The sequence below is a fragment of the Alosa alosa genome, chromosome 13 (assembly GCF_017589495.1).
Source record: "Alosa alosa isolate M-15738 ecotype Scorff River chromosome 13, AALO_Geno_1.1, whole genome shotgun sequence".
NCBI classification, from domain to species: domain Eukaryota; kingdom Metazoa; phylum Chordata; class Actinopteri; order Clupeiformes; family Clupeidae; genus Alosa; species Alosa alosa.
The window spans coordinates 27,190,648-27,320,494 of record NC_063201.1 but is presented as its reverse complement, the minus strand read 5'-3'; the positions used below and the strand labels follow the sequence as shown (position 1 = coordinate 27,320,494).

The following is a 129,847-nucleotide window of genomic DNA, read 5'->3' as shown; positions in this document are numbered from 1 at the left end:
AATCTCCTACCCGTACCACATCAACCTCAGATTTCCCCCATGGATCATATTTCCCCAACACTTACAGCAAAACTAGCACTCCTAAATATCAGATCTCTTTCAAACAAATCATTCTTAATTTATGATCTAATTTGCACACACAACCTTGATTTTTTACTTTTAACTGAGACATGGTTAGATCAAGCAAACAGTGCTGCTACTCTCATCGAATCAGCTCCCCCAAACTTCAGTTTCTTGAGTGCTACCAGAACAAATAAAAGAGGTGGGGGGATAGCCACAATTTTCAAGACGTCTTTTCAGTGCAATCAGTCGTCATTCGGTGACTTTACTTCATTTGAATATCTGTGTGCATGCATTAAGTCTTCTCCTCAGATTTTATTACTGACAATTTACAGGCCTCAAAACATTCAGCTAAAGTTTTTCTTGAAGAGCTAGGTGAACTGCTATCAGTTGTTTGCATAGAGTTTGACTGTCTTATTATATCAGGGGATCTAAACTTGCATGTGGATAATCCTGAAAAATATTATGCCAAGGAATTCATTGCACTAATCGATACTTTCTCCCTAACACAGCATGTACAGGGGCCAACACACTCTCTCGGCCATACCCTCGACCTTGTTATCACAAAAGGTCTCGATGTCTCTACAGCTGTTAAAGACCTGGCCTTATCTGATCATTTCTGCGTGTTCTTTGATGTGTCTATGTCCCCACACACTCAAAACACAGCTATGATGGTAAAAAGGAGAATCATAAATGATCAGACAAGTGCTCTCTTTGAGCAAGCACTTTCACTAAAGTCAAGTCAACTGTCAGACTTTGAAGACTTATTTGATCACTTTAATGCAAAAATGGCAAACATTATGGATGACATTGCTCCATTACAATTCAAGAAAGTTAAGGACAAACAGAAAGCACCATGGAGGCAAAATCCAGCAGTTAAACTTCTAAAAAGAGAGTGTAGGAAGACTGAAAGAAAATGGCGTAAATACAAACTTCAGATCCACTATGAAATCCATAAAGAGATGCTCCGCACATATAACTCTGAAATATGCAAAGCAAGACAGTCTTTCTTTTCTAACATTATCAATAGAACTTCAAATAACACTCGTATTCTATTTTCAACTGTTGATAAGTTAACAAATCCCCCCTCACAATTAGCGCCTGAACTTCTCTCAACTAATAAATGCAATGAGTTTTCATCTTTTTTTAAAGGTAAAATTGACAAAATCTGACTCAACATATCTGCTCAATTACAAATTCAACAACCTGAACTTCCAGCAACAGAGGGAAACTAAACTTGATGTCAGAGTTCAGCTTGATAGACTACGAAACACTTGAAAAAACGGTACAGAATCTCAGCTCTTCCACATGTGTCTTAGACACTCTGCCTACCAATTTCTTCAGAATTGTTTTTCACCTCATAGCGGCGGATGTCCTTCAAATTGTAAATGTATCACTGCTGTCTGGCACTTTTCCTAAGTCACTGAAAACAGCTGTTGTAAAGCCACTTCTCAAGAAGAATAACCTGGATGCCTCCATGCTAAACAATTACAGGCCCATATCCAATCTACCTTTTATTGGCAAAATTATTGAAAAAGTAGTCTTTAATCAATTAACCACCTTCTTAACATCAAATGGGTATTTTGATTACTTTCAGTCTGGTTTTCGGGCAAATCACAGCACTGAAACAGCTCTCATTAAAGTTTCCAATGACATACGCCTCAACACAGATTCAGGTAAAACATCAGTCCTAGTGCTACTGGACCTTAGTGCAGCATTTGACACTGTTGATCACAATATTTTACTACACAGACTAGAACACTGGGTTGGATTTACAGGCATAGTTATCAGCTGGCTAAAATCATATCTACAAGAAAGGAGCTTCTTTGTTGCCATCGGAAACTGTACCTCAACACCAACGTCCTTGACCTGTGGTGTTCCCCAGGGGTCGATCTTGGGGCCACTATTATTCAACCTCTATATGCTCCCACTTGGACAAATCATTCAAAATAATTTGATTTCATATCATATCATATCACAAATTTACTTAGCTCTATCACCAAACGACTATGGTCCTCTTGAATCTATGTGTCAGTGTATAGAACAAATCAACACCTGGATGTCTCAAAATTTTCTTCAGCTGAACAAAGAAAAAACTGAAGTAATTATATTTGGTAAAAATGAGGAAAGACTTAGGGTTGCCACTCTCCTTGACACAAAAGGGTTGAAGGCAAAGGGTACTGTTAAACATCTTGGTGTATTAATTGACAGTGATCTAAATTTCAACAGCCACATGAAAGCTATAACTAAATCAGCTTTTTACCACCTCAAAATATTGCCAAACTCAGAGGGCTGATGTCAAAACATGACTTAGAAAAACTCATTTATGCATTTATCTTCAGCAGGGTTGATTACTGCAATGGACTGTTCACAGGCCTTCCTAAAAAGACTATTAAACAGCTTCAGGTGATACAAAATGCAGCAGCTAGGACTCATTACTCCAGTTCTTAAGTCCTTGCACTGGCTTCCAGTAAGTCACAGAATTGACTTTAAAGCACTATTGCTTGTTTATAAATCAGTAAATGGAGCAGGACCTAAATACTTGTCAGACATGCTTCAGCAGTACACACCTTCTCGTCCTCTCAGGTCCCAGGTGAAAAACCTGCTAGTAAAACTTACAGTTAGAACTAATCATGGTGAAGCAGCTTTTAGCTGCTATTCGGCTCAGCTGTGGAACCAACTTTCGGATGACATTAAAAAGGCCCCAACTGTAGCCAGTTTTAAATCTAGACTTAAGACCTTCTGCTAACTGTGCCGAGTTACAAATTCTGAATCTGCCTTGATAATTATTCTACTTTGTCTTTTATTACTTTTTTTACTACTTTTGCCTTTGTTTTTGCTTACTAATTATTCTTTATTTTTAAATGATTTTACCTTGGGTTTTATGTTTTCTTTTTATTATGATCTTTACCTTTTAACTATTCTTTGACTATATTGCCCTTCTATGCTATTTGTTATTATTGTTTGGTTTTGTTTATGTAAAGCACATTGAATGACCTCTGTGTATGAAATGTGCTATATAAATAAACTTGACTTGACTTTCAAATGTTTTATTGTTTGTTTCTGTCATGCTAACTAGGACATACCCAATAGCTAAGCTTAGCTGTTTTATTTATAAATAGGATAGGTTAACTGGAGCTTTTTAATAGCAAATTTGTCAATCACTGTTACAGATCCTTTCATTCTGTCTTCAGTACATCAGTAGCCTACAGTTCTTTGTGGTGGTAAGACCATTTTCTATCTTGATAGTCTATTGAAATGTTGGTCAAATAAGTGTTTTAAAAATCTCTTTTTTTAATTAGGCTACTTTATTTGAGTAGCAACCCTAACTCTGGTGATTGGCAGCAGGTCCTGCAATATGTTACACAATTAAAATGCATTGAAAAGTATGACAGTAGGCTATTGTAAATCAGCTTTACAGCAGTAGGCTATTGTGTGTGTATGCAGAGTGTCCTGTGTTTTATCAGAATTCACTGAGAGCCTCCCTTCCTCTGTTGAGTTAGAGAATAGCCTACTGGTGATGCCCTTATTTGGGGTGGCACAAATATTTACCTCTCGGACAGTGGCCCCTCATTGAAAAGAATAAAAGCCTGTATCCTGATCTTCCATCAAGTCTCCAGATAAATGTGTTAGTAAAAATATGCTATCTTGTAGTACCACTTCCCCCAACCCCAGGATTTCCACTTTTTCCCCTCTCACGTTTTTTGCATCCCTGCATTTAGCAACTGACATCTTTGTTTATGGCTTTTTTTATTTCAGAAAATGCCTCGTCCACAGCGACAATGCCCTGCATGTTTGGCATTTATTGCAATTTCATGCAGGGTGTGCAAAGAGTGTCAGGCCCCCCTTCCACACAAGGAGCGCCTCATAAGCCGCAGAAAAAAAATAAACAAAGAGTTCAAATCTAGTGTCATGACCAACCGTAATCGGGCGGCCGTCATTGACACTTCTTACGTCATGGTAATAATTTACACTATATTTCTATATACAATAGTAGGTACTTACTGATGGAGCCTATTGACTCTCACCAGATGAATTTCGTTTTGCCTAGCTCCACTCACATCCATCTGGGATTGGTTCCGTTGAGAGTGATTTCAGCACCAGATTGGCTCTACCATACAATCAGGACGCAGGGCCGGAGTTTCATAGATGTGACGTAGCGTAGAAGCGACTGAGACTGTTCTCAGCGTCACGGGTTGGCTTCGATGTGAGTGGTTGAAGTAGCACGTCAATAGATGACGGACAAGTGGCTTATCCAATCTTATACAAGGATTTTTTTAATAAGGCCCAGCCTTCTGAAGCACCACTCCAATGGATCGATCCCCAATGGATGAGTGGAGCGGATATTAGGCGGAACGAAATTCATCTGGCGAGAGTCAGGTTACACAGAGGCTGCTTTGTTGGTTAAAAAAACATTGAATGTAGTAAGTTCTAATGTGGACATTGGTCGCACACACATGCAATTTGTTAAATGTATGATGCTTTTGTTTTTGTCAGTGAATTGCTTAAATTTTCCTTTTTAGCTGGACAAACTGTCCACTCTTGGTTGTTACCCTGTCCTCTTACTGGGTAAGAGGACCAAAAAGGGCTTCAAGGCCAGCATGATGGTGCCCCACAGCATGGCTGGGGGCATAGATGAAAAGGGGGAGCTATGCTCCAACGTAATTTCATTTTATGAGAGAATCCTGAAGTGTAAGTGTGTATTTCTCTATCATGATCCCGTTTTACATTAATACTGATTACATACTGGTTAAATATTTGTATGTATTTCTCTTCAGTCAACTTTCCTGTGCCAGTGCCGGGTACAGCGACCCAAACCTCACCCCCACTTCCTGATGGGGAACCCCAGACCCCACCCCCACTCCCATCCCAAGATGGAGCACCCCTTGCCCTAAACCCAATTCAATTTGAACATTCATACAGCAAGCTTTAACTATGAAATTAAATGAAATAAAAAAACAGTATGTACTAAATAAAATTAAACAATTGCAATACTTTTTAGTTTGTAGGATCATTGACGGCACGGCAGCTACACATACTTTTCATGGTCTCTGAAAAACACCCTTGAGGGCATATAGGCTGCTTAGTAATATGGGTTTATTCTAGTCACTACATGGTTACTGAAGACACACAGAGTCATTATTTTAATATTGCATCAACTCACCAGTCACAGACGGTCTCTGAAAACACCCCTGACAGAGCATTTTGGCTGCTTTTCACGTGCAGTGAAGGTACCTTGAAGTTCACCAAAGGTAAAAGTCAACCCAAAACCTAGTAATATGGGTTTATTTTAGTCACTACATAGGTACTGAAAACACACAGAGACATTATTTTAATATTTGACTCTTGCATCAACTCACCAGTCACAGACGGTCTCTGAAAACACCCTTGACAGCTGCTTTTCACGTGCAGAAAAGGTACCTTGAAGTTCACCAAAGGTAAAAGTCAACCCAAAACCTAGTAATATGGGTTTATTCTAGTCACTACATGGTTACTGAAGACACACAAAGTTTTTTTTTTAACTTTTATTCAATTATGTATTTTGTTTTTATTGTAATTATAACAAATTGTTAAAATTGTAACAATGTAACACGCGCAAACGACAAATCAATTTCAGATGGTTAACACTGCCCCATCTTGATAGTCTTTGCCTGTGACGGACTATCAATATGGTAATACTTATGGGCTCAGACGATTTCCTAATTAATAACATTCTTCATCGTTATTGTCATCACTGTCTCCACCGCTTTCATCTTCGTCTGTGTCATTTGTCATCCATTGTTCCTCATTATCATTGGGGTCCACTACTGCTGTGTTTGACATGTATGCCTGGCAGACCACCTCTAAATGTTTTTGGAGTTGGGCCAACTTTGACCTTAACAGACAGAGATGGCTACATGTTTCATCTAGGGAGTCTGTAAAAGTTCAGTTGAATGCACACATTTACACACATAGTCACAGCCATTGAAAACATGGTGCAATTATTTTACTAATGAGATATTAGTCTTTGTAATACCCTACAAAACCAAAGTGCAGTATCTGTTTTGTCAAATTCCCTTCTTTGCACCAATATAACATGCCATATCCTCTGATCAATCTATTAAAACACATTTATCTATATGGCAACATTTCCTGGAGACAAAGGGGTTTTCATGTCACAGTCTTTACTACAATAGAGTGTAAAAGACAAAGAAAAAGCTTTTTTCTCAGAAACTTTAGCAGATACTGCACTTTGGCCTTAAACGGTGTACATACATCCTCCTAATGACCAAGCATTTGATTATAAACAATTGTCTGTGATAGTGGTTTGGATTCACCTCTACATCTATAGGCATGTGTTTTCCTCCTCACTGCTTCTGCCTCTGCTTTGAGTGAGGCTGAGTGTTGGGCCATCTCTCCCTCCAAAATGGCTTTCTCCTCTTCCAAGCGCAGTCTTGCCATGGCCACATCAAAGACTTTCTTTTTCTCAAGAAGGTTGCATGTATCTGTACCATTTACAATGTCTTTCATCAGTACTACAGTATAAACTAAATGTAATTGACCTCCATATCAATAATATTGAAAGAATTTTTTTTAATTTTATTCAAATTAGAAAGTATTCCTGGGTAAGCTGTGAAGCTATGAGTCTCAGCCATGCAGCTGGGAGGAATGATCGACACAGACATCCTCCACAGCCGATTCCAGTTCATAATGGAATATACTTTCTTCAGAAGTGTACTAGGGCCTACCGTGAAAACTTGATGGGAATTGTCGTTGATTAGGTTCATGTCACATACAAATGGTAAGTTAAAAAATGTTAACGTAAGTTACGTTATCTAACTTAATTGTATGTTAAACGAAGGCATTAGAAGACACTTTGTTCATCTAATTGGTTGATTTGGCCCGTCGATAACCAACATAGGTGGTGATAGACAGATGGTTTATCCAATCAGCTAACCAGTATTTCCGCCCCTTCACAAAAGTTTCCAACAGAAAGTTCCCAGATGGACATGCAGAGCAAATGCGAAGTTAAAAAGTGTCTACTAAATGAATAAATGTAAATGTGAAGGCCTTTTGTGTGAAAGCAATGACACTTAATTGATAGACACACAACAGAGTTATCATACCATATATCATAGAGTTATCATACCAACAATGTCATATATAGTTATTTCAAATTCTGTACTGTGAAGAGATCAGGGGACAGTTACCATTGTGTCGGTACAGGTCCATTTTCCTTTGTTTAATGGAGAGGAAGAGGCTCTCAATTTTGTCCTGAAGAGGACTGTTTGCTACAGAAGCTACAAATGCACAGACAAATGTGTTCATATTGTTATTTTAATCCACGTACTGAAGAAGGCTGTTTATGCCATTACGTGTGGGTCTTACCCTTCTCTGCTCATTGGTGAATATCCTCAACCACCTTGTTTATGTGTCCCTCACCAAGGGACTGTTTTAGGCCCTCGAACTGTATGTTTATCTCTTTTGAAATGCACAGTATGATATACAGCAGGAGAAATCAATATTGAACGCATATTTTTTGCAGCAGCAACTATACTTCCAGTGAGGCTATATTAGCATTTCACCAGACATTAGTATTAAGTCAGGTAATCCACACATGTAAAACAATCCAAACATTTATATTAATTTGCACAGATAGGAGGGATAATTACTCTCTAACTAATACAGATTCCAGCTTGTTCCTTGCCTTGGTGTACCACTTTTCAATACTTTTTTCTTTATTCTTTATTACACATAACTCTATTTATGGACTTTAATGTTTAGATTCTTTATACGTCTGGACGTATGTATGTATCAGGTACATCATGTCTCAATAACTATTGCTCAGATGTGAATTTCTGTATGGTGATATACCTTCCTGTAATGTTGTGAGAGATACCGGTGGAGATGATCTCTTTTCCTTCGGTTCCACTCCAAAGCCTGGACAGTGATCATATCCACCCGTGCTAGATACAGTATAGCAATGTTAAAAACTGTGTTGGTCAGTTTATAACCACTCTGTAACTTAACACAGCTGTGATTACTAACCTGCTTTAGTCATGTGTTTGCTGGTAGAACCAACCCTTGACATGTAGGAATTAACCTGCTCTACCTCCTCTCCCAGAGTCTTTCCCGCACCAGTCTGATTCATTCCTCCCCACTTTATCTGCAACAAATTTTTTTTTGCTTGTTTTTTTAATGAAAAATACTACTTTTACAGAATTTTCAAAACCTTCATATGGACTTTAAAGGAGCTACAGTATTGTAATCAAGACAGGAATAAAATATATGTACCAACATACTGCCCACATAGAAATGACATATGGTATAGAAAGGAACACAGTGAAATTACCTCACATTTGAGGGCGTGTGCCTTGGCATGCATTACGGAGAGGAATGGCTTGGTGTGAAGGATTAGCTCACATGTGAGGGAGTGTGCCTTGGCATGCATTACGGAGAGGAATGGCTTGGTGTGAAGGATTAGCTCACATTTGAGGGAGTGTGCCTTGGCATGCATTACGGAGAGGAATGGCTTGGTGTGAAGGATTAGCTCACATGTGAGGGAGTGTGCCTTGGCATGCATTACGGAGAGGAATGGCTTGGTGTGAAGGATTAGCTCACATTTGAGGGAGTGTGCCTTGGCATGCATTACGGAGAGGAATGGCTTGGTGTGAAGGATTAGCTCCTTCACATCCACCCGTGCCTCCGCAACTCTTTCCAGGTATGGCCAGTATTTGCACACCATATCTGTACATACAAATTCGGCCCTAAACTGACTGTGGAGGTACAGGGGGTAGGCAAATATTTCCCCCCTGGTCATATTTAATGACCCTAGGAGAAAGCCGTGTCTACACACGGCAATCTCCAGGCCTTCCTCATCAAGGCGGGTTTCTGGGAGGTTTCGCGAGCTGCTCCCCATGAGGAGTCCCCACACTTTCCCTTGCCTGCTTTCTGGACCAGACAAAAAAAAACAGTAAGAAATTCATGTACATGTTCTCACATGTAATCAATGCAATTTATCGACGGATGGGAATTACATGAGTGGTGGCGGATCTTATGCCATCCACAAAACTGGCCACCTCATCATCTGCCGCCACAAACATCCCACTGAAAATGGGCTTGTCGTTGTTCCTGTAATAATGGCATGAAATGATAATGTCCAAAGTCAAGCTATTTAATAACAAGGCAATATTTATTTACTAATGTAATACTATGAGCAAGATCCTAAGCACAAACATTAGTGGAACAGCTCAATGGTCCTACGCACCACATTCAATTAAATTTCAATTTATTTTTTCTTATAGAGCGCCAAAACATTAGACATGTCTCATGGCGCTATACAGAGTGTTAGACAATCAGAGAAAAGAAAAGAAGAGAAGGCCCATGGGTAACAGGGGCGAGGAAAAACTCCCTAGAATTGGAGGTACATATAGGAAGAAACCTCGAGCAGATCCACGACTCAAGGGCCTGACCCATATGCCTGAGGTCAGTTACAGAACAGTAAGGTCTGTATACATGATAAATGCATAAGTTAGTCGGATGCGGAGAATAGAACATGGTGTTTGTATGTTACAAGAGGTGGGATGGTTACATATCCGGTATGATAATGCATTAATCCTATTTAGGGTCAGAAAGTTCAAATAGTCCAGGGTAGGAAATGGAATTAGGAATTGTCATAAGGCAAGTGGTGGATCGCTAGGCAGTAAGGGCCAGAAATCCGGGCAGAGTTGTCATAGGGCAGGTGGTGGGTTGCTATGATGTACGGGCCAGGAATTCAGGTAGGGGTGGCAGTAATAGGCGATGATAGGGCAGTCATAGGGGTGGGACTTCAGGTGAGATGAGGGCCAAACACATGGATGGCTGATGACTGGTGATGGTATACCTCACAAGTCAGGTAAGGGGGAAGAAGGGATGTTGCACTTTGCCCATCATTGAAATTATGTGATAAAGATTAAACTTACCCTTCTTGTTTTCGGAAACGGTACAGCTTTCTGTTTCCATCAATTGCAACAGCCGTCATATGAGGACTGCAGGCAGGGCACTGGAAGGAGTTAAACCCTGCCATCCTCTCCAGCGAGTGGTTAACAAAAGCCCACTGCAAAAATCTCCGCTGAAACATATCCCCGTTGATTTTTCCCTCCTTTGAAATACATATCATGTATTTTGCTAAGTGTTTTTGGAATGTCACAATACTCTTAGCTATGTTACAAATTGTTAATATCACCTATGTTAACATCTTTGTTGCAGCTGCGCACCACCCCGGGTTCAAACCGGGATACAAGAATAGGGGTCTTGCATGGAGCCACTCCACCAGTAGTGCTTAGTTTGCAAACATTTTCACATGATACTGTCGGGAACATGTCCACATTTTTCCCTTCCTTAACAATAACAAGTTGCACATGCACAGTAATTTAGCAAATTCAATGTATAAAAGTTCATAGTCAGGAAATAGCAGTATTTTACAGTGTTGTAGGAATGCCTCAATACTCTTAACTATGCTAATACTTTTTTATGTTACCAACTTTCTTTGTTGCAGCTGCGCACCACCCCGGGCTCGAACCGGGATACAAGAATAGGGGTCTTGCATGGAGCCACTCCACCAGTAGTGCTTAGTTTGCAAACATTTTCACATGATATTGTCAATGTTTATCTACAACCTAAGCTATGCTACTTCTGTATGGATCCAAATGTGTTTATACTTACACGACCAAACCGGACACTCCTACGCTCAAGCATTGTGAGAAATGCTTGGCGAGAGAAACCTGGGGCTGTCCCTTTAATTTCTTCAAAACTTTGCATCACATCTGTATGAAACAATGTGTTGCAGCTAAGGCTTCTGGGCCAGTACAGTACCCTCGATCTACCATGTCCCTTAGGGAGGGTGTCCATTCGCTCTGTGCAAGACTCTACTTCCGTTCTACTTCCGCTCTCTTGAGTGTGCGATCCACTCCTTCCGGCAAGATGGCGCTGTTTTACGCTCGGTGTCTTCAGGAGCGGCCAAAGCTTACTATATCGGACGTCCACAGGCTCGTCCGTAATGGATGCTCTGCCCCCCGGAGTAAACGGGAAAAGGGGTACAAGATGTATCTGTCAAGTTTCATTGACAACTATGAAGGTGAGTGTAAAATTGACAGCAAAACACATTCACATTGTGCTATCGCTAACTAACTAGCTAGCAGTAGCCAGACCCGTAGCTTCTATAGCTAAATATAGATCTCTCTCTCTCTCTCTCTGATATGATCGCGGCTCTGGCAGTAGCTATGTGTGTTGTTAACATTTAGGTCAGTTGTCCTGTAGAGATTTTAGATTTGTAGTATCATCAGTTGTTTTTAACGTTTTTTAGTTGAGGTGCATATTATGACCTAAACAAAAACGCAGCACCCTGTAATGCACTAACGTTTCAGAACTAGAGGAAACGATTCAATCAGACGCAGAGAGAACATAACCTATCGCTATCGGACACTAAATTTAGACAGCTGTCAAGTTAGGATTAATATGAGATTTTCAGAGCCCCGATCAAGATTTTTAGTGCCCGCGATCAAAATTAATTCAAAACCATCCTTGTCCGTGTTTGATCGACTTACGAGTGGAAAAGAAGTGTGTTTTGTCTAACATTACATGAATAATGTTGAATTCCCAGTATCAAACAAAGACCCTGCAGGGAGGGTGACCGTCAGGGCTGTATGTTATAGGTCCATGAGGAAACACGAGAAGCCTCACGACCTCAGAGTAGGGTGGACAACATGTGTTTAACCAGTTCAGTTCAAGATCAATTCAGTTATCAGTTCAAATCAGATTCTGGGGTGTTCGTGCGGCTATAGTTGGTGATGTGGATGTAGATGTAGAATAACAATAATATAATTTAAGTCTGTGTATTGACAATAAGAAACCTAAGTGTGTTTATTTAACCTAAACCTGAACTGTACTTTTATGGACACTCCAGAAACTGGTTATACTGCTCCCGTTCTTTGGAGTATAAGTTTAAGTAAGCCTATTCATGGTGGGAACATTAGTCAGTATGAGGTAAGAGCTGACTTTGTACCCTCAATCTAGGCTATACAAATCTGTTCAACGCTTTACTAACACTATTGTTCTAACTATCATAATACCCAGTGTTTCCCACAGAATTGAATTCTATTTGTGGTGGTATGCAGAATTAACTCGAATGCAACAGTTTTAAACAAATTAGTGCAGCGCGGTTATGATTCTAACCAGATTTAAGCACAATTTAGTACAACCAGGAAAATCATTGTGTGGTGGTCAATGTTGATATTGTGGTGGGCCGCCACAAATAAGTCAATGTATGGGAAACACTGTAATAGCAATAAAATGGTGAGGCAGGCTTATTTGTTCTGGTTGTTCTGGTAGCCTAATGAATCATACCGCTACTGTTTGCTTGAACGATTAGCCTGCTCTCACTTCTCACCTTTAGTATTTTTTTTATAGTTGTTATGTAATGACTTAGTCTAATTGTAATACTAAAATCATGTTTTATTCATAGATTACTTTTGAGGGCAGCTCACCCATTAAAATTGCTGTGGCGGAGTGTTCCTGTGTGGCTGGAAACGCTCTCTGCAACCACAATGTTGCACTACTATACCAGACCACAGCGTACTCTACACTTCAGCTGAAAGCAGTACCACCTGTCCTGAGCTGCACAGAAACTGAGCAGCGATGGCATAAACCACGAACACTGGTAAGTACAAAAGAACTTAGGCTAATCACTAATTATTGATGTCTCATTTATTTTGGAAATTGGATATAAAAAAATTGCAATAAAGACAAAACAAGCGCATCATTACCACATATTTTACAGTTAGCTAAGGTAGCTCTGCCAATCACATTGTTTATTTGTTTGTTTACTGTGATAGGGTGTGAAACCAGGCAGAGTGGGTAACATGGTCTTCATCTCAACAAAACCCAAGGCAAGACCGTACACAGCTGCTGATGGTGTAAGGTAATAAGGTCACTGTCAAGTAATAATGTATTCGGCAGTCATTGTCAGATTCTTTTTGGTTTTGAGAGTTATTCATGGGTTTCATCAGGTCCCTTTCCACAGGTGTATTAATCAAGCACCATGCAGTCTGCATTCATAATCATGATGCTTAATTTTATACACCTGTGGAAAGGGACCTGGTGAAACCCATGAATAGTTTCTTCTTTTCTAATTATGACATAACTGTTTTCAAAGGAGCAAGCGCTACAAAGCAGTGCGGGGGGACTTGCCAGATCCAGATGTCCTGAAGGTCGATGAGGCATACCAGGACTTCACGGCAGACCTTGCTCCGCTAATTACCACACTATCCATAAGTAGTGATGTCCCCCTCGTCGACTCAGCCTTTGGGACCGTTCAAGAAGGCAGCCCTATTTCATACCAGCACCCAGTGCCAGTGAGTAGGGTAATCATCCAACACCCAGACGCACCCCCTCCACCACCCCTGCCGTTAGATGGTCACAGGCTGGACCCAACCACATGTTCCTTTGTGTGCACTCACCAACAACACCTAAATGTAATGTCGCTTAACATCACTTTCGACATGGCAAGATCCATCGAGATGGCCACGAGAGAACAGAGTGGCAGCGCAGAGTGGGGGGATTATTTCTTTTTCTATCTTTACTTGATCTGATCTTTTAAAAATCAATGATTCTTTCAATCAGTTGATAAATGTTCTTATTCTGGTTTTATTGTTCATCTTTACAAATCTATACAAAGTCTGAACTAATAGTAGGTTTCATTGTTCATCTTTACAAATCTATACAAAGCCTGAAGTGATAATTGTCACTAATGAAGGCCTGCAATTGACCTGAGACCATACCTTTTGTACTGACTGAAATGAGAGCCCAAGTGTAAAAATCTATGTGGATTGTTGATACTGGATTATTGAATAAGTGTTGTTCAATATTTACTTATTAAATTCTACATGTTGTAATGTCATCTCTGTGTATTTTCATTTTCATTTCAGTAAAAACCCAAAGCCAATGTAACGATGACAATGACACAAAGACTTTTTTTAGAAGCAAGATAGGTCTTTAATTCATTGCTGAGTTGCCCATGCCTTCACTAACGGCCCATTCTGGTAATTGACCAGGAAGCAGGCCACACTGAACAGTTCATCAATGTTCCCACATATAGACAGTGGTATCTCCTTGTCTAACAGTTTGTTCTCTTTCACTCTCCTTATGCACCTCTCCACATGCACTCTCAGACGTGCAATTGACTGTGTCTGTCTGACATCCTCCCGACTCATTTGCTGTTTTTTGCTGAGAAAGGCAGGCCGGTACACCTTGCAAGGAGCAAGGTTGTCCACAACAAACCCTTTGTCCACCATGATCGCCATACCTGGTTTCAGCAGCTTTACAATCCCGGACTGCTTGAATATCTCGCGATCGCTCATAGAGCCTGCATACAGTCCAGACACAAAGGTGACAGCACCGTGGGGTGCCATGCCAATCAAGGCCTTGAATGTAGTGTGTGACTTGTAGGTAGAGAAAACCTCACTCTGAAGCAGCAGAGAGGATGGCGACTGACAGAATATCTCTACAATCAAGGATTGTACTATCTGTACAATCAAGGATCACCTGTGTATCAGAAAAAGCTGCAAACTCAACTGGCAGGTGAGCTCTCACTACCTCTGGCGGAATCCAAAGGCGCTGGCTTCCCAACAGGCAGTACAAAAAATGAGTCCATGTGGAGATGATCCGACTTGCAGTAGTGCGGTGTATGCTGAACCTCTCTGCAAGGTCCCTGGGAGGAAAACCCACTGACAGGTACATCAGGAACAGCAGAAACTCATCAATGGGTCTCAGTTTCTGTTGTGATATAAAAACAAAAAGCCTCTGTTTAGTTACTCTGACATTGTTATTACAGAATCAAATTAAATCAGAAAATAATACCAATATCAGCTGGTTGGCTTTTACTTTTTTGTTAGATATTCTATATAGGTGCAAACAATCGGATTTTTGGTTATTTAACCATCAGTTAACATCAGTTAAAAACAGGCATTTTACTTTGGATAGACAATAGCAATACAACATAGGAGTGATTAACGTCAAAAAATCTAGAAAATACAAACCAATAGGGGTTAATTACAAAATAAAACAGTTTGTATCCAGTTTCAGAGTTACAACTCTTAATATGCACGTCATGTTACCACATTTGTCACTTACCGTTGTTGGGTGATGAACTGTGCTGATGCTGGCAGAGGCTGTCTTTGCGCTTGTTATGCGCACCATCTTGTGGGTCACGGCAGGTTCAATTAAATTCCAAAATACCATGAAACTCCTGTAGGACGCAAACCTGGTATAAAAGCGCACGTCCTCATCTGATGCAGACAGGCGCTCTATCCCAAAACGCTGGCGAAGTTTGAGGACTTCCAACTGCTGTTGTAGCTCCCTAACCTGGCGACGTGGGAGCTTCGCTCTCGCCGGCCAAAATTACTCGCCCTCGCTCCTGTTTGAGGGACTACAGAGTAGTCATGATCTGGTGGAGCAATTTCGGTCTCCATCTCCGAGTCCGAGTCTGACTCTGGGGCAGGACTCTCGGCTCGCGGACGCCGTTCCCAGACGCTCGGTCGGGGCGCAGGTAGTTCGTACCCATTCCATGAGAAGTAAACGGGTACGGCTCCCTTTTTCAGCCTCCTCAACCCCCCGGCAGTCACGTTAAAATCAGCCTGCTTAAAATGCCGACTACAGACTCGGGTGTTTTTGGTCGGGTTGAAGTCATCCCTCCGGATCTTCTGCATCCACTCAGCCCGTACCGCAGCGTCAACAGGGAATACATGAAAGCTGACTTCTCTGTTGTAACGTGACGAAACGGTACATAACGGCACACAACAATGAAGTGCTGAGGCTCTCACCCTCTGAAAGGCAAGTCGCCTCTCTTTAATCCTAAAAACACTCATTGTAAAGAAATATCTCTGGTAATGGAACTCGGTCGCTGTTGTCTATGGTTGTCTCTCACTCTCGCGTCTCCCGCTCTCGCTGTCAAATCGGAAAACCGGAGGTTTTCACCGGAAGTACTGGCGCGCACACTCAAGTTCGAACGTCAACTGTCGCCATTATTGTGCTCAGCACAACCGGAAGGGGAACATCAAACCGACCTGCAAAAATAATGCATAACATTAATGTCACACAAAAGGTACTGCTTATTTATAAACAATATTTACAACGGTAAACAGTCAATTTTTTTTATATATATATATATATATATACAGTCAACAATACCAAATTACACGACAAAATGAAGACACGACAAAATGAAGTGTCGTGCTAGTGGATCGGTACCGTCACTGTACCGATCCACTTGCACGACACTTCATTTTGTCGTGTCGCATAGATCGCGCTGCCTCTCCACATTCAGTCGTGTGTGGGCGTTTTGTTTAAAATGTCAGTTACCAGCTCATACTCAGTTTGTTTTAACGTATCTTAAGTGTTTTTTCAGAAATGGACCACAATTTTAGGCATGTACTTAACAGTATACAACACATTAATAGCCTAAACAAACTATGCAAGCCATTTGGAAATCTTGTTTTATTTAAACTACTCAATGCAATCTCAAATCCTTACCAGAAACACCAGTCAATATTTTCATCCAAATCCTAGTTTCGTTTGTTTTATGGACTACTACTAGGTGGTCGTGTAAGAGATCGTTAAAACATTATTTGTCTGGGGGCGCTAGTGTGCAGTAATGGAGTAGGTCACGCTTTTGTGGAGCTCCGTGCAATTTCCTCTTATTTTATTGAAAATATACTGCATCCATCGTTTTTTATGTCATAATTTGTCATTTAAGTTGTACTTTAAACTAGTGGGCTCAGTTTGGCGTCGAAAATGCAAAGGAACAAAGCTCAAAACTAGAAAAACGCACTCTCCGCTGAGGCTAGCAACGAAGCAATACTAGCTGCTATCACTAAGCAAGGAGAAGAGCAACTAGCTAAGGTCTCAAAGCTAGTCGATGATCTGAAAAAGTCAATGGAGGGACGTCTTGATTCAATCGATGCAAACTTGGCCACGCTTCAGCACAAACATCACGAAGTGGAACGTCGTATAGATAGCATGGACGTGGCTCTTACAGATGCCGACCACCGCATCACAGCACTAGAGACTACATGTAAGGAGCTTCAAGTAGCCAACGGCCGTCTCAGTGCCAAGCTAAATGACCTAGAAGGGCGCTCTCGAAGGCTCAACATTAGGATTGTTGGTATCAATGAGGGTGAAGAGAATGGTCGTCCAACTGAGTTTGTGTCTCAGCTGATTTCAGAGATACTTGGTCAAGAAAACTTCAGTAAACCGGTCAAAATAGACAGAGCACACCGCAGCCTAAAGCCAAAGCCAACTGGAGAGGAGCCGCCAAGGGTCATCATCGCCAAACTTCACAACGACAGAGACGTGAGAAATATCCTACGACTAAGCCGACAAAACGTGCACCGCCTCAGTTACAAGGAAAAGAAAGTATCGATATTCCCCGACTACACTGCAGATGTGGTAGCACAACGTCAATCCTTCAATAGTGTCCGGAACAGGCTGGCTGATGCCGGAGCCAAGTGCACCATGCGCTATCCAGCTAAACTTCAAGTGACCTTCAAACAAACTGTGAACATCTTTAACTCACCAGCAGCTGCAGAACGGTTTGCCAACTCTATTACAATTGACAATGAGGCAGTTTAGCTGTCTGTGTATCTTACATTATCCATAGTATTACACTTACGTTATGTGTGACCGATTTGCGTTAGTATTTTGTTGCGCCATATGTGTGCCTGTTTGCACTGAAGCGATGTTTTTGACTCTCAGTCACACATTCATATTGTAAATTATTTTCAATTGCAATAGATAGTAATTCTCTGTGCTGCTCGGTGTGACGTTGAGCCCACCTATCAAACTATTGAGTCCTTCACTTTTTTTTTTTTGTTTTTCTTTTTATTGCAGTACACGATGTATATTACAATAGAGGAGAGCGCGGAGCTGTCGGTTTAGTTTGGCCTTTAACCGGCTGTTTAGTTGGCTCTGTTACCCAGCAGTCTCCTATCAGGATTTGGGATGTGCCGCTTAGTTCTCCGTTGCGGCTTTGGGGTTGTTGTGGGGTTTGTTTATGTGTTGTTTGTTAAACTGCCAGATTATTATTTTTCATGTGTCAGTCCAAATTCTCTGTCATACTTTTATTTTAATGCAGGATAATTACTCAAGTAGGTCGGGAGAGAGTCCTATTACTTTTACCTCCTGGAACTGTAGAGGTCTTGGCAAAGCCCTTAAGCGGGGAAAAGTTTTTTCACATTTAAAGACCCTGTCATCTGATATTATTTTTTTACAAGAGACCCACATTCGCCCAACTGAACAGAGGAGACTGAGAGCTGTATGGCTGTCTCAAGTTTACCAATCCACCTTCTCTTCTAAAGCTAGGGGGGTCGCCATTCTTATTCGTAAAACAATTCCATTTATATTCAAATCCATGATTACCGACCCAGGTGGGAGGTATCTTCTTGTCACAGGTACAGTTAACTCTGTTCCATTAGTCCTTTTGAATATTTATGCCCCCAACTTCGACTGCCCTGACTTTTTTTGCAAAGTTTTCAATCTTGTTATGGAACATAACACTCACAATATAATTATTGGAGGAGATTTTAACTGCTTTTTAGATCCTCAGGCAGACCGCTCTTCTTCTAAAGCAGCCCCACAATTGAAGTCTGTATCTGTACTCAATAACCTGATTAAATCACTTGACACAGTTGACATATGGAGACATCAGCACCCTTTAAGACGAGAATACTCTTTTTTTTCTTCTGTACATGGTAGCTTTTCCAGAATCGATTATTTTTTAGTAGATGCTAGACTAATATCTAGAGTCATCAGCTCCACATATCATAATATCTTAGTTTCAGACCATGCTCCTCTGTCCATGAAGATTAATTTTAATCTCCATGCACGTCAGTACAACTGGAAGTTTAACTCAACACTGAACTCAGATAATAGTTTTCAAGAATATATTTCTAATAGGATGTCAGACTTTATACTTATTAATGACAATGGTGCTGTCTCTGATTCAACTCTCTGGGAGTCCTTTAAAGTTGTTATGAGAGGCCACATCATCTCCTATCAGTCAGCTAGTAAAAAAGCTAGACAGAAACGTCTCTCTGAAATTGAAACTGAATTGACTGCGCTGGAGGATTCCTACCGAGAGTCAAAGTCTGACGATATTCTTAATAACATCTTGAAGATAAAATATGAGTACAACCATATTCTTGGTGAGCAGGTCAGGCATTATATTTGTAAGTTGAAACAAAAGCACTTTGAGCTGGGTGAGAAAGCGGACAAGCTGCTAGCTAGGCAGTTAAAAGGGGTGCAGGCAGATAGGGCGATCCATAAGGTCTCATCTTCTACTGGACAGTTGCTAACTGATCCTAAACAAATTAATGATAGGTTTTTTGACTTTTACTGTCAACTTTATGCATCAAAGTCAAAGGCCACTGATGTTGAGATCTCAGACTTTCTCGACACATTGGACATTCCAGTTCTAGATGATGTAATAAGACAGGAGCTGGATTCTGATATCACACTGGATGAAATCAAAACAGCTATTCGCTCCTTTCCTAGCGGTAAGGCTTGTGGTCCTGATGGATTTGGCATAGAATTCTATAAGGCACATATAGAAACCATTGCTCCACTCCTTCTGCGTATGATAAACTGCTCTATGAAGGCGGGGATTTTTCCCAGCACTCTTTATGAAGCTCATGTGTGTCTTCTCCTGAAAAAAGACAGAGATGACACTGATGCCACATCATACCGTCCCCTAAGCTTGCTAAATAGCGACCAAAAAATTATTGCAAAAGTTCTTACGAACCGATTAAGTCAATATATCAGTGCTCTAATCCACCCGACCAAACAGGTTTCATTCCAGATAGATTCTCCTTCTCTAACACTCGCCTGTTAAATACAATGTACTCTAATAAGTTACCCCATGCTGCTGTTATATCGTTAGATGCCCAGCAGGCCTTTTGACCAAGTTGAATGGAGATACATGTTTGCCGCTCTTGAAAAATTTGGCTTTGGTGGTAGATTTATGAAAATGTTTAGAATGCTATATGCATGTCCTAAATCCTCCATATTGACTAATTATGACAGGTCCGCCCCCCCATTCCTGCTGGGCGTGGCACCAGGCAGGGGTGCTGCCTTTCCCCTATGCTTTTTGCCTTAGCTCTTGAGCCCCTGGCAATAGCTATTAGAGCCAGCCCCCAAATCCATGGGGATAATTTGTGACACATCTGAGTGCACTATAGGCTTATATGCAGATGATGTGATCTTGACCCTGTCAGATTTTAGGACATCCCTGCCCCCCCCTTGCTTGATTTGATAAAAGCATTTGGTCAATTTTCTGGATTTACTATTAACTGGAACAAAGTCTATTCATGCCCCTATCCGATGGCCTAGACTCTAAATATCTTGAGGAGCTACCATTTAAAATTTCCACTGATCAGTTCAGATATTTGGGAATCATTATCACCAAAACCCCAAACTTCTCTTTAAATGTAACTATAATGATTTGACAGACAAACTTAAAACTATGATAGACAAATGGAAACTTCTCCCTCTTTCCTTAATAGGGCGTGTGAATATTATCAAGATGATTGTACTTCCAAAATGTATTTATCTTTTTTTCAAATGTACCTATTTTTCTTACAGCTGCCTTCTTTAAGTCTTTAGACTCTATCATTTTGCAATTTGTATGGGCCAATAAGCCTCCACGCATCTCTAAAGTACACCTGCAGAAGCCTACAAATGAAGGTGGTTTGGGCCTGCCTATTTTAAGCGCCATTATTACTGGGCCTGTAATGCCAGAGCATGGGTATTCTGGAATCATGCCTCAGCCACTGATGATGAGGGTAACCTCTGCCCGAATTGGCCTGTGATCGAGTCCCACAGGTCAAAGACTGTTGGAGCTTCCCTCAGTGCTGTTTTATTTTCAAATCCAAATTTATCCATTAAACAACTAAAAGGTGACTTTATTTTATCAAACTCCTTGAAGATTCTTAGGCAAATTAAGGGTGTGCTGAATCTCCCTGAGCTTTCCTTTTATGCTCCCATATGTCATAACCCTTCTTTCAAGCCAGGTCTAATGGATTCAGTGTTTACACACTGGTCTGAAAAGGGGCTTGCTACTATTAGCGATCTTTATATTAATAACTGTTTTGCATCTTTCGCTCAACTTCAGGAGAAATATGTGCTACCGTCTACCCATTTTTTTCGTTATCTTCAAATTAGAAGCTTTGTAAGGGAGTCAGAGCCCACACAACACAAATTTTACCAACTTCTGACTTGTAACCCCACGTCTAAAGGTCTGATTTCACAGTTTGTAGCCCTCTTTCCATCAGTTACCTCTTCTCTTCACATTAAAGAAGCTTGGGTTAAAGAGACCGGAGAGGAGATTTCAGATGGGCTATGGTTAATGGCATTAGAGAGAATCAAAGCATGTTCTATCAATGCCAGACTTCAGCTTATTCAGTTTAAAGTCATTCACTGACTGCACTTCTCAAAAACTAAACTGAATAGGATTTTCCCCTCTGTCTCTGCCACCTGTGATAAATGCAAGTCCAGTGATGGGACTCTGAGTCATCTTTTTTGGGCATGCCCCAAGCTCAAAGGTTTTTGGGATGATATTTTTCAACTGTACAGTGTCATATATAAAACCCCATTAAGACCTGACGGCCTCTTTGCAATACTGGGTTGCTCCCTTTATTCAGTGACTCTCTCCATTGATCTACAGCAGGCCCTTATGTTTGGTATGGTCATAGCCAAAAGGGTTATTTTAAGAGAATGGAAATCAGCGTCCCCACCTTGTTTTAAGATATGGCTGAATGATATGGTATCCTGTTTGTACCTGGAAGAGCTGCGCTACACTTTGTCAGAGACCCACCGCAAATTTCATAAAATCTGGGGGCCTTTCACAAACCATATTAAGAGAGAACAGTCTCAGGACGAGGTTTAATGGCATACGATTTTGTTGTACTGTATAATGTGATTTATTTTCCTATGCTTATTATGTTAATTGTTTTCATGTAAATTGCTTGCTGGGACCTTGCCCTTGATTTGGGCCTCTTTTGACCTCATCTGGAACTCTGTATCTTCAAAACCTGTGGACATTCTTTTCAGTTTTTGGACTGGATTGCATAGATACATAGTGGTATACTTTATATGAACTGGCAGTTTGTTTTGTGTTGTCTTGTTTGGTGTCTGTTCATGAATGTAATACAGAAAATCCTTAAAATAAAATTCTTAAAAAAAAAAAAAAAAAAAAAAAAAAACATTATTTGTCTTGTAAGCGGAACCAAAGTTTCACAGGCACCGTTGTGGTAGAACAAAGGACCTACAACCTCGTCCTTTCATTGGAGAGTCGCCTCACGTTCAACGGCTTCATTTGCATAAAGATGGTCTTCGCCCAGCTTTTTGACGCGCAACATATTTTCAAATGCAGCGCTGCCTTCCCGGAATGCTTTGCGGGCGTGTTAAAGTCGCTTGACGTCACCCATAGGACAAGAGTGGAATGCGAAACGACAAAATGAGGAGCCGGCAAGATGGCGGCGTGATAAGTCGGAAAGTCATCGAGCTCTCAGCACTAATTACCACAGAACGCATATTGACGACTTAAATTGAGATGTTTAGTCAGTAATTAGTCGGTGAAGTGTTGGGAAAAAAAACAAACTAACTCCATTTGTGAAGAATGACAGACGTAAAACCAAAACGAAAGAACGATAATAACCACGACGGTAAAGCTAGCGACCATGCTAACTACACGCTAGCTAGAACGTTCGTTAGCAATGAAACGACAAAATGAAGTGTCGTGCAAGTGGATCGGTACCTTTAGGGGTTTGCACAGTAGGGGTTAAGCATAGACAGTAAAAGAAATGGACGAACAGACTCCGTCGTTTTCAATGGGAGGGCACTGAGTCAAATAGAACGATTTTTCAGTTGGTTCCCCCAGTACTGCGCAGACTCACACTTAACTTCGTGACGTTAGCCATCGAACTGAATCTTGTAACTCATATGATAGATACACAGAAATTCTTCTCACACTTCCTTCGCCTTCAAAGTCATCAAAGTTAAACATTTATTTATGTATTATTATTAATATCATCCTCACCAAGTCGTGTTAATGTTGAAGCTACCATACATGATCATCTTCAAAACAGTCAACAAAACAAAAAAAAAGTTATAGCCTTGAAGCTAATCTTCTTTCCACTTTTCCCACCTACGGTCAATCCGTCAAAACCTCTGTAATGATTAGTGCTGTTTTAAAAAAATTAGGTTTACTTTTTTTATTATTATTAGGTTGCCTCTGTGTAATGCTTTACCAGAGAGGGTTAAAGCGAGCTAGTAATCAAGGATCTTTGGCTTTACCTTAACATACGATTAGGTGTATGCTAGGTTTTGCTTATGAGTTACCGTCATAGACAGTAAGGTGGACTGAGCTTCTTATCCAAACAATACGGTTATCTCCCCACGGGCGCCGAAAGAGAGATTACGTCAAAGCTAGCTTCTCTCCAACCGAACAAGCTAACCATTCTTCTTACGGGTAACCAACGTTACGGACGAGGTAGTGGAGTCTGTTTTGCCTTTGTAGTGTTTATGTGGATTACACAGAAGCTACAATATCGGCACAGGATATATGTTATATGAAGTTATGGTATTTCAAAAAAATCCTAGAATGAATGGACTTCTATGGGAGTTAGCAGAGAGGTGGTCCCTCCAGCCTACGTTGATTCTTCTACTTCCGGGAATTCGCCTGCCCCCTTGGGGTTAAGTCATTGAGAGACCTTTAGGAAGTGACGTCAATTCCGGAAATAAGTACATAATTTACTTTACTCTTTATGGAGAATACAGCTGGAAAAAACGTGTTTTCTTTTACAGTTCATGGAAAAAATAGTCACATTAGGTAGAAGCCTTTTATTATTCGTAATTCACATTTATTTATTAAATATTACATTACATTACATTACATTTGGCTGACGCTTTTTTAACCAAAGCGACTAACAACATGGTAAACAGTAAGTGTTAGAACAATTCTCACAATTTTAGGACAGTTTAAAAAAACATTAGAGTACAGTAAGAATAAGTAAGAATAAGTGCGTCGGTGAGTGCTGTTTTTAACAGTTACTTGTCAGTTTAAAACGGCTGGTGAGTGCTAGGATCAGTAAGACTTGTTGTAAGTGTTGCTATGAGAGTAGATGTTCTCTAAAGAGCTGGGTCTTCAGGAGTTTTTTGAAAGTGGAAAAGGATGTCCCTGCCCTTGTAGGAACTGGCAGTGTGTTCTACCAACGAGGAACAACAGATGAGAAAAGTTTGGATTGGCTTGAGCGCACTGGTGGTAGAGCTAGGCGCCGTTTAGCCAGAGGAGCTTAGCCCGGTCTGGAGGTAGTGTAAGTCTGTATGAGGGCATTCAAGTAGGTGGGAGCAGAACCGAGACTACTTTGTAGGCAAGCCGCTAGAGACTTGAATTTGATGCGGGCCGCTATAGGTAGCCAGTGTAGCTGGATGAGCAGCGGGTAACATGTGCCCTTTTGGGTTGGTTGTAGACCAGGCGCCACCACGCTTCTGGATCATCTGAAGTGGTTTCACTGCGCAGGCTGGGAGACCTGTCAGGAGGGCATTGCAGTAGTCGAAGTCGTGAGATGACTATTGCCTGAACCAGAAGTTGGGTAGCATCTTGAGTCAAGTAAGTCCTGATTTTCCGTATGTTGTAGAGTGCTAAACGGCATGACCGGGCGACTGAGGCAACATGATCTGAGAAGTTTAGTTGGTTGTCGAGAACAACTCCTAGATTTCTTGCAGTCCTGGTCGGTGAAACAGACAGGGAGTCAAATTTGATGTTGATGTCGTGGTGTATGGTAGGTTTAGCTGGGATGACCAGCAGTTCAGTCTTTGAGAGGTTCAGCTGGAGGTGGTGTGGCTTCATCCATGTAGCTATGTCTGAGAGGCAATCCGAGATCCGTGCTGAAACCAGGGGGTCGTCAGGTGGAAAGGACAGATAGAGCTGTGTGTCGTCTGCATAGCAGTGGTATGAGAAGCCGTGCGAACGGATAATCTGTCCCAAGGAGGTGGTGTAGATAGCAAAGAGGAGGGGGGCCCAGCACTGAGCCCTGGGGACCCCTGTGGTGAGATGGTGAGGTGCAGATAGCTGACCAAGCCATGATACGCTAAACGAAAGGCCCCTGTGAGGTAGGATTCAAACCAGGAGAGAGCAGAACCGGAGATTCCCATGTCAGCGAGTATAGAGAGAAGGATACGGTGATTAACCGTGTCAAAGGCAGCCGATAAGTCAAGCAGAATGAGTACTGATGACCGAGCGGTCGCCCTGGCTTCTTTTAAGGCTTCTGTTACAGACAGCAGAGCCGTTTCGGTAGAGTGGCCGCTTTTGAACCCAGACTGATTTGGATCCAGAAGGTTGTTCTGTGAAAGGAAGTCAGAGACCTGTTTGGAGACTGCTCGTTCAATGCCTTTGGATAGGAAAGGCAGTAGTGAGACAGGGCGGTAGTTCTCGACTTGAGCAGGGTTGAGAGAAGCTTTCTTAAGTAACGGTGTTACCCGGGCCATTTTGAACGCTGTTGGAAATGTGCCGGAGGTTAGCGAGGCATTGATCACATGTGTGATAGCTGGAGCGATGGTCGGGCTGATGGATTGAAGTAGGCTCGTAGGTATAGGGTCCAGCGAGCATGTGGTAGGACGGCTGCATGTCAGGAGTCTGGACACTTCACTCGGAGAGAGGCGCGTGAATGCTGAAAAAGATGTTCCAGCAGTCCCTAGAGGTTGTAGGAGTGCGGTATCTGAGTCAGATGCGTTGAGTGGGCATGTAGAGAATTGACTGCTGATTGCCGCCACTTTGTTTGTAAAAAATGAGGCGAGGGTATCTGCAGTAAGGCTGGATGGAGGAGGAGGCATTAAATAATCGATCGCGACTGACTGTCCACGAGATCTGCCAGTCAGCTGGAAGGAGCTTGTGATTCACGCATAGGGACTCACGCCAGATACTGCGCGAAATTTTGGTTTATCTCATGGATTATCAAACCATTGTAGGCATACAAGTTATCATTATATCACATCAATTAAGTGTTTTCTGTAGGCTAGGCTACTGTGTGACATGCTTTAGGCTACAGCATATAAATCAACAATAGGCCATCAACACGTTTGCAGTATCACTGTTGCAGAAATCACATACAAGAAGGCATCCTCTTGATTGTACATTTTTATGGAAGCATATGAGTAGCTTTATTCAAATGAGAATGCAATCTGCAATATGCAATTCAAAAAGACATTACATTATGCAATTTAATATTGCAATTTGCAATAATATCCAACAAATTGTATTTTAATCTGCAAAGTGACAATGAAATCCTAAAATCAATTCCAATAATTTTGGTTAAAAAATAGAATAAACATGGATTGAATTGCATTCCATTTTGCCATGGCAATTCATTTTGCATTTCAATTTTCAATATTCAGTTTCATACGACGGAGTATTAGGGCCACACATGAAGGGAAAAAATATTTTTGCCATGACGAGATTAAACTCAACATGTCGACTTTGAAGTCGCCATGTCAACATTAAACTCGACATTTTGAGAATAAAGTTGAAATGTAATATCGACTTTAATGTCGCCATGTCGACATTAAACTCAACATTTCGAGAATAAAGTTGAAATATCATGTCGACTTTAATCTCGACGTGTCGACATTAAACTCAACATTTTGAGAATAAAGTTAGTTTGGAGAGAGAACGACCACCGACGATTGAAAGGGAGGACGAATGAAACAATGCAACAAGTGCAACAATGATTCAGAGTGTTCCAGTGCAACAATGATTAGACATAGGCCTATATCAGGTGGACAAAACATAGAACATATTAACTTACGTTGCTCAGCCAAATACTTCCTTATCACGGAGTTACAGGCGATAAATGGTCAAAAGTAGCCTAAACGTCATAGCGTTTTTTTTTATTTATTGTAGGCCTATTATTAAAGTGTTGTTTTTCATCTAAAGGTTCAACTTCATGCTTATGCACTAGAGGCATACTAGGCGCTCTCCCCAATCCTAGACTTTCACGTTGCTTGTTTGTAATGGATGCAAAACAGCCTATTGCTGAATGTCTATGGAGGGACGAATTAAGCTGTCCTCCCGACCACCCCATGTAGGCTAGCCTACATGCACACATATGCACACAAAGTGCATAAATAAAGTGCATGCACACATATTCTCTCACGGGATCAAAATAGTATATGCTTAGGCTATACCTGTGTTTCTAGCCTCCTATATCGAGTTGCAGGTGAGACATGGAAAAGCAGTTTTAGAAAAATGAGTTTTGCCATGTTATCCTGGAGAGTGACGACCTGTGGGTCATGAAGGGCAGTTATTTGGATGTGCAGTGGCCTTAACCACGTAAAACAGAGTGAAATAACATTTTGTATAGAAACATTATATCATTGGATATTTTTCTAGCAATTTAGCCTAAACGGCATAGTGCATGGTATTTCCATAACCGCGAGACAGCACTTCACGATGACTGCAATGAGTAGTTAACAGACAAGACGCAATCTATCTGAATATCTGCAATCTATCTGAAATAACACCTATTTGAAGCCCATTTTTCTTTTATGTAACATATTGTGTGTTAGTGTAGGCTACATAGCTTAAACTGTGTAGGTATATGTTTAAACAGTAGGGCCTATTAAATGAGTTCAATGTCAGCATGTCGACTTTAAAGTCGACACTTCGAGATTAAAGTAGATATGATATTTCAACTTTATTCTCGAAATGTCGAGTTTAAAGTCGACATTAAATTTCAACTTTATTCTCGAAATGTTGAGTTTAATGTCGACATGTCGACTTTAATCTCGCCATGGCAAAAATATTTTTTCTCTTCATGTGTGGCCCTAATACTCCGTCATAGTTTCATCATTTAACTGTCAATTCGTTTTGCAATTTAATATTTAAAGTGCAATGTAGGATTGCATTTTAAAAACATATTTGGCAAAACTGTCAATGCCAGCTTGAAAAGATTTTGGATTATTTTGGGCAAAACGTTTTGCCATAGTTTTGAGGCATTTTATTCAAATGGAAAAGAAATAGCTACCCTCATTGATTGCATTGCACTTTGGTCACGCTCTTTGTGTTGCAAAATTCAAATGGCCATTCAATCTGCCAAACGCATTGCAATCTGTCAAGTCACTCGTCAAGGCGGGAACTAGGCTACGTCACTTCCGTGTTAACATCTTCTTACCCAGTTAGCGTTTATATATAAAATTAAAATGGAATGCAATTCAATCCATGTTTATTCTATTTTTTAACCAAAAGTATTGGAATTGATTTTAGGATTTCATTGTCACTTTGCAGATTAAAATACAATTTGTTGGATATTATTGCAAATTGCAATATTAAATTGCATAATGAATTGTCAATTGCATAATGTAATGTCTTTTTGAATTGCATATTGCAGATTGCATTGTCATTTGAATAAAGCTACTCTTATGCTTCCATACATTTTTGCACATTCCAACATAAGGAAGCAGCATGAGGAAACTTGTCGTTTTTCTGCCTTATTTTCTAACTACTTTTACGAGTCTGCAGTATCACTGAGTACAGCTGTTACAAGAGGGTCTGGCGTCCCATTGTTATGATGCACTTCCTGCGACGCGGTCATTCGTCTCTAAATTGAGTGCTGCTGTCACAAAGGGAGTGCCACAGGGGTCTGTTCTGGGGCCCCTGCTCTTCATCATCTACCTCCTCCCACTGGGAAATATCCTGAGGCAACATGGTGTTCAGTTTCACTGCTATGCTGATGACACCCAGCTTTATATGTCCACCAAACCGACTGCCTCCCTTCCTCCTGCTGCGATGACTGCCTGTCTGCATGATATAAATCTGTGGATGACTAACAACTACCTGAAACTGAACAGTAACAAGACTGAATTACTTGTTGTTGGCTCAAAAACAATGCTGGCAAAGATGGAAAACAGACTCTCCCTATCTATAGATGGCTCCAACATTGCCTGCTCCACCAAGGTGAAGAGTCTTGGTGTTATACTAGACAGCACACTTTCATTCACTGCCCATATTAACAGTGTGTCTCGCAGCGCCTTTTTCCATCTGCGCGACATCACAAGACTGCGCCCCTCCCTCAGTCAGCAGAGTGCAGAAGTACTTGTAAACCTATGTTACATCCCCGCATTGATTACTGCAATTCCATCTTCTCTGGCATTCCACAGAAATCACTCCACCACCTACAAATAATCCAGAACTCTGCAGCCAGGATAGTAACAGGCACAAAGTCCACAGGCCACATAACACCTGTACTGTTGCAGCTACACTGGTTACCAGTTACCCAGAGAGTCCAGTTTAAGATCTTACTGTTGACATATAAGGCCCTGCATAACCTTGCTCCCAATTATATAACCCGACCTCTTAGAGAGCTACAGCCCTTCCGGCCACTGCGATCCTCATCAGCTGGTCTGCTCAAGGTGCCCAAGATGAACCTCAGCACCATGGGAGAGAGAGTTCTCCCACACAGCCCCAAAGCTATGGAACTCACTTCCAAACAACATCAGGCAGTGTGAATCCACTGCCCAGTTTAAAAAGGAACTGAAAACATATCTCTTCAGACTAGCCTATGGACTGTGATATGGCTAAATGGACTATATATATTTTTCTCCTTTTTTGATATATATATATTTTTTTTTTTTCCCTTCTATTTGTTTTATCTGTAAAGCGCCCTTGGGTGTCCTGAAAGGTGTTCTTTAAATAAAATGTATTATTATTTATTATTTAAATGGCTTAACTCCCTCTCAGTTTGCATGGACGTCACGTTCTGGCTGGTAACCATAGGGAGGGAAAGTAATCTCATCGCCATCTAGTGGTTGCGTTCCTAGAGTTTAGCGGAGTGGATGGGATTTTTTTTTTAGAAAAAATATATCTCGGTGCACATTGGGATCTTAATTGAATGCCTTCCATATGTTAGGCACTGGGGTCACCTCTATTGCTTCAAGTGGTCATACCTTATTTTTAGGATCAGTTGAATTGTTTTGAGTTTTTGTCGTAACACGGTGATAAGGAACTACAGCTGCATGTGACGTCACATGTTTGGGCGCTTAATCTCTAACTGATCAATACACAATTTGCTTAACTGGCTTAACATATTTTTGTAATAACGGAACGTGATGTAAACCGCGTGGTGATAACCTTTATGTCAGGATAACTGGATAGCTGTAAGTGTTAAGTGTCAATGCTAACCAGGCTAATAAACAAACCATGCTACCGTGAGTAACGTTGAAGGGTAAAGTCACGTGACTTCTTTTGTAGTTCGTTTATGAAACAAAAGGAGCAATTTCGATTTTCTTAAATAAGGCAAAATAGGGTCTGACATTTTCACAGTTAGAATATTATTACTGTATAGACACTGAAAAATATTTTTGGTGGATAACTTCACTGATTTGGCTTGACAATATTTTTTTTAAAATAGGTCTATGGGACTTAACATTGGAGCTGCTCTTCGATAGGAACGCACCCACTTGGGGCGCTGGTTTTCACTTTCCCTCCCTATGGTAACACAGCACGCGCGGCCATATTGGCGATACTCGGTGAATGAACTACAATGGAGTATTATGCACTTTGGATGTGTTACGTGATTGTAGCCGTGTCTAAACAACGGAAAAGCTCATCAAAATGCATCTAAGATGCCAACCCAGATAGCAAAATGTATTTGGGTGGATCTGGGCCGGATTCGCAAAACGGACCTGGGCCGGTGTCTTTTGGCACAACAGGCCAATACCGTTCCGCATCCATTTTCATGATCTGGCCCAGCTCTGAACCGGATGTGTTTTTTATTTGGCGGATCCGGGCCAAATGTGCAAATTATCGTCATGATCTGGGCCAGATAAGTGTTCGATAGTGGCGATTGCGGCCCTTATTTGGGCCAAATGTGCACTTTATCATAATGATCTGGGCCAGATCCGGACCAGATGAGTATTCGATGCCGATTGCGGCCCTTATTTGGGCCAAATGCGGACCAGCTCATTTTACGTCTGGCACCCATTTGTACTATATAGTCAATGTCACTAACAAATCAAGGAGTTACAGTATTTGTTCAGAATTTCAAGCTTTAAAAAGTTAAGATTGTCAAATGTATAAAGGATTACTAATAAAGCTTTTTAAACCGTAACATCCAATACCCCTAGTTGAACTCAGTAGCCAGTAGTTTGATCATGTATATTGAGTGTTAAATTATCAACATCTTGGAATAAATTATCTAAAAAATCAAAACCTTGTACTAATGTATTTCAGAAAAAGAAGCACAAATTCAAAATTTTACTTACTTTTATTAAATTTCATTTATCACACACACTTTCCCTCTCAATTTATTACACACACATATGTAGCATGCACTGGGTGGTGGGTGGATCTTGTCCTTACTGCCCCTGTTGAGACAAGAAAGGCAAATCAGCACACATGACAATCCTTGGCTAATGCTTCCTTTACAAAAAATGACATTACTCAACATTATCAAGATAGTTAATGATTTGAGTTGAATTTGAGAATGAATGATTTGTGATGCAGTGTGTAATGCTTCCACTAGATTGGAAATGTAAAAATCTTGTTTGAGAAAGATGACAAGTCTTAGTCTTGGAACAAGAACATTTGAAAAATGTGAAAATGGAGGGTACAAATTAGAAGACAAAGTGGAACGCCTATTTCTATCCCTGTTCAAACAATTTAAGCAAAAAAAAACAGCGTTCCACATTCAGCTTTTTAGAGAGACAGTTATCTTTGATTATGAGTGCATCACCGGGGACTCAATTTCCAAATGACGATTGTCCGTCATACCTAACGAGAATTTTAATCCTGATAACACCTTTATGTAATATATTTTGGTTTTTGAGTTTTAAATGTCAGAAACATAGGCTAAACAGTGCTACAAGACTTACACTTACCTTACTGAAAGGCAGGATTGCAGACAGGGCACGCCAATTCACGCCAGTCCATACCTCAACGCCGGTCCTGGGGCTGAAGACAGACATTTTATTAAATATCTTTTATTTTATATCCCTTATATTTTTCTGAATGACTGATATTTATGACAGCACACTTTATGCAGATTAGCCTATAGCCTAGGCCTACTATTTTTTATTACAACTCTACCTCTTTAATTCAGCTGTCTGGTTGAAGCCTGGAAATGTTGTAAACAAAGTAGCATAGTTGGCTAGTTTAGCCTATCATAGTCTACTGATTGGACTGTTCAGTTTCCCCATGTGTGTTGAAGTTTCAAGATAATACTTGTTCTCCTTGGGACAGGCCCTTTTGGGAAACATTGGTATTGAGATGATCAGTCAACTTCAATGCAAGAGTTTTAAACAAATATGTGCAGCAATGATAGCTAATGATGCTAAAAGCGGATTTAATAGTAATTTAGCTAGTCGCCTTCTATGCGTCCTTGCTTTCAATGATTGAATGTTTTATTTAAGTCGCAATGTTCATTGAGCAGTTGAGGGAGGGAGAGGGAGAGAGAACGGGGCAAGGAGAGGGGGTTTACTTATATAATGTTTGGTAAAGTTGCACACATAGTCTACAATGAAAGCAAGGAGAGGTATGAAATTATTATTTATTTATTTGTTTTGGACAACGTAGACTACCGATAAGTAAAAGCGGGAGATGTGGGTTGCTTTTATTGCCGTAAGCTGCAAAGCAGTCGCGTGAAACACTAGAAAGGGCGTGTCGCGATTCTGCCTTTTCACACCGGGACACAGTATCGTGGATATGAATGTCGCGATTTCGGCTCGAATCGTATATCGTTACAGCCCTACTGATAACACCTTTATGTAATATATTTTGTTTTTTGAGGAAATATCAGAAACATAGGCTAAACAGTGTTACAAGACTTACACTTACTGAAAGGCAGGATTGCAGACAGGGCACGCCCGATTCACGCCACCTCAACGCCGGTCCTGGGGCTGAAGAGACTGGGGAGGAGGGAGAAGGCATGATTCATTCGATACTTGGATACCCGCCTGACAGTATAAAATCGTTATTTTAACATACTAACACGATCTCACAACATAAATAACTCGCCAACATCCCAATTGCTCCATTGTTAGGGACCTGAAACCGGGTCTATACGGCTCTGTAAATTTTCATGGTGGAATACGCCGAATAAGTTCGACTAATCGCTGCAGCACTACAAAGAATCTGTCACTGTTTATGTTATAACTAGATTGTAACTCTGTAAAGTGTTTTCCATTGCTGCTGCTTCAGTTTTCTCAACCACGATTACCACGAGTTTGAAAATGCTCCCTCCCGCTATGTAGTCAAGATGGCGCACGCTGAGGGCGAAAGATTCTAGAGTGAAATATGTATCCAGCGTTCCACGCTCATCTTTTAGAGAGACCGTTATCTTTGATTACGAGTGCACCACCGATTCAATTTCCAAATGACGATTGTCCGTCGTACACAAACGAAATTTTAATCCCTGATAACACCTTTATGTAATATATTTTGGTTTTTTGAATTTTAAATGTCAGAAACATAGGCTAAACAGTGCTACAAGACTTATCACTTACCTTACTGAAAGGGAGGATTGCAGACAGGGCACGCCAGTCACGCCACCTGAACGCCTCAGTCCTGGGGCTGAAGAGACGGGGGCGGAGGGAGAAGGCATGATTCATTTGATACTTGGATACACGCCTAGACTGCTAACTGTATAAAATTATTATTTTAACATACAAACACGTATCTCACTACATAGAACACATCTCAATTATTTTCTGGCTTACAGAGGATGCGGTAGCGTTAAGGAATCAGGCTAGCATGCTAGCCTGGAAATTGTGAGTTAAAATCTCAGCCTAAGTTGCTCTAAGGGAGACTAGCCCTGAAGTAACAAGTAAATTGACCAAATTAAGTCGCTTCGGATAAAAAGTGTTGCTAAATTAATTTGTACATGGCTAAAATTAACATTTCATTAACCCTTGCTTACCCCAAAAGCTAACGTTAGCTAATTGTCCAAGATCAGTTTAAAGTAGCGTAAACGTCAACAGGATCCATTAACATTATATGAAAGCAAAAATAATGTATTTCATTCTAATATAGTTGAAGCAAAGAGGCTTACCTGAAACAAATCAAACGAACTCTTATTTTCACTAGCTCGTGGTTCACCAACCTCCTCCGTTAACGTGTAACTCAGCTCTGGCTGCAGTAAGGCAGTCGACGAAATCGTAGAACTAAAAATTAAGGCTTGCTTTCACGACGGGCTGGTCAGATCAGTTGTGACTGTGCTTCCCGCCCCCTGGTGTCTGATCCGGGTCAATGTCTCCATCACGACAGTAAAACAGAGGTGACAGTTACACGGATTTGCCAGTTTGAAGGCGGAGTCTGTCCGGAGTCTACTGCTATCTGGGAAGGCATACAGGGCAGGACTTGGACCACAAGAAAAGGCGCGATATTTCGAGAAATTACAGTTTATTGGCTGCGCAGATCCATATGAGTTGGGTGAGGGAGACGAAGTACCAAGTTCAACCACAAGCGCCCTTTCCTCTGATAACTTCTGGCATTATTTTCTTTTCTCCCTGTTTTTTTAATAACTTTTGGAAGTCGATAGATACCTACACCAAATGTTTTTCTCAGTCTGACCTATTAGCACAACACGGCAATAATTAACCATTGTCCTTGACCTTGACGATGTTAGGGATTTACTTCAGTGCCTAATGCTTTCTAATGAGGCGAGTATCTCCAATATGGCGACGTCCAGATCTGATGACACGCCGTGCAAACCCCTAATATTAATGGTAAGCGACCCACTGAATCTGACACAAAGTTTTGTTTGACTGGCTGCGACACAAGATAACAACATTGACGCCAAATTGCATCTATACTCGAACACGACATAGTCATACTTTCCATTAATAACACATGACAACATCCAAAAACGTGTTAAAACCAAGGGGGCAGGCGAATTCCCGGAAGTAGAAGAATCGACGTAGGCTGGAGGGACCACCTCTCTGCTAACTCCCATAGAAGTCCATTCATTCTAGGATTTTTTTGAAATACCATAACTTCATATAACATATATCCTGTGCCGATATTGTAGCTTCTGTGTAATCTACATAAACACTACAAAGGCAAAACAGACTCCATTACCTCGTCCGTAACGTTGGTTATCCGTAAGAAGAATAGTTAGCTTGTTCGGTTGGAGGGAAGCTAGCTTTGACGTAATCTCTCTTTCGCGCCGTACGGAGATAACCGTATTGTTTGGATAAGAAGCTCAGTCCACCTTACTGTCTATGACGGTAACTCATAAGCAAAACCCATAGATATATCTATGAGCAAAACCTAGCATACACGACCGTATGTTAAGGTAAAGCATTACACAGAGGCAACCTAATAATAATTAAAAAAAAGTAAACCTATTTTTTTTTTAAAAACGGCACTAATCATTTCAGAGGTTTTCGATGGATTGACCGTAGGTCGGAAAAGTGGAAAGAAGATTAGCTTCAAGGCTATAACTTTTTTGTTTTGTTTTAGCATGACTGTTTTTGAAGATGATCATGTATGGTAGCTTCAACATTAACACGGCTTGGTGAGAATGATAATGATACATAAATAAATGTTTAACTTTGATGACTTTGAAGGCGAAGGAAGTGTGAGAAGAATTTCTGTGTATCTATCATATGAGTTACAAGATTCAGTTCGATGGCTAACGTCACGAAGTTAAGTGTGAGTCTGCGCAGTACTGGGGGGACCAACTGAAAAATCGTTCTATTTGACTCAGTGCCCTCCCATTGAAAACGACGGAGTCTGTTGGTCCATTTCTTTTACTGTCTATGGTTAAAACGCCGTGGTCTTCTACTTTCTTTGACAACAGTTCATTCACGCTTCAGCAATAATGGGCGCGCACGACATCCTCCGTTTATAAATATTCACGCTAAACTCCGCCCTGGAAACTCAGAATCTCAGAAACCATATCGGTAACACCGCCATTGTTTCCTATGGAAGTCTGACCTAACTCGCAGTAGAGTGATTTGTTGACGCAATATCAAGTAAGTGTAACATAATTATGTTTTATATTGGTGTAACTTGTTGCTATTTTTCTCAGTAGGCAAAATCTAACTTCGTGTTTGTTACTTTCACTTTCTCTAGGACATGGTTGGGTGGGTGGGTGGCTAGCCGATGTTTATATCTGGCCTACGATTTTCACTGTATTTGTCCTTATTCAATGTGTGTAGTTTTATATGGACAGCTAAGCTGGCTGTTTCTGTCAACAAGCACCTGAAGATGAGCGCACTAACAATGTAGTCCTAGTCTTAATGTCCGTTGGCGGCTCGGCTCGGATCACTGTGTGCCACTCGGCTCGGCTTCAAGTCGTTATAAAAGCGATTTTTAGCTTCCACGTTTTCCTAAAAACTCCAGCCTACGTGCAGTGCAGTGGCTGCACAAAATAAAAATGGAAGGATTTTCGGTGAGCACAGCACACGTTTTGGTAGGCTACAACTGAAGCACTCCTCTTCAGGTGCTTGACAGCGATGTCAACGAACGAACAGGAAACTGATTTGCCGACTCCAAGTAGTACACAGAGCCCATACATTGACACCCATACTCGTAAGGCAAGTAGGCCTAAGCTAATTATTTGGGATGATGTAAAAGGACGTGTAATGAATAGCCTAAGCAATGTGTTGTTTGTTTGTTTTGTTCTAGCCTACTCTCTCAACCACTCGGCCAAATTATCAGGATGTCAGTGACAATGACCAAGGTGGAAGGGGTGACTGTTTTAACGGTGACCAACATCAACCCAAAAAGTAACTGGCCTTTGCTGTGTCAGATACTGGGGACGCTCTGCTACAGCCCAGCATGCTCTGTATCTCACAAACTCAGGGGGCTTCTTGGAGGAACACAATCTGCACTGGGGGTGAATTGTTTTTTCTTTCTTTAGAAATATTGTTTTCAGAGTAGGCTAATTCCTGTGGCACACATCACTACGAAACGTGATGAACTCAAATTTACCTGAAATTAGGCCTACCCCTGAAAACATACCAAAACCACTTAATTTATGTTATTAAGTGGTCATTCATTTAAACAGGCCCTTCAGTTTACCTTTAAATGCCATTTTAAGGTGTGACCCCATAATCTACATTAAAGGTGTCAAGTCAGGGGTTCCCTTTGTTTGTTGTGATAAAGGGGTAGTTATGGACACTTTAAGTATATCTTAATTTTATTTTAAGGTGTTAATTCAGGGATTCCTGAATTCAGGTAAATTCTGTAGACTTTCCTCCTTAATCTATGCACGTTTCTACTTAAAAACTACTTACTGGTAATTATAGAAGGGTTTTAATGACAAAAGTAAGGCATTTATAAGGGGTGAAATTAAGGGGTGTTTTTTCATAGTGCATGCTGCTCAAGTATACTGATGGTTGTGTGTTGGAGGATGGTCCTTTAAAGATGAACTTTATGACTTTAAGACTGTTAAGATTATTAATATTCAGCTAATGTTGAGGCATTTGTACATTTCATTATTATGACCCACTTTATTACTCTTTTTATTTATTCACAGACAATTCAGATCATGATTGGATTGCTAAACATTGGCTTTGGAGCAATATTGCATGCATCATATTCGACATATAACGTTGTCACTGAGTCCGGGGCTTCATATTGGCTCGGTGGTTTGGTAAGGCTATTAGGTCACGAAGATTGTAAGACCCCCAAACTTCATATCTGAAACTCTAATTCAGTGAGTTAAGATATGAATCTTGAACTGACACTCAACTGTTTAAAAACAGCACTCACTGATGCACTTATTCTTACTGTACTCTACCGTTTTGAAAATGTGCTAAAATTGTTGAGAGAATTGCTTTGAAACTTAACTGTTACCATGTTGTTAGTCGCTTTGGTTAAAAATGCGTCAGCCAAATGTAATGTAATGTAATGTAATGAATCTAAAATCTGTCTTATTATATCCTTTTCAGTTTATTCTATGTGGTGTGCTATGCATTCTTGCAGAGAAGTGTCCAAGTGCTTGTCTGGTAAGTTTTATTTGAGACCAGGATAATTGTATTCACTAGGCCAAAAATACAAAAGATTTCTTTGATTTGTGAATCAAGCATTCTTTAGATCTACTGTCTATACCACATATATGGCTACCTATACCACATATATGGCTACCAATACCTATATGTTTTAAGTGATATAAAACATAAGGTTCTCTTACATCAACATAATATTAAAAATGCACAACTTACCTTGTTATCAGTGTGTTACATTGATACCATCTCTGATTGATCAGCTTGACCTTGCTGTAATTTCATTGTTTAATACAGGAATAAGTTTGCGATTTTGTATTTTATTACAGGTTTTCATAACTGGGTTGATGAACATTGTAAGTGCTGCCTTTGCTGTAACTGCCATTGTTCTATATGCAATTAATGTTGGCATGATATGGAGGCCCTTCTACAGACAATGTGATGGCTACTATGACTACTATGACAGGACACCACCACCCCCATCAGGAAATGTTGATATCTGCAAAACATATCTAGCTAAATCAAAGGTATGTTGATTTCCCCATTAATGGTCTTTTTGAGCATGCACTGCAGTTTTAGCATTATGAATGCATACAGTAGTAAAAAGCAGCTGGATTGCCACTCCCTGTATGTATCGTAAAGCACACAGTGTTTGCCACACACTTCAGAGAAATAATTGTCCTGTGTTTCCATAGGTCATGTGGGAAGGAATGGGCATCATAATGATCATCTTTGCAGCTCTACAACTCTGCATTGCCATCAGTGCCAGTGTCGTGGCATTTAAGGCTGTTTGCAAGAGGGACACACCTGTGCAGGTATGAGAGCAAAACCATTAGCTGACAGTTATTAGCTGACAGTTATTAGCTGACAGTCGCTAAAATAGATTAGATTGTTTGAGATTTGTAGAAGCATGAACTGAACTGAATTGACTGGTCTACTTAATATACTCTATGTTTGTGTGTTGCTCTTGCAGGACCCTGAGCTCAACAAGCCTCTTGTTGATGAAGTCTTGTCTTACCCCACAGTTTAACACGGCCATTTCAAGCCACATGCATCACTGCAATGTGACTCGTCATGCAAAATGAGTTGGCTAGTCATGAATATTTTGATTTTTAGATAATTTTAAGATCATCTTTAAGTATGTTAAAAACCTTGTCACAATTAGATACAGGCCTGGTGTGGCTACAGGTTTGGACAAATAAAGGCAGGTTTCAGTTTTTTTGGTTGTATAAAAACCTCTTGAAGCCCACCAGATTGCTTGCTTCAGCTTGTTCTATGCTGCTTAAATCATGTTTAGAGTAGATGGCACTGCTTAAAAAACACATTTTCCACTGATGAAAGGCAGGCAGGCAGTGTTAGCCAGAATTCGTAATGTTTAAACTTCTGTCAATATGGACATGGTATATACATTGTTAGATTAGTTAGATTCTCCCCAACTCAATCAAAGTAGTCTACAGTGTCTGTCTGTGTTTCTGTCTCTGTCTGTGTGTCTGTCTGTGCGAACTTCAGAGTTCTATTACTCAATGATTTATACCGTAATCATTTTGATAGTAGACTCTCATCTTTGCCAAGCAAAAGCTTTGAGTGAAAGAAAAAAGGCCTGGAAAAAGACTTTGGCGATTGAAGCAAATAAAAGCCTGGGCTATTAATCAAGTTCTTACTGTTATCAACTATACAATGTAGCCTGGCTAGCGCCACCACTTCTCAATGAGACGTGGTCTGGGAACCAAACGTTCATTTGAAAAAAATGCCCAGATCCGTTTATTGGGTTCCACGGAGGTCTATCAAATGCGTCTGTGCATAGCTCATCATCGTCTTGCTTTCCCCCCTGTTCTGTGATTGGTTCCTTATCTCAGGCGAAAATTTGCTCCATGGTCTCCAGGCTGCCTTAGCAGCGTGAATCAAATCGCGCGCAAGGCAGCATGGGAACACCCAGGCTATATACAATGATCAACTTTATACATTTGTCAAATGAGCCTTTTAAGATTGTCATTACATGTATTGATTGTATTTCATTGAATCATAGTAGCAGAACCCTCTTTATGGGCATGATGAGGGCATGGGGCATCGCTTTGCGAGGTCAATGGTCGAGTTATTTCACAATTACCCTCTTTTGACTTACAGTAATGGAGACAGACAAACTGAAGTTATGTACCACATGTTGCTGACAAAAATCAACAATAAATTGTTAGAATCTAATCCATGTTAATTATTGCTTATTGATCTGTCAACAGATGAAGTGGCAGTGCCCTAATGACAGTTATTTTTTCCCTGTTATGTTTTGAACTGGCACAAGGTCTGTATAACATTAACATTATAATGTTAAGTAAGGGAGTTTTTCCTTGCCCCTGTTGCTCTTGGGTGCTCCTTGTTGGTGCCCCCCCCCCCCAATCCCAATCCTTCCCCACCTTTCTTATGCAGCCCTTGCCACTTAATCTACTAAACCCCTCTTCTACTGCACTTTTCTGGCTGACACCAGACATAATTTCACTGCATTTCTTACTTCCAGTAACTATATGCATGTGACCATAAACTTCCTTGTATCGTTGTACATTACAGTGGGTTTAAGGTTAAACTGAACCTATACCTTCAGTGTATACCCAAAAAAGCATCCTGTGGGAGGATTGTGTATTCCTATTGTAACTAGGCTACTTTATTGTGCTGGGTGATGCTCACCAGTGAGAAGGGGGTTGCATAATGTAGACATGAGATTTGGTATATCAACTTATGGCCACCTTACTCCAAAGAACTTGGACCAGATTTGGGAAAGATTCTTGAAAGATTGTAGTCTTTTAAAGCTGAAGTTGGCAAGTCTGACAGATTGAGGGGACTTAGCCAAAATTTTGAATGTTTACAACTCTCATGCCCCTCCCCCACTATCACCGAGCACCCTCTCATCGAGTTTGTGCTCGTCAGTGCGCACCAGACTGTGATTGACAGTCAGATCTCACACAGCCCTGCTCTGATTGGACCAGAAGAACCGGGAGCTGTGGATTTTTGCAAAACAAATAACAGGCTCTAGGTGGAGGTAGAAGTGCGGGTTTGTTTTTAAAACTGGCTGATTTATGTTGTTCTGTCGGAGCATAGTGTCGGTTTCAGTGAATATGATAAAAAAAAAACTAATGCCCCCCATTCAAGCTTTACTCAAAAGACTCCAATCTTTTATGAATCTTTCCCAAATGTTGCCAAAGTTGAAGGTTGAAATTCTGTTTTGGTCGTTTTTGAAAGTGAATTGGGTGTGCCTGTGACGTCTAATCATTGGTCTGGCACACCTGAAATATTTTCTGCTTTCACGGCTATGTAGTAGTCAACAAAAACCAACCGTAATAGCTTATCATAACGAGCAAAACATTAATAGCTTACCTTGGACACTCATTAGGCTACATGCATGGTTGAGTGTTTGTTAACTCTGTGAAGCCACCCATTAGGTCCTCAATGCACCCACGACAGTTAAATAGCTTACTGTCTTTTGAAAGATTGTTGGCAGAAAGTCTGGAAAGAATGGCCCGCCGTCTTGCACAGTAGCCTCACATTGCACCCGTCAAAACGCAGCTTGCGCACATTATGGACTCGCCTTTGGAGTCTGATCTGACTGTTTGCACGGCAAATTAAGAGTGAAAGTAAGTGCTGGTTACTCCTGTCCCTCACTGATCGAGGTTCTTGATGTCTGTCCAAAGGATATTTTCCCAAACATTAATAACTTACTTCGGCCAATCGGTTACACAGTCTTTGCTAATCAATAAACAAAGCAGTTCACGTGTTGAATTGACTTATAGGTCTATAAAACCCATCTCTAAAATAGGAACTGAATTTGTATTCTGCCTTAAAATAGTTTATGGCTTATTTTTTCCTACTTAGATCTTCATTTAAGTTCGGAAATGAATCATGGTGCAGCCTGAAAGTGAATTATTCTTGCGAGTAACCTAGGCATATCGTATTTTCATGTGCGGTTTTTGATTGTCATTATGCGATCACGTTAATTTTTAAAGCACAATAGGCACAATTTATATTTTCATGTCATTTGCATCCCAACTGTCATGTCTCTCCTCACTTTCAGTCGGTTCTCACAGGCACACCTTAATCATAATCTCTGGCTATAACAATAACGTTCAAATTAAATGGAGTATCATAACAATAATGTTCAAATTAGATCTGCTGCATAGTGGAGATTTAAAGGACCCAAAAAGTATCATCCTTGCATGTAATATGCTGTTGCTGCATTTTGACATTGTAAACGTTCGGAAGAGTGAAAACAAAAGCAGTTACAGTTAACACTTAATGACCTACTGTAATGTAGCAAATGTCGGCGACTTAAGTGTGTGATTAGATAAATGGCCACTGGCAGATGCAATAGGTAAATAGATATCTTTGCGTGTTAGCACAAGCAGTAGCCTGTAGGCCATAAAGGCAAGTGTGTTTGCCACTTACATTTCTATTGTCTGACACTTCAAACTGCTGCATGTGCATCAAGAAAGGTCCCGCCTTAGACCATGTTAATGGCCAATCGTAGACTAGGATTTGGGGGTGGCACCTGGGGTGGCCAATTGAATCTCAAGGGTGGCCTGTGCCACCCGGAGCCACCCCTCTGCTCAAATTGAAAAAGGGGCTCAAAGAATACGATTTTTAAAAATATAATATGTCAACATAATTTAGCCTAGGTCAATCTTTTAAATTATAGCGACCCATATTCAAACAAAATTCAATAAACCACATTATATATCATTGTACCCCAGGTGAAATCTATTTCTATTGTGTGTGTGTGTGTGTGTGAGAGAGAGATCCACTGCCTTTAGTGGCTTTCTTTCTGTGTTTGTCTCCTGTCTTTATGAGGCATCTTCACTGCAAAATTCATATCATGATTTATAAAAGAAAACATATTGCACAATTAAATGTGTAAATGGCAACGTGAATTGACATTACTCTATCTTCTAATCAGCTTTCTATAGCTGTAGCTCATAACTATAGCTTTGTCTTTGACAGAAGCTGATATAGCATTCCTTAAGATTCTTTTTCTCTGAATATAGGGCTGGGGCCTCATTACAGAAACTTCCTCTGAAATACTTATCTCAGTTTAGGATGGACTACATTTAGGGAAAAAAATCTTATCTTGGGATAGGAATTCTCTATTAAGCTGTCAAAAAAGTATGTGCTGATCAGCTGTGCCCGGTGCTCCACTAGATATTCACGCTGTCGGAGATTCCAGCTATATGGAAAACATCTTGTGTAAAATCCATAATGTGAATAAGGCCAGATGGGGTCATGTGGGGTCACGCTTTCTTAAAGTATGTGCTGATCAGCTGTGCACAGTGTTTCACTACATATTATTCACACTGTGTCTGTCCCTGTCTAAGATTCCAACTATATGGAAAGTATCTTGGATTGTGCCAGAGCACTAAAAGACCTTAGACCTATTGCTCTCACCTCATACATCATGAAATGTTTTGAGTGGACTGTTCTTGGGCATTTAAGGAAACAGGTCTGTGCCTTACAGGACCCACTCCAATTTGCATATACTGTAATGAGGGAGTAGGTACAGACGATGCCCTTGTCTATCTGTTGCACAAGGTGCACAGTCATCTTGAGCTAACTGCTGCATCTATCAGAATAATGTTCTTTGACGTTTCCAGTGCTTTTAATACACTACAGCCACATATTTAAGCTAGGAATCCAAAGGTCCAACTAGTTTCTCCTCTGGGGAATTAATAATGTTATCTATCTATCTATCTATCTAAAAATTCAATTTATTTGTCTGCTACTGCCTCCCAAGGGAATATAGGCTACTGTTACCAAATACTGGACAGAAAACACATTAACATGAAAAATTCTAGGCCTTACTAGCAACATAACGTTTTGAAAATTATGCTTTCCCTTTGACATTTCAAAAAGAATGAGAGCTTAGCTGTTTAGATGAAAACAAAATTAAGTGATAATGCTGTTGTCAGGTTGTTTTAAAATCACGTTTTTTGAAAAGCCACAGCTTCAAATTTAGCTTAGGCCTACAACCAAAAGATTGTTTTCAGAAAAAATGCACTATGAGACGAGATAAAATAGGATATAAACGGTTTATTTATTTTCATTTATTTATATATAATTTGAATGGTTAGGCTAATGTTCCTCAATGTTGGAGGAGAGGAGACATTGAGCAAGGTAAGGTAGCCTATAATTAGACATTCGCCTGACATTCAAAACATAGCTAGATCTAGCTTTAATTTCAGTCGTATGTCTAATATCAGGCTAATCAACTAGGGTAATCTAGTTTGACTAACATCAAAATGGGTAATCAACTTTACGCCGATTCATTTAACACATCGGTCATCAGTGTGCATCATGCAACTAAAAGTTCACATCGATGTGATGTAAACTGACCGACCAACGGCCATGTTTTTTAATTTTTTTACATAAATTATTATTTTATAGATTATTATTAAATGTTCACAGCTAATTGTACTAATTTTCAAAATAGTTATCCACGGGTCTTAAAAGGGCACTTTGGACATTAAGGGAAAAAGGGGCTGGTGCTTTAGCACAGCACCCTTGTGAGCAATTCAAAAAACAAAAATGGGTGTGAACTTTCTCATCTCACAATCTCATGCAGTCACATATCAAAAACATCATCAAACCTGCCTTTTACCACCTCAAAATCATCTCAAGAGTCCGGGCCTCCCTGTCGGAACCTGAAACGCAATTCCCTCCTTCATCACTTCGTCTGGACCATTGCAGTGATGTTTTGTCTGGTCTGCTCAGCAGGACCCTTGACTGGCAATTTGTTAAAGTGATGGTTCGGCGTAATTTCACCCTAGGGTCCTTTGCACCATGACCCCGAGCCAAACACCCTCCCAGAACCTGTTTTCCCTTGGTCGAGCCCTGGTCGAGTAGCGCTGTCAGAAACGAATGAGTTTCTGCAGGCGTAATGGAACCAACTTTTATCTCGTAAATTACCCCACTAATAATGCCCTGAATGGTACGAAACTTCTACAGTAGGCTATGTTCTTTACTCATAAAACGAGGCATTGAAAAGTTTGTAAGTACACCAGGAGTTTAATTAAATAACACTTGCCTGATGGATGCTACTATCTGCTACTATACTGCTGCGTTGACGTTACTTCCGTGATTTGGGAAAAGTCCTGGCAGGAAGCATGCATAAGGATGTAGATCCAGGAATGCACTAATATTTTGTTCGTAGTACCAGTTTGCAACAATTATTAGTTAACACTAAGTTGTAAACACTTCGGGAAAAAAAATATTAAAAACGGGATATACCAAAAAACGTTGATGTAATCGCTTCCTGCTGATATTCATTCATTTATCCTGGTCATTGTAAGTGCCATTTACACATGGTATATTTTTTCAGGACAGTCTAGGCTACCCAGATCTTGCATTGATTTGATTTTGATTTTTAAATAATACAAAGATAAAAAGCGTATAGAATTCTTACATTTTGAAATGTATCTCACCCCAGCTGGACATGACTTTCATGTATGTGCCACACTGTCCTAAATCTGGCAATATAAGAACCATGGTGGAGGGAGACTTTGGGGCTGAGCAATTTACAGACATGTGGTGTGCACCTTACAGAAATAAATGCCATTTTTTATTTAGTGATGAAATGTAGTGACACACACACACACAGATACACAGGCTGACACAAAAAACATTCTAATTGATGTCACTAGTCAAAACACAACTGACACAAAAAGGCACATCATTGCACCCTATATTTGTGTAAATGTTTCCAGTGTATAAAACTTGCAAAAACAAAGTGCACACACATCAGACATGTGCAATGACACTCCACATGTGAGTGCATTGTTAGTTTCCGAAATGGCACGAGTCTCGGAGCCACACGTCCTCGGGCCTATCATGGCCGCTTGCTGCTATTTATTATTATGACCGCCGCGCAGCAATTTTGTGTCAACGATTCCTTGGACACTGAAAGACCAGGGGCCTATTGCACAAAAGCAGAATTAAGACATCCGGGATAAGTTACTGAGCTGCGCTCAATGAATCCAAAACAAGAGCGTACAGGCTTAATTGGTTGCACAAAGACCAAGCCAGGATGAGCAGACACGGATTCATCAAGCCAGGTGAAACCCATCCTGGATAAGTCTTGCCCACGGCTCCCTCAAATAGACCCGCCACCGATCACAGATTCACTATGGCAACTAGCGGCTTCATTGCTTCTTCTACGGTGTGAAGTGGGTAGCGATAGCCTTTTTACAACAGCAACAAACAGCAACACCTCTGTTTAGGAGAATATTGCAGCTAGTGCCGCGACCACCACGCGCGAAATGGTTAGGCACTCCCGTGACGTCATATTGTCGCATGACAGGTCAGGAATGGTGTATTTAAGAGTTAATTAATGATCACAAATGTTTAAATAATGACAGTGGGTCTAGGTATATATAGGTAGGGCCACTCATTTGATATGTTGCGCCACCGAGTTAAAATGAAAAAACAAAAATGAGGCATTGTAATTGCAGGTATCTTTGGCTGACAGGTTCAAAATTGCACAGAAGTTGAAGTGTAGGATCATCATGACACCCTCTGAATGCATGCCACGTTTCGTGGAATTCCGTTCATGGGGGACCATACAATAAATTAATATGTGTACATTTAGTGACTGCACACTACACATGCACTCATGAGCACAGGCAAATGCACCTACACACACACACACACACACTCACACATAAACACACACAGTAGACATGCAGGTGTGGCAAGTGGTATGGTTGTTAGGGGCTTTGAGCCCAGATATATTTGCTGACTACGCCACGATGGGACTTGCACCCAAAGATATCACACACATCAGTAACCTTAACCCTATAAGGCACTCAGGTTCGTAAACTGAATTGGAGACGTGGTTCCATAAAGGAAATCAAGCTTTTATTGACAATGAACAAACATGTTGCACCAACACACATGGATGCGCATACACTGGAAGGGGAGAAGGATAGCTGAGGCTTACCAGTGGGAGGCCAGGGGGTCACCCACTCACACGTGCGCAATCACTCACACAGGAAAAATATGGTCACAACAAGTGAAAAAGAAGGCACGGCACACAAAGACACGGGGTATCTCACCACCGAAAGGGACGCTGCACCTCCACCTTGGGCCTCAGCTGCACCTCCACCTTGGGCCTCAGCTTGGGCCTCAGCTACACCTCCACCTTGGGCCTCAGCTACACCTCCACCTTGGGCCTCAGCTGCACCTCCACCTTGGGCCTCAGCTGCACCTCCACCTTGGGCCTCAGCTACACCTCCACCTTGGGCCTCAGCTCCTGGGAAACAGAGAGGAAAGCAACACAAGGTTAAGGGGACCACACACACACACACACCTGAACAGGTTAACACAAAATACAATACAGGCCAGGGACCTTGATGGCCCTGGCACTAGAGATCCACAGCTATAAAAGGCCTCCGGCTAGTGATGGGTCATATGAACACAGGACAAACACAAAATACAAAAACTTCTCAAAACGAGGCTGCAGACACTGAGGATCAGCAGCACTATGGAGGGCCTCCGTCAGTGGTACAATGAGATGAGATGTAACATAAAAGGAATGACACAGTAACACAATCAAGTAAAAGGAGCCAAACGCTGTCACACTGTGTATCAGCAGCGCTACACAAATGGCCTCCTTCCAGTAGCAGACATAGAGAGATAACTGACAAATTCATAAACAAAATGAACAAAAACACTCAGTTGCGTCAATCAAGACACTCAGACACTCAATGCATTCTCACAATCACAACATATTCATTGATTCATTCATTCAGAAGCTGCACACACAAAGACGAAGGACAAAACACAAAACACAGTCCAATCCAGCTGGCAAGCGAATCACGCTAGCCGCAGATGTTTGTGTGAGATGTTGGTGAAACAGCGGTCGGCAAAGCAGCAGTATGTTCAGGTGTTAGTAGGACCAGCGTGATGGTTGCCGTGCCCTTGTGCTAACTGGCCATCCCTGCTACACATAAAATACTTGATTAAAACTCCATAACTTCAGAGAGAAATAAAATCAGTGCCAGTGAAGGCAACATACCGTTCAAGCGAGGTCTTACTTCACGGAGACCAGCGTGACTGGCGTGAATTCCTAAAACCCCAAAACATCTGTTTACAAAGCTAAAATGACATAGGCCTAGCCTACTGAAAGTTAGATAGATAGATAGAGATACTTTATTGATCCCCAGGGGAAATTCAAGGTTCTAAGTTTCTAAGTTTCCCTAGAATGTGAAATGGATAACGTACCACCGTATCTATGATGCACGCTTGGCAGGTGGAAGTCCAACACAAGCCAGACAGCAAAATATATTTGGGCCAGATTTGGTCCAGATCTTCATTAGCATTTGGCGCAGATCCTCTAAACGGACCTGCCCCGGGGTCATTTCTTCCAACGGGCCAATACCGGAACAGGTTGGAATTACGGATCAGAGACAGATCTGGGCCAGAACTGGCCCAGTACAGTTAATATTGCCATGGCATTTGGTGCGGATCTGGCCCAGACTCATATTCTACATCTGGGGCTCATCTGGCCCTGGTCTGTGATTCATATTTAAGCTATCAGAGAATTAAGACCCACACAATTTGTAATTTTCAAAATAGTTTATTTTAAAAAGGTAAAAGAGAACACTGTGTCCGCTAGCCTAAGCTAGGCCTAGGCCTACAACATAACACAAACCAATATGTGAAATATAAGGCTCATGTTGATAAACAAACTCCGCTAAACGCACTGAAAGAAAATGTCATGTTAACATAGTCCGTTGCATCTAACCGGCTGATGTCCCGATGATGACGACGGCGCTCAGCTGTGTCGGAGGAAGATTACTGGCAGTCTGGGGTACGGTGTTCATTTTAGGACATCCTCAGACTCAGGTGTCAGACTCAGAAAAACATCGGTCATCTTCAGACAAAACTGCCTCAGCGTCAGAAAAACCTCTGTCATCTTCAGACAAAACTGCATCAGCGTCAGAAAAACCAGACTCAGGTGTCAGACTCAGAAAAACATCTGTCATTTTCAGACAAAACTGCCTCAGCTTCAGAAAAACTTCTGTCATCCTCAGACAAAACTGCCTCAGTGTAAGAAAAACCTCTGTCATCCTCAGATAAAACTGCTTCAAACCAAACTGCCTCAGAAAAACATCTCTAAGGAGTCAGGTCTCAGAAAAAACGCTGTCAGAAAAAGTGGAGTCAGGTCTCAGAAAATCAGATCTCAGAAAAAACGCTGTCAGAAAAAGTGGAGTCAGGTCTCAGAAAATCAGATCTCAGAAAAAACGCTGTCAGAAAAAGTGGAGTCAGGTCTCAGAAAAAACGCTGTCAGAAAAAGTGGAGTCAGGTCTCAGAAAATCAGGTCTCAGAAAAGTATTAAGTATTAAATAAAGACAAATGTGCAATGCCATGATGTAATACCATATAATACCATTATAAAACGTTAGCAGTTGTCATTGTCATTGCACAACAATAATAGACAGACATAAAGATAGACAGGTACTTGAAATGTAATCCCCAGGGGACAATAACTGCAGCGTTGTTGAATTCATTTCATATGAGATGTTATCTTAACTTATTTAGAGAAATGTGCCTTGTTGTTGGTACCTGCTATTTCATGTATTATCATAATGGTATTATATGGTATTACATCATGACATAGCACATTTGTCTTTATGGGGGTTTGGGAATAATGATGTGATGATAATGATGCAGGTTTCTTACTGGTAGGTAGTGTACAACTGGGAAACGGTTAGCAAAAGTAAGAAATAATGGTCCAGGTGTCGCTTCTGGACTTTAAATGGTGGAAACATGTTTAACCCACTTTTCCCTAGCTCATTGAATGTACCGTAGTCCCATGAAAAACAAATTATTTTGCTGTATGTAGAGAGCGTAGCTTACTCGGTATGTGCCCTTACAGCAGCTGCTAATGTTACTAGCGAAAGTGAGGTTAGCTAAGTTACATCCATGGATTTCCTACAATGTGTATACCATTGGATCACTTTCTACCTTTACTTATAATTTCTACATCTAACCAAGCACCAAATATAACATGCCAGTGACCAGGCTTGGAATTTCACCATTCTGGGGGCAAGGCCACTTGGCCTTCAGTTGGGCATATTTGGTGGGGGGCACAAAGGCCACATGGGCACCAAGGCCAAAGTTAACTATACAGTAGTAGGCTATAAAAATGATCAAAGTTGTATTTAGCCTTTTCACTGCAGTAGACCTGCATCATTGCATGAAACATTACAAAAACATGAAACATGACATATTACATATAACTGTAAATCATCTGATCATCTAATAAAAACAGATATCTAGGCTATATATAACATTTATTTTATATTTGGCCTGCTATGAAATCATGTATTGAACAATTTAAATTTAAGCACAGCTCTTCTTTAAGAAACTCAAATAGCCTAGATGCATGCTTAGCATTTTGTGATCAGGCTACTTTCATAAACTCTTAGTCAGCCGTCCTCTGATTTACCAATATCTAGGCGATATGTGTAACATTTATTTTGTATTTGGCCCGTTATGAAATCATGTGGAACAATTTAAACACATTGTAAAACTTAAAGCCCAAATTTGGAGACATCAATGCATGTCGAAATTTACTGCAAATTCAAAACTGGATTACTCTGGAACGGCTAACTGTACAGGGGACTGCTTTACACCTTTATGTTCGGTAAGGTCTGCTGTTTATTCTGATATATGGTTTGTCATGTGTTAAAAGAAGGGTTCGTGAAGTATTCCACCGAGATGAATGGGTAGGGATATCATGGACGCAAAACCTTCAGTAGAATGTATGATTAAATTGAATTATATTATTTACTTTTCTCGCGAACCGTTCAACACAGCAGTTATCGGCTAACATCGTTGAAAAGCTGAGAAAAAGCTCTTTCATGTGACATCACTTGTGATGTCTGTGTGATGAATAGGCTACTTCGCGAGTAGTTCAACTGAGAAGAATGGGTGAATTTGGACGCACTTTCTTGCGATGTCACTTTCTCCACTGCGTAAAAGACTAAATTAATTTGCGCTGTGAATGCTAAGATTATTTTGACAGGCCGCAGGCTAAATAAAAATCGCTATTAGTAGGACACAAAGCAGAATATTGAAAGAAGGGGGCACCAAGGCCACCGTGGCCTGTAAACCTATGATTTTCAAAGGGGCTTCACGGCCAACGCAAGGGGCTACCACGGCCGTCGTCGCCGCCGTGAAATTCCTACCCTGCCAGTGACAGAATAACGTATTAAGCATAATATTAAACTCACCGTTCTGTATCCGTCGTCTTCTTCTGTCCCCACAATAACTTTTCATTTGAGACTTTTTCGTCTGACTCTGTTTTTTTTTTTTTTTTTTTTTCGGACAGCGTTTTTTCTGAGACCTGATTTTCTGAGACCTGACTCCACTTTTTCTGACAGCGTTTTTTCTGAGACCTGACTCCACTTTTTCTGAGGCAGTTTGGTTTGAAGCAGTTTTATCTGAGGAGGTTTTTCTTACGCTGAGGCAGTTTTGTCTGAAGATGACAGAAGTTTTTCTGAAGCTGAGGCAGTTTTGTCTGAAGATGACAGAAGTTTTTCTGAAGCTGAGGCAGTTTTGTCTGAAAATGACAGATGTTTTTCTGAGTCTGACACCTGAGTCTGGTTTTTCTGACGCTGAGGCAGTTTTGTCTGAAGATGACAGAAGTTTTTCTGACGCTGATGCAGTTTTGTCTGAAGATGACAGAGGTTTTTCTGACGCTGAGGCTGTTTTGTCTGAAGATGACCGATGTTTTTCTGAGTCTGACACCTGAGTCTGAGGATGTCCTAAAATGAACACTGTACTGGGGAGCACTGAAAGCACAGAACAGTTGGGAGATCCTGCAGATCAGCAGGTTGGTGGACTTTGACAGCGACAGTTTGTTGTTTCGTGAGTTCTTCGACGTTAGCTAGGCTACTCAATCCAGACTGCAGGGCAGGCTGCTATCATGGCAGCTCGCAGGTCAGCAGCAGTTCCTTGGTCGCGGCAGCGGCAGATCTCTCGCAGAGGCTAGTAGCTGTTCTGAGAAATATTTTCGAGCAGACGGTGAATAGCAGCGCCGTTCACGGATGGATGTCAGAGGACCAGGGCAAAAACTAGCCCAATGGACTAACGTTAAAGTTAAGCATCAACCTGCGATTCTTCCTCAATGCTCCTGTGAGACGTACAAAAAGCACACAAAGCAAAGAAACAAAGTAAATATTAGATTCAACATCCAAAGATTATTTATTTTATAACAGTATAGTATGCCAACAACGCATTGCATCCCAAACCGGATAAACTTGAGGACAGCGACAATTCTTGTGGATCTTCGATAAAAGGCCTAGTGTTTACAGTTTTTCCACTCTAAATCCATTTTAAACAGGCTTAAAAAACGCTGGCCGTCTATGCAATAGCCTACCTGCAGTGCTACTAGCAGCAAGGCTAGCTACAGACAAAGTGGGTAACGTTAGCGCTAATGGCTACGAATTTGCAGCTAACACACAATGGACACGATATTAAGCGATTTTGGTTCACCAAAAGTTCACCAATTTAGCCCAAAGCTCATGTTCACATAGTTGTGGATGCATGTTTAAAAGAACCTAGACTAAAGCCTATGGTACGGTCCCGCGTCTGCGTCCCGCGCACGCGGCACTGGTGAGCGCGTAGACTGCGCATGTGTGAAACGGAACTGCTGTAAACACTCCCCTCCAGTAGGTGGACCACATAGAAGAACAACACTTAAACGTAGAAACAAACCTAGACAGAAGAAGACTTGTTTGGTTACCATAACGACGATGGAACAGAGCGCCTGTCCTCAGCTTGCCTGGCTTTGAGTTACGTGAGACACCACGACATGGAGTCAACTTCGACCGATGTAAAGCCACAATCCACAGATACATTCTTTAACATTATATTTAACGGTCACTTTACCATCTATGGTGTAGAACCCAAAGTATTTCAAGACACCACATTTTAGATGAGTTGGGGACGTAATTATCTGTCTGCTGGCCGTTCTGTACGTTACCTTTGATTGTCGAAACAGGGTGGCTGCATGGGCTCATTGTGGCTACTGGCTATTATATTGGCTTGATTTGGTCATGAGCCCTGGATCATATAGCACTGAATGAGATGGCAAACAATAAAATAAAACTAATCATAGACTGTAGAAATGCGCTACACAGCACTAAAAACCGAATAGTTTATTTATAGTTCGACTACGGATATTTCACGTCATGCTCGAATAAAAAGTGACAGCCCTACTCCCTGCATAGAGAGCTGACATGACTTCGGATTAAATGCATCTTTTAAAAATGAGCGTATGCTGAAATCAAATCGCGAAACCCAGAGCCATATAAAGGTATCTATCTACAACGCTCAGGCGAAACCCAGTAACACTTGCTGATCGAGATGCATTCTCGCCTGTTCCGTATATAATGCGTTATCAATAGTGATTATAATAATAAAGGGAATGTAGCCTACCTCTCCCAGATGCAATCATTATCACCTAGCCTACTCCTGAACAATGCTGAACTCAATCTCGAAACTCGCCTGTCAACACCGGATAAAGCGTTATCATAATAATAATTGAAGGAATAACCTAGGCTACCTCTCGCTCTAAATACACCCATTATCACAGTGAGACATTATACATTATGAACACAAATAGTTACTTCAAAACTTTTATTGACACGTCATATTTACAGGTTTTTGGTTCATACTTTTTGGTATGAGGCAGGTGTGAAGACTCAATACAAATTTAATTGAGGACATCTGTACGCACGACTCTTTCTTACCATGACACTGCTGCATGTGTTCAGAAAAATGTCTTTACTTTGTATCGCACCAATATTGCTGCCCTCGCAGCACCGAGTCACTTAGCTACAGGCTAAGTAGCCTAATAAGCAAGTAGGCTAGTCTCTCAGCTATACCAACAGGTGTGCTGTGTGTGTTCTGGTGGATGATAAATGGAGCCGTCGCGATGGGCCAGCTTATCAAACTTCCCAGCAGACAGGCAAACGTACTTCGTGGTGCTTTTTCCTTCATCAGCTCTTCCTTCGTTCAGTGCTCGCACATCCCAAGTTCTTCTTTTCTTCAGGCGTTTCAGGCTTCTTTGGTGGTTGTGTCCTACTTTCAGGCTCGATGTACCGCCCCCAGTTGGTGGGGCAGAGTATCACAGTTAATCCGTAGTGCGCAGGCGCTAACCTTAACAATTTCACGCGCATTCAGGACAGCAGAAATTGGAGTATGCTTCACGTCCACGGCAAAAATGACGCACGTCTTGGACACGCGCAAATGTGACGCAGGACCATGCCAGAGCCTTTAGTTGTGGCGCGTCAGGTCTGCACAGCTCCTGCGGATCTGGCCCACACCCGCCGGGCGGACTCAATTCAGTTGTGGCGCGTCTGGTCTGCGAAGCTGCCCCGGATAGGCGCCGCACCCGCTGGATGGACTGTCACAGTCAGAAGCTACAGACAAGTCTGGCGCAAAGTTGGTGCAGATCTGCATAGTGAGTGCGACTGCTGCGCGAATCTGCTGATTCAAAAACGGATTTGGCACAGATGTAAATGCTGTCTGTAAGGGATTCTATAAAGAGGAAGCGCTAGGTGTAAGCAGCAATCTAAACAGATTTATCCTAAAAGAAACACGGGGAGCTCAATCATACCTGCAGCAACAACGATTGTCAGGGAGGCAAAAAGGGGCCGGGCCTTTGACGTCTGGCACCTCGTAACGAGTGATCCTGGATTTAAATAGAGGCGCACCGATATTGGTGGGCTCGCATCTCGTTACAGAGAGCCAATAGGCGGGAGATATCGCGGAATTTTGTTTGCAATAAACACAGCAGAACTTTCATTCCTACTCATTAAAATGAGCATGATGACTGACGAAATAAATTCTTATGATGTAGTTTAAATAAACCACTGTTGTCATACAGTTAACAGGCCTGCATTGTAGCACATAAATTCAATATCAAGTGTTTTCCCTATATGTGTGTCTATCTATTTAACCAACAGCAGAAAATAACAGAATATCCAAACGTTTTCAGTAGGCTAGCCTACCATTGTTGCAGAAATCACATATAAGAAGGTATCCCTTCGATTTCTGTTTATTTTCGCATATTCCAACATAAGGAAGCAGCATGAGACTCCCGTCAAAATGGCCCTATCACGTCTTTGAACTGACGTCACGAGGGCGTGTTTCAGCTCGTGCAGCTCGTGGAAGGCAACTGCAAGATCTGTCTGCAGGCTAAGACTCCCGCGATATTTTAAGGCCATGTGACATGGTGTCACGGTGGTAAGTCCTTCCCCGGCTGACAGAAGTCGGACAGAATTTCTAACCAGCAAGCATTGCGTCCATCCCAGTATGCATTGTGTTCAACCCAGCATGCATCACATCAAGTCAGATCTGCACAGATCTGCCGCAAGTCGAACTCGCCTATTTACAACGCAGCAATCGGAGCTCAAATGAGAAGTGGGCACTACACCACTTCATCCTGCTACACAGGCATATGTACGCACGCATGCACACACACACACACAGGTACGCACGCACAGACTCACACACGCACACAGGCACAAACTGTACCGTTCATTTTTGGCCAAAATTCTGTAAAAGTCATACTGCAGCCTAAACCATCACTCCAAAACTCTTCAAAATTTCAGGTATGGTTACCAGTACCCCCCTCTACCCATAACCCAAAATTTGGGGTACTGCACCCAAAGGTGGCGCTATTGAAAAAAAAAGTTAATTATGCTAATTTCTCTTTACCAGATTGACCTAGACTCAAAATTCTTTCATAATATTAATCTCTAAACTTAGATGCATCTTTTTGGCCCTGGTCTTATGGTCTAAATGTTTACTTTTGACACAATTTCATGGAAAAGCCAAACATTATAAAAAGTTTCACAGTCTTCAAAAATAATCAAATCTTCACCAACATTCTCACAGACAATGTTTAGACAAAGCCTCACAAAAGTTATCAAAAGAATTTGGATATGTTGTTCCATTTCAGAGATATAGACCAATAAAGTTCGACCACTCAGCCCATTTCTCCTATATCACCTATATTCCTATATGAGTAAATTTTTTTCCTTGGAGAACAACCATACAACCATCATTATGTGGATACCATTAACAGTGCACATTTTCAGATCTGTACTCTTTTTTATAAAGCCCTTAATTCTATTGTCAAATGTATGCTAGGAATTTTCTTGATGTTGTGTGTTTGCCAACACACATTTTCACCATGTGAATGTGACTGCCAAATATGTAGGATTGTCAGTGTCTCAGTGGGATAATGCCTAGTGCTGGTGTTTGTTAGATTGAGAGTTCAAATCCCCGGTAGTGCTTTAGACTCTAGCTCGAATACTATTGGTTATTTAAGATTCACACCATTGGACAGCACCTGATTGACATCAGGCAATCAACATACACAGTCATTAGTAAACTGAAATCCGATAACCGAAATCCGATCACGTTTCTTTTGAACAATTGGGCCCAAACAATCAAAGCAGATGTAAACTAAAAAGCTATGCTACCATATGTTCGTTTTGCTCGGACCCCGTTAATCACCGCTTGCTGTTATATTTATTATTACAGAAACATGCAATGCATGAAAATGCACTGTACTGTTCTTCCTAGGCTTCTTATTACAGTGCATGAAAATGCACTGTACTGTTCTTCCTAGGCAACTTCTTCTTCTTATTATTCCGCTTACCACTTTTTCCGTACGCTATTTAACTTGAACAGTTTAACTTAGAAACTTCATTCAAACTTTGTTACGTAGGTCTTCAAACAGATCGGGTTGGTATGACTTTTCAACTTTGAAACTTTTATACTTTTTAAACTATAAAAGAAAAACTTTTTAAAAATCCCCATAGACTTAACATTGCCGATTGTGACATCATAATACGGCCGTTAAGCAATTAGAATCCTATGGCAGGTGTTCAGGCCACCTGCAGCCTCAGGCTTTAAGCATACAATCTGGGTCAATTAAGACTACACATCCTATTCAACTGTTTCCTCTGCCCAAAACTGTTTCAAAATAAAAGTCCTCACTACAATAATCCACTGTTAAACAATGTAACCCATTAAACTACTGAACTTTTTACATTCAACTTTTAAACGGTCTACTTTTAAACTATCATTAAACTATCTATCTGTTAAACTAGCTGTCTATCAACAACTTTTAAACTATCTACATTCAACTTTTAAACTTTTAAACTATATACATTCACTAGCTGTCTATCAACAACTTTTAACTTGTCATCAACTATGTCAACACTTTTCATCAACTATGACTCCTACCCACTGTAGCTAGTTAGCAAAGTTAGCATTGCTAACATTGTTAGCCTTTTTAGCAAAACTGCTAAAAATGATTAGCTAGGTTAGCTAAGTCACATGGTTAGCATAGTTAGCATGTTAGCATGCTAGTTAACATTTTTAGCAAAACTGCTAAAAATGATTAGCTAGGTAACATGGTTAGCATTGTTAGCATGTTAGTTAGCATTTTTAGCAAAACTGCTAAAAATGATTAGCTAGGTTAGCTAAGTAACATGGTTAGCATAGTTAGCATGCTAACATGTTAGCATGCTAGTTAGCATAGTTAGCATAACTACTTAGCTAAGTTAGCTAAGTAACATGGTTAACATAGTTAGCATGCTAGTTAGCATAGTTAGCATAACTACTAAAAATGATAAGCTTGGTTAACTAAGTCACATGGTTAACATAGTTAGCATGTTAGCATTGCTAGCATAGTTGGCATGTTTAGTAAAACTGCTAGAAAATGTTTGTTAAGTAAGCTAAGTAGCATGGTTAGCATGTTAGCATTGCTAGCACTACTATAAAACATTAGCTAAGTAGCATGGTTAGCAGAATTATAAATCTTAGCATAACTGCTAACAAACATTAGAGCCATTCCAACTTTCAGTTATCGTCAAATATCTACCTATACACAGCCATTAAACTATTTGAATATCAACATTCATTAAACTGCTAGAAAACGTTAGCTAAGTAGCATGGTTAGCATAGTTAAAAATCTTAGCATAACTGCTAGCAAACATTAGAGCCATTCCAACTTTCAGTTATCGTCAAATATCTACCTATACACAGCCATTAACCCTCTAGGCGCCACTGTCGAGTTTACTCGACAAGATGCGGTACTGAATAAAACGGCCGATTTAGTCAAATAGGGTGTCATATTTCGTTCGACATCCACTCCACTAGGTGGCAGACATGTCATACGTCATCCCCGAGTCCTAAAAAAGGTCATGGTTTAAACAAAACTTTTGAGCTACAGCGCATTGAATCAGTGCGTGCAATACCGGAGCTAGTGTGCGTGTGAGGCACTTAGTCAGAGCGATATTGTCAACGCGTTAGCGGTATTTGCATTAGATTATCGCCTAATGGCATCAAAAAAGTTTACCTGAAATGAAGTGTTGGGTCTTCTATTCAAGGACCCTGATTCTGAAGGGGAATATCTGCCTTCAGGAAATGACGGTGATTCGTTTAGTGAGGCTTCAGATCGTCCCTGCCTTGCAATGATGCAGCTGGACAAAGTGAGAGTTTACTCCATAGTTTAGCTTACACCAAGCACAAACGTTGAATCGTTTGCCCAATGTCACTGGTGGGAATAATGTTTCACGGGTTCGGAGTGTTCATCGGGAAGTTAGCAGGGTGTTAGTGGTGTGGCGAACAAGGCTGGAGGTAGCCTAATGTCCATAGCGCTAGCTTCTGTCTTGTGCCTCTCCACAATCGCGGCGACAGTAAAACGTCCCACATACTCGACGCACCCGACCAGTAGCGCGACAATGTGACGTCACAGAAGCGCCGTAACCATTTATACTCGCGCGTGGTGGTCGCAACACTAGTTGCAATATTCTCCTGAACAGAGGTGTCGCTGTTGTGAAAAGACTAACATTAACTACTTACACAGCAGAAGAAGCTGCAGTAAACACCAGTAGTACTTCAGACTTTGGTTGCTACTATTCACAACTACCATCATCATTATCATGTAGTTTCCAAGGTGTGTGCACAGGTAGATAGATAGATAGATAGATAGATAGATGGATATATAGATAGGTACTTTAGTCATCCCGAGGGAAATTTTAATAATTTAAACAGTTTAGTTAGCTGGCTAGCTAGCTAGCAGCTGGCTGAGTTTGTGTAATTTCCTGAAGTGGAAAGAGATTTTGTTCAGCCCTTAATAGATATCCTTTGTTTTAAAATAAATCGTTTCTATTCTTTCCTCTTAATTCCATGTGTTGCAACTCTCACTGGTAACTTTGTTAACTTATCCAGCAAACTATTAAAAATTCACGGCTGTAACAAAACACTGCAACTCGCTTGCCCTCGAACTAGTCCATCTTCCTGTTTCCGCCTTTGTCGCTCGTCTGAAAAAAAAATGAGTGGTGCGCTACCGTGTGCTACACGGCCAAAACCCTGGCGCGCCAGAGAGATCTACGTCATTTTGACGTCACATTGTCGCGCTACCGGTCGGGTGCGTCAGGTATGTAGAAGCCATAACGTGGTGGAGCCTTTGTCTAATGCGACTGGGTATGTTAGACGAGGTCGAAGTGCTCATAGGACAGTTAGGGGGGAACGTAGTGGCAGTGTGGGGAGTCGCAATGAGAATGACAGTAGGCCTAGTCCGAGCTGCACAAATTCTCTCCACTCGGCGCGCGCGAGGCAGATCTGGCCATGCTGCTCGCATGGTGGAGGTGGTGACACGCTCTCTCCCTCTCCCCCCCACACACACACACACACATTAGGTCATGCATAGTCTATCACAAGATGATGGGAATGCCGGCCCTGTATGGATAGGGATAGGGAGTCATTATCTCTACAGCAAAAGGCCTGCTACATGAAAAAAAAATGTCAGCCATTTATTAGTAATGATTTACACTGTTGATTTGCTATCTATTTCCCTGATCATTTAGGACATACACTATGTGTTCCTTTTTGTGTGTTCATGTCCTTGTGATGTGTGTGTCTTTGTCAGCTAAGAAAAAAAAAAACATCAACAAAAACAACAAAAAAAAAAAAAAATACTAACATTGTCTCTTGTCTTGTCTCACATCTCACTCCTGATCTGTGCCTTGCCGTGGCAAATTAGCTTTTGAACTAAACAGGTCTTGTCTACTTGTGTTTGTGTGTCATCTGAATAATCTATATGTGCCCCATACATGGAATCAGAGTGCCTACTGTATGTAGTAAATGGAAAATCTCTACAGCAAAAAAGGCCAGTCTACCGCTACATGCATTTGGTTTGTTTCAGCCATTTATTAGTAATGATTTACACAGTTTGTTCACTACTTACTATTTACCTGAGCATTCAGTATTGTGCAATATAGCATACAGAAGGTGAGGGACATTTTGGGGGGAAAGAAGTGGTGCATTTTATCATTCAAACATGCGACTTTTCATGAAAATTCTATAATCCAAGATGGCCGCCACCATATGACGTCATAATATGCAAATTAGATATAAACATTTAATCTCTACATAAACTTTGGGTCATCCTTAATATTTCTCTAATTTACAGAAAGTCTCTATCTCTTATCACTTTTAAGATATAGCCTTTTGAAATGAAGATGTCAAAATTGATCGTTTCGGAAAAAAACCTCTGGCGCCTAAAGGGTTAAACTATTTGAATATCAACATTCATTCAACTTCCAGTCTGTCAACAACTTTTAAACTATTTACCTTCAACTTTTAAACGGTCTACTTTTAAACTATCATTAAACTATCTATTAAACTAGCTGTCTATCAACAACTTTTAAACTATCTACTGTCTATCAACAACTTTTAAACTATCTACATTCAGCTTTTAAACAGTCTACTTTTAAACTATCAACTTTTATTAAGCTATGCAACCACCATGTCTATCCTAGCATCACCGTAGTAACCATCTCTGTATTATCTGTTTTAACTATACATGATATTTTACATCACAACTTTAGCATTTTCATGCACTGGTAATTCCTTGGAATTGCATTTCATATACACGGGTTTCCCGTTTACCAACAAAACTAGATGCGCGCGCAGCCATGAGGCAGAAGACGCTTGTTGGCCGTCCACAACGTTCTAAACTTAACCTAAATAGTCGGCTGCTGTAAGCTACAATCGGATTTTTTTGTATACCCCTGTTGTCTCAATGATAATAACATCTCATTTCAGACTATATTTCAAAGTTTGACGTTCATTTGAATGATTAATATAACATCGTATTTTGTCATTTTTGGCGAAGACATGCATTCCGTTAGGGATATTGAACATATTTAACATTCTCTAACCATCGTGATTTCGAATTGGTGCAGTTTTCAGCACAAAAACTCATTTTATTCTTTTGCATTGCTCTATGCTGTTTTATGGTGCTTTCTGCCTCTTGGTTGCGCAAGCATGACGTTTCATGACGTTCCATAGAAATCCATGTATAGAGATGTGTACGACAAGCTGTTTCTCACGGTCAGATCGGAGTAGATACGTCCGTAAGTGTTCTAAGCAATTATTGTTCGAGATATTGTATGTAAACACTCATGAAAATGCCTCTGTTATAATTCTAAAAATAAGGAAATATAAAAAGTTTACTTTTGATTAAGAACGCATGCACGACTAGCGTAATAATTTCTACTCATAGCTTGCTAATGTAGCTCGTGGTTATCGTCGGATATAATTATCGGAACTCCCGTATTTCCACCGTCTTGCGTGTATGCGTCACTTAATATCAATTTCTATACAAACCAAGACAGCAGACTCCTAAAGAAACGCAACCACCCACACCATAGGTGTATCTAAATTAGCTATGTACCAAAAATGACATTTTACCGTGACTCAAAGAGCTGTAGACAGCGTTGTAAGGCTGCGTGTACACAACCGCTTGGAGCTCCAGTGGAATTTTAATTTCACGACGAGAATTCTCGGTCTAACCGTTCATGTGCCGTTGAAACGGTGTAAATAGGCGACCCATCAGGCCAGCACTATAACTCCGAGCGTGGTAAACAAAATCGGATATTTCAGGCAGTTAATGCTCCCGTTAACAAACAAACCAGATTTTGTTCAAATCTACACACCTATGGCTACTGAAAAATGTCAGGTTTATTTAGCAAATGTTATTTTGAAGTGTTAAAAAACATCGTTGTTATAGAATTTCTGAACAAAAGTGGTGATAATTGGGGGTGTTACGATAGCATGTTGCTTGTGATATGAAAAATACACTTAAAACACATGTTGATGAGATAGTAATTTGACATTATGGTAATTTGATGTCTTTCTGTTTATTTTTATAGTTTTACGAGAAAAAAGAATGAGCAACAATGTAATGAGTGAAAGAACTGGACAGGCATGTTTTATGGATCAGTAAAATTCATTGAAGAAAACGTTGTGGAGCTTTATTTATTCCACATTCTTCAGTTAGCTATCTGTCTGCGCCTTGCAATGACGCAATTGCTAGGACAGAATAGAGGCACCTAACAAGGTAAACACTATGAAGTTGCAACTTAGTGGTAGCATGACATGCACACAAAATAGCTTCCACTGACCGATGAAAAAAAGCAATGCAAAGTAGCTGCAAACAGCCTAAACAGGCTTTATCTGACAACCTCTGATAAAAGTAACCGTTTGTGGGAGGCCAAATAGAACACTTTCAAGTTGAAAGACTTTTACTCTACAAGTTGAACTCTAAGCTGAATGAAATGAAAATTATACTCTTTCCCATTAATTTCCTAAAGCGGCCATTTTTGACCGCAAACAAAAAAGTGTTACCAAATGCCTTTTGTGAAGGATATTATAAGGTCTTGAGGCAATTTGATTGTTCGGTTAGATTGCACCACATGTTACCAGCAAAAGTGTGTATCTTACTCAAAATGCTTAGTCTGACTATGTCTCAAAAGCAAGTATTTATACCAAGAAAACTGTCAGTGCAATCAAAATGCCATTCCTTACGCCATTGTTTAGTGAAACTACTTTGTCATGTTGTCAATATGACAGTTTACTATGTAAGTATTTTCTAACAAAAAATGCACAAGGTAGCACTATTTTTTTGTGGCATAGCTATTTCAAAGCTAGAAAATAGTTTTGAAATAGCTATATAAATCTTGTCATCATCATCATCAGAGGTGGACGAAGTACACTATTATTATTATTGTTGTTGTTGTTGTTATATAAGGTGAACACTATGAATTTGCAACTTAGTAGTAGCATGACATGCAAACAAAATAGCTTCCACTGACCGATGAAAAAAAGCAATGCAAAGTAGCTGCAAACAGCCTGAACAGGCTTTATCTTACAGCCTTGTTCCATGAATGGTTTATTACTCCCTATTTGACTAGAAGTGTACAGTGGACATCTGATAAAAGTAACCGTTTGTGGGAGGCCAAATAAAACGCTTTCAAGTTGAATGCCATTTAATCTACAACCGGAAAAATATGTACAAAATATGACCACTGATCAGTCCTGCACATTCTCTCCCTACTCTTTTGTGCATGTAAATGAGTGTGTGCAAGTGTGCGTTTGCTTTTGTTTATACTGTATGTGTGCTTCTGTATTAGTGTGTTTTTGTTTGTGAGTGTGTGTGTGTGGGGTAATGGTACAGTAATGTGTGTGTGTGTGTGTGTGTGTGCTTGTGTGTGTGCGTGTGGGTGTGTTTGTGCATGCTTGCATGTACGTGATTGTGTTTATGTGTGTGTGCGTGTATGTGCGTTCCTGTGTGTGTGCATGTACGTGAGTGCGTACATATGCCTCACGTGTCTACTGTGTGTGCGTGTGTCTGTGTGTGTGTGTGTGTGTGTGTGCGTTTATGTGGGTCATTCCACGTCAGTTCAACCAGGGCCCACGCACTTAGGTCTCAAAAAATTCTGAAAAAATTACCAGGTGTACCTATGTTACCCAGGAGACACACTGTAAAATTACTCTTATGTAAGATATGTTATGTTCTTGCGCTGTGGGCTTGTGAACTTTGACAAAAAAAAGAGCCCGAACAAAATCGACACCCCCCTCCCCCTGTAAAACTGGCTGTATCTTGGAAAGTATTGATCTTACATAAGAGTAACTTTACAGTGTGTCTCCTGGGTAACATAGGTACACCTGGTAATTTTTTCAGAATTTTTTGAGACCTAAGTGCGTGGGCCCTGGTTGAATTGACGTGGAATGACCCATGTGTGTTTGTGTGTATGTGTGTGTGTTTATGTGTGTGTGTTTGCATGCGTGCATGCACACACATATACACACACTAGACATATGGCATATACACGCACATACGCACATGCACACACACAGGTACACACACACAAGCACATGCACGCACACACACACACATAAACACAAACATGTACACGTACGCATGCACAAACACACACACACACATACACACACAGACACACATAAAGACACACACATAAAGACACACCCACCCACATACACGCACAGCAGACATATGGCATATGCACGCACATGCACACATGCGCATACACAGACTCACACGCACGCACACACACCCGTGCATGCACACATGCACTGACACGCACACACGCACACACATAAAAACACACACAAGCAGACATAAGCACACACACACACACACCATTACCCCTACACACACACACTCACAAGCGAACACACACGCACACACAGACATATGAAACACACACACACATGCAGGCAAGCAGACACACACACACACACCATTACCCCCCACACACACTCACAAGCGAACACACACACACACACAAACATATAAAACACACACACACACACACAAGCAGGCAAGCAGACACACGTACACACACACACACACACACACACACCATTACCCCCCACACACACTCACAAGCAAAAACTCACACACAGGGAAGCACATCTATACACAAAAGCAAGCAATTGCACACATACACACCCTCATTCACATACACAAAAGTTGCAAGAGAAGGGGATGGAGTAGGAGATGGAGACAAATTGACAAGTGTGATTTATTTTTGCGGAGAGAATGTGCAGGACTGAGCGGCGGTCATATTTTGTACTGCTTTGCGGTACATCTAGTTTTGTTCCTAAGTGTTTTTTTTTCACATCACTTTCCCTCTGAGATGGGTGGGCCAGTAACATGAGAGCACCCTACAAGAACAGCCTACATTCAGCTTGAAAACAAATCAGCCCAACTGGACACACCTTTTATCAAAAAGTATAAGATGATGGTGTTCACTGTTGGTATCAGCACAGCACTGCAGAACTGCACAGCATTCAAAAGTTGCCTCACCTATGGTACGAAGACCACGTAAGCTTTTCTCTTATATCTTTTGTATGCTAGATTTACACCTAAATTACATTCATATGTAAAAATGCATTACATTTTGTATGGTAAGTACACCCACATTACATTGATTTCTATTACATTACATTAATCTACAGTTTAACTTATTAAAATATAAATTCTAAGCGTAATTACAACAGTATGAATGATCTTTACCTCATTTGTCTTTTTACAAAATGTGTTATAATTTCATTACTTTTCTGTATAATGACGTAAAGTAAATCATTACAGTTCAAATTTAAGTAACTACAGGTATATGGACAGGACTGCTGAAACATCCTTTCCTGCTGATGTAAATTAAAATTTGACATTTAAAAAAAGATATTTCTGGTTCTGGGCAAAGTTTGCATGTTACATTTTTATCAGCAGTCAGACATGGCCTGATGAAAGGACTGTATTTATATTGTATACATGTTATATGTTTAGCCTGGCTAGCGCCACCACTTCTCAATGAGACGTGGTCTGGGAACCAAACGTTCATTTAATCGTATTTGAAAAAAATGCCCAGATCCGTTTATTGGGTGCCACGGATGTCTATCAAATGCGTCTGTGCATAGCTCATCATCGTCTTGCTTTCCCCCCTGTTCTGTGATTGGTTCCCTATCTCAGGCGAAAATTTGCTCCATGGTCTCCAGGCTGCCTTAGCAGCGTGAATCAAATCGCGCGCAAGGCAGCATGGGAACACCCAGGCTATTATATGTTTATATTTCTTATATATATGTGGTACATTTGGGTATTTGTATGAAAGCAACCAAAGTAATGAGTGGTAAAGTAACTTTTCAAAAGAAGTAAAGAGTAATCTCATTAGGGGTCCAAAATGTACAGTAAAGCTGCAGGGACCCTATTATTTTTGTGCCTATTATTGTGGATCCAAGCAGAGAAGCATTGTCTCATTTTGCAAAAATCACACATTAAATGTATGTCGTATTTTCTATAGTCTCAACCATTCAGCTGCCACAGACTTTGCCATAGCTCACTTGGTAAATCCACTTGAATCTCACACAGAAGACTTGGGGTTCAAGGCTTGCATTGGTAATTCTTTGTGTTTTGCATTTGCTTGGACCCTGATAATGGCATCTAGCATCTTTTCAGTTTAATAACTATCTATCCCAACACTGTTCATAAGCCATTTATCACAGATTTCTTTGTGAATTTAGCCCAGACATGAAAAGCAGCTTCCTCCAGACAGCCCTTTTTGCTTTACTGCTCGTGTAAGTATGACAAATAAGTGCAAAGCATACCGTATGCATTTATACATTCTAGCAAATACGTTTATGGGTTTATAGGAAATGTCTGTTATTTGTTGACATTATTAACTTGAGAGCACAATGCATATGAATTTATGTCATTATGTCAAAACACCAATTGTTTAATCCTGTACAGAGCATTTCAGGACTTGAGCCGCAGTCAGAAGGACCAATCATTTAATGATGCAGCGGATCTCAACCTTCCAGAACCGTATGACATTGGCTGGATGAAATCAATTGACAACAACAAGTTCATCTCTGACATCACCGTCCCTGGCACCCATGACACCATGGCCCTTCATTGGGGCTCTTTTGTAGAATGCCAGGCCTGGTCATTGGAAACTCAGCTCAAGGCAGGCATACGTTATCTGGATCTTAGGGTCAAGATGTGGAATAAAGAGCTCAAGCTTGTACATGGATACTTTTCACAGCATATAACGTTACCTGAAGTGCTTAGCATTATCCAGACATTTCTGAAGGACTATGTCAGTGAGGCCATTCTTGTAAGGGTAAAACTAGAAAATGTAACACAGAAACAAGATGCTAAAAATCTTATTGAAAGTTTCCTTAAAGATAATCCAGACATTGAGACATGGGATAAGTCAAATGTACCAAGTATGGGCGACGTTAGAGGCAAGATTGTTTTCATACAGAAAGAAGAGTTTACCCTAGGTATTCCAATTCATGGTACTGATGCGAGCGAGGATTATAAGGTCCGTAAAATAGATGAGAAAAAGGAGAAAATTAAGAACCATTTGAAAAAGGCTGGGGAGATGTGTGGTAACGGTGAGGTAATTCTGACTTACTCTAGTGGCACGGGCCTTCCTAATATGGCGCTGACTTTAACACCAAAAGTAATAGCTCAAAAAATTAACCCTTGGTTAAATGAATATCTAAATCACGATAATCTGAAAAACATACCTTGTTTTGGAGTCATTGCTATGGATTTTCCTGGCTTTGATCTCATAAAAAGGGTGATTGGCCTAAATAAACTTAAACCTGTTGTACTTGGCCGCGTCGGCTCCAACCTGAGCCCTAATTTTAAGGACTCGTGACTTGACTTGAACTTGGGTACCGATGAAAGGGACTTGGACTCGGACTTGTGTGTTGTTTGCATTTGGAGATATAAATCTGGTTAAAATCTGGTTATTTTACTAAATCAATTTTGTCTGACTTACTAATAGACTTACAGTAATGCAAAGACATTGTGAATTCAATTTGGATATTTTCAATGCAATGGTTTTACTCAATGAACTGTATTACAATTCTACCTATAGCACGTAAATCTTGTGTAATCCACAAAACCTTTTTCATTTCGGTAATTGTTTTATTGAACATTTAAGCCATAACATGTCAGACATTCTCTGTTATAGGCAAAATAAGACTGACTTGGGGGCATCAGTTGAATGGAATTAAAAGAAAAAACGCTTTGAAACTTAAAGCACACATGCCTGCATACTTTACTTTGTGCACAACAATAGTCTTGATTATTTGTCATTAAAACCATGAGACAGCATGCAAAACCTAATGTTTAATGGAAGAAGACTTCATGTGATGCCACTGGTGATTAGTCATTGATTGAATCAAGCCGATCATCCCGTAAAGAACATGTATGTTGGTTCAATAAATGGGGAACATTCTGACATTCTTTTTTGTCAGTTCATTTTTTTTTTCTCATCATAATTTCCTTCACCCAGCAAGTGGCAACATTTCACCAGATGACGAATGCCAAACACACTCCATTTGAAAGTCTTAGTCCTCTCCACAAGATGGCAGAGCTGGTGCTTAATCTTGTAAAAGATATGAGAGATAAGAAGTAAAGATGAAGTACCTCTGACATGAGATGTACAGGAACAGGAAAAATGATTGAGTATTGCCAATGCTACAATGCTATGCATTACAAGCACATATATTATTTTAAAGCGAATGACAGACATATGGGATCCTCTAAAGCACAGTATATACTGTACAGTTCTGAAAAAATGTGACCTCTGCATATTTTTTCTGATGTCATCCTCATGTAAAGGCAACTGAATCAGACAAAGATAGGATTAAGCAAAGCACACAATTATGTCTGTGTTTTTAAAAGGCTTTTATTGGAGATGGGCTTGTCAACTGTTTGTCTCACACATTGTTAGGTGTGCATAAGAGGAGAGCATTCTGTGGTGTATGAATCATCAGGTGACAAACATACAGTAAGTCTCTGACAGCAACACTGGTGTATTTTATGATGATGTTTGATGGGGTTTGAAGTAGGCATAGTGTTTTATTTACTCTGACAATGAGGACAATTCCTATAACACTCCTTAAAGGTGCAGTCAGTGATTGTGTAGGAGATCACGTTTGTTTGTGTTTATGTTTAAATCACATCCTGGTGGGTTGCAAGACCAGCCTCACTCAAGTCCACTACACCTGGCGGCACAACCAGGTGTTGCGGTGCCTTGCAGAGGTACAGGAAAGTCGGAGGACGTTCGTCAACGTCTTTCCTCCTTCATTCTGTCGGCTGGCAACAGCATTCGCCTGGGAAGGTGAAAGGTCCAGCCAGACTCACCACCTCAAGACCAGACACCGGGCAGCTACAGTAGGTGGCGCATGCGATTGGAAGTTGATGGCAGACTTAGGCCAATGATCTCTTTCCCAACTGAGACTGTGTCTACCAGCCTTAGCCCTCCCATTGGAAGTGTTGTTCATGCAGTTCAATATTTAATTTGTTTCAATTTATAATGTCAGTATGATACACTGAAGTCCTGGCTACACCTGTCCTATGTGACTTCTGTATGACCTTGAGATTGTGCTATTCTAATAACCTCAAACAAATTGTTCTTGAATATGGTTTGGCTGTCAATCAGGGGTGTAGTGGTAAAAAAAGAGGTGGGTAAAGTGTAAATTCTGTGATCAGGCGGACCATGATATACCAGTGTGTATCCTGACCACATCGCTATAGGCTACTATTTGATGGTACCAAGGGTATCACTGGGTGTTCCCTCATAGGCTACATAATCACTATTCAATTCTTATTAATCTTAGTTTATTGTTAACTCCAGAAGGAATAAATATGGTTAAAGTCTGTAAAGTTTATTAAATCACAGTAAAGGGAGAAGAAAATGTCAGGATGTAGTCAGTATGTCAGAATGGCGCTTCAGAAATCTATCTAAAAAATCTATTCATTATCCAAATTCGTTTAGGCCTACATGACAAGTGGTGTGACTAATCTTTGATGCTTCCTGCTGACTGCCGATAGGTCACCATTGACACCATCATGCAGCGCAAAATGATTAAACTGTGTTGCGCAGGCCAGGTTCAACAATGAAACTATAAACAATTGTAAAGCGATATAAGCTTAATTTAGAATTGTTTAAGAGCGGCATGCTTTCTATAAGTGGATAAACACAGTTTAGAGGTCAAAAAATAAAACACCACAAGTTTGGACACATCTACTCATTTATGTGTCTTTCTTTTGGTAGAACAACATTGAAAACTGATTTTTATGCCACTGAATTGTGCCAGTTGAGATCACAAGGCCCCAAGGCTCATAGCTTTTACTGACTAGAAATGGGCTTGACTTGTCAGTTTTTGGTTGACTACAGTGAACTCTGTACAATGAATCCACTGCAACATATGCTAATGTAACCTGCGTTGTGTTGAACCTGCGCGATTCAGCCCTGCACACGCCCGGACTCGAACCCCCGAACAGCAGCACCACGGATCCGGAGGCGAGCGCGTTAACAATTGAGCCAATAGCCCAGGCTACTGGCTCGCATGCCAGCAGCACTCTTGAGGCGTCAGGGAGTGAGTGGGGGGTTTACCAACGTTCCACAAGCACAGCTAAGCTAGCTGGCATCCGTTACACTAACTGATGCCATTTGTTTTTATGTCTCTGGGAATGACATGTTTAGTGGTTTAAACATAAGTATAAGTATATATACTCTTTTGATCCCGTGAGGGAAATTTGGTCTCTACATTTATCCCAATCCGTGAATTAGTGAAACACACAGTGAGGTGAAGCAGACACTAATCCCGGTACAGTGAGCTGCCTGCTACAACAGCGGTGCTCGGGGCAGTGAGGGGTTAGGTGCCTTGCTCAAGGGCACTTCAACCGCTTCCTACTGGTCAGAGGTTCAAACCGGCAACCCTCCGGTTACAAGTCCGAAGTGCTAACCAGTAGGCCACGGCTGCCCCCAAAGTGACACATTCTTCTCTAACTTTGTAGTCAGGTGCCCTCTGCAGGTCATCTCAAGTTCAATTTTATTGTCACATAGCCAACTTGATAAAGATGGCCCATCAATACTAGTGATGACATTCTTCGACTCATAGCCAGCTCAACTTCACAGAGTAAGAGAAATCAAACTAATGCATAGAAAAATGCAAAATAGTCATTCAAGTAAATTGTCTGTTAGTTATCAAAAAATACAACAAATACACACACACACAACCACCTCTCTTTCACACACACACACACACACTCACTCACTCATTCACTCACACACACACACACACACACATTTTTTGTGGGTGTGCCCAAAAACTTCAGTCAGAAGGAAGAGGTACAAAGAAATGGAAATGGAAAAAAATCAAGCAAAACCACAAACACATGCTTATGCTTACGGCTCTTAGCAGACGCTTTTGTCTGAAGCGACTTACAATGATATCAGTAATCATTACTCTATTACATGAAGCCTTATCAAAAATACAAATATAATAGACTAAATAAACATTTTACAAAATACAGAATAATGGCAATAACCTTAAACATAAACCACAACCCTGCAATCTGTAGGAAGTAGTTAGTGTCAACATATTTGTAAATTGTATATGGATAAAAGCATCAGCTAAATGAAAAAATGTAAATGTAGATGTTATAGATATTATAGATGTTATCCAGTCTATGGGAGAGTGCAGGAGAACAAACATAGCTTTTACATAATAAATTAAGTACCAACGGCCTTTAAACAACTACAAATGAGACGAAAAGTTATAAATGCTTACCATCTGTGAGTTGAAAAGGTATGGTATGTCTCATTGGACACATATAGTGTTTGCCCAGAAATAATAAAGCCCAATGTTGACAAAGTATGAAAAGTTAAATAATTTTCTAACATTGCCAATAATGTTGATGAATACTTTAAAGAAACCTTGCGTTTTCCCCCTGTCTTAGGCATTCTTTGAATGCATACTGTAACAAGGAGAATGCTTTAGTGTTTTCATTAGGTTATGTGGCAATCATTAGGTTCCTTGCAGAGGAAACTCAATATGTCATACTTACATGCAGTAAACTTGTTATACACAGCATTTTAGGTTCATGATGTGCCTCAGAATTCTAGCAGCCTCCTACTGGGTCATTGGGTTATTTTGTTATAGCACAAATGCGTTACTGACAAACCACATTCAACAATTATCTGATAAATGTAATATTCAGCTTTTTTGTTATTGTGAGTCTGTGTAGACCAAATAGCATCATTGTCATAGAAACCATTAGAAACTAGGTAACAGGGTAACATGGAGGTGACAAGCAGCAGCACAATGCATCCCTGCATCTCGAGCATATCGTCCCATTGCCACGTGATGTTTTTCTGCGTTCCTGAGGTCACCTGATGGGCCGGACTCAATGCAGGGTTGTTTGGGCAAATCATATTTATGGAAGAGTAATTTTGGGTCTGATTAAAAGCATTTCTTAAGCTATTCACCACTGCAGTATGTTCAAGCCTTTCCCAAGAGCCCTCAGATAGTAACTAGAGCAGCAGTCATTTATTTTCTGTAGGTCATAGATATTTTCTATGTAACTTTCCATTCAAATGCAAAAGGCAGTGTTACAGGAGATAAAAAAAAAAACAATTCAGTCTTTTCCATAGTGTTTAATCTTCTAAAAACAATGATACTATTAAGACAATATATTTGACTCTGTAATACCATGGTGTTGCCAGTCTTTATTGCATGGTGTTACATTAATAGCTTAATTCTTAAAACATAGCGAATCCCCTTAATTCAAGGGTCTAAAGGCTCTCCGAACATCTAGGATCAAGGTTTAACTTCTTGTAAAGCGAATCTGTTGTTTAAGAAAATAACAAAAATACCTATTCTAAAAAAATACAGGGGCCCAAAATAGATCCCTGAGGAACACCATAGTAGTGTTTAAGTGATCCATAAGAGGTGACAAATACTTAAACAATGTATTTCAGGGGTAGCTAACCAGTTCAGCATTAAGAGCCACAAAAAATATTCCACACCACTCTAAAGAGCCGCACAATGAAAAAAATCCCCACTCTGCAACAGCAACCTGGGCCTAATGAGACATTGGGTTACAGTGTAAATAGCTCTTCTCTTTTTCATATAAAGTAGACACTTGGCTGATGTTACAAATTATGATTTTCAGTAGTGTAGCAACAACAATAGGCCTATCTGAGACACTTCAGAAATTCCCCTCACTGAATGACTCATTAGCATGAGCAATCTTCAAGTGTTCCAAGTTCCAACTAATATGATTCACACTTCTGTGAATCTGAGGAAGACCGCAAGGTCGAAACGTGATGTGCCAAATGAGAAAATAATTTTGTAAGAGGATATACCATTAGGATGAACGAATAACCAATCCACAAAGTATGCACAAATCCTCTATTTAGGTTTGCAGTGTCTACATTTATGAACAAACCAAAAATAGTGTAGTTCGTAGTGGGTCTTTGAGGACAAGTCTTTAAGCATAGATAAATCAGATTTTCACTGTTGATAACAAAACTGGACGGGCCTTAACAGGCCATGAAATCCATGCTGACATTGTCATAAAATCATCAAAATTACAAAAAAAAAAAAAACATACAGGTATACCTCTGCCTGCTTTAACTTCCTATGCTCTGCAGTGAACATGACCTCTGATAATATGTGACCTTGACCTTTGACCTCACAACCCTGACCCCACAACCTAATCGGTGCATCTAGCCCTTGTAGTGATTGGTATTCAGGGTTTAATGAAGATCCATCAAGCTACTTGAGAGATACCACCCAAACACTATCACATGGAGGACCCCATGTGAACTTGACTGCTGTCTGCATAAGCTAGAGTATCTAGGCCATGGGTCTATTATTTGGCCCGCCAGATTATACATGTAGTCCGATTTAAAAAAAAAAAAAATTTACAAATAGCCTATTTACCAATCAGACCATGTGTGCTTAAACTAATATGATCCGGTCCTTTGATCCTTGATCCTCTGCCAGCGCATGTTGCGCTTTCGTGCCTCTGTCTGGAGCAGATAGGCCACGTTGAAGGTGCTGCTTCGTCTTTTAGTGCCGTCCTTTCAAACAGCGACAGCGTCATTGCAGATCAGACACATAGGCTTTGCATCTGTGAAACCGGCTAAGATGAACGCAAACTAGTCTTTCTAATCCTTTTTATAGGCTCTACTTTCACGGTAAAACTTCCTGCTTTAGACTTTTTGATCAAGACATTTTCTCCCAGCTAACTTATATCTGTAGTTCGCTCTTCACTCTGCACGCTAATATTTATTGTAGGAAGACAATGAGCATTGTAACATTGTCATGTCAGGAGGTGGGTCAACCAAGTATTTAAGAATAAAAGTAAAATAGATTAGTTTAGATTCAACTTTATTGTCATTGTGCAGAGTACAAGTACAGAGACAACGAAATGCAGTACATGGAGAAAATACAGCATAACAAGAGGAGAGGTGAGGAGAAAAAAGCAACCCCCATACTATGCTCTTATGGGGAGTACAGTGTGGGAACAGGGAAAAACACCTCAGCAACATAAGCACATAGTCAGTACACTTTACAGCATGAAAAATACACGGCTTGCAACAGGGGAGGGGAGTGGGGGGTGGAGGGAGTCCAGCGCAAGCAAGCAGCCATCCGGTCCTGCAGCCATTTTCGGCGTTGGACACAGACCCGCTTGTCAGACTGGGGGTACAAAGTGGCGAAGGCGAGACACAGCAAGTTGCTATGGAGACAATCCTTGTTCAGGTCCAAGACAAAGTCTACAATCAGCAGGTGTTGTTCCTCAATAAACCAGGGCAATGCCTCAATAAACCGACTATCCAAAGTAGTAGCCTAATTAGGCCTAAAATAATCTCAGTGTTAAACAGTCTATCATTGCAAAATGATTGTAGCCTAGGCTACATATTTACTATTCACGATATTGAAAGGGGACATAAAACAGAGTTAATCAAGAACATGTAATGATTCAAGTAGACCATCAATGGGCCCATCCATGGTTAATGAGTTATTATGACCGCCGCACAGCGAATTTTCAGTCAAGGATTCCCGGGACACTGAAAGACCAGGGTGCAAAAAACTTGGTAGGCATGTAGCCCGACAAGGATAGCATGGAACCATTGTTTTTCGTTTTGATCCATCGTCCCCACCCCACCCCCACACACACACACCCCCTGCCCCCCGCCCGCCGGAGTGGACCCCCGACAGGAGGGTAGGGCGGACACAGTTTTCTGTGAATATCTCGAGAATTGTAGGGCCTAGGAGGACCACCTTTTTTAGTATGTAGGGGCCATATCAACCCATCCCATAACCACTCATTTCATGTATAGCGCCACCTAGTTAAAAATGAAAAGGCAAAAATTAGGTGTTGTAATTCCAATATCTCTGGCTGACATGGTCATAACTGCACGAAATTGAAAGTGTAGGATTATTATGACACCCTCTGAATGCATGTTTCGTGGACTTTCATTCATGGGGGGCCATACAATAAATCAATGTATGTGTAAATTTAGTGACTGTACACAAACAGAGTTTTCTGTGAATATCTTGAGAACCGTAGGGCCTAGGATGACCAATTTTTTGCATATGTTTGCCTCCAGGGGCCATGTTAACCCATTCCGTATGCACACATGTGCATAAACAGATACACACTCACACATATTCACAATAATCATACGTATGACACATACACACGCAGTAGACATACTGTATGTACGCATGCATGCACATGCACACACACAGGTGCACACACACAAGAACACACATGCACACACACACACACACACACACACACACACAATTCAAGAATTTCTCAGAATTATGAACGGCATCTATGAACTAATCATGTTTTGGTACTTGTTGTCTAGCAGATACCAGTGAGAATTGAGTGTGCATAATGCAATTCAGTGAGACAGTTAGAATCATATATGCCTTTCTCCTTTTATTTTTAGCCAGCAGCCAGACCAGCAGATACCCTGACTTTGCTGAATTACTGAAGCTAAGCAGGCGTAGTTAGTACTTGGATAAGAGACCTCCTTGGAAGAGTAGGTTCCTGCTGGAAGTGGTGTTGGAGGCTGGTCCATATAACCTTTGTAGTGATTGACTGTGCAAAGTTTGATGAAGATCCTTCAGCCCCCTTGCAAGATATTGCGCAAACACTGTATGACATGTACTGTAGGACCCCATGTGACCTTGAACTTTGACCCTCAGTCTTTGATTACCCAATCAGTCCATCTAGTCTTTGTAGTGATTAACTGCACCAAGGGTGATGAATTTCCTTCATCCCCTTTGGGACAGAACGCTTGGAGACACAGACAGACGAATGACTGAGAAACAGTATACCTTCCGGCCCAAATATCAGTGTACTGTACACTCATTGCATATCAAATCTGTCAGGTGAAAAACAAAAAAATGATGTCTCTTGTACCACTTACTGTATCTAGCCAATAGAACTGACAGGAAAGTGTACGATCTGTGACAGTAATGACCTTTGTTGGCTTTGTTTGTTTGTTTGTTTATCCCTTTATTCTACATGTAAATTGATCATGTCACTTTGTTGTCAAGTTTCTTTGAAGTATTTATACTGTACATTTGTATGTTGTGGTGGGTGAGTGTAAGTTTTGCGACAATGACCCCGAAAGTGTGGAATTTTACCTTCTGCAAAAAGTCATGTTGTTGTTAGTAATTTTTAAAAAAGATCTGAAAACATATCTGTACAGGAAAGCTTGTAGTTAACTCATCTTATCCTGTAGACTACTTTTTCTGATTATTCTACATCTGCTGCTATTGGAGGGCGCAGCCAGCCAGAAGCAGATGGGCTCCCCCTATTAAGTCAGGTTCTGCTCAAGGTTTCTTCCTGGAATATGGGAGTTTTTCCTTGCCACAGTTGCCATATGGCGTGCTTGTGGGGGGTAAGAGGGTTAAGGCTGCCAGTCTTATGACGTCATTTTCTATATTTTTGATATGTTGCTGAGTGGATCATAAACGGCCCCTAGCAATGAAGAAAAGTGATTGATAATGACTGACTGACTATTATTGTGTTACATGCTTCAAATGTAAAGCACTTTGAGCTGCATTCTGTGTATGAAAGGTGCTATACAAATAAAGCTTATTATAGTACCACATCATAGTTTTGCTATTTCTTCTCTTTCTTAAGTCATGTCTTTGTCACTGTTTGGGCTCAGGATCTGAGCCCAATATAGCATTGCAAACCAGCAGTTCCGCTGCATAATTATAGGGGACAGTGGGTGTTTTCGCCTACTTCTTGGCCACATGCATATCTTGCTTTACCAGCACAAACTTGCTACAGCTACTCAGGAGTCAAATAGGCACTAAAATGCATGTACGCATGTACACGAGACAGAAAACTGATCATTCAACTAAATTAATCATAAATGTATTTGTGCTTGTTATTATTGATATATACTTTATACATTTTCATTTCCTGATAGTAGGTTATCTTGAAGTATGTGGAGATTTACACATGTAATTATATCCTGTCACTGTAACTTTCCTTGTATACCCATACTGTATGTGGGTGTGTGTAAAATATTTGTGCGTATAGATTTTGTAAGACCTTAAAGGCTTTATTAAAAATGATTCATATAACAGAGGGTGTGAAAATATGTAAAATGATGTGTAAAAAACTGCATTTGATTGTGGAACAAACTACAGAAACCTCAGCAATACAACTTGTGGTCAATCAGTGGTGTTGGTGATCTGTTGGACAAAAGAAGAACCACTCAAGGGACTGGATAATCACTCATTCATGGCTTTTAGGAACACAAAGATATGTAAACTGACAACTCTTCTAATGAAAGCTTGAGTACAGCATTTTTATTTCACCAGTTTTTCCCATAATATACTGTATCTTTACGTTGTTAAAAAGGTGTTAGGCAGTAATGACAAATATGATTCAAGTTCAATATGATTAGTTACAACATTTATTTAACATTTGTTTATGGCAATCTATTGTACCTATTCGCACATGCTTTTTCGCCATGTTTAATTTCCAAAAAGCACATGGAAGACCGAACAAATGCATAATTATGTGAGGAATTCCTGTACAAACACGGCATCTGTCACTAGCATACTTCATGTGTTCCAACATGCCCATTCTATGGGGACTGCGGTAAGTGTGTGGCCGGGTGCTTGAGACAAGGGAAAGGTAAAACAACAGTAGGAAGACACATCGGCGCATAAGGTACGAAAGCAGTTTCATCACACTGCAGTGGGCACATAAGGCATGCAGATAAGCCCTATGTGAGTGTAGGCATATCCATCCATTCTTTCATTCATTCCCCATACTTATTAGTTGATAATTCATACACAGTTATACATATGTGATACGATCTAGGAAAACCCACCACACGGTGCACTCAAAAATCCCTTTTTACTCTCTCTGGTGAAATTTCACCAATTTAAGATTCTGAAACCATCCTAGCAACATTCTGGATATTGTCTCCTAGCAAAATCCAGGATACCATCCTCCCATCTAGGATGGTATTAGAATCATAAGTTGGTAAAATTGCACCATGTGGTGGGTTTTCCTAGATCGCATCACTTATGATTAATAACTTAACATACACTGGAAAGAAGTTATATTGGCTTCAAATGCAATTTGCAGTCAAAGATTGTGTCAATTTTTTTGGTATAAAGATACAACAATGTGATGTCAAAAAGTGTATTGCAACTATTGTATTCCTGCTGTAATGGATTTGGTCATCTATTCAAAAGGTCACTTAGTATGCTTTTACATTGCAAGTCAGAAAGTTAAACGGAATATAGCCATTTTGTCAAAGGTAATTGAGTCTCAGTCCAAAAGAAATTCCACAACTGCCATTAAGCAGAATGGACACAAACATATGAAGTTCTTCAGCTCCTCCCAATAGTGCAATTCCTCTGAGAAGCTGTAGGAGCAGACCACGTCTTTGCACTTGGTCTTTATGGTTTGCACCACGCAGACGGGCACCTTATCAAACAACAACTCCGCCACCACGGTGATAGTGGGTTTCTTCTGACTGGTGATTAGCAGCTGGATCTGGTCCTTGTTCAGAGGCTCTGGAGAGGCGCTGTAGGAGACCATGACGTTCAGCTTGTCGTCTGCTGAGGGTACCGTAAAACGGCTCCGGCCTGTGAAGCACTGGAAGTCCTTCTTGTTCGTGAACAGGCGGACGGGGAGCAGAACACACGGACTGACCAGCGCACCCAGTCGTACTTCTTCTTCAGGGTCTCCACGATGGTGTCGGCCAGCTCTTTATTGGATTTGTCGCAGTTGTCTCTGACCACTCTTTTGACATCTATCTCGGCCTGTTTTGGGAAGCTGTTGATGCAGTCCTCGATGACGGTGGTCATTTTATTCTGAACAACCTTCATCTTCTCCCCCCAGTCTCTAAGCAAATCCTCCTCCTCATCATTCCCCTTGAGCGCACTGTATCCCATTAAAGCAATCAGGCCAACACAGAACAGTTTTTTAAGCCTGGCACAGAAGTCCTCCACGACACGACGGTCCTTCTGCTCGTAGTTCAGTGTGATCTCCAACACAGACTCTCCAGAGAAGTTATCTCCCGTGACAGCGCCGAATAGGGTGATCAGGTTTTTGTCACCTCCAGTCTTGCTGAAGTGCTCCAAGAACAGCTTCTTCTTGACCTCGCGGAATTTAGGCTTGGCATTGAGGATGTCCATGTACTTACGGAACTGGTTGGTCAGATTCTCCTCCACAGAGAAATAGGCAGCATCTGCCGCACTCTTCTTGATCTCCTCATTGATGCGCTGGATCTCCTCGGAGGCCACCTCTAGCCTGTCCCGTACCTTCTGGAACTGCTCCTTCATGTACTCTGCCTCTTTGCTCTCAACGTTGTCCAGGGCCAGCCTAATAATGGGTGCTGCTATAGCGAAGACAGGGAACAGGTCTCCTGCAATGCTGGCCACTACCTCTGCCCCTTGCTCAAACACATCCATGACGGTCTCAACCACATTCTTCTTGTCGGCCACAAGGCGCTGCAGCTGATCGGCCATCTTGTAGAATCTGCTCTATAGGGTCGGGGTTCTGCAGAAGAGAAACATGAAAATTGTGCTATGGACATTTCTATTTTTGACTGTGGGAAGTAGTATAATAGTCGAAATAGGGTAATATAACTATATATAAATACAAAGATATAGGTTGTCTAAATTATGCTTACAGTCATGTAATTGTTATAATAAATGGGTAATCTGTGTACTTACATATTAGTATCCTGGTATGTTGCCTGCTCTGCGTGGACACGACGTAGTGTGCGTAGACCCAGCTGGGCTGGCTGTGTGAGCTGATAAAAAGGTATCACAGGTGAGCTATGAGGCAACAATGTGAAGAAAATCCCACCAAAGGAAAATCTGCCTTGCTGTAAGGTCTAAGTAATTGGGCAAACAACAGGTAATGGGTAAGAGGTAAACAATGAGCCTGTCTAGTAAGAAATCAAATAATAAATCATGAAAACAACATTTACCTTTTTGTAAGTTGAAGTTTGATTCAAAGACTCACAACTGCTCATTCTTTTAATTAATAAATGTTTTAAATAAGTTTTACTCAATTCCTATGTAAGTGGATGAATAGGCTACCAGCTCAGTACCAGGTAAAATATTAAAAGTTGCGTCTGAAACACAGTGGCCCTCATGATCTTGTTACATACACACAGCCAACCATATGAGTGCAAAATATTATTATATAAACATTGTATTTATATTCAAACAGGAATCCTTTCAGCACATAAATACTGCCTTCTCAGGGCAACTCTGGGCGTGGAGAATGATTAATTGAGGTAGCTGAACTTGCCGGGCAGGACTACATTTTCCAAAGCACCTCAGACAGTAACCATAGAAACAAGACAATGGAAAATCTTTTGTCAGCCATTCTAAACAAATCTACTCAGTGTTCCCAAGGGTTTTAGTTTAGCTTGCTGAATGAGCATAATATCTTCATTTTTCAGGATTATACAGTTTTTGATCATATACAATTGTTGTATACAGATATGTAATGTAAATGTAAAGCATGCAGTGTGTGTGTGTGTGTGTGTGTGTGTGTGTGTGTGTGTGTGTGTGTTTGTGTGTGTGTGCGTCTATGTCTGTGAATGTGGGTGTGTGTGTGTCTCTGACTGTGAGTGTAGATGCATGTGTACATGCACACACCAACATTTAAAGTTATCACAGGAATATTGTCATCCTGCCTGTATTCCCACTTCAAAACCAAAAAGCGCTGAAAGTCATTAGTAATCTCCACAAAATGGGACTACGGAAGGGAAAAGCTTCAGAAGAAGAAAATGGTGGAAAGCGATCATGCTTATTTGATTTAACCTAGCATCCACTTGTGCTGAAACAGTTATTATGTCAGCTATCCACTTCAGCACTCCTCCCCTGGGTGACTGGGGAGTGTCTTTTCCGTGGCAGGGGAGTCTCACTCCTCATCCGCAAAGTGGTCATTTTTCTGCTCTAGATTAGAATATCAAAATATAGCTTCCAATGATGAATCCTGAGTGGCATTAGAGACCAAAGTTTATAACTTCATACCATGTAGGTTAATGACTTACGTAACTAATGTATGAGAACATAAAATGCTTAATGTATTGCAGGAGACATCATCATTATACATAAAGTATTCTGCTACTGGACATGTACCATTTCTTCAACAAAGCTAGCCTATCTAATCTACAATGCTTTAGAATCTAACGTTTGGATGGCACCCCTTTCTAGCGCTGCTCACACGTTCGAACCAAACCTACTTTACCCCGGAAGAGGGCCCAGTTATATTTCACGAAGTTAACATTAGGCTACAAAACTCTTTCCTTGGCTGTTAAGTATTCCAACACAACTTATGTACAGCAGCGTTATTCAATCGATGTCTCACACGAAATTAAAGTTATTTAGAAAGCGAATATTTTCTAGACAAACTTTTTTATGACGATAACGCCCCTTAATGTGTTAAAAAAATAGTCTGTTAAAAGACCGAACGTAGCCATTGCATACATTTTCGTGTATAAATCTAGTGTAGATTAGGCTATTTTGTCAACAAAAAAAAAAAGGTGTCAAACTTTGACTCACCTTTATATCTTTACAGAACGTTGTTTTTCCGTAAGGAGAGAAGTTTGCCCTGCCTGTTTTTCTCTTACGTGGTCATGTGGTCTGCGAAGTGCAGCTCATAGATAAACTGGCACACCCATTCCGGGAGAGAAGTCTACCAGTGAGTGTACTGACATAGTGAAACTTCGGGCTGCCATTTACTGTAAGCTACCATGAAAAGCCACTTCATGTCTTCTCCACTCTAATTAGGCTAGTGCACTAGCAGAGGATTACCCTATTTCCTCAGACATTTAGCCTGTGTGGTAGCCTAGGCTATCAGCTAGTATAGGAATAGCCTGTAATTTATCTGCCAATGTAGGCCTATAAAACCAATGGCATTTATCACGTTATGACCAAGAGTAATATTGTTCAGATGGCTGTTAACTACAAATGAAGCTAGGCCTAGCCTATATATTAAAAGTAAAAACATACTCATCAAGTACCTGTTTTATGACATTTATTGTTGGTTTTGAGTTTAACTTGATCAATGCTGTCTGCTGAAAAGCAGTTACAAGTAGTACACAATATGATGAAAATATGAACATATTTGGAGATATTTGACATCTTTATGGTATTTGATGTCAAATATTAAAAGTATAAAATTAGTTTTTAGCTTCTCATTACTTTCTTGAAAGCAAGCATCTTTTGCAATTTAGTTCTATGAATCAAGTTTGATCAAGTTTTTAAAGTAGTGTATACATGCTCTTTGTCCATTCATAATGATTAAAAATGTATGAACACATGTCACCATGAAATCAATCAAAAAAAAAGAAAGACAAAGTATCTCAAGTCAAGAGTTGCTATACATCCAACTGTCTTACATATTCAAAGAATAACATTTATGACACAGGTATGAAAAACTGAACTGATTGCCGCATTTGTGATACCTCTCAGTGCAACTAGGCTACTCTGAATGGATACATAAGTAGGCCCTTTTGTGTATCCCATAATAATAGCATTCTGGCTGAAAGTTGTTAGTCTCCTCTACTTTCTTATATCGGCTCACGGCATGCACCAAACAGTTGGGCTGGCTGCCACACAAGGCCTGGGCCACAGACACCATGTTGCCCTTCAACTTCTGTTTCTCAATCTGATCCTGCAGGTGGTTCTTGTTGATAGGCTTTGGATCCGCGCTGAACGAAACCACCACCCGGATGTTGTTTTGGGTCAAGAGGTCAAAAAAGTTACCACCCCCACCACTGCCATGGTACTTCTTGCCAGCCAGCCAATTCCAGAAAAATATTCCACTGTGATTGAAAACTCGGATGGACCAGGAAACCCAGTCATACTTCCTGGTGAGGATCACCAGAAGAGATTTGGTGAATTCCGGGTCAACGCTGCCTGGTTTGTCCAGGAGCTCACGCTCTACATCCATCTTGGCCTGGACAGCGAAGTTCTGCGTGCAGTCGTCCACTGCGGCCTTCATGCGGTTCTCCACATCCTCCATCCGATCCTGCCACTTCTTGACCATGTCCTCTCCAATGACTCCGTCTTTCAGGGAAGCATGGCCCATGACTGCGATGATGCCCATGACAAACAGCTTCTTGACTCGGGCGCAGAACTCCTCCACCGCCCTCCTGCCCCGCTGCTCTGTGTTTAGCACCGTTTCCAGCATGGGGTCCCCGGAAATGTTCTCGCCGGTGACGGCGTTGTACAAGGCGTCCAGGTTCAAGTCCCGATCCGTGTTCTCAAAGTGGCTGATGAATTTCTCCTTCTTCTTCTCCTTGAACTTGGGCTTGGCATTGATGAAGTCTTGAAACTTCTCATACTGGCTGATTATCTGCGCCTCGCGGTCAAAGTTCTGCTTGTTCATGCTGCTCCGCTGCAGCTCCAGGGCGATCTTGCCGATTTCATCCTGTATGCCCTCCAGCTTCTGGTTGACCTTCTCAAACTGCTCAGTCAAGTACCGTGCCTCTTTCCCATCAGGGTTACTGAGGATCTCTGCGGAGGCCACAAACACAGCTTCCAGGATGGGGTGGAACTGACCCACCGTGGAGGCCAGCACCTCACAGCCTTGGCCCATGATCTCCACTCCTTTCTCAATCTTGTCCCTGTTCTCCAGGACCCATTCTTCGACACGATTCATTATGCACCACAATTAAAAAGGGGGCTCGATTTGCCTCCTTTTTCAGCTCAGTGATGTCTGAAATCCTGTAAGGGAGAGAGAAGATGCAAAACGAACATCATCCAAACTGCGGTGAAAATTAAAATCAATGGCTAAGATCAATAGACATTTCAAATGGATAGATTGAGTTTCGCATAGGTCACATGGGTTAAATATAATCCAACACAAACTGGACCTTTGAGATCAAATCTTTGAGACCAAATATCAACCATCAATAAAACACAAAGAAGAAAACACACACGCTTCACATTTAAAACGCAGCCAAGTAAACTGGCTTTTGATCAAGTGACAGTGGTACAGGATTTGTCAGAACTTGTTGGAGTCGCCTAGCCACACCCTTTGAGCAAATAGAAATGACAGGAACAGATAAGGACCCTGGTGTAATTGGGCTCATCCAAACTATATGTTAAGATCAATTTATTTTGAAGTTCATAGCAACACAAACTGAACATAAAATGGTGGCTATGTTCTCATAGTGATGGCAGAGTTGCGCAACACTCAATGCAGGACTTTTCAAAAGACAATTTATGGCCCAAACAATAACCAGGCACTAGAGCAAACACAGATGTCCTTAACATGGCTGAAAGGGGAAGACTTTTACACTTATGAACATTTCAGGACGTTTCTGGGTAGTTTAAATACACAGGGGAGATGAGCTCACACACATATCTAATTTCCCTGGGCTCTATATTCACTACAGAAAAAGGCACACCCTGATCTGAGAAACCCTTTCCCACTGCACTTGAATGAAAACCACTCTCTGTCCAGTGCCATGTTAACACTTAAAGCCCCATGGAGAATAAGTATAAGTATATACTGTATACTCTACAGATGCATTGGAAAAGATGGAGTAATTAAAAAAAATTGCCCACAGCAATATCATGTGAAATACAAGTAAAAATTAACAATATTATTTATTTTGTACTTGTACTCTATTCTAATCTAATCTAATCTAATCTAATCTAATACCAATTATGCCCTTTGAGGTTGAGATTGATTACCGACATCATATCTATACTTACACTGCTTTATGTAAATGGTATATACTTTTTCTTTAACCCCTTTGTGTTGAAACTGCATTATGATCTCAGAAATATTTGGAGGAGAAACATACTTACTGAATAAAAGATCCTGATTTTGGCTTTGTTATTTCAAGTCTTCTTTTGAAAATATGGTCACTTTGACCATCAGCTTCACAAAAAAATGGGAGTAGAAAATGTCCTCGTAAATCTAGCATCTAATTAATTTGATCATTCATCTGATCGGATAAAAAATAAAATGTGCCACATCTCTTTGCAGTATGAAAGAGAAAAAATCCAAACTGCGCATTATAGCTCATTCCACTGAGACCAACACAAGCCCACACAACACAGCACCACATCCCTGTGCCATAATCCAGCTGTATTTTCACACAGCATGACAAACCCTGTGGCAGTCAATATTGATTTAACAACATCCTGCAACTGAGCAGCCTATAATCAGCTCATTATGCTCCAACAACACTTCTTGCTTGTCAACAGAGACATGTGTCATTTATTTCATTTAGTGATTAAGATTTTTTTGTTTTATCCAATGTTTAGAACTCATTGCCATATTTGTATCACCCACAGTGACAGGAAAGATGACTAGATAACACATTTCCTTGTGTAATTAAAATACAGATAGGATTAAGTTATCAGAAAAATTAAATATGCCTTTTTAGAGGACTCACCACAATTCCTGAAAAATGTTGCCACTGAGGTGTTCTCCGACAGATCTCAGCTGTGCCTCTGAGCAACAGCCTCCCAGTGCTGGGATGTATATATAGACTCCCCTCAGTATGGCACTCCCCCTTCAGATTGCCTCCTTCCCCTCCAAGCATTCCATGGAACCCTGTCTAGGATGATAGGCAGAGACGGAGACTGATAACATCCTGTAAACACTCTCCCTGGAGAGTGAGAGAACGCAGCACATTCACACAGCAGAGCATCTGAAAAAAAAGAAGCAGAAAAAAAAAAAACTGGCTGGCTAACGGGAGCCCCTTCTGCAAGGGCACGCAGCAGAATCACAAAATCCTGCCTTGTTGAGTCTCCACTGAAGTTGCCATGGCCACATGTCTGGACTTAAGAAAGGGAAAAGATATGCTGCAGTGACATACTGTAGTTCCAAACTCGTGACATCACAATGCTTTGGCATGTTACACAGTGCACAGCTTTTCCACATGTACACAGGAGATTTTCATATCTTTGAATATGCAAAGCAGAAAATTCTGCTCTGCTTGAAACTGTGATGTGTACTGTTTTGTCGACCCTCCTTTGCCTACTTCTTTATTCATGTTTAGTTATGTCAAAGGATGCATTTAGACATTGCTGTGAGGGGGTGGAGAATGCTCTCAATCAGTTATGCCACAACAGTCAGGGCTTAGTGAAAGACGCCACTGTCTCTCCATCCCCAGCAATGAACGAAACACTGAGCCATAGCCTTTGTTCAGCCTCTCACTGTGTGACCCATTAGCTGCTATGACTAATCACTACAGTCCAACAAGGATGGAGGGAAGACCGGACGTGGTCTGTGGCTATTGGTCCGCAAAGGCACTGGCAAGCCGTGCAATATGTGGGCGCGCTTTGGGTTTGCTTGTGTCTGTCGTGTCGCTGCTAGATCTCGCACTATGCTAACTCGTTACCATCAGAACTGTGATCATGCCCTCGCAGTAGCACAGCGGTATGTGGTGGCGTGATGGGTGGCACAAGCTGGTGTGGGGTAAACACCCCCTGGCTCGCCTCAGTGCGACAAATGAGAGCTCCATATGGTGATATAGTATACGTATAATGCATAGTATATGGTCATGCCTGCTCTGCAGATCAGTTTTATCTATCTATCTATCTATCTATCTATCTATCTATCTATCTATATACTGTATGGCTTATTATTTAAGAATTTGTGTATTTTATTTGGTATTCTAACTCATTGCATTGTATTGCTGTTAAATTGTATTTTATTATATAACTAGTGCATACTGCAATTACATGATTATACTCTCATCATGCCAGCAAAGTCTTTGGGTGATTCTAGATCAGATATTATCATTATGTGGACTCAAAGTTTACAGTGCAAAGGTCAGCCCTGCAGATGAAATACAATTCAATGTGATTGCCAGTATGGCATGAAAGGGACTGCGTTGGCATGTGTTGTTTTTGCATTCGCAGCAGCAGAAGAATGGAATGCATTAAGTTAATGACAACCAGGTGAACTAGGTGTGCCAGACGAGAAACTGTTTGCACCACATCTGGAGTGTCTGTGCTTTGCCAAATGATCGCCCTCCTCATTCAGGTTGCTTGTGACCGTTAACTGGAATTACCCACTTTAATGTTCATGTCAGTATTCATTTGAAATAAAGTAAACAAAAGAGTAAGGTGATTATGTTGGGCATTTGCACATTTGCCTTGTATGCGTAATTAGACAAAAAAAAAACATTCTGTATTTCCTACATTTTGTAAGTTATTTGTAAGAATAAGCTGAGTGTTTGAACAGTGAATCATATTGGATCTTTGACATTGCCAGTCCTACAGTTTCCTGCTGCCACAAGATGTCACTTTAGTTCAACCAGCAGACGTCCTAAATCCCTCTCTCTTGTGGATACAATTCTACATAATCTAAAAAAAAACATTTGTTAGGGTTTACTTTTCCCCTGATTGTTGCAAGACAACTGACTCAAGACATGATAAATCTGACATGAACATCTGAGCATCTCGCCTGCCTCCAAATTGCATTTAGGAACAGTTACTATTTCCTGGAGAAAGTCTAACAGCAGAGATGACTTATGGGTCTTTAGAACATGAGCGTGCTGGGGCGAGTCTGCAATAAGCAGAGTGTGATTAACATAAGCCCTGAGATCACAGGTGTGGGAACCAGCCATGCACCTGCATTAAGTGCAATTGACCGTTAAAAGGGAAACAGGTTCACCTGCTGCCACTGCAGTGGATCCATGTTTGCATTAGTGGATAGATATTTGTTTCCAGAGTTTAAACTGTGGATATATGTATTTATAGTGGTATAAATCATACATGATATTGCAATGATCATTTCTGTGCTGTAACAAATAAACAAAGGCAAAATTGTGTTAGCTTTAGAAGGTAAGTATGAGATGACTGGTACAGTGTCAGGGATGGATTACTGCACGGGCCTACCGGGCCCAGGCCCAGAGGCCCATGGGGTCAGGTGGCCCTAAAGCCCAAGCCTTTGCAGGGAATCATTGCCTCAATATCAACAAATCAGGATGTAGGCTATGAATCTGATTGAATTTAGTATTGGCCATCCCCAAAATGCACCAAAATACAGGAAATCACATCAAACAAATTAAAAAAATTCTGGGGGAGGACCCCCAAACCCCCCCCCACATATACAACAATAAGTGGGGGGCCCTTAATACATCTGGGCCCAGGGGCCCAAAAGTTCATAATCCGCCCATGTACAGTGTAGATGAGACAAAATATCAATATTATTGTCAATATATCCTATTGTTTTTGCAATACATTATTGGACCACCAAATATTGATATTACATTCATGCATGGACATAAGCATAAATGCTGAAATGTGTCTAGAAACATTTTTGCTAATTTTGAATTATTTGTAGATTTCTGTGGAGGCACTAAGCTAAAATGCTGTACTCTGCACACTGTTTCAAGTATATTGTGAAATGCAGTGAATACATTATTCCAGATGTTTGCATTATTATCGTTATCTTGGGCAAAGTATCTTAACTGTATCGATTCGTGAGTTACTCTGTGATTCCAAGCTCTAACTCAGAGTACATGTGGCCTTGGTAACAACTTGAAGATTAAAACAATGTTATATGAGAATGTACTGATAGACCGATTTTGTGACAGGTCGTCAGTCTCCTTTGACTTGGGGCTCCATTAATGTGGGAGAAATTTAAGAGGGGCTTTCAATCTCCCGCTGAAAAGCAACGGTGTCAATGTTTTCACAGATGAAGTGACCTCAAGATGACCAATAGGAAACCCAGATTTCCTTGGGGAAATATCTGTGTGGCCCTGGTGAAGGTGAACATCAACCACTGTTCTAACTGTGAATCACCAATGAGGTAAACACACTGTCTCATGGAGTCCACTACATTTGCATACAGAAACTAAACTGTTTTGGACTATATGTCCACATGTCTCTACATGCTTTTCACAGTTCCAAGTGAAATCGAGGAATCTTATTTTAAGGTGGGCTGTCCAGTTATGACATGAATAGGCTACTTTCTTGAACCTTAACATAACATGCTAGTGGCATTTGGTTTACATTTACAATCATTTACTAAAATAGTGCGGATGAAGCTCCACTTCTTGAGCATTAACTGAGGGTTCAGTCCGTAAAACTGTAGTCACCAAAAACAGAGCATGTCTGCCATAAACCGCTGGTGTGACAGCATTGTCCTTGAACATGTTAGAACATGCCTCAGGATCTGAGGAGGCAGATGTTTCCAGGTCAAAGAGATCCTGGTGCTGAGTGAGTCAATGGGGAAACTCCAGTTACACCATGCGGGAGGGCCAGGGATCGCTGTGCATGCCAAAATTATGGTGTTCACTATTCCCTCGGTAGACAGACAGCCTGAGAGGAAGCTGTGGAGAAAGATAACTCATGAACTCAAGAGGAAATCTTTTGTGAAATCATTTTGCGGCCTGAATCTCACTTACAGATTTTTTTCCCTGCACTTTCAATCCCAAATATGAACTGTGTGCTGTGTGTCCAATCACTGACAGCACTGAGGGGAATCCCTGCTCAGTTCAGCTCAGCCCTTGTGATCATACTGTGATGTTTGATTTTCACTCCCATTATTTTGGCATAAAGGGATGAACAATGACTCCTGAATGGGGTTTCAAATAGAAAATATTAACTGTGAATGCAAAGATTCAAAGAGTTTCTCTGTGTTTCAGTATGACTTATTGTCCTACATCATGGTTTTGGAATTTAACCTTGCCAAATCCAGTACATGATTGTTGATAAACAAACATTACCCATACTTTTGTGAAATCAAGGGAATTCTTAATACTTATTTCAACACACACATGCTGTTGTCATATTGTACTGTAATTGGTAATGTGTAGAAGAAAGCCCTGCACTGGCACATGTTGTATTTTCGAGATTTGATTCCAGTGCCACACTGCTGGGCTCCAGTGATAACTCATCTCTAATGCAGCAGTGGTGTCTGAAGCAACCTCCCTTCTTTGAATACTTTGTTTTCTTGGAATTAATAACAGTCACATTTGTGCCGGGCACTGCACCCGCACCTTGGCAACGGCTCCTGGGGGAGGAGAGGATGATTTGTGCGGCTCCCACTTTTGCATGGTCCCATCACCCAGGTCACCCTCTCCTACACAAACACGTTACTTCTCTTCTTAGTTGCTCTGCATTGGCTTCCTATAGAATTAAATTCAGAATTCAATTCAAACCCCTTACTCTGGCCTGTAGGACTCTAACTGGATCTGCTCCTTGCTATTTCAATTCCATGATCCAGCTCTACATCCCCAATCCCCCACTGCGGTCCTGTGACGAGCATCTGTTTTCCACCAGCCATAAATGGTAGAGTAGGAGGTCAAATTCAAGACTCTTTTCCTCCATGGTTCCAAATTGGTGGAATGAGTTGCCTGGAGTTCTGCGTTCCTGTGATAGTTTTGGATCATTCAAGAGGGGTCTAAAGACTTATCTATTCAATTATGTTTTGTATATTTAGGGTATTTGTTTATTTTCATCATTGATTATATGACATTATTGCAACGTTATTATTACTATTTTGCTAAATGTTGGCTTACCAACTTACTGTTCATTTTAATTATTGTAAGGTTCTGTAAGTCGCTTTGGACAAAAACGTCTGCTAAATACAACAACCATAACCATAACCATGACTATAGCCATAAACACGTCTAGCATCAGCACCCAGCCCTGCTACTGCCTGCTGTCCCCTCCCCTGCGCTGCTCTCCTCTGGGCTGGGCCACACCTCAGCAAAGATACTCAGGTTAATGAGTGTGGAAGTGGCTCATCCTGTTGAGGAAAATAAGCTTCCAGACATTTAACCTTACAATGATGAAAAATAATTTTCTGGTATGATGTCGCATTTTGTGTATCTTGTCTTGTCTCGTCTCAGGTATTTAACCGGCTTTGTTTACAATTTGCAGGCCTTGAAAGAGGCCCTGAAAGACACATATTCCTAATCCCAAGAATGCTCAGGAATCCTGGGAAACATCTCAAAGCATTATTTCTTCTAAATAAAAAGAGCTTAATGCACCTTCTATCAAAATTTTGCTATTTTTGTGCTATTTTTGCAAAACATTCTAAAACATATAGGTTTAAATAAGACTCTACAGTGTCATCGTAGTAGTTCTGGAAGTGCATTCCACATCAGTATGCAGTGCACATAGCACAGCCAGTAGAGACAGTTCTTGAATCCAAATCCTCAATAAGACCAACAGAACCAATCTGTTAGACGCTTTGGATCAATACAAATCCACGCAGGACAAGAGAAAACAGATGAGTATTCACACACTGCAAGTGTCATTGATTGGACACAAATTTACATTAGTCTCTATGCCCCTATTCAAAACAAGGAAATAATCTTCTACCTTTAGGCTAAATGCAAATGTTGTGCTTAATTTAAATCCCATCATGTTGAAGCTGCAGGATTTCCTCTGTTTGTGACATCACTCTCTTTGCATTAGGGAGAGAAGAGCACATGTTATAGTGAAAAGTATGTAAGGGATAATGTATTATGTAAGGGATAATGTATAGAACGCCGGTCATTACTGGGAAAATAAGCGAACCGGGCGAACCGGACCCCGACGCGCAGCGGAGGGGTTTTGTTCCGCCCTGAAGGGACTTATTTTCACAGTAATGACCGGCGTTCTATACATATCCCGCTTATCTCTGACTACTTGCCAAAACGAAATAATAAACTCCCCGCGATATGACTTTAGCCTACATAACCTAGCCTATTTGTTACCGTTCATCGTGGCATTTGCTGAGAAACAAATAGTTCGCAACAACACACGCTGAACTTGAATCAAACATTCTTGAGAACACAGCTGATCAACCGTCTGCTTTCACGTTTGAATGAAGTTCCAGTCCTTGCATAGTGATATGAAAGACATTAATCAGAAGCACAAAACCCGTTGCCATTGACAGCCGCGGTGATTAAATGCTTTGCCGGTCATTTATGTAGATTTAACATAGGCCCGAACGTTGGGAAGGCCCATTCATGTGAATGGAACTTTCTGCATCACTCTGAAGAGCCGTGTAATAAATAAAAGTAAGGGATAATGTATTATACTGTCTGCCAGTCATCATTGGGAAGTAAGTGCCGACAGAGCGAACAGGACCCCGATGCGGAGACATATAGCAATGTTATTATACTCATTAGAGGTGAATAGTGAAATGTAAAAATTCTCTCCATTGACTCACACTACATGACCATTGATCAATATTGTGTGCTTCGCTGAAGAGCCGCATTTGTATAACATGGTTTACATTTCACCAAGGCTAAGCAGGGTTCGCATAGTTTATCCTTTGTTTACGGTTATTGTTTTCAGGAATTGGTTGGACATAAAAAAACTGCAATGTTATACTCATTAGAGGTGAATGGTGAAATGTAGTAACAAATCTCTCCATCGACAGTGCATGACATAATTGAAAATGCCCACAGTGTCACTTTAAATGAGTAATCTGGTGTTCCATTTAAGAGAACCGATATCATTGATAATCTTTGATCAATATAAGTGCATTAAAATAAATAATTAATTAAAATACTAATTCCAATTGCTTGTGGATTTCCTGCATGTCAGTTTTACTCAGTCCCACATTGCTTCACCATTCACACGGTCTGGTGGGAAGAACCTATTTACCTAATAGTACTATTCACTTCAGTGAAATACAGTGGGCCATTTTTAAATAGGTCACACAAATGTTTCAGTATGCTGTCTGAACAGAGCATAAACAAGAGAGTGGTGTGTGTTTGTGTGTGTGCGAGGGAATGAGAGATAGAGAGAGAGAGAGAGAGAGAGAGAGAGAGAGAGCAAGAGAGAGAGAGAGCACACCTCACAAGAGAGAAATTACAAGGGAGCCGGTACAGAGATCAATATACCGATTACAACTTTAATTTGCTAATGGTTTTGTGGACAGAAGTGTAGCAGCAAGCGTACAGGTTATTTATAGCTTTTTAAAGGGACCTGTCTGCCACATTACTGTCTGAAACTAATATTTTTGAATGTTGCAGAGCTCCGGTGTCAGGAAATGAAAGTCCAGCTATTGCTTCCTGTTTGGAGGAGTTCATTGCTCACAGCTGTGGTGTTTCCTAATCTTCCATTGCCCCCTCCTGTCCTTTCTCATGCATTCACTCTCCCTGCCCCTCCCCCCCGGGACAGTCCCAGCATGGCCCCATGCACTAAAACCCACTCCGACACGCTCGGATGTGGCCACACCTGATCACTCTTTCCTACTTTAAACATATTTCTCTTTCACTCTTTCACTTTAAAACTATACAGACTTTCCAGAATACAGTAATATGCTGTAAAACGCTTCGTATCTTTCGTAGACGGGGTGTGTTGGTTTATGTTTGCTGTGGTGGGCATCTCTGCTACTGCAAGGGCCTGCGCTGACAAGACAGGCTGATATACTGCAGTTGCGAAGGACAGGAACTCACGGCGGGAGAGAATGGAAGGGGGGATGGTTTGGCTCGTCTTCAAGAAATAAGGAGAGGAGAGAAAACGGGAGAGAGAGAAACAAGGAGGAGTATAACTAGAATAGGATAGGGAAGGGAGAGATAGAAAAGAGGGGGAGTGTGTGTGTGTTTGTATGTGTGTGTGAGAGAGGGAGAGAGAGAGAGACAGAGAAATCAAGTAAGTGAGTGAGAGAGAGAGAGAGAGAGAGAGATTCCTGTGTGCTGACGTATGGCAAAAACTGCAGGGGTGCGTAGTGTGCAGGGGTTTTTGGGTCAGTGGAAAACACAGAGGTGGGTGAGGGGAAGCATTACACTCCACAGAGGCAGTCTGGGTAACCCGGTGCACACATGAGAAGCATGAGGAGTTACATGGTTGCCATAAAGACGAGAGAGAGCTTATATTTGCCATTAATCTCAAATATTTGGAATAGCTAATGACAAACATGGAATGTCTGACCCTTACTACCCTGTGGGTTCACAGTGAGTGGACCGGAGTTGTGTGACCTTGATGTGTGTGTCCTCGTTCCAAAGCAGGCCTTTGATGGCCAATCTAGAGGGCTTCAGCAGGTCCTCTGCTGTGTGTCACTGAACAAATGTTTTAATGCTTTCTATCAGATTAGCCCACTTAAGCCGCAGGGCCCTGGTCGATGGTCCACTCTGACGGGGAGGTAATGTCATTACCCGCCCAGATCCAGGCAGGCTGGGCCGCCCTGCAATTGATCGACCTCCTCCTGAGGACCACTAATGCTGGCCTCCATAAAAATCACTCATTTGTTTATGAAATATTGATATTGGCTGATACGTCTTATCGGAGGACTTTGGACCAAGAAGAATATGTGAACTAAAACGTCAGTCAAGTCAAACCAGTTATTAATGTGGTTCTTTTGAACGTGGACACACTAATCACGAGGACACACTAATCATGTGCAGCAAGGGATAAGTTAACAATAACTTAACAAGTTAATGGAGTACTGTGTTACGTCAGAGCAATTACATAATAAAGTAAATAGTAGTGAGTAGGTATACTGTAAGTAACTTGAAAGTAGTAAAATTATTTTTTTATTATTTTTTTAAGTTTGAGAGACAATACAATTGCTCTCCCATCTGTCCTGTGGTCTGTTGATAAAGTATATTATCAGAATAACAAAGTAGCTCCTCTATCTTCAAATGTCATGCCAAGTGATAGTGACAGGGTAGCTCCTCTATCTTGAAATGTCAGCTCATCTGATGGTGATAAGAAATACATTTAAAATATTTGTCTGATGTAAACCTCTTCTGGAAGGGGCTACAGATAGTCCTACAGATACATAATACTTTTATTTTTCTAATTGAACCTGTGAGTGGACATCAGCCAATTCAGAACATTCAGAGTGTGTACACTGACTCCGGGCTCCACCAGCTACACCACTTCACCAAAACCTTGTTGATCTGTTTGTTGATAGCGCCCTCTGTCTCCTAAAGGCATTAAAGCAGCTTCACTCTTAAACTGACATGAGAAAACATTCCTCTCATAACTCATTTGCCTTCACCACAAAACAGGCAGCAGCAAAGCCACAACCTCCAGTTTGATGTCCAACATGTGGGCATGTGAGCAGTGACAGTGAGGATTCTGGCGTGGCTATAGAAAAGCCTTTATCAGGGATAAGAGCTTCATGGATCAATAACTGCAGCCAGGGCTCTGCCCACATGACCACTAATGAATTCAGGAGTTTCCAGCACGGTGTGTCTAATGGTCCATCTGATTTTTTTAATAATAACACTCGCACAAAGTGTTGTTTCTGGTTAACATACACATGCTTAGAAATCTGAGACATGTGTAAAGATTCACATACATAACATAATATATAATATAAATATAATGAAGCTGGCATTTCTATAGCAAGTCCGACCAGATGATGCAACAGTGACAGTGGTGTTTGCATGCAGTGGATATGAAATAGCACACATGTGTTGAAAATGATCTTCATGGTAGTTGTAGTCTATTGTTAAATATTCAGGTCATCATAGTGGTCAATTGTGTTTAGTTTCACTACAAATATTCACAAGACATTCTCAACAGCTTCTTGATCTCTGGACATTTCAAATGAGGATTGGAAGACACTGCAAGAGTTTTACCACATGATTGTCACTACATGCATTTAAATGTTATTATTCCCCCCATTTCCAAGGGTTTACTGCACATACTCCTTTCAATTTAAATGACTGACAAGACAGGGAGCAGAATGGCCACTCCGACAACATTTAACGCCTCCTATTACAGACCCTGCAGCATAGATTTTGACACCATTGATTTACAACCGTGTGGTGCAGAAGCCCCGGTCTCTCTCTCTCTCTCTCTCTCTCTCTCTCTCTCTTTCTCTCTCTTTCTCCAGGCTAAGTTATGATGGATGGACCCCCTCCACTCCCCACCTCTAACATGCCTAACGAGTTATTGTACAATGCTGAGCACAGCACTTCGGAGCTTGTCTTTTTTATATTAGCAGTGCAAAAGGTTACTCGCAATCTATTACAGTATGGTGTACTGAGGCTCTGGTTTGAATATGCTGACTTATGTGCAAAAGCCAGTGATTAAATTACAAGCCGCTCTGAGTGGTGTTTGTGGCCACCAAAGAGATTTAATAGCAATATATGTCAACAGTTGTTTGCAAATTCTGTTTACACAAAACATGCTGCGCAAAATAGGCACCAGATATTCAATTACAGGAGGAGGGTGAGTGGAGGATGTAGGGTTCAGCAGAGTGAACAGCGCAATAGGACGCTCAGTTGAAGTGTTAAAGGAAATGCTATAAAAGCTAATGTGACTTGTTTAATTGAAAAAAGTAAATGACTGTTAGGCTTTGATTACATGCAGGGCATTTAATTAAAGGCATTTGAGCCTCAAAAGACAGTTTTAATGTGTAAAATAGGATTACATTAATTAAAGTTTTCATATACAAAATGTCTCTCTATGCTGAGGATAATATTTGTTACACACAGATGAAATGGATGTCAGTCTTTGGTCGTTTGAGATACTGAGTGAAGTGTAGCCTACTGAGTGCAGACACAGTCATCTGGGCTTATGGAGCCAGCAATGATTGTGTTCACGGTCCACAGATCCGCTTCCAGGCCCCCTTTCACCGTGGCGGTGGTAAGTAGGGCAAGCTGGAGTCGTGCGGGGCCAGAACAGAAGGGCACTTTTGATAGGCCCATTTCCGTGAGAATGGTCTCTCTGGAGTTAGAGCTCTCTTCCTCCTGCTGTTGAACTCACTGTCACGACGCAGAATTTCAAATCACTCAAGAAGCGCTCTACAGGGTTAGCATGTGGAAAGAAGGCTGTTGCTGCCATTATACGAGGTAAAGTGCACTTGTTTTAAAATGGCTGATCTCACTATTTGAAGAGGAGAGATGTGCATATGACCATCATGTTCATATTAAAGATGTACACATTACATATTTATGAGGTGTTGTCTTTACTATGCTATATTTTATTTTCTATATATAATAACTATAAGAAATGTCTTTTAGCAAGTCTGCAACTGAATACTTGAATGCTTTTTTAGTTAGGAAATAAATTAAGGCCAACATGAAATACTGTTATTGTAGTCCATACATTTGCACACATATAAAGCCATACTCACAATGTTGGTTTGCGAAAAAAATGACCATTTAAACCACTAATCTGGACTACAAGTTAACAAGTCGAAGCAAAGTTCTGTCAACAGCTGCCTTACTCTGAGTGAATACAAAGAGACACATTTTTGTGCCTCTCCCAGTAATGGCAGTCTTCCGGAAAGTTCCAAGCAGCACAGCTCTCCTTGTGGCGACTGATGGCGTGGACCACAAACCCGGCCAGCTGCTTCTGTAGGGCCTCCACCACTGCCTTGGCATCCGCCCTCTTCGCCGGCCCTGCCATCAGCTCCTGGATGCTCTCCTTGGGCACCGGCTGGGGACAGCAGCTGTAGGAGACCACCAGGTTGGTGTCGTTCACCTGCAGCACGTCAAACCAGCCCTGCCCACTCACCAGATGGAAGGTCTCCCCGGCCCTCCAGTTGCGGTAGCTGCTCCCGGAGTGGTTGATCACGCGGACAGACCAGCTGACCCAGTCATACTTCCGGACCAGGAAGTCCCGCAGCTCCTCGGCTACGTCCTGGAGGTTCTTGCTCTCCTTCTCCTTGACCAGCCTCTGGGCATCCAGGCACGCCTGCTCAGGGAACGCTGTCACGCACGCCTCGATGGCAGCTTTCATTTTGGTCTCAACCTCCTGGATTTTGCCGCTCCACTCCTGAATCTTTTCCTGCTCTTCTTCCTCCCCTTGGCTGAGGGCACAGTAGCCGAGCAAGGCAATCAATCCCAGGCAGAAGAGCTCCTTCATCCGCACACAAAAGTCCTCCAGGACCCTCCTGTTGCGAGCCTCGTACCTCTCTACCACCTCCAGGATGGATTCGCCAAACGTGTTGGTGCCCATGAGTGCATCATGGAGGACACAGAGGTTCTTCTCCCCTCCTGTTTTGCTGAAGTGCTCCAAGAACAACCTCCTCTTGACCTCGCGGAACTGGGGTTTTGCCTCCAGGATGTCAACATATTTGCGGAACTGGTTGCGTAGGTTTTCCTCAACTGAAAAGTACTGGGTGTCCAGCCGGCCCTTCTTAATCTCACAGTCGATGTCCTCCAGTTGAAAAGAGAGGACGTCCAGCTGGTTTCGCACGACCAAGAACTGCTCCTTTACATAAAACACTTCTTTACTCTGCACGTTGTCCAGGGCAAGGCGGAGGACGGGGGCGGCGGCCTCGCAGAGAGGAAAGAGCTCCCCCACAGTGCTGGCTAGCACCTCTGCCCCTCTCTCAAACATCTCCATCACTGCTTCAATGGCCTCTTTTTTCTGGGCCACCACTTTCTCAAGCTGACTCGGCATTTCCTGCAAAAACACCCATGTGAAAAATCAAAGTTAGTAAATAACACATTTGAATGGCACATATTTCACATATATAAGAGGTAGCTCCGCTAATCTTTAAGTATTGTTTTAACAAATAACAAACCTTAACCCCTTTACCTCCCCTTTAATCATCTTTAAAATCCCACTTACTAGTCTGCAAATGACTTCAGTCAACTAGCATTGTCTTAACACTTCAGTAGCCCTGTATCAATATTTTTTGATAGTAGCCTATTTGAATTTTATGCATATAGTCAACACCTCATACATTGAAAATGAAGTGTACTTAGCTTGATGGGTGTAATTTCGTTGTCGCGGGAGACCCACTTTAAATTTACATCCATTTTTTAATCCGCATATCCAGGACACACCTTGAAAACCGCTGTTTACCTCTGAGCCCCTATGACACATACACCCGCATCACATCATCCGATAACAACGCCATACCTGCAATATTATCGTACAGCAACTCTTGTCACGCCTGGCCGGGAGCTGGGAACAGCTGCTAGTCCACAAGTTCTACAAAAAATTCCCACAGTCTTTGGGTTTAACACAGATTCTGGCAGGAGTGACGATACAAATCTGTGATGAGAAAGAGGGGGAGTAGAGGGGCAAAGGGAGAGAGAGAGAGACAGAGACAGAGACAGAGAGAGAGAAAGAGAGAGAGTGAGACAGAGAGAGGGGGGGGTGAGAGAGAATGTGCTTGAGCGCGTGCTGTGGACAGACATTTTTGGAAACACCTCGCGTCGATGTTTTTCTTTTATCATACATGACGTTCTGGCTTATTTGCTTAGTTAATTGGAATAAACTAGGATTTTTTTTTCTCCACATACTAACCGACATACTGACGTTCCACCCACGGTCAGAAAATGGTTAAATAAGTGCGCACATTGCGCAGTGCTCATTAGGCGCCTCTTCTGATGACCAGTGCGGGAATCAGCTCAAAAGACGGTGAGTCATACACATAATAACACATTCATGTGGATTGTAAGTAAAATATGTTGTGACATACCTGAGGGGCCTGGGAACAGATATATCCATTTATTCATGTAGCAGATCTTCAGGAGTGAGCTGCTATATTTAGTGATTTAAATGCATCACATGTGCATTATATGTTTGTGTACCTTTGAAAGCAATATATGGCTTGCTTATCTGATTTTTGTCAATTGACATCAAAATCAATAGTGATATTTCACTTTTGTCCACTTCATCTTGTAATGTCATGTTCAAATTAATCCATAAACGAAAGAACTATTGCCCGCTACATTGATGTTTCTGAAGGTTATGTTTCAAAATATTATAATTATCAGTGTATTTTAAATACGTTGGTTGTGGGAACCAAAAGAGGTGGGGCGGTAGTAATGCTCGTGCTGTAGGCTTATGTTGCGTTAAGGTGTGTTTCTTGCTCACTTAGCTCAAACAAAATACTTAATTCGTCGCAGTGTAGTTGACACTATATCGAAATTATTACTAAACAATGCACTGAAAAATCAAAACATCATGTGTACTTTACCGGAAGATTCAGTTTACGCACAGATATGTGAAATGGAAACAGAAAATCTCTACGTAGCCTGCTGTGAATTCAATGTCTCTTTTGGGACAATATTTTTTTAGGGACAACCCACTCTCTCTAGAGCAAGCTCAAGGCAATGCGTAACCGTGCGTAATTGTTCGGGTTGGAGAGTAGGCGCCACGGTCCATCATAAAGATATGCATGACTTCAAAGCACCTTTGATGACATATGATGACATGTCTCTTTGTTAAAATAATAATTCAGCCTTGGGTTTACCTTTTCCTCCTGTTTAAGCTATAGAAGACCTGTTATTCTTTTCGCAACAAGGGCATTCCTCAGGAGCTTAATCAACAATGAGGAGGAATGTCTGAAAATGCTTGTATGTCCATGTTGTTTTGTCTGCTATGAGGATTACCGAAGTCTGTGGGTAATCAGCGCTAAACAACTGAAAAGAAGTATGTGAAGACAACCCAACCACTAAGCTACTGATGTTTTTAAAAGCCCAGCTGCTCAGCTTACATCGAAATTGACAGCATGAATCAATCTTCTCAAATCCACTAATCCAGACTACAGGGTGTGTGAAGAAATCGGAATATTCTCAGCATACCTGTTTCACAGCGCAAAGTGTCTACTACGTCAGATAAAAGGGTGACTCAAAATAGCTCTGTGAAAACAATCTTCCCAGGCTTCATTGACACCTAGTGGAGGAGAAATGCACATGTCACCTGGACTGGCTCTGGCATGCTGCCATCCAATTGTGTTGACCCGTGCACTTAAAATGTGTCAGAGAAGATTTTATTTCTAAACAGACTAAATGCTAAATAATAGGTAAATTAGACAAATTATGACCAATTAGTGTAATATATATGTAATAGTGTAATCAAACTGTTAAATCAAGAAAAGTACAAACTGATTCAAAATGATTGAATGTATGTCCTTTATTTATGTACATAAATATAGAACTAGAACTTTTTATTTGTTATTTTTGATTTCTCCTCCATCTATCTACCCATGTCCTTGATGGCCTACCCCTATCCCCAACACACACACAAAAAAAACACACACACTTACATCATCACTGTCATCATCACACATACATACAGCACACTGCTTGCTACAGTAAGCCTCTGCACACTGCTGCACACTGCCCCCCCTACATACACAGCACATTGTCTTCAGGATCTTCTCCAACACAACATCCTCTACATACTTACAACACACTGCCCCCACCTACCCACACACACACACAGTCACTGCTCCACTCCCCTCCCGCCCACACACACATCTTCACTGTCATCACTCACAAACATCATACATACAGTACTCTGCTTGCAATAGTAAGTCCCTTCACCATACTTGCAGTACACTGCCCCTGTATGGTAGGCTGACACCATACATCATTTCACTGCATTTCTTACTTCCAGTAACTATATACAATAAACTTCCTTGTATCCTTGTATCCTTGTATATTGATAATAATATCTCATGCAGAATGACAAAAGTCCTTCAACAGTTAATGTATCTTTATTTAAGTCCAATGCTGGAGGAGGCATCTGTAGAGGTAAACAAATGTCCAGATTCCATCATCATGTGTAAGATCCCTGCTGCTCAACACAGGTCCAATGTTGGGGAGACAATCCCTATCCTGTGTCCATGGAAATCCATCCCTATCAATGATTGTTCGTATAGGGCCAGTGAGAAAGCTCAGTCTATATCACCCTGTCCCACTGAGTCTGCTTTGAAGTTGTGTGCAGATGATATAGATGATGACCCTAAGTTTAACTGAGCTGCACTCCTGGATGGTATGTGTATTAGTCTACTGTATCAGAAGGAGTAAGAGAGCCAGCAAACAAACCCCAGGCCCTGGTCATCTAGTTCAGCTCAAGGCCCTGGTCATCTAGTGCAACTCAAGGACCTGGTCATCTAGTTCAGCTCAAGGCTCTAGTGGTCTTGTGGAACTCAAGGCCCTGGTCATCTAGCGAAACTCAAGGCACTGGTGGTCTAGCGGAACTCAAGGCCCTGGTGGTCTAGCGGAACTCAAGGCACTGGTGGTCTAGCGAAACTCAAGGCCTTGGTGGTCTAGCGAAGCTCAAGGCCCTGGTGGTCTATAGCGGAACTCAAGGCCTTGGTGGCCTAGCGAAATTCAAGGCTGTGGTGGTCTAGCGAAACTCAAGGCTCGGTGGTCTAGTGGAACTTAAGGCCCTGGTGGTCTAGTGCAATTCAAGGCTCCGGTGGTCTATAGCGGAACTCAAGGCCTTGGTGGCCTAGCGAAATTCATGGCTGTGGTGGTCTAGCGAAACTCAAGGCCCTGGTGGTCTAGTGGAACTCAAGGCCCTGGTGGTCTAGTGGAACTCAAGGCCCTCATGGTCTAGTGCAACTAAAGGTCCTGGTGGCCTAGTGGATGCTGGTGTCAAAGAGTAGCTTCACTTGTGGTGTGACCCTTCCCTGTTCAACTCTGAAGCTGTAGGGGAAAAAAACAGTTGGTTCATATGAATGCTGCTGCTATATGTCAATCCAAATCTTAGATGAGAGTTAAGTATAGTATAAGCATACTCTTTTGATCCCGTGGGAAATTTGGTCTCTGCATTTATTCCAATACGTGAATTAGGGAAACACACTGCACACAGTGAACACACACTAATCCCGGCGCAGTGAGCTGCCTGCAACAACAGCGGGGAGCAGTGAGGGGTTTGGTGCCTTGCTCAAGGGCACTTCAGCCGTGGCATACCGGTTCAGGGTTCAAACCGGCAACCCTCCGGTTACAAGTCCGAAGCGCTAACCAGTAGGCCACGGCTGCCCCATGATGAGCAGTTAGATGAGAAACAGATAGTTTTTTGATTCACTAATTACACAACATTCATACTTTACCTCCTCTCTCTGCTTGTGGTATCTTAAAACAGGTTCTGTCCTGACAGCCAGCTGTGTGTTAGAATGTCCTCCAGGACTGGTCTGTCAAGGGGGTTCGTGCTCATACACCAATTGATGAGGTCATGGCACTCTACACAGAAAGGTCAGACCAGATGAGGGGTGTTATGATTTGTTGCAATTTAACATCAGACCTATTACAAACATAGTAAGGGAATGGTATTGAGATGGATTGGGATTGGCCGCTGAATCAGCAAACAGCCTCAAAGTCAGTCTCAACGCAATGAAAAATGAAGCTGGGACTCACAAACAGGGAAAAAATCCTATACTTTTTAGATGCTTTTACTACTTCCTTACCTTTGGACAGACCCGCAGTAAACTTTGGCTGATTGAGAATGGTTTCTCCTCTGCTTTTAAATGGCAAGTCACCACAGACCAGATCAAAGAGTAGCACTCCCAGAGACCATGTGGTGGCAGGGCAAGCCTCGTAACTCCCATTCAGAAAATACTCGGGTGGACAGTATGCCCAGGTGCCTGAGAAATGGGAGGACAAAGTGACAGAACATCACATAACTGATCTCCCCCTTTGACATTTCATTTTTCAGTAGTTATTTTTGCAAACTTACCAGCAAAGTTACAATAGGGGCTGTTTTGGTAGAGATCCCCACAGCCAAAGTCTATAAGTTTCACTGTCCAATCATTGAGGTTGACCAGGATATTTTCTGATTTCACATCGCGGTGGAAAACGCCACAATTGCGGCAGTGAATCAGGGCTTCAACAACCTGCCTCATGATCTGCCTGGCTTGTATCTCAGATAATCGGCCATCAAACATCCCGAGGAAATCAAAGAGGTCGGAACAGGGACTGGGGCGCTCCAAGACCAGTATGTAGTGGAGAGGCTCTTCAAACCAGTCCAGCAGCTTCAGGACATTAAGGCATGATGACGGCTTAGAGACCATAGTCATCAGGGCCACCTCCAGAGGAAGACGCCTGCCATCACCATGCTAGACAGAAGCAAGAAAAAAACTTTTAGGAAAACAAGATGGTGGTCACTGCACAAAGATGGATTTATGGAGCCATATCACTAGCTATTTTTGGTGTTTGGATAGTGTTTTGAACTTACAAGGATACAAGGACACAATTGGGATTGGGGGGGGGGGGGGGGGGGCCCAACAAGGGAGCACCCAAGAGCAACAGGGGCAAGGAAAAACTCCCTTACCAAGGAAGAAACCTTGGGCAGATCCACAGCTCAAGGGGCTAACCCAACTGCCAGGGGTCTTGGTGTGTGTGTTGGGGGGATGACAGGGGAGATGGGATAGTGTGCTGTGTATGTGGGGAGAGGGCAGTGTGCAATATGTGTGTTGAAGAAGCTTCCTTAAATCATTCAATAGCTGAAGTCATACTTACCATGATAATGTATTTTTTTGCTTTAGTTTTTTGGATGTACTTAATGGCCACCTATAAGGATAAACAAAAATACTGTAGTTATATATACTATAGGCATTAACTCTAAGTTACTGATGGAAAACATAAAAAAGAAGCAAGTCTCACCTCTTGTCCATCAGACTTCCTTATTCCTGCATAGACAGATCCGCATCCTCCAGAACCCAGCAGCTCTCCAACTGAGTAGCTGGAAGTGAAGGTTGCTGCACAGACAATACAGGACATGCTCAGTAACATGTCAGCAAACCCAGTGCTACTATTTTGGTTGGTCACCTTGACTAAGATGAATCACTTTAGCTGGCTCACCCTGACCTCTTACCTTGGGGGGGTTCAGCACATCTCCTCTTTGCATCTGATGAGGTCACTGCAGAGACTCCATCACCTGCTGCCTGAGCAGCGGGTCTCCTTGGTGGCTGGACCTCAGCTCCTTCATTAGAACTGAACTCCCTCTTGCGCTTTGGTACAGTGGACCCTGACCTTGCGGGGGGCGCAGGCTGTGGCAGTGGGCAATACTGGCCAGGCCTCTTCCTGCTGTTTACCTTCTGATCCTTGGGGCTACCCTGACTGGCCTGGCAGGTTGAGTCTGAGGTGGTTGCTGGCCTTGGGCTGGATTGATCAGGGTAACTGGTGGCAGGCTTTGGGCCTTGTACCAGCTTAGTTTTAGCTAAAGCAAGCAGATGACAGTGGCACATATCAATGATCGTCTATAGTGAATTGGTTTTTGTGATATTAATATTATAGTTTGATAATATTAGGATATCTTACTAATACAGTAATTCAGATTTGGTGCTTAATAGTGGGCTGGTCTATATGTTTTCAAGGCTTTGGGAAACTGTCAATTTTGAAGCTTTTGAAATTGGCCAGTTATTGTCTAAGGCCTTAAACATAAATTAAACCTAACCACAGTTGAAACATTAACCACATGGATAAAAGCCAAGACAACAGTTATCTAAAATGAAAATGTGGATAAAATAATTGGCTAAATGAGAACAAATTAATACATTATTTAAATAACCTATTAACTAACCTATTAAATGATTAGTTTAGTAATTTAATAATTAGATTAATTTGTAATTCTTTTATATTTACCTGGATAGGTTTTTCGACGTTTTCGAAACGGCATGTCAATACAATATGAGAGATGAGACAATATGAAAATACGTGTGAACTGATCGGCGCAAACCATGAAATGAGGAAAGTTGTTACTTTGTGAATTCTATAGCGGAACGCTCTAGAATCTTTAGGCGAATACAAACCATCGCTATGCAACGTCTCTAAGTATTCGATCATCGACATTAACGTCACAAATGTTGAATATCGCCACGTACAATTGTAATCTTCCCTCAAGTTTAACCTTTTTTCTTTTTGTGGTCCAAGTCCATAAAAGGTCCGCAAGTTTTTAGAAATGCACTTTAGTATTGATTGAATGTACGTTATTGTTTATTATTGCTTTTCCCCCTCATTTTCATTGTTTATTTTATTAGGCTATTGATTGAATTGACATTGTTTTTTATTGCTATTCTCCTATTCCGTTACATTTAAGTATTGTTTTGTATGTCACTTTGGACAAAAGCGTATCCATAACCATAACCATAACCACTTTATGTTGTTGGAAAACAACAAAGGCTACTTATATTCCTGTAATCCTAGATAGCTTGTAATGTCACGTCTGACGTTAAAGCAACACCAAAGAACGTTCCTTGTCGCACGCACGCTATTTGTTTATCCAGCACCGGCTTTACAAATAACGATGTCCACAGACAAGGTAGAATATGTTGCATGATTTATGAAAGTACGATGTATTGCGACATCAGATGCAAGTCAAATTTGTCGTTTCTTATGTCTCATTCCAACGAACAGATCCGCTACCCGATCTGGCAAATTTACCGTGCGGTTATAGCCGATAGAGGGCCGCAAAGCGACTGCAGAAGTGCTGTTCACCCTGTTACAGGTTGATGAACCACTGAAACGATTTTGGAAACATTATTTTAAGGTAGGCCTACAAAAAAAAAACTCTTTGGTGTTGCTTTAACAATAGCCTCAAGTGTATTAGGGAATTATTGCAGCCACTCTCCCCTGGCCATTATAACATACCTGTCAACACTCCCGTTTTTCCCGGGTTTCTCCCGTATTTCAAGGTCATCTCCCAGCACCCTCCCGTTTTCTTATTTCTCCCGGAAAACTCCCGTAATTTGCATGGCCCTCAAACTTCATTTTAAAATCATTGATGCATTCAGGTTGCAAGATTGTGTATGAAATACACCCTACACATACACGATCATTTAGTTTCAATTTCAACCGTTTTGTCATAGGCTAAAACCTGGCAACCCAAAACCCAAATTAGGAAGCGGGTGCCAACTGCGCAGCCTGAGTCTCGTCATAAGCAAGCGGGCTAGATGAATGGCCTACTCCAGAACTAGCTGTTGTGAAATTGTTGGAAATTTAATTGATTAACACATCCCATAAACTGTTATTAAGTGTTGTTGATACACTGAACTTGTTCCCTTGGAACCAAATCTGACAGCAAGCAGCTTTTGGTGGATACATAACTGGCATGCGTAAGGTAAGGGTAAGGTAAAAGCAACGACCGAAATGCAGTGTTGAAACACGTGTATGAAACGTATTAAATATGCAAACACAGATCCGGTATAAACACTGACCCCCCGAAAAAATCTCCCGTTTTTGGAAAGCTAAATGTTGACAGGTATACATTATAAAAGAGAAAAAGATCCTTTTCAACAATAACCTTAAGTCTTTTCTCTCTTTCAGTGATTTAGAAATTCTCATCCATGCCTTTATTTCCTCAAGGCTTGATTACTGCAACTCACATATGTAGGTTTAACTAAATCCACCCTGAAAAGGCTCCAGCTGGTCCAAATGTTGCAGCCAGATTGTTAACTGGATCTAAGTAAGGTGACTCATATCACCAGTGTTGGCTAAGCTGCAGTGGCTTCCTGGAACACAAAATTAATGGAATGGTTTGGAGATGTAGATATGGATAAGCATATGCATAAGCGTCTAGCACTGTAATCGGCTCATTTAGGTGAGAATCTCAGGATTTGCTTGACACATGCAGCAGCCTAAAATAAATTTTAACACTTTGAAATTGACTCAATGAACCAGAGGTTGAGTGCAGACTAAATCATTTTGCTGGTAATGAACCCCCTTCCGAGGACAACAACTTTATTTGTTTACTTTTATTCTTTTTTTTCCTATTTTTCATTGAAATTCAAAATATTTGTTGAGGCCGCTCCGCACCACCACTCACTCATCCTAATATCACAACAATACACAACAGGCAACAGGGCATGACAGACACACAGACAAACAAACAGATCGAAGGACAGATGGACAGGACGTATAAAGGGATATGACAGGGTGACAGCATATGACATGAATGGACGAGACAAGTTGGACAGATGTATTGAACGGTCATGCAATTCTGGCTTTCTTCCAGTAAATGTGCCTAGTCAATAGTCAATGTGTATAGTGTTTTCAATCATTTGACTGTGGGGTTAGAGGGAGAGGCTGGATTTCTTTAATGTTTTTGAAAATCTCTCATTACTTACAGTTATTGTTTGTTTCCAGGTTCCAGCTGTATGCTTACCAGTTTGCCAGTCATCAACTGTGTACTTTGAATATAATATCACAGTGAGTATAAGATTTGGACACATATGCCTCTATTACACTTGAAACATTCATATTCATAAACAAGATATTGAATGCTGTTTCTTTTCTGCTTCCACTGTTCTGGCATCCAGCCTGCAAGATTCCTGCTATACCACAGACAGTGAGTGTTCTACTTACAGTAAGAGTCTGTGATTCTAACCCAACACACTTTTTTATCAAATTATTTCTTCTCTATTCTGGATGTCTGTTTGGGCACTAGAAGACTCTGGTGTTCCTACACATAATTTGATATAAACATATAAAAACAGACAGCATATCTACATATTAGTGACTCCCAGTAATGGAGGATGGCTAGACAGATAGAGTTACAGTTAACTCATTTTATGTTTTGGCTTATTGCCCATTATGTATTGTCTATTTATCTATACCAATATGTAAAAGCAGCATTTAGCAATATAGGGCAAATTCAATGATCTTTTCTGCAAAAATATCCCTAACATATCTAATGTTTAAATGGTGACAGTGATGTATCAGAGGTTTTAATCTGGTTGATATTATGCAAGGGCATCACCAGTAATGCCCTGTTTGACTCTTCTTCTGCTGCACAGCAATCACACTACAGGAAATACAGTTTGATTGTATAACTGCATCTACTTACAATTTGTGTAGCCTATCTAACCGATAATTGTATATATTTGTAGAATTGTCACATGTCCAATTATATAACATTTTACAAATGTTAGCAATTAGATGACTTTGGATGAGAGATCAGTCATACAAGGCACTTTAATATAAATGTTTTACCTTATTGTGGAGTTTGAAAGAGTTGTGAAAAGACCTGCAGGCATTCTGCTAACTGGTTGCTTTTGTCCTCCACAGGGAAAAACCATGCAACACCAGCAGAGGGCGATCCAACATGTTGTTGGATGAATAGTCACTTTCATGGTAGGTTTGTTATATATCTTTATTGAAAGTGTCATGCAAAATGGAATTGAATGTCACATAATATAGGGAGATTTATTTTTCTGAATATATCAAAAGAACAAATTTGTATCTTGTAATGTCCAGTTGGACTCCTTCAACTAAATATAATTGAATTTGTCATTAAGCAAAGCTTTACTGCTGAAAATTATGATATTATTTCAAATCTTTATATAAACAATGCAAATGTGACATGAAGGCATATTATGTAATATAATTTGAAAGGTAATGGAAAAATATATGAATTACTTTCATTCAATAACATGAAAATTAGAATTTGACTACATTAAAAAATAACAAAGTATGAAGCGAGCAGTCGGGAGGGAGCATCCTCGCCTCCTCTGGCCTCCTCACTTGCACCTCCTCCATGTACTCCTGGACGTTCTCCATCTTCTCGGTCCACTCCTCGCTCAGGCCCTCTTCGTCGTCGTCGATGATGGCGGCGTAGCCCATGAGCGCAATCAGGCCGATGCAGAAGAGGTAGGTGAGGCGCACACACAGGCGCTCCATGTCACCACGATCACCCTGCGAGTGCTTTCCCATCACGCTGTCGTATAGAGTGTGCAGGATCTGGGCCCAGGTGAACAGCTTGGACTTTCCCATCCTTCTTGTGCTGTGGGTAGCGGGGTGTGCATGAACTTCTGGAATTGGTTGCAGGTTCTCCTCCACGAGTACTCCCGGCCCAGTGTCCCTTCTTGATCTGGGCCAGGGCACTGTGCGGGAGCTTGTCTAGGGCACATTGCATATGAACTTGTGGAATTGGTTGATCTCCCTCGTTCTCCATCCAGCACCACAGTACTGAGCGTCCAGTGTCCAAGATGGCTTGACCACGGCGGCCGCTGACGAGATGGCGGCCACGCATTCCAGCACCTTCACCATGCGCTCCTTCACAGTCTTAATGTGGGTGTCTGCCATGGCAATAGAAGACTAGGCAACAGTAGTAGTAGTGGTAGCAAACATCTAGACAAGTAGTAGTTGTGGTAGCAAACGTCTATATATGTAGAAAATGCGACTCATCCTCTGTCATTCAATGACGCAACAACCTGTCTGATTAGCACAAGGAAAAAACTGAAGTGTAGAATATAAGACAATAAAGTCTTATTAAGACAATAAAGTCTTAAGACAATAAAATTTTATCTTATCTAATCTGACAACAAATGGCCGATTGGAATCAGACACAGTGTGTAGAAACAAACATTGTCCAGCCTATAGGGCTACCATTATAAAAACATTTGCCTATCAGTCTGTGCAGCAGGTGCATAGTGTGTATGTTTGGTTAGTGCAAAGTGCACTTTTGAAAACGCCTACTCGTGGCATTATCATAATTACAGTGCATGAAAAATTCTTTCCATCCAACTTTCTGCATGTAATTAAACTTTAATGTAGGTTTGTTCAAACCACTCATCCAAAAACAAGCTTATTTTCCTATAGACTTTGCATTGGCACCCATTAAACTTTGTATCTATCAACATCCATTAAACTATCTGCCTCCATTCCAACACATTCCATTTTCTTTCCATCCAACTTTCTGGTTCTTCAAACCAGTTTGGAGAAGTTTGGTGGGATATTGTCCTAAAGTGTGTTGAAACATGATACCGAGTGTGAACTTTTCTCTCATAGCTCATCTCGGCTTGTCCCCTGCACTCCGAAATCTGGCGCTAGTTAGCCGAGTTAGCAGCAACTGGACTCCATGCATTTCCACAGAATTATTTTTGGAATCTGATCCCTTATCATACCTGTTCATTCGTACTTGTCGCTCGACTTATCGTGACTAAATTCAAGATGGCGGCAAACGATAAACTTCCTGAAGGTACTGTCTGTAAAAATCATCTTGTAAATAAACTAAATAAACCTATAGGTGGCACTGTTTCTGTTTCAGAAATTCACCAAAGCTTGCGCACTGTAGTATACAAACAGACAGAATAGGCTTCGGCAAAAATGGCTAGTGCAAGGAAACCAGAATCGTTTGTGTGGACTGATAGTGAACTGTCAACTGTAAAACTAATAAACTTAATTTTTACGGTTTGTGAAGGGTGCAGTCCCGTCCTTTATTTGGCTAACGCAGGTGCAAATAATCTCCTTTACTTTCTTTGGTTGTATAGTCCATCCAATTTAAATAGTACAACATAGAAAATCATTGTGTGGTGGTCAATGTTGATATTGTGGTGGGCCGCCACAAATTAGTCAATGTATGGGAAACACTGCCGTGATTCACATTAGTTTCTATCACCGCAAGTGCATAGGCTACTAATGCTAGGCCTACCCAAGTTCTAGGCTATCGCCACATTTATAATATTGATATAATACCTTTGTTAGTAACAGTCGATACTTTTGCCTGCATCAAATCGCGCATTTGCATTTAGTGTGCATAGGCTTAACGTTATTTCTAAGCGACTTGTAGGCTCATATCTGACTTCACTAGACTATGAATGCATTTATTTATGTTGTAAGACATGTAAAATAAATGAATGACACTGGCACCACGCACAAATGAATTTAAACTTACACCGTACTTCCCTAATAACTTCTGACTAGTTCTCTTGCGTCAGTCGCTGACAGTAGCTAGAATGCATCAAGAAAACATATAAAAAACACTGTTCAGTCCACCAAGTCATGATAAGCTATTGGCGCTACGCAGCACCAGTTGTGATATTTATCCTACTGAGTGTAATTAGGTAATGTCATGTAGCCTATGAGAAGAACTAGTATTGTTAGGCAATACGTGTCAAGTCCAAGACAACTGAGGAGTGGCGATGACATCAGTGATACACATGAATGCGGTTTCGCCGTCCAAACGAACTCGGAAGGGCTACAGTTTCAAATTTTTCCACCCTGGGACCAGGTTTCAAAAAAGTGCGGTTTCAGGCAGTGCGTTTACAGGATTCGTTTTGACGATCGGCCAAGACGATGCAAAACATGTGCGTTTATACCAAAAAGCTTCTCCATGTGGATGGCCCCTTAAACTCTGTTTTCACAATCAATGTTTTTTTTCTTGATATTGGCCAGTTTTGAGCAAGCCATTTTCACACTTTTAGAAGGAAAAATGTCAATTGTTCAGTTTAATTGCCTACATCTGCGCAGCTCGAAAACAATCATGAGAAATGACCATCCATCTAGAGCATGCCGCCAATAGCCTGACATTGCTGTTACAGTTGCTGTGATTAACTCAAGTCTTTATATTGTAGCCTCTTTGTGTAGGTTTCTTTATTTGGAAAGTTAAATCCGCATTTTCCTCTAGAGTTAAATGTCTGCTTGTTTGTAGGTGTTTTACTAAGGATGTGTAGGCCTATTGATGTTGTTACAGGCTATGTTGTAAGAATGGAACAAGAGTCAAAAGATAATGCGCCTTTACTGTAGCCTAGTAGAGTTTGTGAGGTGAAAAACGAGAGGAAATAATAGTGTTTAAAATGTCCATTTAAATTGGAGCCTAATAGAATGCACTGTTGTGTGTTTTAAATCCGAAATAATAGGAATGTGAGGTGGTTGCTATTCACTTTAAAGAGTGCATCTACAATCGAAACTATCTACAGCCTATGATGCAAATTTAATAGCGTCCGGTATATGTAATGGATGTCTGCTGGAGCCGGTGTCCGTTAATGTTTGCTGATTCATGCTGATTAATGTTCCTTGCATTTTGCAACTGCGAGGTCCACGGCAGGCGCCCCACAGAAATGTTTCATTTTGCGAGTGCGATGTCCATGCTGTCCCCTCTGCGACGCATCAACCCAATTATCAACCCCCCAGAAATACTGGATGTTGAACATATTTGATATTTTCTTTCTTTTTTGTCATTTCATCCACATAACAAATGAAATGCAAACCAACATTAGTACCGGTAAAACTGTTACTATGACAACAAAGCCTACTGTAGCCTACCATAAAGTCTTTTCCTATATATGGTGATTTTGTAGTTCTTCAGAGCCCTATTTTTACAACCCTTGTTGTCTATACCACGTCCATTATGGACACTATGATCACGTTTACCACTTCCACCTCAAGATTCATTAAACTAGGTGTATCAACATCCATTCAACTATCTGCCTATAACATGCATTAAACTATCTGTCTATCAACAACTTTTAAACTATCTGTCTGTAGCTAATCATTCATTAAACTATCTGCCTAGCAACATCCATTAAACTATATATGCCTATTAACATCCTTTTAAAACGATCTACCTATCAACATCCATTAAACTATCTGTCTATCATCATTCATTAAACTATACTGTATATCAACATCCATTGAATTATCTGCCTATCAACATCCATTAAACATTCTGTCCATCAACACCCATTAAACTATTTGCCTATCAACATGCATTAAACTATTAGCCTATCAACAACTTTTAAACTATCCACATTCAACTTTTAAACTATCTACTTTTAAATTATCAACATTCATTACACTTTGTGTATCAACATCCATTAAACTATCTGTCTATCATCATTCATTAAACTATATGTCTATCAATTTTCATTAAACCATCTGTCTATCAACATTCACTAAATTATCTGTCCATCAACAACTTTTAAACTATCTTCATTCAACTTTTAAACTGTCTACTTTTACAGTATCAACTTTCATTAAACTATGCAACCATGTCTATCCTAGCAACACCTTAGTAACCATCTCTGCATTATCTGATTTAACTATAAATGATATTTTACATCACAACTTTTCATGCACTGATAATTCCTCGGAATTGAATTTCTAATTTAACAATTACCACATTTATCCGTATATAAAATAGGCTATACATTTTGTATATAAAAAAAATACCTGGCTGCCATTGGTAAGTTTTTTAAATGGACTTTTACTTGCCTGTAGTGCACAGGCAACGGATGTGTTGGAAGAGACGTTAAGCAGAATAAGGTCAGGACTTCACTGTTCAGGAACGCACTGTGCATTAAACACTTCTGTATGCAAAGAGCGGCCTTTTTCTCCTTCCTATCATATGAGTTATAAGTTTGGCCTAGCACTCTTAAAAGACGAGTAAGAGACTGAGTGAAGCTTGTTCCTACCACAAAGCGTATGTTGCTTGAACACATTTTTGCATTATTATCTTCTTATCTTGAACGCAACGATATACTATGTCTACTGCCTAATGATAGAGGATGGACCAGGGCAGAGCATACGCAACAGAAGCTGTGCAGGTGAACATACAGTAGGTGTATCCAAATATGTACTTTTATGGTATGGTGTTTGTGTGTGTGTGTGCGTGTGTTGGGGGTGGAAGGAGGGGGTAGTATATATGTGTGTTGGGGGGGATAATGGGATGTGTGGAGGGAGTGATGGGGGGGGGGGGGGGGAAATGGAGTTTGTGTGTGTGTGTGTGTGGGGGGGGTGATGAAATGTCTGTGTATATTGGATATTGGGGTTAGGTGGGTACCTGTGTGTGTGTGTGGGGGGGGATTGGTATGTGTGTGTGTGTGTGTGGGGAGGAGTGATAGGGTGTGTGGGTATGGTGTAATGGTGGACTTTGGCAGGACTAGAGACTTATGGGAGACAATGGCCTATGTTAAGTTGATCCCAATTTTATTGATGATCACCTATACCTGTTTTGAGGATATGCTATCACTCAATTTGTTCAATAGTGAAGATAATCAAACTTGCAATTGATTTCAAATCATGATCATTGTTATTTAAATGTATGCATTCATTATTCTCCAATTTATGTAGGCAACTATTGATTTTTTTCTCTCTAGATGTTCAATTTTATGACTATAAAAATCCTGTAGATGGCGCTTGTAAATCAAACAGAAATCCTCCAGTTTTCCCTTCGACATGTATCCTCTTTTCGTCAATTTACTGTTTTGGTCAACTTTTCTACCTAGTGCACGAGCAGACATGAAGCTGGCATAAGCCTCGCTTGAATAAACAAAGGCAAGATGCAGCTAATATGAGTTAATGGAACGGTTTCAGGCTCAAGTGAAAGTCTGCGCTAGGTCAAGCCAGGCTATTTCTGTTAAGCGCCGCGTTCATTAGAGAGATTGATAAAATAACCCCCGAGGGTCCCAGCTTGGGAATTATGGGAATTTATACCACAGAACTAACCTGGCCCGTAGCACTTTCAAGCTTAATCAAGCTGTGTTGCAAAAAAACCCATCAGTCAGAAAACGATTCCCAAAAGACCGTTCCGTGTCATCATGTTCTCATCACCTGTAGCCTAGGCCTACAACTTCAAAAGTAGAAGTCAACACTTTTTTCCGACAGTGTCATTAAGCATTGATTTAAATATTCACTTGTTTCGAAGAACTTATGAAAATTATGCAAATTAAAATGTTCGGTAACACTTTACTTGACAGTATCGACATAAGAGTGGCATGACACATGAACCCTAGCCATAACCCTAATCCTAACCTCTAACTCTAATCCTAACCCTAACTCTAACCCTAATCTTAACCCTAATCCTAACCCTAACTTGTTTTGACAAAAAAACGAATGTCACTTAATAACAAAAGCATTATGTCATAAACGTTCATGACTTGTTTATGGCACATTCATGACAGTGTCATGTCACTCTTATGTCGATACTGTCAAGTAAAGTGTAACCAAATGTTCTAATTTGACATGTGTGTGGTTGTAGGAATCTTTCTACTCTGCTTCATATGCGTTTGGTGATAGTGTAACATGTACAGTAGCATGTTCGTGCGTGTTCTCAGGTTCGCTTCCCACATGAAGTATTTACATATCTTATCAACTTGATAATGGCATTACAATAGCCTACTCTTTAATGAAATACATTCTTATTAATAAAGGGTCATGCACATTTGGTAGGCATTATGGGCATGTGAATATCATCATTACCATAGTTTTTAAAAACCTGTGAAATTTATGCCATGTCAACCCAAGCATGGTGAGTGTAGGACACATTTACTGTTTATGTGCCGAGGTATTAAAATTCTTTTATCAGGGTCATTCCATGTCAATTCAATCAGGGCCCACGCACTTAGGTCTAAGATACAGCCAGTTTTACGGGGGAAGGAGGGTGTCGATTTTGTTTGGCCTCTTTTTTTGTCAAAGTTCTCAAGCCCATAGCTCAAGAACTAAACCATGTAGGAGGCTCAAATTTTGCATGTTGGTACATAAATAGGAATAGTATTCTGCAAAATTGTCATGTATGTTGTGGATGATCCTGCATGGTCATAGCTGTCCCTCAAAGTTGATCAAAATTGTATTGGAGTTTTTGGCTAGGCTCTGGTTAGGCCTTCAGAAGACATATTTATACTCAACATAGGCTCTTAATTTATTCTCTTTATTGAGATAAGTAGAAACATTCTCACAGAAAGCAATGAATAGAAAAGAAATTCCTTTAGGGTCTGAACAGCAGACCTCACAAGTCTGAAAAATAATTTTTTATCTCATTTTCAGAGCACCCTAACACCTTGTGGGAATGTATGATAGACATAGAAACAATATTGGTGGTTGCATGTTAGATCTGAAGTGAAATGGGTCGCGATGGTCTGTCATTTTTAAAAAGTGGGTCCCCAGAAAAAAAGTTTGGGAAACACTGCTCTAGTGCATAAAATGTGATACAGTGAAGTGAAGGGGGTGTCCCTATTTGCATCAATTTAGGGACGTTTCTACATAAAGGCGCCTTTCTGATGGAAGAAAAAAAATCATGAAGTGCCCTCTTAGATAGCACTGCAGCACTATGAAGGGCCCTCTTAGATAGCACTGAAGCACTATGAAGTGTTAAGTTAACATTCCAATGATAATAGCAAGGTTGGCTATAAAATGTCTGTACATCAATCAAATGCTTGTTTTCTTTAAAAAAAACAGTCCCTTGTTTGTATACAATTATATTTATAATGTTCCATAATGTTTGAATACAGCACTAAACAAGACACCACCTGTTGCCGACCCATGGTTTAGACATTAGCGTCTTCTTGTGTTTATAGTGCTGTAAAGTTAAAATAGCATCTCTGCATGGAGAGACGTGTGTGGACAAACATAATTATATAGTAACCATGTGGAACCATGTCCTGTGGTCTGATGAGACCAAGATAAACTTAATTGATTTAGATGGTGTCAAGTGTGTGTGGTGGCAACCAGGTGAGGAGTACAAAGACAAGTGTGTCTTGCCTACAGTCAAGCATGGTGGGAGTGTCAGGGTCTGAACGCATGAGTGCTGTCGGCACTGGGTAGCTACAGTTCATTGAGGGAATCATGAATGTACATGTGCTGTGACATACTGAAGCAGAGCATGATCCTTTCCCTTCGGAAACTGGGCCGCAGGGCAGTATTCCAACATCATAACGACCCCAAACACACCTCCAAGACGACCACTGCCATGCTAAAGATGCTGGCCAAGTATGTCTCCAGACCTAATCTGTGGGGCATCCTCAAACGAAAGGTGGAATAGCGCAAGGTCTCTAACATCCACCAGCTCCATGATGTCGTCATGGAGAAGTGGAAGAGGATTCCAGTGGCAACCTGTGAAGCTCTGATGAACTCCATGCCCAAGAGGGTTAAGGCAGTGCTGGAAAATAATGGTGGCCACACAAAATATTGACACTTAGTGAAATATTGCCGTCATGGGACAGCACTGAAGAAATTACACTTTGCTACAATGTAAAGTAGTCAGTGTCTCAGCTGTGAATGGGGAGCAGGTGTGTTAAATTTGATGTTATTGCTCTCACACTCTCATACTGGTCACTGGAAGTTCAACATGGCACCTATGGCAGAACTCTCAGGATCTGAAAAAATTAATTGTTGCTCTTCATAAAGATGGCCTAGGCTATAAGAAGTTGCCAACACCCTGAAACTGTTCAACATGGCAAGACCATCAGTGGTTTTAACAGGACAGGTTCCACTCAGAACAGTGGGTCGACCAAAGAAGTTGAGTGCACATGCTCAGAGTCATATCCAGAGGTTAGAAAATAGACGTACAAGTGCTGCCAGCATTGCTGCAGAGGTTGAAGGGGTGGGGGTCAGCCTTTCAGTGCTCAGACCATACGCCACACACTGCATCAAACTGGTCTGTATGGCTGTTGTCCCAGAAGGAGGCCTTTTAAAGATGATGCACAAGAAAGCAGGTTTCAATTTGACTGATATTATGCAAGGGCATCTCCAGTAATGTCTGATTTGGTCTCTGCATTTATCCCACTCCATGAATTAGTGAAACACACGGTGAGGTGAAGCACACACTAATCCCGGTGCAGTGAGCTGCCTGCAACAACAGTGGCGCTTGGGGAGCAGTGAGGGGTTAGGTGCCTTGCTCAACGGCACTTCAGACGTGCCTACTGGTCGGGGTTCGAACTGGCAACCCTCTGGTTACAAGTCCCTCTGGTCTGAGGCGCTAACCAGTAGGCCACGGCTGCCCCCATAATTCCTGTATCTATCCCGTATCTGACAATTCTGTAAAACTTTGTAGAATTGTCACAGTATCGAGTTAACATTTTACAAATGTGACCCATTGACAGGTCATACAAGGCACTTTAATATAAATGTATAAATGAGTTTGAAAGAGTTGTGAAAATACCTGCAGGTTCTGCTAACTGATTGCTTTTGTCCTCCACAGGGAAAAACCATGCAACACCAGCAGAGAGCGAACTGTTGTTGGATGAATAGTCACTTTCATGGTAGGTTTTATTATATATCTTTATTGAAAGCATTATGCAACAGAGAATTGAACGTCACATAATATAGGGAAATTGCTGAATATATCACAAGAACACATTTGCGTATTGTAATGTCCAGTTGGACTTTCCTTCAACTAAATATTTAATTGAATTTGTCAATACAGCAATGCTTTGCTGCTGAAAATTATGATATTATTTCAAATCTTTTTAAAGACAATTCTGAAACATGTGAAACTTGAAGCCTTGGAGCATAACATGTATATATTACACCATAGAGGCACTGAAGGCTTTTTGGTAAAATAATGGGAAAATTATGAAAAATATATAAATTACATTAATTCAATGGCATTAATATTAGAATTTGACTAAATTAAAAAAGAAAATAACAAAGTATGATGGCAAAAATGTGCATGTTAAAAGGAACATATATATCTTCATTTTAATCAATATAATTGATTCTTTAACAGAGCATTCACCAAAGGGCTATGCATTCCTATGTATAGAATGTTGACCTTTTCTTTTCACTGACTTGTTTGTTACGGCAATACTTGACATCTCTTACCATAATATTCAATCCCTGAAGAATATGACATGCTGTTGACAGCACAATGTGTGTGTGTGCGTTGTAGTGCTTGAACAATGAGGTGTAATGAAACCGTGCTGTTTCTGACGGGTTCTGTTTACACTAAGGATGAAAGGGTTTGATCAGTTCAACTTCAAATCAGAATTACCATCAAACTGACTCTAGTGTTGTAATCTACTTTGGGTAGTTGTAATCTACTTTGGGTCTATAGTGTTCTGTTTTGAGAGTAAATCTGGACCTTGCTGAACTAAGAAACCGGCAGAAGAAATCTGCTTATTGTTATATATATATTATATACAAAAAAGCAGGTTTTGTGATAGTGGTGGTAGTATATGGAATAATTTGTTCTGGTAAATTGTGAAACATGAAGTGTCCAGCATATGACCACTTCTCTTAGTGTCATGTACATGTATATGGTGTAATAGATAGTAGTAATAGCAATAGTGTTTGTGTGAGGCTACTCACTCAGTGGTATTAGCAAGTGTATTAGCGTTTTTCATATGACCTTCAGGTCTGTCTTCCTGTGCTGTGCTGTGTTAATGCTCTAGTGCGGTCACAGACCAGTCATGCATACAGTATGAGGCTATGTTGTTCACGCCACTGTTCTTCGACACTCCATCATACATGGTAGGATGCGGGATTATGGTAGAATATGATGGTGGAACTGCCTTTCTGCTGCCTAACTGCTGCTAATCTGCCTAACTGCTGCTAAATATGCCTGAACAACTATGAGAGCTAGTTTCGTACCCTCACAAAGCCAGCAGGAATTCACTACGATTGTTGGAAAAAGAAAAAAAAAGTGCAGAGATCAGAAAGAAGAACAGAAAAACACTTCTATCAGGCCTGAACAGTACACAAGCACAGGTGAGTGAGAGAGAAAGTGCAGTCTGCATCACAGCATGAGACCCTCTCAAGCTCTACAACATTCTGGGTCGCCTGCTCACTATACCAGGAGCTTTAGGAATGGAATCTCAGATTGCTGTATGCATACAGAGAATGTAACACAGTAAGAAAAAGAGAAGAAGAAAGAGAAAAGAAGAGTCTTTGAGGGAGGTATGGGAGAAGGAGGGGGGAGGGGAGGTCCAATGCATGGTAACATGAGAAGAAGGAGCAGTCGGGAGGGAGCATCCTCGCCTCCTCTGGCCTCCTCACTTGCACCTCCTCAGCACGTCCTGCATGCACTCCTGGACGTTCTCCATCTTCTCGGTCCACTCCTCGCTCAGGCCCTCTTCGTCGTCACCGATGATGGCGGCGTAGCCCATGAGCGCGATCAGGCCGATGCAGAAGAGGTAGGTGAGGCGCGTACAGAGGTGCTCCATGACGCGACGGTCGCCCTGCGAGTGCTTCATGTACACCTCCAGGATGGGCCGGCTGAACAGCTTGGGCTTGCCCATCACGCCCTCGTAGAGCGTGTGCAGATTCTGGTCGCCCATGTCGTTGGCGTAGCTCTCCTCGAAGTCATCCTTTTTGCGCTGCTGGTGTGTGCCGGGGCGCGCCTCCACGACCTCCATGAACTTGCGGAATTGGTTGCGGAGGTTCTCCTCCACGCGGCAGTACTGGCCGTCCAGTGTCTCCTTCTTGATCTGGAGCAGGGCACTGCGGTGCTGTTGCGAGAGCTCGTCTAGGGCACGGTGCACGCTGCCAAACTCGCGCTTCAGCGTCTTGATCTCCTCGTCGTCGATGTGGTGCAACACCACACGGATGAGCGAGCCGGCCACACCGAAGATGGGGTTGACCACGGCGGCCGCCGACGAGATGGTGGCCACGCACTCCAGCACCTTCACCATGCTCCGTTTCAGCTTGTCACGGTCCTCCAGGATCTCAATGTCGGTGTCCGCCATGGCAGCAGGAGACTAGGCAGCAGGCCGGCAATAGCCTGGCTGAGGAAACGACATGAAGATGAACAACAATTAATTACCCTTAGCACACCAAAAATTAAGAGGCTTTTCTTATCAACTCATGATCTGTTCCTTGTTACTGCTCAACTCAAGGATACAACCAGATTTACAGGTTGACTTTTGACGTTGAAAAAGTACATCTGGAGGCCATCTCACTAGATAACAAAATATTTCAGGCGGTAGATAAGGGTAAAAGAAGGCAAGGCTGCAGCATTCTATGGAAGTGATTTAGTCTATGAGTATATAAACATATGGCTTATTTTATTATTTAATGAAGGGTATAATCTACTCTAGGTTAATATGATAACATATATGTTAATAATATAAGTTTTAATATCAATACAATTTATTCATTAAAATATTCCTCGATATGTAAATTACAAACAATGACAATGTGCAGGAATAGTATTTGCTTTAATGTTCAAAATAGATAGACATACTGTAGATTGTCCATGATTATGTGGATGGAATGACAATATGCAAATACTTAAAACTGCAGGATATACATATGACATACATTCAGTCTTTCCGCACATATTGCAGCATATGAATGGTAACAGAAATTGCAAAAGAACAACAAAAAAAGTTCAGTGCTATATGAATATAGTATAAAATGTCACATCAAATAATAACTTCTTTGAAGAAAAAGACAATTTGCTCACACCTAAATTATAGACATAGATATTTCTTGGTTCCAAAAATGGCTTTGTCCAGTTTTATCTCTTAGAGGAGGGACGGTGAGGAATTTTTGAGAGACCATTAAACCCCACAACCCTCCACCCATCCTAGTTCTCTTTGCATTGCTTCAAAATCTCCAACATTTTGTCCTGTATATCAGCCACTCGCTGGGCCCATTTCTCCTTGACCTCATCCTCGTCATCCTCGGTGACGGCTGTGTAGGCCATGAGAGCCATGAGCCCAATGTGGAAGAGATGGGCGATGTGAGAGCACCTTGCCTCCATGATCTTCCTGTTGCCCTCGCAGTGGTCCAAATACACTTTCAGCAGCGGCCTGCCAAACACCGAGCCCGTTCCCATCACCCCGCGGTAGTACACGTCCAAGCTCATGTCGCTCTTGTCCCGCTTGTAGATGCTCTCAAAGTCGTCCATGTAGCACTTGGCGTGCTCAGGGTCCTTCTTGACCCGTTCCACCATGGTGTTGAAGGCCGCGTACTGGTGCTTGATGTACTCCTCGTACTTGCCGAAAGTCTCGTTGACCTCGTCAATGCGGATCTGCTGCAAGGTCTGCTTGTTCCGCTGTGAGATGCTCTCCAGCTTCTCGTGGACCTGCCGGAACTCGCCGTCCATCTCGTGGGCCTCCTCCTGGCCCAGGCCCTTGCGCACAACGCCCACCAGGGAGGAGACGATGCCAAACAGCGGGTCGATGGAGGAGGCGAAGGAGGAGACTTTCTCCACGCAGCCCAGCACCTTGACTGCAGTCTGTCTGATCTGCTCCTTGTTTGCCATCACTTCTTGTTGGTCCCAAAATGGCAGGTCTGAAATCATAAAAAGAAAGGTTAGGTGGTGCACTTGTTGGTGAAGCACTTGTTATTGTATGACATAATCTAGCTCCAACTGGTGATTGCCTTTTTTATTTATGTCAGCAGGACACAGATTGGTTATCGTACTGCATCATATTCAAAAGTCTTTGGATGGCAGTTATATACCCAGTTAACTGATCATAAATGTTGGTAGAAGATACATTTTATATAAAGAGGTATGATGCATCTCTGTCATGTTGCCAAGCTTTATCTGTTTTGATAGATTTTTTGATTATATTTCATAATTTAAATGTTTGAATTCATTTGAAAACCACAAATCTAAACATTTAATAAGGTTAAAACATTTACATTTACAACAGAGTCACAGGGTGCTGTCCAGTTCTGAAAACTGAGCACACTGAAACCTATCAGCATGCACTCAGGACTGTGACAGTCCCTCCCTCCCTCCTCCAGCAAGGAGAGAAAGCTTGTTTTCTTGAGCTACCACTCTTTGGAAAATAAAACTCAGAACAGTCCATTGTACTAGCTTCATTTACCAGGGAATATACTGTACAGGTAAAATGTTACAGTGCAGACATATGCCTCATTTTATGCCACACTACGATTTCATATTACATAATCTCTCTAAAGATAGCGACCGGAGCAGAGGCAGAAAAAAAAACACATAAACTGCTCCAGTGAAACAAGGTCTTAAATTATTGCTACCGAAACAACCATGACTAGCCAGTGTGATTAATGACAACACTCAGAATGACTTGAGGAAGTGAAATCTTTTCTAATGCTACACGGCTACAGTTAGCTTCAGGCAGTCAAATGTGTCTCATATGGAGCTCCCATGACAACAAAACAACATCAGGTCACAACAGCAACATGAAACCATTTCACAGCATTCAGAAGAGAGAAAACAGAGCTGGGCATGATATCTTACCTTGGTTTAGGCTCTGCAGCTGGTCTCTTCCTAATGGCGAGCTGCTGTTGTTTGTGAACAGGCAGCCACCATTTCACTCTAAGGCAGTCCCAGCCTCTATGCCGTATAAGGGCAGGGTGTGGGAGTGACTCATACTTGAACAATGCTGATTGGGTGAGGGAGGGAAAAAAATGCAGCCTTTCCGCAATCCACAGCGCCTGGGCTCACACCCATATTGCTGAACAGAAAATGGCTGCAGCAGTTGGTGCAGGGACAGACCCAGGCTATACTTAAGAAAAAGGTCCAGCCAAACTAGTTTGTCCCATTTGACTGAATTATAATATGAAATAACCAGATACACATGTTTTGAATGTAGAAAGGGCGGTCCATGTTGCAGCGGTGAGGACAGGAATGACGTGGTAGTTTAATGTTCTGTATGACTGTATGACTGGGCAGGACAGTGGTGGATGTGGAAAGGGAGGCGAGAGGTTTACGGGAAGACCACATGTTGTCAAACAGCTGACCCCCCCCCACGCACACACACACACACACACACCCCACCCCCATTCCCTACCCTTGGACCCTTAAGTTGTCAGCTGTTTCAGAGTAAGAACGCCAGTGACCATGAATTACTGTATGAACACTATGTTTGTTTAACTTATTAAAACACATTCCTCTGCTGTCATACCAAAACAATTATTTGAATGCGGAAACCAATCTGAAGTACTGACATCCCTGTTTTGTTTTCATTTACCACTGAGTGTAAAACAACAGTATTTTGTTTCAGGTCACACAATTATTGATAATCTGAAGTCTTACGTTGAAGTCCTCTTTGGAAGAGAAGTTGTCTTTGGTGTCTGAAAGATCTCCTTGAGAGTGGCGTATGATTCAGATAACACCTGTAGAAGGACAAGACAGGACAGATGTCAATCACACTGTGATGCAGCAGCCTACCTACAACATTAGCTTACATTTTGACACCTTTGTTGTGTGGACTCTTCATCATGCAATTAAAAAGATTGTAAGTGAGGGAGGTAGCTGTGAACTAATACAGGTCTTCTCAGACTCTGCTGCATAGATGTGGACCTCTTGGGTTCCACTTTAGGAACCTTGACAAAGGCTGGCAGATAGAGTGTGCAGTGACCAAGTTTTTCTTGGCCTCTTGGGTTTGTCATAAATATGGTTTGAAACATTAAAGCCTTGGGGTCTTAGGGTCGCCGCTGGGGCGAAGGGGTGAGCAGCATGCTGCCCTTTCCTCTGTGCACTTCCTGTTTGATGTGAAAGCTGAGATGTTAAACAGGAACAGGATGAGTAAGAAAAGAAGGGGGTGTCACGTCCACAAGATACTCCTTCACTGACATACTGCCCCCATTATACAGTATGTTCTCTGTTTAGTGTTGTAAAACGAGCATCTATGACTCGACGCGTAGGAAGCAACTTCCCCGTGTTTTTCATTTTCACTTAATCAGACTTTCATCTTAGTCTAACAGCTTAGTCCAACTCTTTAAGACATACATATTATGAAGAGGATTAAACAAGAACTAAAATGTGTTCCATTTTCTGTGTCATTGCAGGGCCACCCAGAACCCTCTTCTGATGGCAAAAACAGAACATCATAAGGCCACTGCTTACACCATGGGAGAGCATCAATGAGGTACGTACACCACACCTCGGCTAGGTAATGTATACTTTGTGTGAGACAGAGAGACATCTAATCCAGAAAATGAAAGAGAAATAGCCCCCAGTAGGTGTGGCCCAACACCCAACTCCACCACATGCTTAGACACGAGACTAGGCCATGGGGTACACAGAGCAAAGCGGGAGCAGCAGGAGCTCAGTGTAAAGAGATAACAGCCTGAGTGGATGCAAGCTAAATCTAGCCCTCCAGCCATATCAGAGTTTTCACACCTCTACCAAAGGCACACTCTGGGGTTTGACTCAACCAGGAAGCCAGATGTAGTCGAAATGCAGCATTAGCTCAGTGCAAAGCATAGAGGACCAGCATGAAACAAGTGTGCAGAGGACTGATCACAATGGAGGTTATGCACACTTGGGACATGGTTCAACACTCTCACTTACTGTATGTACTGGAACATGAAAATTGTTCCTGAAATTGACCACAGGGGGCAGTGATTTTCATTTTCACCTTTTTGTTCACAATAGTTCCCAAGTAAGTAACAGTGGCAGGAAGATGCCAGGGAAGTGAGGCCCCACTTGACGTGACATGTTTAACCCTTTAATGCCTGGACAGTTTTTAATATGGATGAAGAGGTGTAAGCTATTACATGAGGTTATTTCTCATGTAAAAAACATACATCTCTGTAAAAAAAGTGTGTAAGGATATATAAATCTGCTTTAGTGAGGGCATATATTACTTTTTGAGTACTTAATCCAGCCATCCTTATTTATTTAACCCTTTCATGTACAACTCAACTCTACAGAGGACACTCAAAACATTTTAGGGCCTAATTAGTTCTCATTATGATAATTTATTACATTATTTATTTAACTAGTAAATCAAATCATGTGTGAAGACTTGATAATTTTTGCTCTGTTTAACCTTTTCTAAAAGTATATAACTCGTTGAGGTGGAATTGCCAACTTTGCATCAAAATGTGAAGAAATCTGAATATTTCTTGAATAATCATTGAGCAGTGAAAGGGTTAATAGCTTAAAAACTAGTTAGGCATCTTAAATAGCAATATATAATAAAGAAATATGTCAAAGTCCATATGTCAAAGTCAATTATTACACTAACTTTCCTTATAACTTATTTGTTATTGCACTTCTCATAGTTTAACCCTTTGAGATAATATTTGTGTATGTTTTAACAGTCCAGTGGGGCCTGAGATGCCTGTGTTATGTTTTCAGTGGCACCTATCCATCTCTGTGCAAGCTTCAATGTGGCTAGTAGCACAGTTGTCCTGGAGGCTTGTGTTGATTTGTCACACAGGGCATGTTTACCCCATAGCAAACCTTAAAGATCTAAGACATTCAGGGCCAGACAGCAGGGTCTAACACGTCTGGAGGTAAATTTTCATTTCAGCTGTTGGGCCTTGGATGCTACAGCTAGATACTAGGTTCAAAGTAAGTAAATAGAGGCCAAAACCATCCACTCTATCTTTTAGGTGATAATTTCATAAACAGCAAATAAATAAAAATGAACCTTTTCCTAATTAGCTTTGTAAAAAAATAAATAAACATGACTATGATAAGAGTGTAAATAAATCAACAACGTGATGAGCTCAATCAGGAAGTATGGAGCCCTTTAACAAAACTCTCCACACAGGGGCAGCCATCTTGAAAGCTCTCTGTCACTACACATGCATAGCAATCTTTAAATATTTTTCACTTAAATACCACATATAAGTCTTCATAAATAATGAAATTTGAATGTCCACTTGATTTTGTTATGATTTCTTCAGCTCTGTAGCATTGTTTTTAAGTTTCCTTCCTTTTCCCCTCAAGTTCAAGGGTAGTTTGGCAGAGAGGCTGTTTGTACTGGACACACATCATTCTAACTACAGAGGAACAAACACAAACTTCCTAATCACGCTACAAACTAACAATAGACACCTTCCTGAGTACTTCTGACAATGTGAGTGGTAAAAAAAGAGTCCCCATTCACCCTACTGCTACAAAGCACCAGCCCATATGCACTCCACTCCTGAGGTAGCAATAGCTCCCCCTAGCCTAGACTCCATATTTCCTTCTCTATGGCTAGCATAGACCTCACCCTCCCCTGTTTTCAGCTATGAAACAAAATCACATAGCACTTCAAAAGTCACATCTTTAGCCATAGATGTGATGTATAGGGCAATCCAACACCACTAACTGCCCACTGGCAACCAAGCCATTGGAGATATCACCACTTCTTACCTTTTCAGAGTGCTTCCTCCCTCTCCAAAGTCCCAATCTGTACTGATCTTCTTCTTCCCAGCAATCCCTGCAAAAGGGGCACTTCCATGTAAGTTCAATAAGCAGGGGTGCTCACATTGGACTATACCATTTAATTGTTGTATAAAGGGCCCTGTGGGGCCACTAAGGGCCTTTTGGTGCACAAAGGGCCAAAAATCCCCATATTCTCCATTCAAATGTTATGCCACCAACTTCAAATTGACAAGCCCCTTACCAAGTGCCCATGGCCTCCCCCCAAGACTGTGATGTCTACAGGTCCAAACAGCAGTCATACAGGCAATACAAAGCGTCAGTTGTCAGTGTAAAGGCAGCTGGAACAGAGAGACTCTCCAACTGGCTTTTTTACAGCTGTCAGACCCTGGGGCTGCCCATGGTGACCCATAATTAATTCTAAAGGGCAATGGATATTTTTAAATGGTTAAGTTTGTTGTATTTTACTTGTTTTACTGAGGAAAAATAGTTTCTTGACGGGAATGGTCCATTCAGATGGTAGGCACCCTCCAGAAGGGCACCTCTCCAAATGCACACTTTTTATCCATACAAAGAGCTGTGTTTTGAGCTGTGCGGAGCTGGGCAGTGTGAACTAAAAGACTGGGTGGGGTTGTTTTGTATTGAGGAGACAAGTTTTTAATAAAAACAAATCAAGCCAAACTTCAGCCATCACCAACATTTGAAAATAAATATGCTCAATGATTGTATATGTGTTTTAACAGGTGTATCCAAACCAACTGTCTTTAAGCACACACTAAGGTTTGTAAGACTCCTTTAAATTAAAACATTTTTACTAATCAATTAATGTTAAAATAATAATCTAAGGAGTATTATACAGTTTGGCACATACTGATTATTGAAATTGACCCTAAAATGCTGAACATAAGGGGGTCATTCACAAATGCTGCAGCCCAATATACGCCTGATGCACCAAAATGTGACTGCATAAAAGGCAGTCTTAAACCCTCACGAAAACGTAGTTCTATATATTCATCAACTGCAGTGTTACGCTTGTGAATGACAAACACAAATGTCTCCTAATATTAATGTAAGTGAAAGAAATTAAGATGTTACACCCGACAGAATGTCGCTGCTAAAATGTAGTTTGTAGCCTACAGTATGTGCCAAATGCGTCAGAAGAGGAACATAAAATAAAATGTCAGATGAGATTAATGTGTCAGATGAGAGACATTATTTCACGATTAGGCTCATTTAAAAAACAAGAAGACAAAGGTAGATCACTGAGATAACCCTAAATAACGCTTAGGCTATTTGTCCTGACTTGTTCTCTGTCAGTTGCGCTACGCGAAATAAAGACCCCAGGCCAAACGAGCAGCTGAATCAGTGGACATTACCGCAAACATGTATCGAAATGGTATTTCAATAATAGAGATAGTTAGGGCCTGTGTCAGGATAACAAGATGTTAACACACTTTGAATATGCGTCGTCGTTTAAGCACAAATGCGTTGTAGCCTAATAGAGAGGAAAGCGCCTTTTCCACTGTTAAATAGCGGAATTAATCAGTGTAACACACCGCGCACTTACCGTGATGAGCCCGATTTTCAATATAATTCAAGGAATCTTGAAATACACTGCTGGCCTTAAACTGGTAGCCTACAACTGCCGCTTGACAGTTGGTGCGTTTTGCGCCCGGCCTGTTGTATTAAAACAGCGACAGCTGCGCATGCAGGTGGTGCTGAAATAGCATAGTGTAACTCAAGTGAGAACTAGCATTTAATGCTAGACAGCGAGCTATCTATATGAAGCAGGGGGTCACACTGTTCTCAATAAACTTTGGGTCTCTGCAAAACTTCAAAACTACCACAAGCTTTGTTCTTCAGTCCACATGTAGGCCTATTACAAAAACTTCCGCTTATCTTATATCATGGAGTGTCTTTAGCCTAGGCTCATTTGTATTGCAAATTAAGCACCAACACATCCGTCGCCGAAGCTGTTGCCTGTGTCAATGATAGGCTATTGAAAGCTTAAAACGTCAAAGTTGAATTGTCCACCTTGTAGGCTAATCTAACGTCAATGCATCAATAGGGTAAAATAATTGTCCACCTTGTAATCTTAAACTAGGCTTTCTTAAATGTCCAGATACAAGACTAAATTGTTATTTGTCCTGCTGTTGAGGCTGGCGGTACGTCCACCCGCTAAGCATCCAATGAAAAGTGCTGTTAATTCCGAATACAACGATACGTTTGAAGAGCCAACATGAAATTAAGCTATGAAAATATGCCCGTTATCGTTAATATAGTAGCCCTCTAGTTGTGTATTGTAGGCCTATTAGATAACGCTCCAAAGGGTTTTGTTCTATGACAGAACTTTTTATTAAATTATTCTACACGCCAGACAGCATCACCTGCTTCTCAGACTTTG

At 41.1% G+C, this 129,847-nt stretch overlaps 8 protein-coding genes and 2 long non-coding RNA genes across 20 annotated transcripts; 4 read left to right on the top strand and 6 right to left on the bottom strand.

Moving 5' to 3' along the window:
- The first annotated feature begins 10,941 nt into the window (after window positions 1-10,941).
- LOC125306258 lies at window positions 10,942-13,975 on the top strand. Of its 2 annotated transcripts, none has more exons than XM_048261517.1 (4): window positions 10,942-11,769; window positions 12,542-12,736; window positions 12,912-12,997; window positions 13,232-13,975. In XM_048261517.1, exons 1-4 carry the CDS (start codon window positions 11,659-11,661, stop codon window positions 13,665-13,667), a joined length of 828 nt encoding a protein of 275 aa, XP_048117474.1. In that variant the 5' UTR covers window positions 10,942-11,658; the 3' UTR covers window positions 13,668-13,975. The 2 variants fall into 2 exon arrangements, with proteins under 2 accessions (XP_048117474.1, XP_048117475.1); XM_048261518.1 differs by having other exon boundaries at window positions 10,944-11,155.
- A 19,028-nt stretch (window positions 13,976-33,003) lies between these two features.
- LOC125306354 lies at window positions 33,004-34,204 on the bottom strand. Its single transcript, XR_007195548.1, has 3 exons — window positions 34,167-34,204; window positions 33,622-33,688; window positions 33,004-33,024 (listed from the first exon to the last, which is right to left on the bottom strand). It is a non-coding gene; the product is annotated as an uncharacterized LOC125306354 (long non-coding RNA).
- A 1,596-nt stretch (window positions 34,205-35,800) lies between these two features.
- LOC125305861 (membrane-spanning 4-domains subfamily A member 8-like) lies at window positions 35,801-39,719 on the top strand. Of its 2 annotated transcripts, none has more exons than XM_048260891.1 (7): window positions 35,801-36,093; window positions 36,749-36,959; window positions 37,602-37,718; window positions 38,017-38,073; window positions 38,400-38,426; window positions 38,766-38,885; window positions 39,044-39,719. In XM_048260891.1, exons 2-7 carry the CDS (start codon window positions 36,783-36,785, stop codon window positions 39,098-39,100), a joined length of 555 nt encoding a protein of 184 aa, XP_048116848.1. In that variant the 5' UTR covers window positions 35,801-36,093; window positions 36,749-36,782; the 3' UTR covers window positions 39,101-39,719. The 2 variants fall into 2 exon arrangements, with proteins under 2 accessions (XP_048116848.1, XP_048116847.1); XM_048260890.1 differs by having other exon boundaries at window positions 35,806-36,093; window positions 38,400-38,597.
- Window positions 39,720-61,455: 21,736 nt separating this feature from the next.
- Window positions 61,456-68,260, top strand: LOC125305859 (1-phosphatidylinositol phosphodiesterase-like). Of its 5 annotated transcripts, none has more exons than XM_048260885.1 (4): window positions 61,456-61,553; window positions 65,142-65,329; window positions 66,523-66,576; window positions 66,749-68,260. In XM_048260885.1, the coding sequence occupies exons 2-4, from the start codon at window positions 65,244-65,246 to the stop codon at window positions 67,665-67,667; spliced, it is 1,059 nt and encodes a 352-aa protein (XP_048116842.1). In that variant the 5' UTR covers window positions 61,456-61,553; window positions 65,142-65,243; the 3' UTR covers window positions 67,668-68,260. The 5 variants fall into 5 exon arrangements, with proteins under 5 accessions (XP_048116842.1, XP_048116843.1, XP_048116845.1 ...); XM_048260886.1 differs by lacking the exon at window positions 61,456-61,553 and adding an exon at window positions 62,187-62,539; XM_048260888.1 differs by lacking the exon at window positions 61,456-61,553 and adding an exon at window positions 66,303-66,397 and having other exon boundaries at window positions 65,056-65,316.
- A 9,376-nt stretch (window positions 68,261-77,636) lies between these two features.
- On the bottom strand, window positions 77,637-82,266 carry rpz4 (rapunzel 4). Its single transcript, XM_048261406.1, is given in 4 exon segments — window positions 77,637-78,999; window positions 79,002-79,876; window positions 80,053-80,132; window positions 81,901-82,266. Coding segments are annotated over 2 exon segments (1,203 nt in total). The 5' UTR covers window positions 79,846-79,876; window positions 80,053-80,132; window positions 81,901-82,266; the 3' UTR covers window positions 77,637-78,640.
- Window positions 82,267-82,358: 92 nt separating this feature from the next.
- Window positions 82,359-86,126, bottom strand: rpz5 (rapunzel 5). The gene is made up of 2 exons (XM_048261407.1): window positions 85,755-86,126; window positions 82,359-84,069 (listed from the first exon to the last, which is right to left on the bottom strand). The coding sequence occupies exon 2, from the start codon at window positions 84,002-84,004 to the stop codon at window positions 82,823-82,825; it is 1,182 nt and encodes a 393-aa protein (XP_048117364.1). The 5' UTR covers window positions 84,005-84,069; window positions 85,755-86,126; the 3' UTR covers window positions 82,359-82,822.
- Window positions 86,127-96,332: 10,206 nt separating this feature from the next.
- On the bottom strand, window positions 96,333-99,251 carry rpz3 (rapunzel 3). Its single transcript, XM_048260114.1, has 2 exons — window positions 99,094-99,251; window positions 96,333-98,631 (listed from the first exon to the last, which is right to left on the bottom strand). Exon 2 carries the CDS (start codon window positions 98,626-98,628, stop codon window positions 97,444-97,446), a length of 1,185 nt encoding a protein of 394 aa, XP_048116071.1. The 5' UTR covers window positions 98,629-98,631; window positions 99,094-99,251; the 3' UTR covers window positions 96,333-97,443.
- A 100-nt stretch (window positions 99,252-99,351) lies between these two features.
- Window positions 99,352-127,499, top strand: LOC125306413. Of its 2 annotated transcripts, XR_007195557.1 has the most exons (7): window positions 99,352-99,597; window positions 108,057-108,119; window positions 108,230-108,258; window positions 108,978-109,043; window positions 118,606-118,666; window positions 125,130-125,209; window positions 127,024-127,499. It is a non-coding gene; the product is annotated as an uncharacterized LOC125306413 (long non-coding RNA). The 2 variants fall into 2 exon arrangements; XR_007195556.1 differs by lacking the exon at window positions 127,024-127,499 and having other exon boundaries at window positions 125,130-125,958.
- LOC125306411 (serine/threonine-protein kinase pim-1-like) lies at window positions 101,732-105,653 on the bottom strand. The gene is made up of 8 exons (XM_048261762.1): window positions 105,558-105,653; window positions 104,788-105,132; window positions 104,577-104,671; window positions 104,433-104,483; window positions 103,651-104,029; window positions 103,382-103,558; window positions 103,028-103,157; window positions 101,732-102,620 (listed from the first exon to the last, which is right to left on the bottom strand). The coding sequence occupies exons 1-7, from the start codon at window positions 105,589-105,591 to the stop codon at window positions 103,051-103,053; spliced, it is 1,188 nt and encodes a 395-aa protein (XP_048117719.1). The 5' UTR covers window positions 105,592-105,653; the 3' UTR covers window positions 101,732-102,620; window positions 103,028-103,050.
- LOC125306412 (protein rapunzel-like) lies at window positions 118,668-129,314 on the bottom strand. 4 transcript variants are annotated; one of them, XM_048261763.1, is made up of 4 exons: window positions 129,011-129,306; window positions 127,435-127,501; window positions 124,375-124,454; window positions 118,668-121,129 (listed from the first exon to the last, which is right to left on the bottom strand). In XM_048261763.1, the coding sequence occupies exon 4, from the start codon at window positions 121,088-121,090 to the stop codon at window positions 120,398-120,400; it is 693 nt and encodes a 230-aa protein (XP_048117720.1). In that variant the 5' UTR covers window positions 121,091-121,129; window positions 124,375-124,454; window positions 127,435-127,501; window positions 129,011-129,306; the 3' UTR covers window positions 118,668-120,397. The 4 variants fall into 4 exon arrangements, with proteins under 4 accessions (XP_048117720.1, XP_048117721.1, XP_048117723.1 ...); XM_048261764.1 differs by lacking the exon at window positions 118,668-121,129 and adding an exon at window positions 121,543-122,642 and having other exon boundaries at window positions 129,011-129,314; XM_048261766.1 differs by lacking the exons at window positions 118,668-121,129; window positions 129,011-129,306 and adding an exon at window positions 121,543-122,642 and having other exon boundaries at window positions 127,435-127,511.
- Window positions 129,315-129,847: the final 533 nt, after the last annotated feature.

Excerpts from the sequence above, each read along its gene's own strand:
- LOC125306258 (XM_048261517.1), top strand. The coding sequence starts at position 11,659 with ATGAATAATGTTGAATTCCCAGTATCAAACAAAGACCCTGCAGGGAGG. Across the intron at positions 11,770-12,541 it reads AGAAGCCTCACGACCTCAGA|ATTACTTTTGAGGGCAGCTC; the intron begins GTAGGGTGGACA and ends TTTTATTCATAG. Across the intron at positions 12,737-12,911 it reads GGCATAAACCACGAACACTG|GGTGTGAAACCAGGCAGAGT; the intron begins GTAAGTACAAAA and ends TTACTGTGATAG.
- LOC125305861 (XM_048260890.1), top strand. The coding sequence starts at position 36,783 with ATGTCAGTGACAATGACCAAGGTGGAAGGGGTGACTGTTTTAACGGTG. Across the intron at positions 38,074-38,399 it reads AGTGTCCAAGTGCTTGTCTG|GTTTTCATAACTGGGTTGAT; the intron begins GTAAGTTTTATT and ends ATTTTATTACAG. Across the intron at positions 38,886-39,043 it reads AGAGGGACACACCTGTGCAG|GACCCTGAGCTCAACAAGCC; the intron begins GTATGAGAGCAA and ends TTGCTCTTGCAG.
- LOC125305859 (XM_048260885.1), top strand. The coding sequence starts at position 65,244 with ATGATGGTGTTCACTGTTGGTATCAGCACAGCACTGCAGAACTGCACA. Across the intron at positions 65,330-66,522 it reads ACCTATGGTACGAAGACCAC|CCCAGACATGAAAAGCAGCT; the intron begins GTAAGCTTTTCT and ends TTGTGAATTTAG. Across the intron at positions 66,577-66,748 it reads CTTTTTGCTTTACTGCTCGT|AGCATTTCAGGACTTGAGCC; the intron begins GTAAGTATGACA and ends AATCCTGTACAG.
- rpz5 (XM_048261407.1), bottom strand. The coding sequence starts at position 84,004 with ATGAATCGTGTCGAAGAATGGGTCCTGGAGAACAGGGACAAGATTGAG.
- rpz3 (XM_048260114.1), bottom strand. The coding sequence starts at position 98,628 with ATGCCGAGTCAGCTTGAGAAAGTGGTGGCCCAGAAAAAAGAGGCCATT.
- LOC125306411 (XM_048261762.1), bottom strand. The coding sequence starts at position 105,591 with ATGCCGTTTCGAAAACGTCGAAAAACCTATCCAG. Across the intron at positions 104,484-104,576 it reads GGAAGTCTGATGGACAAGAG|GTGGCCATTAAGTACATCCA; the intron begins GTGAGACTTGCT and ends TTATCCTTATAG. Across the intron at positions 103,559-103,650 it reads CCCCTATTGTAACTTTGCTG|GCACCTGGGCATACTGTCCA; the intron begins GTAAGTTTGCAA and ends CCCATTTCTCAG.
- LOC125306412 (XM_048261763.1), bottom strand. The coding sequence starts at position 121,090 with ATGGCGGACACCGACATTGAGATCCTGGAGGACCGTGACAAGCTGAAA.